We start from the raw sequence: 107,630 nt of genomic DNA on the forward strand, positions 1-107,630 counted from the left end.
TCTCCCCCCTCATCCCCCCCAGCTCTGATGGTGAATTCTTTCCCTGGCACAGCCCTCCACTTGTTCGCCAACCCTGCTGGGTTGCTTTCCTCATTTCTGTAGCTTCTGTCCAATTATTTCTTTAGCCAGGCTCATTGGGAGCCCTCTCCTCTGGCAACCCTGCCTCCTTCCTTTCTGCTGCTAGCAACGCTGTCACCCAGGATTGAAATCCCTTTGGGGAAGGGGGTGGAAAGCTGGTTTGACTAAACTGGGAGACGTTTGGCAATTTGTTCTGTGTTCTGCTCTGAGGGCCCCAGCACAGTTAAGAGAATCTTAGGGAAGACAACCCCGTTTCATAGACCATTAAAGGCTGCAGGATCTAGTGTTAAGGAAGAACACGGGATCAAAAGCCTTTTTACCGTCAGCCAGTCCTTAAAAACAAGGGCCCAGTGACGGGAAGGAATGGAGCCCCTTGCTATGGAAAACAAAGCCGTGACTCAAAGCATCACGTAGATGCTTCCTCGCTCATCCACGTTCCTGAGTTTAATGCCTTTGGCTTGGGAATTAACTCTGAAACTTTTCCAACATAGATAAAAATAGGGCTCATAACCGCCATCATAGGCACTTTTCAATAAGGTGGCCTTTTAAGGGAAGACTGGGCTTCCAGCACTGGGTGTGAGTCAAGGAGCCTCTTGAGCCAGTGTTCAGCGTTCTCACAGGCTGCTGACCAGGCTGCTGACCAGCCTGCGGCCAAACAGGAGATGCAGGAAGAGGAAGCCGCTGGAGACTTCTGTGCCTGAAACTACAGCAACCAAGTTCCTGAAAGGAATGTTTGTTTTACTCATTCATCCATTTATTCATCACACAAGCATTTCTCTGAATATTTATTATGTGCCAGGAATGCTGCTTGGTGCTGGAAATACCATAGACAAACAGAAAAAAGAATTCCTGTCTCCAAGGAACTCACTGTCTAGTGAAGGGCACAGAGAGGGTATCAGGCAGCCAAGAATCAGGAGGTATTGCCATGGGAGGAGAAATATGGGGAGACATAGCTCAGAGTTAGGGGACATGCACAGCTTCCTGGAGGAACAGATGGATACATCAAAGCCTGCAGAATCAGGAGAGAATTAACCTGGGGGAGATGGGAGCAGGGGAAGGTATGGAGATGACTGTTCTGGGAAGAGGTAACAGCATGTGCAAAAAGGGAGAACTTGGTTTACTCAAGGAATTGAAAGTAGCTCTGCATATGACTGGCAACCATATTGCTAAGCGGTGTTGGGAGGGTAAGAGAGCCCCTAGAGACAAAGGCATGGCCACTGGTAAAGAGCCTTTCACTCCTGTTAAGGGGAATGGACTTTATCTGGAGGACAATGGGAGCCAGTGAAGGGTTGTATGCAAAGAAATGACTGGGGCAGATGAGCATTTTAGAAAGCTCACTCTAGCTGCAGAGCAGAGAATGAGCTAGAAGGGGGAAGGCAGGTGAGGAGGCTTCTGTGATCCGAGGAAGAATTGAAGAAGTGTCAGGAAGATGGAAGGCAGTAGACAGAACTGGGAGGTAACTAAAGTGTGGAATTGTCTGAACTTGGTGGGGAATTAGAAGTGGGCTTGAGAAGTCAGGAATAATTCCCAGTTCCCAGGCTGGAGCTACTTGGTGAGACGGAGAACAACTGGAGGAGAAACCAGTTTTGGATCTGCTGACTCTTTGTGTCTACGGAACAGCCAACTGAAGATATCAGGTTGGTAGTTGGATGTGTAAATCTAGAGCTCTAGAGAAAGACCTGGCTCAAGATAGATTTGGAATATTCTTCAGCAGATGGATGGCAGTGGAGCTGTGAGAGTGAATGAGCCATCTCAAGGCAAAGTGAGGACAGTGTGACGAGGAGAGGAAATGAACAGAGTCCAAGGAAAGCCGATATTCAAAGGATGGCCCAAGGAAGCAGCCAAAGAGGCAGGAGGAAAGCCAGGAGCAATGGTCTTCTGTTGTTGGCCTTCCGCATTCATGTCCCCCTTTTCTGCCAAGAGCGCTCTGACCTTCCTTTGGGGAATTCACTCCTCCCATATTCTCAGTCCTGTGGTTTGGATCCGAGGGGAGAGACACTGGCTGGTTCTGCCTGACCCTCCTGACTCACTTCCTACAGCCTCCCACTTGTTCTCTGTTCCAGCAACATGAATATTCCTTGAGTTTTTAAAAAACCATGCTCTTTGACCTTCGGATCTTTATCTCTCTAGACTGCTTTCCTTCCTCATTCCCCTTCTCTACACCCTTTGTCTATTAACCTTCCCTTCAGGCTTCAGACCTCTGCTCAAGCCTTTCTAACATTCCAGATAAGAACAGGACATTCATTCATTCACTCATTCATTCGTCTGTACTAAGTACCTCTGTCCATGTGTTAGCACTGTGCTGAATGCTGGGACATTATGGAGAACAAAATAGACAGGTCCCTATGCGTAAGGGAGACCAATAATAAGTAAATACTCAAAACAATTACAAATTGTTGTTAGTTTTGTAAAGGAAGTAAACAGAGTACCTTGATAGAAAATAACAGAAGGTCCTTATTTTGGATTGGGAGGATGGTCAGAGAAGGCTCTCGGCAGGTGTGACAATTAAACAGATCTGAGAGCAAAGGCAGAACCAGCCATGTGAAGAGCTAGGGAGAGTGTTCCAGGAAAAGGGAACGGCGAATACGAAGGCCTATGGAGGGAAAGAGCTTGATGGGTTCTAGAAATTGATAGATGCCTAGCACGGCTAAAGTGAAGATGAAGAAAGTGACACAAGATGTGGTTGAATATGAGACTCTTGTGGGCAGTGGTACAAAGTTTGGATTTTATTCTTGGTACAATGAGAAGACATTCAAAGGTCTTAAGCAGGGGGGCAGCATGATGTGACTTAAGTTTTAGTTAGATTGGCCTGGGTGCTGAGTGAAGAAGGGATTGATGGTTAAACAAAGAAATAGGAAGACTAATTAGGACCCTCTTATTGTGGTTCAGGTGAAAAAGGATCATGGCTAGAAGTTGGATAGGACTGGGGAGATGGAGAAAGTGGGTGGATTTAAAACTAGAATTTATGGGAACACCTACTGGATTAGATATGAGGTATCAGGGGAAAAGAGGAGGCAAGGATGATGCCTAATTTCTGGACTGAATGAGTGTATACAGGCCCAGACTGCCATGGCTTGATCTGCCCCAGCCCCATTTGACCCCCCTTGGAGTCCCTGGGACAAATCTACACTAGCCCAGAGCTTGAGAAGCAAGAATCATTTGAAAACCATTGGGATGGGGAATCTTTATGGTTCCTTCCAGTTTTGAATTTTATTTTTTATTTGAAACTGAAAACTCTCTGTGAAAAGGGATAATATTTCCATTTCTTTTGACTGCTGTAGTTACCTAGGTAGAGCTCTGTACCCAGGGAGCATTCAGTAAGTGCTAGTTGACTGTTCACTTTGGCACAGACCTTCTATAATTGAATTTTAGATTAAATTTCCTTTTTAAAATAGGATTCTAACGTAGAGTAAACTTTCAATTGAAATCAATTCACTTTGATAAAGCAGAGCCATGGCAAAGATAATCCAAATTATAAAATCTAAAGTAATTTCTATTTGAGTTGAGTCAGAGGGAAAAAAAATGTGTTTCTGCTAAACTAATTGTCTACACTTAGGTAAAGGTTATTTTAGGGCAAATGCCAACAAGTGGTGGATCAAACCCTCTCAGAACAGGACCAAAAAACCCACTGAAAAGAATTCATTAACAGTGACTATAACTATACTTTTGGTAATATATTCTTTGTTGAAAACAAATACTAATTCACTAAAGATTTATTTTGAAGCAATGACTTCAGGCAATTTTTAGACCTGTTTTAAAATGAATGAGACAGAGATGGAGCTGTGTTCTCAGTCCAAGACCAAAAATCAAAGGAAAGCTAAACTCAAGCTTACCATTTTCTCTTCGCTCTTTCCCACTGCTGTTTCTTTGCCTGGCACTCCACTCTTCAGTATCCTGTTTCCTAGCCATCTTTCCAGGTTGAAAACTCAGAATGTCATTATCTCTAAGCACACTGATCAAATCCTCAGATAACGACACCATTCCAAGCCTTTTGTTTTATTAAAGAGGGAAGTAAAGTAACAGGATGCCTTTTATATGCCAAGCACTTTTGGACAAATGTCATGCTAGTCCATGCTGCTTATGACCTTGTGATGAATGTCCCATTTCACAGATGAGATGGGAGGATTGGCGGTCCAGCATCTGACCCACTTCCTGTTTGGGACGAATCTGCTGCTGTACTAAATGTCAGTGAAAAGGAGTACTGGCTATTACTCCGTGGCCACCGTGGCAGCGAGACCTTTCTTTGTTGCCCACCATGGTGATCAGGTCTTGTCCAACAGGGTTCTGGGTTTGCAACGTGAGGCACAAAGATGGCAGGAAAATTAGACATCCTTTCCTGTGGCAGGAGTTGTGGCCATGAATCTGATGGCGGCACTTTGGGGCAGTGCCCAGCAGTTGAAATTCCTGGCCAGAATGTCCTGCTAAAGATTGTTCTTCCTCTACTAGACTTTGGTTTTCAGCCAAATTTCCAAGTCTGATTCTTCAGCTATCAATTCTGGGAGCCAGAAATATTTGCTCAGTAAATTCCAGTTTGGGTTGGTAGAGCCAGAGTTGGTGCGATTCTTGCAACCAGCAGCCCTGACTGATCCGTGAGGAAACGGACTCCTCAGTCAAGGAGCTTGCTCGGGAAGCCGGCTAGCAAGTGGCAGTGTTCTGGCTGAGTAGTCTGTGTTGTTTCCTTGATTTCATGTTTCCCACAGAGAAAAGGAATGAGCATGGTGCACAGATGAAAGTGGGGCTTGAAGACCAGAAGGTACTTTATGAACACTTGCCCTAAAAAACAACAACAAAAAAGCACATTCCGTAACATATCTATACATCAGCGGGGTCTCCTCTTTACCAGGGACTGTGCTATGTTCAAGTAGTATCTCAGTTAATCTTCACAACAATAGGATAGGTTGGGCATTGTTTTCTCCATTGTTTTGATGGAAAAACTGAGGCTCAGAGATATTTGTCCAAGTTTAGATTATAGCAAGTGCCAGTGCTGGGTCTGAACATATGTCTCCAGATAAGGAGGCTGCATCTCATTCATGAAGCCACACCTGCCTCACTATGAAATTTAATCAATCAAATCAATATTTTTCCACTGCTAATTTCTAGTAACCCCATGGTGGTTCCAGAACAGCCTCATCAATATGTTCTTGTCGTCATGTTTCCTTGTGTGTGGTCTTATACCTGGGTCCCAGGGTGTGTCATCTGTCTTTGTTTCTTTAGACTGGAGACCCCCAGAGCACAGGACCGTGCCTCTACTAAAGATCTTCCTGTAGACCCATCCCTAATGTCCACGCGGGACTCCGCCAGGGCAGGCCACTGGGCTGGGCGTTCAGTGACTGGTCAACAGAATAACTGTACAGAGAGGAGAGGACTTCATTTTCCAACAGTGCTTACAACCAAAATGGGAGTTTGTACTCATCTTCTGTTCCATCCTGTCTCTACCTCCCCTATACCTCCAGCCTGCTTTTGTTTACTGGACTGTGAAATGGAGCCAAAGGTCCTCATTGGCAGAATAAATATCAGACTTCTCAGGGGCATTTGGGACACAGTCCTTGCCCAGACCTGGCTCCTGATAGCCCATGAACACTTTGTCTTTTGTGTTTTGGAATTAAGAAAACGAGTTCTGCATGTTTCCTACCACCACAAGGAGCAGTGCATTGAATTGGTGCCATTGTGAGCTTGATTGTTGTTGCATAGATAAAAGCCTCATTAAGTCCCTCCTGAGGAGAGAAGAAGAATCTTATTCTGAGGACAGAGTTTTGAGAGGGGTGGAGGGTAGGAGGGGGGGCTTCTTGCTTGTCATGGTTGCAACAACAAAACAGTAAATGGAGGAAATAATTAAATACCTGCACATCCGCCCTGCCCCCCAAAAAACTCGTCAAGCGGCTGGGTGAGTTTTTAATTAATGCTGCATTTTCAATAAATCCGTATCTGTCCGTGGTGCCGATTTTCCCTGGATAAGGAAAGATAATAATGAGAATCCTATTTTTTCAGTCCCACACTAAAGGGATGCCTAGTATATTTAATCATGCTGTAGAAATCCTGGCAGCTTTCTCTGAGCCCAGCCCCTGCTCTAATTACATTTCTAGATTTTAGTAAATTGAAAGAGAAAATGTAGGAACAAAATAATTAAAACCGAAGAGGAAGTGCATATTAAAAAGGAGAAGCTGTTTAAAATTCTTCCACCCAGGGCTTCCAAGGACATCTACAGTCATTTAATCAGATCCACACCAAATCAAAGTCCTTTGTGCAGAGGCTGGTGGTAGCACATCTCAGGCGGGAGGTATGGTCCCCACAGTGGAATGGGAGCCTCATGGCACCAGGCTGCAGATGGGACCAGGACGCTCATGTCCTTCCAGGTCTCTGGGGACTCAGACCCAGCCTGGACAGCTGCTGGCGGACTCACTAGCACCCAGGCGCCCCCTCCCAGGCCCCAGGCAGAATAAAACCAAACTGTCATGATTAGCCCAAGTGGGGAGTATATTGCCAACGGCTCCAGTTTCCTCTTCTTGCACCCCTTCCCCGCCTCCACGCTCCTCCCTCCAAGGAATGAGTGCAGGCCTCCTTTTCTTTCTTCGCTGCCGTCCTGTGCCATCTCAAGTGGAGACTGAACCGTCACTGATCCCGGTTCCCGGGCGACCTGTGGGGCCCTGTGAACTGTCACAAGGACTGAAACCCGGGCTGGCTCCAGCCAAAGGGATGACTGTTGGTGATGACGTGGAGTGAAATCGAAGGGGAAAGTTTCCCGGCACCAGCCTGAGAGGTGACAAAGCTCTTTCTGTGTCAGGAGGGGCCCGCCTGGTAATGCCACACCCTTGTCGGAGGAGGATCCCCACCTCTTGACCAGGGTCACTGCAACTCGGCCGGGCGACCTCCAGGCACCAGGGTCACTGCAACTCGGCCGGGCGAGCTCGAGGCGTCCGGCTGCTGCGTCCGTGGCTCCTGGAACACGCTGAGCTGTGGGGGGACAGGGACTGCGTGCGTTCTGGAAGGTGGAAGGCAGCCTGGGGCTGTCAGGGGCTTCTCCCCGAACCCCGAACCCCGAACTCCGGGGCTTTGCTCAGGACCCCCGCCCGCCACCTGGGTCCCCCGGCCACAGGGCTTCCCGAAGCCGTCACCCCAGATCCACACGCCGTCCCCTCGGATCCACACGCCGTCCCCCGGGACCCACACGCTATCCCCCCGGGATCCACACGCCGTCACCCCCGGGATCCACACGCCATCCCTCCGGGATCCACACGCCGTCACCCCCGGGATCCACACGCCATCCCTCCGGGACCCACACGCTATCCCCCCGGGATCCACACGCCGTCACCCCCGGGACCCACACGCCATCCCCCCGGGACCCACACGCCATCCCCCCGGGATCCACACGCCATCCCTCCGGGATCTACACGCCGTCACCCCCGGGACCCACACGCTATCCCCCCGGGATCCACACGCCGTCACCTCCGGGACCCACACGCCATCCCCCCGGGATCCACACGCCATCCCTCCGGGATCTACACGCCGTCACCCCCGGGATCCACACGCCGTCCCCCGGGACCCACACGCCGTCACCCCGGATCCACAGGTCCGTGCCGCCCCGGCTCTGCGTGCGGGTGTGCATGACGGTCTCATCTGCGTGTATGTGAAGGAGCCGGTGCCTGCTCTGGGTTGTTTGGCTCGATTCGGTAAGAATAATTTTTAAAGTTTAAAGAATTGTAGCAATGACGGCTATCCCATCACTGACGCCAGGACTGTAACCGGGAGGTGACTTCTTTTTTTTTTCCTTGCAGGACCCAGACACAGACTTTTTTCTTTCACATACGCAGGAGCCATTGATCCCTGGGACCCAGGACCCGCGGCAGCAGCGTGTCGCCGGGTCAGCTCCTTCCAGGGAAGCCGCCGACAGGCTCCCCCGCCGTCCCCCAAAGTGGTCCTTCTAAGTTTTTGCTTCCAAATGCTCAATGTGAAGTTACTGACAAGGGTCTCCAGCATTATCTTAAAGTCTGAAAAACATTCTGACAGCTGGTTAGGAAAAAAACAGGCAATGCAAGGAAAAGCCATTGGTAATTCATAAATGACTCGCAAATATAAGATGCTGCTGTGAAATGCCGTTATTGTTACGCGGCCCACCCCGCCCTCCCCTCGGTGCGCCTCCAGTTGGTCCTCGCACCTCGGCGTAGCCCGCGGGGGCCCTGCACGCGACCCCCTTCAGTTCCCGCCTCTTTCTTCTGAGGCCCCTACTTCTCTTCGGATCCCCGGCCCGGAGACCCCCGGGGCGCATGCGCGCAGGGGCAAGTAGGCGGAGCCTTGAGGGAGCGGGAGGCGGGACCGGAGAACCCAGGGAGGGGAGTAGCGTGGAGAGGCCGCGCGGGGTGGGGCTCGGCGGGTGCGCGCTCGCTGCGTTGACGTGCTGACGCCACGACGCCCCGGCCGGTGTGTGTCCGGGTGTGTGTGTGTGTGAGTGTGTGAGTGTGTGAGTGTGCGCGTTCCGAGTGTGTGTGTGTATTTGTGTATCGGCGGTCCCGCAGGTCCCGGATGTTGCGGACAGTATGAGGCGAGCGCAGGGGGACGGGGACCAGCAGCTGTCGCCGCCGCTCTGAGGTGAGTGGGGGGGAGGAGAGTCGAGGGAGAGGGTTGTCCTGTCGGAGTGGGGGGCGCCTCCCTTAAGAGGTGACTGACCCCTACTCCCCCCGCCACCCCCCTCCTCCCGCCACACATATACTCTTCGCTGCCCCATATCCCACATCCCGGGTTACGTGGCTTGTAAATGCCAGAGCCTCATCAACCGTTCCTTCTCCCAATTCGAAGCATTCAGGAGACACAAACGCGCCCCCTGCCTTCAGCCCCCCCACATAATTTTCCCAGTCCCATCCCCCTTGCCAAATAGAGAGCTGTCGCCTGCGGCGAGATGGGTGACTGCGCATGCGCGAGCGCGAAGGAGCTCGGGGTGCTTGTTCGCTGCCCTCCGGGCGCATGCGCACCACTGTGTTGCAGGGACCTGCGGGATAAAAGAGCCCCTTGACCACGCGCCCGCCTTCTTCCCAGGCTGCGGGCGAGACTTGCTGCCAGATAGCCAGCCTGTTGCTCTTGTCCCAGAGGGAGAATTTCCGTGATCCGAGGGGCTTATTGACAAAGCACTGTTTGCATCCGGGGTTGCCTAAGTGACTCACAGGCTACAAACGCTTCCCAGAGCCAACGTGCCCCGCGCTGACCCTTCTTTTGAAACTGTGACTACAACTTCTGGTTCTAGCATTGCTTTTCTTTACTCCCATACTTTACTCCCTTGCTGTACCTTTCACGCAAACATCCCCTGAATTTTGGAATAAGTAGGTGCCCAAACCCATTCAATTATTATGGCAGGGGATTTTGGAAGGCTTTCAGAGGAGGACTCAGGGTCATAAAAAAGAAAGCAAGAGGGGGTTTCCTTTTAGCAAAATTCCTAGTTATCTTCACAGAACTAGTTAAGGTGTAGATAAAGAACACACAATGTAAGGCTTAGAGGAGTAGTTGTAAATCAAGATATCAAGGTTCTCTCCTCTCCAGCCTTCTTATTTGTGTGACCTATTTACCTCTTTCTTTGTAAAAGAAGATCTTCCTTAGCACTTTCGTTTTAGCTGTACATTATTGATGCTCTGGGAAGGTCACATGAAAACAAAAGCAATCTGAAACTACTGGTGGATGGTATCTTACCCAGGGCAGGTTTTAACTCTAAGTAACGAGAGTGCACATAACACACAGCAATTTAAAACTAGGAACTTCAAAGTACAGGAATATTTCAGTGATCTAGGCCCTGGGTTTTCAGTTGGCGATTATCCATGGTCCTGTAATTTCTTCCCGTGTTGCCACTCTTTTGCATACTTTGCTGTTTCTTACCTCTGCCATCGGAACAGGGTGAGGGAATGATAAACTCTTACAAATTGAAGGTGTGCTGAAAAGCACTGAAATGAATAACTAAATTGTTGGGCACGGGGCTTGAGGTGGGGGAGGGGCGTATTTTTTGTGTTTTTCAGTTATCTTTGCCAACCATGTCACCTGTGTGAATAATTGGGAATGGGGTAGATTAGTAAGCCTTCTTTTCTGTTCTTTTCCCTTTGTGTTCTTTCTTTGGTATTCTTTGCTCAAGGCTTTTTCGGCTGCCATTTTTAAATGTAGGACCTTATGTTCTTGGGCTTTAAAGTATACATTCTTTTTTCACTTCCTCATTTAACTCTGGCCTTTGTATGGTTCAGCTGTCTTTTGTACTGTTTTCTGTTGCCATGTGGTTGCAGTGGAGCCAAGAGATGACACAGAAGAAACATAGGAATTTGGGGGCATATGTTATCCTTGCCCTGGGAAAGAGGTGGAAACTCATCTTTTTTCCCCCTTATGTGAATATGAGGAGTGCTAAATTATTGTGACAACCCCCGCTTAGGGTGGGGGTGGTTGGTGTCCACTTGGTACTTTAGTGACTTCTCCTTTTAGAGCTCTTCATAGTGGTTAGTTTGGTACTTGAAGATGATTAATGCTATCTCTGTCCAGACTTTGATCAGGTTCTGGGCTAAAACCTTGAAGTGAAACTATTGAGGTAATCACTGTCCATTTCTTTTCTCTGCAGGCCTCTGTCTTTTAGAATGCTTTGTTTTTATGTGGAAACATTTCACCTGGTTCAATTTGAAGCCTCATTTAAAATTGTTATGATACTAAGGCATAATATGCTTTTAGGATTAAGATGAGTATCATTAGATAATTCTTACTGGTGCAGAGCCATGTTTAAAAAAATAACTCTTTAAAATGGGTAACATGTACATACTTATAAAACAAAATTTAAAAGGTACACAGAGAGAGTGAAAAATCTCTTTTGTACTATCCTCCTTTCATCCATCTAGTTACCCTCCCCAAAGGAAATTGTTGTAACCTGTATCTTATTTACCCTTTCAGAGATAGTGCTTTTACAAGCGTATACAACTACATATTCTTTGGTGCTTTTGTTAATTGTTGTTTTATGCACAGGGTAAGAAACTATACCCATTATTCTGTAATTTGCATTTTCATTTAATATATCTTGGCCATCAGTTAATACAGTACATAGAGTACCTCTTTTTGAAAGCTGGTAGGTATTCCATTGTATAGATGTACCATAATTCATCCAGCTGTTTTTATTGGATACTTAGGTTATTTCCAGAGCTTCAATTAATTTCTTACATGTAGATTTTATGTACATGGGTGTCTTGGGTAAATTCATAGTGGAAGTGCTTTCCATAAAGGTTGTATGGATTTATATTCCTGCTAGCAGAGTATGAGTCTGCCTCTTTCCTCATCAACACTGTATTGTCAGAATTTTTTATCTAGCCCTGGCATGTGGCTCAGTTGGTTGGAGTGTCATCCTGTACTTGGAAAGGTTGTGGGTTGTGGGTTTGATTCCCTGTCACATACCTAGGTTGTGGGTCCAGCCCCGGTTGGGGTGCCTGCAGGAAGGCAGCCTTTTAATGTTTCTCTCTCTCTCTCTTCTCCTTCTCTCTCTCTCTCTCTCTCTCTCTCTCTCTCTCTCTCTCTCTCTCTCTCTCTCTCTCAAATCAATAAGCATGTGCTCGGGTGAGGATTTAAAATTATTTGTAAAAATCTATGTGCAGTCTTTTATTTAAGATTTTAAAGTTAATTATGTAGCTTGTTAAGCTTCATTACATCCAGGAGTTGTGGATAAATACTGTCTCTGCTTTGCAGATGCGGGTGGTGGTAGAATATATTGTTCAACTGAAGAATAATGTCATGGGAAAAAGGCATATGCCTGGATAACACAGCAAACCCATGACAGTGTTAGGAAGACATGTAAAACCTGTATTCTAGTTTCTTTAACTTTGAGATGCCAGTTTTTCTAGGTGAAGTTCTATAAGCCCATAAGTGAGGGTTTAAAATCTTTTGATAGCTGTGATTCAAAAACAGTTTATACAAGTGAATTGCCATTCTGTTGAGGAATTGAAATGCTAACTCACTTGAGGTGCTTTACTGAGCACCTATGCAGAATATTGGCAGTAGTACTTTTTAAAAGCCTGTTGATTGCGGAATACTTGACTATGAGCTGTGAGGAAATAGAAAAGAATGAAAAGATCTGTTCCTGAAGGAGCTTACAGTCTTGTTGGAAAACTAAATCTACTGAACATATGAAATAATAAGGGAACATTAATATATTGCGTTTTATGCTGAGAGGACTTTGTAAATAAGGATTAAAGGTTTACGAAGAGTTAATTTGAGGTGACTTCCTGGAAGAAGTGCATTTTGAGTCCCTACCCCCTGCCTTTTTACAACTGTTTAAGTGAAAAATTTAAACATATAGAAAAATTGAAAGACCAGTACAGTTATCTCCTAGATTCCACAGTTGTTCACATTTTGCTGTATTTGCTTTATATATGTGTATGTATGTTTATATATATACACATTGTTATATTGCAGACTTAACACCTTAATACTTTAAATATGTGAGATGCTTCTTAAAATACATTGTTTTACTTAATTGTTCTTAAAATACATTGCCAATTGCCACAGTTTAGGCAATTAATGGTAATTTCCTAATACCATCTAATATTCAATTCATATTCAGATTTTCCTAGTTATCTTGAAGATGAACCTTTTAGTTATTTGTATTATTTTTCCTGCAAACATGTCTTTAATCTCTTTTAAAATTTAGAACAGTTTATATACAGGGTATCCCCCCAAAATGCATACACACTTTAACAGCTGTTAGTTCAGTTTTGAAAATGAAATGTATTTTAATAAAGACTGCCTTTATAATTATTCAAAGTGTTTATACATTTTTTGGGGACATCCTGTAGAAGCCACATGAGAAGAATTACTTCATAGGTGTTGCTCTGTGCTTCATTTTGCATCACAATAAGAGAAACGTAATGTTGTAATGTCCCACTGCAGTGATGGTGACCCTATGATACCTCTGACACGCGAACTCATTTTTTTTGGTTGATTTTTCTTGGTTAAATGGCATTTAAATATATAAAATAAATATCAAAAATATGTCTTTGTTTTACGATGGTTGCAAATATCAAAAAATTTCTATATGTGACCCGGCACCAGAGTTAAGTTAGGGTTTTTCAAAATACTGACACGCCGAGCTCAAAAGGTTCGCCACCACTGCACTGGGGTAATGATGCTGAGTTTGATCATTTTTAAAGATGATAAATACCTTGTGTTTCCATTGTAAAGACTTTTTTTTCTTTGTAATTAGCAAGTAATCTGTAGAGTGGTGACACTTTGGCACCATATTATATTTCTCCAGCATCCTTTCATCTAATGATGATGATCCTTGCCAGTTATTGGTTTGATGCAAAATGGTAATTTTCTAATTCTCATTCCCCCAATATTTTGTAACTTTCCCTCATCAGGAATAGATTATAATTTCTACCAAAAAGTTCAGGTGAGTTCTTAATTTTCCCTTTAACAATTTTTTTTGAGTAAGGAGACGATATAATAACCACCGCTAATGGTGGCAAATTATTTCTTTTTCTTGCTTTCTGTTTTAGTATTATTGTAAACTTATGAATTTTAATTTACTCTATGTTTTACCAAAAATCACTTTTCTTGGATGTTCAAGATGTCCCATATTTGGCCAGTGGGAGCCCTTTAAGCTTGGTTTATGAGCACTTCCTTGCCTTCTAGTACAAGAAGTTCCTGGCTCACTCTGTATTTTCCTGTCCCAGATGTGGAATCTTTGCCTGTGTGTGTGTATGTGTGTGTGTATATGTGTGTATGTTTCACATTTTCTTTCCTTTTAATAAATTACGTTGTTCATCTCCCTATGGAGCTTCTGGAACCAAATTCTAAAAAATAGAAATGTCTTTATTTTAATACAATGCACCTAGTGTTTGACTCATTTCAGTGCCACTGGCATTGCTGGATTCTGGATCTTAGACCTCACAGATTCCTTGTCTTGAATGCTCTGAAAGACAGGTAGTATCTCCAGCAGAATAGAGTATTGCTTCCTTACACTCCCCCACTCCCCATACCTCCCCCACCCCCCACTCCCGCCCTTAATATAAGGCTAGCTGTAGAAGAGACTGGGGATTTTCTTCTCTCATGAGTAGCCTTGCGTCTTTTCTGAGATGAAAGGTACACAAAATGAAATTTAGAGACTGAAATTGTGTTTATAAGCTTTCCGAGAGATGTGGATATTTGATTGTTATATAAAAACATCTTTGTGTGTGTGCACAAGTATATATTTGTCTTTCCTCTTTTTTCTTTGTTTATGTGCATTTCTCCACACATTTGGAGTGTTATGTAAGATTATGCTGTAGTAGCATATTTTTTTCATTATTACTAGATTTTCATAATAAAAAAGGAGTGAGACAAATTGTTCTTAATTAGGGTAAATTTTCAGATAGGCCATGAACTATAATATCTAGCTGTCTTAACTCAGGCTCTGGAACAGTGCTGAATCCTATGGATTTCTATTGTGTACCGTAGACTCAGGAGAAATGTTGGTGCATTCAGTGTTTTCTGGAACTCCATCACACTAATGAAGGTTAATACAAATGAAAGACACAGTGGAACTGCATTCTAAAGCTGGTTTTAAGGGCTGGACTAATTCCTGCCTTAGCAGAAAATGTTTTATTGGACTCTTACGATGTAGTGGTATTTTGAGTAATCTTATTTGAGTAAACTGATTTCAAATTACTCAAATGACAGTAACAGTATTCTGATATTTATCTGAAGTCCATTTTTCTTTTCACCATCTTGTCATATTTACTTTCAGATTTTATAAGGTTAGTCTCAACCTGGTTTTATAAAACAATACTGGCCCCATATTAAATTCTGGCTGTGTATTCAGGGAAGCACACCTGTTTCTTGTGTTTGTTTTCAGGCATGGTGAATCACTCTGAAAGGCTATGCTGACACATTTGCTAAGATCCACTGGTTTGTTTCACTTTTGTTTTCGATAAGCTCACATTATAGGTAAAAATATTCTAGAGTATAGCCTCTTTAGGAATTGCTTAGGCCTTCATTCCTGCAGCTATGGTCATGTTTTAATAGAGCAGGAGTTGCCTACCTCCTCTCTGTGGCAAAGCTGGTCATGCCACTTTGAGAGAGCTAGATGCAGACCTCAGAGTGGGGATTACACATTCAGTCATTAGCCCTTATTTAACATGAGGACCTTTTTTCTTGTCTGTTTCTTTCTAAGAAGCTGTTGTCATAAATCTTCTTGCTGTGGCACCAGCTACATCAAAGAAGGACTTGCAGTACTTTTCTGAAAGCCTCTGATTCCTTCCATCTGTCTGTCTTATTTATTTATTTGTAAGAGAAAATGTATATGTAATCATTCATCTCCTTAATTTGAGATTTATGTAATTCTTAATTGGTGTTTAGAAACAGGTACTACTTACTGTTTCTGTGATTTTGACTACTTTAGTTATGTCATATATGAGTGAAATCATGCAGTATTTGCCCGATTGTATGTGACTTCTTTCACTTAGCATAATGTCCATGTTGTAGCATGTGTTAGAATTTCCTTCCTCTTTAAAGCTGAATACTATTTCATTGTATGTGTATACCACATTTTGTTTATTCATATGTCAGTGGACACTTGGATTGCTTCCACCTTTTGGCTGTTGTGAATAATAAAGGTGTAAACATATCTCTTTGAGACCCTGCTTTCAATTCTTTTGGATATACTAGTATACTCAGAAGTGGAAGTGCTGAATCATATGGTAATTCTCTTTTTTAAATTTTTTTGAGGAACTCCCATGTTGTTTAATGTAGTGGCTGCTCTATTTCACATTCCTACCAATAATACACAAGGATTCCAATTTCTCTACATCCTCCCCAACATGTTATTTTCTGTGTTGTTGTTTTTTAATAGTGGTCCTCTTAATGGGTGTGTTTTAATTTGTTTTTGTTTAACTTTATTCTTTTAATGAAACTAAACTTTAATCTTTAACAGAGTTAGATTTATTATGTTCCTCTTTTGTAGTGTGTGGTTTTTTTTTATCTGAATGAAGGACTCCTCCTCTATACTGAGGTAATAGTTACATACCATATTTTCTTCTAAAAGCTTTAAAAGTTTTGCTTTTCACATTTAGGTCTCTATTCTACCTAGAATTTATTTTGATATTTGGTGTGAAATAGGGATCTAATTTTTCCCCCATAAGAATAAGCCTGAAGTTGGAATTTAGTTTTCTTTCCATAAGGATAACCCGCTGCCCCAGCATCATTTATTAAATATTCATGTCTGTCCCTTACCATTTTTATGTTTCTACAAAACATGAGTGTTTGTACCTGCATTCTCTACCCTGTACCATGAGTCTGTTTGCATGTCTTAATTATCATAGCTTTGTAATAATTCATATTGGGTAGGACAAGTCTCACTAACCTTGTTCTTTTTCTGTTTATCAACCTCCCTGAAAAACCCTGTCGGATTGGTATATTTTAATGAAGCCATATGCTGTCTAAGGTATCGTGATATATAGAATGGCTTTCTTCAATAAAGAAAAGAAATCAAACCTCCCTTATCTAGCAGCTGATCATTAAGTTTGTCTCTTGTGAATGAGCCTATAATTTCCATTTAATTTTTAGGTTTTTTGGGGGAATGATTTTCATTTGAGGGGATCTGATCTTTCAAATGGAGGAAAAGAAACTTATTTAAAATAGCTCATATAAAAGATGTATCAAAAGGAAGTAGCTGTCATAGAACTTAAGGAAAAGCTGAACAACCAGACTTCAGCAAGGGCTGGAACAAAAACAATTCCATGGACTTTAGCAGTCTAGTGTTCCACCATAAATAGATCTCAGTATCCATGAGGCTTAATTCAGATTCCTGAGTGATATCTGATTTGGTCAGTCTAAGGCTTGATTTCCCTTGGGCCAGATATCTTTCCCAGGTTCAACTGTGGTTGAGGACGGGGGAAGGGAGATTTGGTATAAACAGCAATGTTGGAAGTGGCTTGAATAAAAGGAAGATTATTTTAAAGCAGTGGTTCTCAAACTTTTTGATCTCAGGACTCTTTACCAGGTATACTCTGAAAATTATTGAGGACCCCAAAGAACTTTTGTTTGTATAGTGTATATCTGTTGATATTGACCAAATTAGAAAACAAAATGGGAAAACATTTTTAGAAATATGATTGCTTTAAAAAACACACCTATATCATGTTAACATAAATAATATATTTTTATAAAGTAACTTTAAAAAAACTAGTGAGGCCCTAACTGGTTTGGCTCAGTGGATAGAGTGTCGGTCTGCGGACTGAAGGGTCCCAGGTTCGATTTCCCTCTCCCTTCCTCTCTGTAAAAAATCAATACAATATATATTTTTAAAAAATTAGTGAGAAGAGTGGCATTTTTAAAAACATTTTTGCAAATCTAAATATCCACTTAATAGAAGACAACTAAATTCTCATATCTACTTCTATATTCAATCTGATATAATAGATTGTTTTGGTTAAAGTATATGAAGAAAATATGGCCTCAAAAGATGTAGTTGGACCCTGGCCGGGTGGCTTTGTTGGTTGGAGCGTCATTCCATACATCAAAGGGTTGTGTGTTGGATTCCTAGTCAGGGCGCATACCTACATTGTGTGTTTGATCCCCAGTCAGGTAGCATATGGGAGGTGATGCATCCATGTTTCTCACATCCATGTTTTCTCTCTCTTTCTTCCCCTTGTCCTCCCTCCCTGCCCTCCCCTGCTTTCCCATCCTTTCTCTCTTTTAATAAAAATATATCTTTGGGTGAGGATTAAAAAAAAAAGCCCTGGCCAGTTTTGCTCAATGATTAGAGTGTCAGCCTGTGGATGGAAGGGTAGTGGGTTTGATTCCCAGTCAAGGACAGTACCTCAGTTTCAGGTTGGATCCCCAGCCCTGGCCTTCCCTGGCCCCCGGTGTGCATGTGGGAGGCAACCAATCAATGACTCTTTCTCTCTCTCTTCCCCTCCTCCCTCGTGCTCCACTCTGTCTAAAAAATCAATGGGAAAAATATCCTCAGGTGAGAGTTAAAAAAAAGAATGAAAGAGGTAGTTGGAAAAAGGAGTATTTTTAGACAATTGTGCAGTGCATGTTCTTCTATGTACTACACCAAATTTTACAGTTGGTATTTTCCTAAACGTTGTAGTGTGGAATCTGAACTAATATTGATGTTACTGTTACATTAAAATCCATTGGTCTGTCTTGCACTTTGAATGGCTCTTTTACCTATGTATGATTTTATATCATCATGCATTGGTTGTTTGGGAAATACTGGTTCATTGAGTTAAGCAGATCTTTCAAATGACACATTTTATAGTGCCATATTTAAAAACCACATTAGTTAATATCATCATTCTTCTCATCAGGAAAGTTATTGGAATCTGTCAAGCAGCTACACGATTTCCAAAATTCTAATTCTTGATTAAAAGTTCTGATTTTATCATTGGCAACAAGTACTGTCAGTTTTTTTTGAAGTGACAGACTCGCTTCATTTTCAAGAAAATGTCTGCTACATAGTCATGTCTGAATAACCACAGTTTGTGCTTTGTTCCAAGTAAAAGTAGTGTTCTGTGAAAAAAGCAGTTAGTTCAACTTAAAACTCAGAGTCACAAGTGCTTTTCCTTGAGACAACCATTATACTTGAGTATCCTGTAGAAGTGCTTTTTGCATACTCATTTCATCACACAATTTTTAAAAGACCTGTTGGGGTCCAGCCCCAGCAGGTCCAGGGGTTCCCAAAGGTGTCGACGGAGTCGGCGAAGAAGGAATGACATGGAGACAGCATTCAGTTGATCAGCATAGTGAGGTTCTTTTTTTATTCTCCTATTACATCTGTATTTATACTATTTGATCCTATAAGCATGCCTCTATAATCACATCATGGTATGTTTTGGGTAACGTTCTACAGTTCCTTGTTTCTTATCTGACCTTTGCCAAAAACCCTGTCTCTATCTAGTTCTGTTGATTTTTTTTTAAAAAAAATATATTTTATTGAATTTTTTACAGAGAGGAAGGGAAAGGAATAGAGAGTTAGAAACGTTGATGAGAGAGAAACATCGATCAACTGCCTCCTGCACACCTCCTATTGGGGATGTGCCCACAACCAAGGTACATGCCCTTGACCGGAATCGAACCTGGGACCCTTCAGTCCGCAGGCCAAGGCTCTATCCCCTGAACCAAACCGGTTAGGGCTAGTTCTGTTGATTTTAATCTTGTCTAGGTTAATCTCTGTGTTCTATTACAAGGGCTATTCCAAGGTCACTGCTCTACTGATAGGCTACAAGGAAGTGACTGAAGGAGATTATCCTACCCAGTAAAGGTTATGTCCTCCCAGCCTCGCTGCTTGCCTTCCCTGGGACTGCCCTGTGTCGGTGGATCTCCAGGGGTATAGGCTTTGGTGCTTTCCTTGGTGGGCAGACCCCTGGGGATGTGGGCCCAACAAGTCCCAAATTCATTGCCAACAGTCTTAGTCCAAGTTCTTCATAAGTAGTACATGGTATTTCTGCAACACTAGGGGGGATTTACTGATTTATTCTCTTCCTTAGTCCTATTAATCCCTAACCTGGGGAAACAACCTTTCTCGGGGAGGTGGTCCTGTTTAAAACACATAGCACTAAGAGGGGGAGCAAACATATGCCATATACACCAGGTCCCTTGAAACGTAAGCTGTGCAGATGTTTCTTCCCTGCAGCGACTGTGTCAAGCAGCAAGGGTGGACTGGCTTCCGGCAAATTCCCCCATTTTTATTTTTTAAATGACAGGGCGTGGCCACCTCTCGGATTGGGTTGTTTAAGACTCGGAAGAAGACTTGTTTGTGACTTTGCCAACAGGTCAGTCCGAGGCTTAACCCTATATTGGCTCCCCATAAAGACCCATACTCAAGGTTTTAGAATTATTAAATTAATAATTTTTATTGCTTCATCAGGAACATTCTTAAGTGAAATAGACTTTTTACTTATTTTTTTTTGTTAAATACATTTTTATTGATTTCAGAGAGGAAGGGAGAGGGAGAGAGAGAGAGATAGAAACATCAGTGATCAGAGAGAATCATTGATCGGCTGCTTCTTGCACGCCCCCTACTGGGGATTGAGCCTGCAACCTGGGCATGCGTCCCGAACTGGAATCAAACCTAGGACCCTTCAGTCCACAGGCAACGCTCTATCCACTGAGCCAAACCAGCTAGGGCTGAAATTGACTTGTTAAAATCATCGGTAAGTAGTGGTAAAAGACACATGACTTTAGTACAGTTTGATGTCATTACCTTGATTTATGCTAAGGCATCAGCAGTTTTACCCATTATTGATTTTATACCACCAGTGGAAATGTCAATACAATGAAAAGGCAAGCAATGCCTTAGTATTATGAAAATAGTTTTGATTTCACCAACTTCTTGAAAGGGACCTCCAACCAGGGATATGCAGACTGCACTTTAGGGACTACAACCTTATGGTGGGTGTGGGTAGAGAAACAAAGATATGTTACTTGAGGTATAACAAGTGTTTCATGGTAGAATTCTACTGGGTTAATAGGATGTTACTAAACGTCACTTAACATGATGTATAAATGAATGGGATTTTTAAAAATACCATAAAATGTTGCGGATTTCTTATTGAACAGATATGTTCTTCTAGTAATTATTGTTTTCAGACAGCAGAGTTTAAGGTATTCAGGTTTTCAGCCAGCTATTCTTTCAAGTATGTGATAATCTGAGGGTAACCATTTTAATATAGCTTATGAAATTTATGTCATCATAGTAGCACATGGCAGCATAACATTTTTTGTAAGCAGTTGAAATCTGAGCTCCAAAAATTGCATTTGGAAAGATATTGCCTTTTCAGAAAAGGCATTGGAGGGCAGACCATTCCATCTTTGTATCTTTTGGTCATAGAGAACCCTCCTTCCTAATTTAAATATGCTTATGACAGAGATGGGAGTAATGACGTTATCTGACTTCATTTCAAGAAAAATCTCTTAAGTGACTATAAAGAAAAGATTTTGTGAAAGGTGGGGAGGGATATGTTCTGAAAAGAGTAGGGGGTTTAAACCAGTATTATATTTTGGTGTTTAGAAGAGGAAGAGATAATTCAGTTGGGAGAGTTGGGGTGGGAGTCAGGGCTGTCTTTGTGAAGGTTGCATTTGAGCTGGGTTTTGAAGGATAGGTATTTTGAAAGCTGGAATTTTAATTGGCAGAGATGGGAAGGGAATTCAGGCAGAAGGAATGTCCTGAACAAAAATGTGGAGGTGGGGAAATGCAGTGTTTGTTAGTATTGGGTGTGCACCAGAAATAATGAACAGGGTAGAATAGCTGAAGCAAAAAGACATATGGGATAATGGGAAATAAGGCAAGAAAGTAAATTGGCCCAGAACATGTAAGGTTTTCTACCAAGGTAAGTGATGGAGAGACTTTGAAAGTTTTTGGTTGACAAAAATAACATGATCAGATGTCTTTCAGAAAATGTGTTGGACCTCATTCATTTATTAATTCACTCATTGACTACTTTTTAAAATAATATATTTTTATTGATTTCAGAGAGGAAGGGAGAGGGAAAGAGAGAGAGAAACATCAATGATAAGAGAGAATCATTGACCGGCTGCCTCCTGCACACCCCCTACTGGAATTGGGCCCGCAACCCAGGCATGTGCCCTTGATTGGAATCGAACCCAGGACCCTTTAGTCCTCAGGCCTATGCTCTATCCACTGAGCCAGACTAGGTAGGGCCATTGATTACTTTTTAAAATAGTTACTCTGTGCCACGTAATCATAAGGAATGGTGTATACATATAATGGTGAACCAAACCAAATATCCTTATTCTCATAGAATTTACAGGCTAGGAAAGGAGCTGCAACAAATAAACATAATTACAAATTACTGTAAATGTTATGAAGGAAAAGAATAAGTTAGTATTAGGGGAATAATAGGGAAATTAAATTTAGTTGGGGGAATCTGAGAAGGCCTTGCTGTGGAGTTAAATGTTAATTATCTACCTCATGTCAGATGCTATTCTGGGTGCTAGGGATATAGTTAAGGATCAAAACATAAAATTACCTGCTCTCATGAAGTATATAAACAAAATAAATAAAGTATATGGTACATTAAAAAGTGGTAAGTCCCAAGGAGAAAAATAAAGCTGGAGAGAGAGATAGGGAATGTTGGGGTGGTGATGGGGTTGCAGTTTTAGATACAATGGCCAGGGACCATCTCACTAAATCACTGTAATATTTGAGTAAATATCTATAGGAGGTAAAGGAGTGAATTAGAACCCCATACAGAGGGTATAGCAAGGGCAAAAGCCATGAGGAATGTCGGTATGTGTCTTGCAAGTTCAAGAGACCAGGAGGAGGGCCAGGTTGGCTGGAGAAAGTGGTAGAAATTAGGTCAGAGAGGTTAGTGGGAATCCAGAACCTGTAGAGCAGTGGTTCTCACCCTTAACTGCATGTTAAAATCACCTGGGGAGCTTTTAAAATTTTTGATGCCTAGGCTGCTGTTCCTTAAATAAGAATCTGTGCAGCCCTAGCCGGTTTGGCTCAGTGGATAGAGTGTCAGCCTGCTGAAGGGTCCCAGGTTTGATTCTGGTCAGGGGCACATACCGGGGTTGCAGACTCAATCCCCAGTGGCAGGAGGCAGCGAATCAATGATTCTCTCGCATCATTGAGGTTTCTATGTCTCTCTCCCTCTCCCTTCCTCTCTAAAATCAATACAGATATATTTAAAAGAAAAAAAAAAAGAATCGGTGCAGGTGGGATTCAGTGGCATAGGCGATGGAGAGAAGTAGATGGATTTGAGAAGTGTGTTAAAGAAATAATTCATTTAATTATAGATTGAATGTGGGAGTTGAGAGAGAAGAAGGTGTCAAGGATGATTCCCAGGTTTCTGGCTCAAGCAATTGGATGGGTAGAGGTGCCACTTACTAAGATAGGGGTGGGGATAGAGGAATAGGAGGAGTAGGTGTGGGATTTGGAGGGAAGATCGGAAATTAGGAGTTCAATTTTAGACATGTTAAATTTCAGATGTGAATGAAGCTAAGTATAAATATGTTAAATATGATATGAGTGGAGCTTGAAGTCAGAACTTAAGTTAATAAATTTATATGTTACCTGCTTATTGGTGGTCTTAAAAGTAACTAAATGACATCATATAGGGTAAATTTGATGGGGAAATGACTGGTTAGCCTATTCCAGTAATTTAAACATGAATTGGTGATAGTGTGAACAAGGATAGTGGCAAGGGGACTAAAATAGAAAAGGGTAGGTTGGAGATTTGAGGACCTGTGGAGCCCTTATCTAGTGGCAGTGGACATTAGGAAGTAATGAAAGTTAGCTTTGTGATATCAAGTCTGAACGAATTATCAGTCTATTAGCAGATATAAAATAGGCAGGAGGAACTGGTTTTGGAAAAAAGATAACGTTAGACTTTGCATGTATTGACACTTAGGAGAGACTGGCTAGCAGGCAGGAATTTGAATCTATTGCACTGGGTTTTGGAAGAGCAGATGAGGTTTGAAACATAGATTTAGGTTTCATTTATATAAAATTTGTTAATCATGGGAATGACAAATTTATGAAAATAACAACATCCAAAATCTTTATCACGACCTGTTAGATCCTCTGAAATATATATGATCCTTGCCTGTTCGTGTACAGTGTTTTCTTTATTCACCATGTAAAGCTGCACTGGCTTTCCCTCCGTTCTTCCAATATACCCAACTAGGTCCTCTTTCTGGGCTTTTGCACTTGATGTTTTTTCATCTTGACTCTTTCCTTCTTCCCTTCCTTTTGGTAGAAGGAATAGGAGTTCAGAGGGAAAAATTCAGAAGTTGATATCTGTAAAGTAGAGAAAATTCCAAGAGATCGTTGCTAAGGTATGAGTGTGGATGAGTAACTGAAGTGGAATGTCTGTGGGAGCATTGAAGTTGAAATCCTGTCAACACAAAGACACACAGTGCCTCAGTGTTAGACTTTGCATGTATTGACACTTAGTTTACCCCAGTACTCAAATCTGTTGACCAGAGATATTAAATCAAACAGTGGTTGTCCTGTATACCTTGGTGGCCTGATGATGTGGTGGTGTGGTGGTGGTGGTGATGGTTGACCTTTGAAATATAACTTGTCTTGATGATTTGACTTACTGCCATCTGTCACCACTTATGGAAACCTATTCTATACAGACTAGAGACCCGGTGCACAACATTCATGCACTTCGGGGTTGAGGGGTCCCTCAGCCTGGCTTGCACCCTTTTGCAGTCCTGGAGCCCTTGAGGGATGTTTGACTGATGGCATAAGCCAGCTCCCTACAAGGGAGCCGTCAGTCAGACATCCTTAGCACTGCCGTGGAGGCGGGCCGCTGCACTTACCAGCCATCAGCCCAGCTTCTGGCTGAGTGGTGCTCCCCCTGTGGGAGCGCATTGACCACCAGGGGACAGCTCCTGCATTGAGCGTCTGCCCCCTGGTGGTCAGTGCGCATCATAGTGACGGGTCGTTCCACTGTTTGGTCGATTTGCATATTACCCTTTAATTATATAGGATGAGAAACTTCCTTCAGTGAAAGTTATTGGTCAGTTATTTGAGAAACTTCTTCCTTGAAGAAACAGCATGAAAACAGCAGGGAAGTTAATTGCATGTATACTTTGATACTTCATTAGGGACTACTGCTCTTCATGAGCTAGTGTGTCACTTCTTAAGTGGTGGTGATAATAGTAAATGTGAGTAATGCACAATACACACAAATTCTTTTTTTAAAAATATATTTTATTGCTTTTTCAAGGGATAGAGATAGAGGGAAGGGATATAGATAGAGAGTTAGAAACATTGATGAGAGAGAAACATCTATCAGCTGCCTCCTGCACACTCCCCACTGGGTATGTGCCCACAACCAAGGTACATGCCCTTGACTGGAATCGAACCTGGGACCCTTGAGTCTGCAGGCCGATGCTCTATCCACTGAGCCAAACCAGTCAGGGCTACACACAAATTCTTAAAAAGAGTTGTGTGTAATTTCAAAATCTACACTTTTTTTTCAGAATAAAAGATTGTTTTTATTCTGTAATGAAAAAATAGAAGAAAATAAAGAAAAAAGTTCTATATAATAAAAGCCTAATAGGCAAATTGAGTGAATAGCGGAACGACCAGTGGAACGACTGGTTGCTATGACACACACTGACCACCAGGGGCAGATGCTCAATGCAGGAGCTGCCCCCAGCCTGCAGGTTCCAGGCCAGCCAAGGGACCCAACAGATCAGCCCAGATCACTGGCCAGGCCTAGGGATCCTATCCTTGCACGAATTTCGTGCATCGGGCCTCTAGTTAAAATATAAAAATCTTTCATGTTACTAAAAAATAATATTTTAAAGTAACTATGTAGAATTCTGTTGTATAGATGCATCATATTTTATTTGGCCAGTTCTCTACTAATGAACTTCCTTTTTCTCCAGTTTTGCATATAAATTATGCTATGATGAACATCCTTATAAATAAGTTATTATATACTGATCAGGAATTTCTTTGTTAAAGGGTATGCGATGTTCTATGTTTTCCCAACTTTAAGTATTTTTATAGTTAAAAGGCAATTTAAATAGCATTAAAGGACATTTTAATAAAGGGAAAAAGAAATTTTATTCTTCTGTCAGCTGTTTTGTTTTGATTTTTAAGTACCTATTCCTAGGTCTCATTAGACCTACCAAAAGAAAATTTGGGGGATAGACAAAGACATATACACTGGGCATCCTATGTTAATTATCAGGTAAGGTATTCTAAGTAACATTTACTAACTGCCAAGAAAGTAACAATAAGTACTATAGGAATTCAGAGTGAACTGGGGTGATTAGGAAAAGCTTCAAGGGCAAGGTGCAACTTGACCTTGATATTCAAATCGGAGGTAGGAGAACATTCCTGGCTTTAGGAATGGTATGAACAAATTTGAGGAAGACACATGGAAAAAATAAAAGACACATGGTTGTACATATGAGCTCACAAATAGTAGACTAATGGGAAAAGATGATGGTTGTTATGGTGTGGTGGAGAGAATGTACAGGATTGAAGTGATATCCCAGAGAACCAATTTTATTATTAGGACATCTGAAGTTGTACAGTATGGATCTATAAAATAAAGCAGATATATAGATGTGGCCCAGTTTAATTAAATTGAATACATTAAAGTCTCTATTTACATGAAATATAGCTTGTTTATTTAAGTGAATTATTTAAATAATGAACTTCCTGTAGCCTTTAAAATTTCTTATCACAAGGAAAAAATGTTTTTTTATAACTATGTGTGGTAATGGATGTTAACTGAACCTATTGTGGTAATTATTTTGCAATTTATATACATATATCAAATCATATATTTTACACCTAAAACTAAAACAGTGCTATATGTCAATTATAGGAACTTCCTAATACTTAAATATTTATTTTACTTTGTAGTTTGACAGACATGTTGCAACTTTTGTGGATCTCAATTTCTTCTATAAAATTAAAGGGTTTAGACAAGGTGGTCACCAAAATACTTTCTGGCACTGAAATTGTTACATAATCTTTCAAAAATACCTTGATTTTATGAAATAAATTGGCCTGTAGTTAGGCACAATAATGCATTTCCACATTTGTGGGAGCAAAAGTCCTCAAGTGGATGATTCTCTCATGGCTTCCGAGGTCTAGATTGATTCACCTTTAAAAACTCACTTCTCATCCTTTATTTCGAAGTGACATTTAGAGATTTTCGTTTGAAAGAATTCCATAGCTAAGATTGAGCCTCAAGAGGATGCTGTGAGGTTGAGAGGAATTATATAATAATACTCAGTTTTAAATTATTATCATGTAAATTATCTGTAGGAATTTATCTCATGCTGGCTTCCTTCTTTTACGTTTAATTCACTCCCATGATGTTTTCAATGTATGGCCAGGCTATGTAAATACATTTTATTATTAGTTCAGCCCAGATACAATTTGAATTATGCCATTTTTCACCTCTTTTAGTGTGGATAATTGAGAGCTGGCTAGTACTTTTTAAAACTCAGAGACTTTCTCTTTAAAGCACACAATCATATTCAAAGCTAATTAGTGGCATACTTTAAGCATCTCCCTCATAGCATCACATTCTTTTCACTAAATTGTACTATATATATTTTAAAAATATATTTTATTGATTTTTTACAGAGAGGAAGGGAGAGGGATAGCTAGAAACATCGATGAGAGAGAAACATTGACTAGCTGCCTCCTGCACACCCCCTACTGGGGATGTGCCTGCAACCAAGGTACATGCCCTTGACCGGAATCGAACCTGGGACCTTTCAGTCCTCAGGCTGACGCTCCTCTATCCACTGAGTCAAACCGGTTAGGGCTGTACTATATTTGACCAAATGTTGCCTTTTAGAGAAAACATTAGGTAAGGTGTTATAGGTGACCAGCTAGCTCTTCTTACAAGCCCTCTCAGGATGCTGTCAATTTGATGAATGTGGTCTTCAAGATACAGGATCCACTCCATTTCTTCATCGTCACCAGAGTTGATTGGTCTCGTGGAAAGGTAGCTAACCAAACTGCAAGGGGCTGACGGATAAACCAGAATATCACTTTATTCATATATGTTGAGGGATGGTCTTTTCCATGACCAAGAAAACATGTGTCTGCTCAGTACAGTCCCCTCCTAGCACTGGATATTATTAAAAAACTAATAACAATAGGTAATGTTTACTGAGCACTTACTGCTCTAAGTATTTTGCATGTATTTAACTCAATTATTCCTCACAGTAACCTTATGGGGGAGGTATTCCTACCTGTATTTTACAGGTAGTGAGTTTGAGGCACAGAGAGTTTTTTAGTAACTTGCCTGCAATTATACAACTACTGTGTTGGACTAAGCAAAAGATCACTTGGTAAGCATAGAATCTTAGCAAAGGGAAATCATTTTATCTGGGTCATGATACATTCACTTACTCATTTTTTACACATTTATTAAGTACGGGTAATCTATTATTTGCTGGACACTGCCTAGACACCAGGCTTACAAGGTGAATATAACACAGGTAAGGGCCCTCCTGGGACACTCAATAAGACAATAATTACAAAAGCAAGAGATTTACACATTGAGAGCGATGAGGAAGCATTTAATTTTACTTGGAGTGATTAGAGTAGATGTTTACAAAGATGAAGAAAAGGCATTCTGGGTAGAGGAAACACTGTATGCAAAGATGCTGCAGTGAAAAAAAAAAACAAAACAACCAGCTTACTCTGTAGGAATAAAACAAGAAAGTTTTGCATTAATTAAGGTAATACTGCAGTGTACTAATGTCCTGAACTGATTAAGTTGATTGTTGATTGTGGGGATCAAGAGGAATGGTTTATTGGAATGTATTTCTGAGGTAAAATTGACAAGACGTGATTGACTAAATTGGGGGGTAGGAAGTAGAGGTGTGGGGTAGTGAGGGAGAGTGGGGAGTTAAGGCTAACACTAAGGTTTCTAGTTTGAGTACTTGGTTGAATGGTAGGATTATGGAAGACAAGTTTTGGGGGTGGAGAGAGATGGGCTTCCATTTTGGACTTGATGAGTTTGATATGCCTTTGAGATAGCCACGAAATATCTCGTAGTAGGAAGTTAGTCTGTGGTACAGAAGAGAAACGCTTGTACATAGTAACTGATGCTATGGGAGTTAAAGGAATGGGGGTGATTGTAGTGATTTGGATTGGCTAGAAGGCAGGAGTTAAAGTAGAGGCCAGTATTCCTCTATTTTCAGTAAATCCTTGTTTAAATTTTTAGGTCCTGTGTTATCTGCTTGTATTTGGTAGAAATTTTTTAATGTAAGATATTTATTTATTTATTTATTTATTTATTTATTTATTTATTTATTTATTTATTTACTAGAGGCCCAGTGCACAAAAATTTGTGCACTTGGCGGGGGAGGGGGGTCCCTCAGCCCGGCCTGTGCCCTCTCGCAGTCTGGGACCCCTCGGGAGATAACGACCTGCTGACTTAGGCCTGCTCCTGGGTGGCAGAGGGCAGGCCCAATCCCTAGGTGCAGCCCCTGGTCGGGCTCAGAGCAGGGCCGATTGGGGAGTTGGGGCGCTGCCCCTGTCGTGCACAGAGCAGGGCGGATCGGGAGGTTGCAATGCCACCCTCAGTCACGCTCAGGGTAGGGCCGATTGGGGGGTTGGGGCACTGCCCCCTGTCACACTCAAGGCAGGGTCGATGGGGAGGTTGCGGCGCCACCCCCTGTCACGCACAGAGCAGGGCCAATTAGGGGGTTGGGCGCTGCCCCCTGTCGCTCACAGAGCAGGGCCCATCAGGGGGGTTGGGGCTCTGTACCCTGTCACGCACAGAGCAGGGCCAATCAGGGGGTTGGGGCACTGCCCCCTGTCACGCACAGAGCAGGGCGGATCAGGGGGTTGGGGCGCCGCCCTCTATCACCCACAGAGCAGGGCCGATCAGGGGGTTGGGGCGCCGCCACTCTCACACTCAGGGCAGGGCCGATGGGGAGGTTATGGCTCTACCCCATCACACACAGAGCAGGGCCTGTGTGTGTGTGTGTGGGCGGGTTGGGGCGCCACACCCTGTCACACACAGAGCAGGGCTGATCAGGGGGTTGGGGCACCACACCCTGTCACACACAGAGCCGCAGGACGATCAGGGGTTTGGAGAGCTCCCCTCTATCAGGCACAGAGCAGGGCTGATCAGGGGGTTGTGGCGCCTTCCCCTGTCACAAACAGAGCCGCAGGGCGATCAGGGGGTTTGGGCGCTGCCCCCTGTCACGCTGATCCCGGTGCCAGGAGGCATATTACCCTTTTACTATATAGCATAGAGGCCTGGTGCATGGGTGGGGGCCGGCTGGTTTGCCCTGAAGGGTGTCCTGGAGGGGATGATGGCTGTTTGCAGCTGGTCACACATCCTTCAGGGTGGGGGTCCCCACTGGGGTGCCTGGCCAGTCTGGGTGAGGGGATGATGGCTGTTTGCAGCTGGCCACACACCCTTCAGGGTGGGGGTCCCCACTGGGGTGCCTGGCCAGTCTGGGTGAGGGGCTGAGGGCTGTTTTCAGGCTGGGGGTGACTGAAGCTCCCAACCACTCCTTTTTTTCTTTTTTCTTTTTTTATTCTGGGCCAGCTTTAGCTTTGAGGCTTGGCTCCAGCTCTTAGGCCTCCACTGCTGAAAGTAGGTTTCTGGCCTTTGCTTACAATGTTGCGATCCTGCTGGCTGAAGCCCGGTGGACTAAAGCAGGTTTCTGGGGTTTTGTTTAGCTTCTATATTTGTTACATAGTTGCTTAGAGTTGCAGCTCAGAGGCCTGCAGTGGCAGGTGGGGAACGTTGGAGTCCTCCGTCACTGAAGCAAGCAAGCCTCATGTTAGTTTCAAGCTGCCTGGCTGCCGGCCGCCATCTTGGCTGGCAGTTAATTTGCATATCGCCCTAATTAGCCAATGGGAAGGGTAGCAGTCGTATGCTAATTACCATGTTTCTCTTTTATTAGATAGGATTTTAAATCCTCACTGGAGGATATTTTTTCCACTGATTTTTAGAGAGAGTGAAAAGGAGGGAGGAGAGGAGAGAGAGAGAAACATCAATGTGAGAGAGACACATTTACTGGTTGCCTCCTGCACTGGCACTGATCCGGGGCAGGAGCAGACTTGCAACCGAGGTATGTGCCCTTGATTGGGACTTGAACCTGAGACCCTTCAGTCTTGGGTCAACATTCTAACCACTGAGCAATCAGGCCAGGGCTTGATGTAAGCCCTGTAGATAACTCTTATTTGTGGTTATTGTCCTAAAATTCACACAAAAACTTTTATTATTTTGATTGCGGTGGTGGTTACATGTGAATTTTGTCAAAATTCATAGACTCTAATTTCTTTTTTTTTTTTTTTGACATGCTTGCTTTATTTATTTTTTTTTAATTAAATCTTTATTGTTCAGATTATTACATTTGTTCCTCTTTTTTCCCCCCCATAACTCCCCTCCTCCCAGTTCCCGCCCCACCCTCCACCCTCACTCCCCACCCACTGTCCTCATCCATAGGTGCACGATTTTTGTCCAGTCTCTTCCCGAATCTCCCACACCCCTTTCCCCCCCAAGAATAGTCAGTCCATTCCCTTTCTATGTCCCTGATTCTATTATAATCAACAGTTCATTCTGTTCATCAGATTATTTATTCACTTGATTCTTAGATTCACTTGTTGATAGATGCATATTTGTTGTTCATAATTTGTATCTTTACCTTTTTCTTCCTCTTCCTCTTCTTAAAGGATACCTTTCAGCATTTCATATAATCCTGGTTTGGTGGTGATGAACTCCTTTAGCTTTTCCTTATCTGTGAAGCTCTTTATCTGACCTTCAATTCTGAATGATAGCTTTGCTGGATAAAGTAATCTTGGTTGTAGGTTCTTGGTATTCATCACTTTGAATATTTCTTGCCACTCCCTTCTGGCCTGCAAAGTTTCTGTTGAGAAATCAGCTGACAGTCGTATGGGTATTCCCTTGTAGGTAACTGGGTTTCTTTCTCTTGCTGCTTTTAAGATTCTCTCTTTGTCTTTTGCTCTTGGCATTTTAATTATGATGTGTCTTGGTGTGGTCCTCTTTGGATTCCTTTTGTTTGGGGTTCTCCGCGCTTCTTGGACCTGTAAGTCCATTTCTTTCACCAGGTGGGGGAAGTTTTCTGTCATTATTTCTTCAAATAGGTTTTCAATATCTTGCTCTCTCTCATCTTCTGGCACCCCTATAATTCTGATGTTGGTACGCTTGAAGCTGTCCCAGAGGCTCCTTACACTATCCTCGCATTTTTGGATTCTTTTTTCATTTTGCTTTTCTGGTTTGATGTTTTTTGCTTCCTCGCATTTCAGATCATTGACTTGATTCTTGCGCTCCTCTGGTCTGCTGTCGGGAGTCTGTATAATATCCGTTGTTTCAGTCTGTGTATGCTTAATTTCTAGTTGGTTCCCCAATATAACATCGAGGGTCTCATTAGTTTTCTTGTAGATCTCATTAAGTTTATCGGCGGCTTCTAAACAGTTCTTGAGAGACCTTAAAAGTGTGGTTCTGAACTCTATATCTTCCATTGACAATTTTGTCCTGTTTCTTTGTCTCCGCATTTTGTTATGCTTCCTTGGTGCACCCCCTAGTGGTCTTTGTTCGCAGTCTGATAGTTAAACCTTGATTGTTGTAGCTAATCCCAGGGAGGGTTTGACCTCCAGGCCAAGTGGCTATGAGAATCAGCTGTGTCAGCAGTGAGAGAACTTCTGTCCTCTAGGGAGGTGCTAATCTAGCCTTTGCCTGAGGCTATCCGGCAAATGCCTCTGTGCAGGGCTTGGGCGGGGCGGGTCGAACAGGATCAACAGGGTGGGCCGGAGAGAGCAGTTATGGCGGCTCTCAGTCCTGTCCCCAGGGGCTCTGCCTCTCTGAGTCCCAGCACCCGCTGCAAAGCTGGGAGAGAAAGCTGCACTCGCTCTGACCGAAGCCAGACAGTCCCGCTTCTCCCATTTGAGTCTGGGTCCCTAAAGACTCGCCTGTATCTGGAGCTCAGAGTCTGCGACTCCCTCCCGATTGAAAACAACAACCGCGCCCTCCGCCGCCAGCCGGCTCCGAGCACTCCGCACCTCAGAATTTGACTTCACCACTGCGCCTCCTCTGAGTGTCCGTATGCGTTTCTCTTTCCTCCTAGTTGTAGGACTTCCACTCAGCCAGCGTTCCTGTGGTTCTGGGTGATGTCCCTTCCGTCTTTTAGTTTTACTTTTGAAGTAGTTGTTCAAAGCAGCAAACTCCGGCGTTAACCTATGCCGCCATCTTGGTTCTCCAGACTCTAATTTCATACAAAAGAAATTTTACAATACATAAAAATTATTTAAAAAATGCATTCAAAGTTTATCTGGGAGTTTTGTGGGTGCTTTTCTCCTATAGTCTTTTTTTTTTTTAATTAAATCTTTATTGTTCAGATTATTACATTTGTTCCTTTTTTTCCCTCCATAACTCCCCTCCTCCCAGTTCCCGCCCCACCCTCCGCCCTCACTCCCCACCCACTGTCCTCATTCATAGGTGCACGATTTTTGTCCAGTCTCTTCCCACATCTCCCACACCCCTTTCCCCCCCCAAGAATAGTCAGTCCATTCCCTTTCTATGTCCCTGATTCTATTATAATCAACAGTTCATTCTGTTCATCAGATTATTTATTCACTTGATTCTTAGATTCACTTGTTGATAGATGCATATTTGTTGTTCATAATTTGTATCTTTACCTTTTTCTTCCTCTTCCTCTTCTTAAAGGATACCTTTCAGCATTTCATATAATCCTTGTTTGGTGGTGATGAACTCCTTCAGCTTTTCCTTATCTGTGAAGCTCTTTATCTGACCTTCAATTCTGAATGATAGCTTTGCTGGATAAAGTAATCTTGGTTGTAGGTTCTTGGTATTCATCACTTTGAATATTTCTTGCCACTCCCTTCTGGCCTGCAAAGTTTCTGTTGAGAAATCAGCTGACAGTCGTATGGGTATTCCCTTGTAGGTAACTGAGTTTCTTTCTCTTGCTGTTTTTAAGATTCTCTCTTTATCTTTTGCTCTTGGCATTTTAATGATGATGTGTCTTGGTGTGATCCTCTTTGGATTCCTTTTGTTTGGGGTTCTCCGTGCTTCTTGGACCTGTAAGTCCATTTCTTTCACCAGGTGGGGGAAGTTTTCTGTCATTATTTCTTCAAATAGGTTTTCAATATCTTGCTCTCTCTCATCTTCTGGCACCCCTATAATTCTGATGTTGGTACGCTTGAAGCTGTCCCAGAGGCTCCTTACACTATCCTCGCATTTTTGGATTCTTTTTTCATTTTGCTTTTCTGGTTTGATGTTTTTTGCTTCCTCGCATTTCAAATCATTGACTTGATTCTTGCGCTCCTCTGGTCTGCTGTCGGGTGTCTGTATAATATTCGTTATTTCAGTCCGTGTATGCTTAATTTCTAGTTGGTTCCCCAATATAAGATCGAGGGTCTTATTAGTTTTCGTGTAGAGCTCATTAAGTTTATCGGCAGCTTCTAAACAGTTCTTGAGAGACCTTAAAAGTGTGGTTCTGAACTCTATTTCTTCCATTGACAATTTTGTCCTGTTTCTTTGTCTCCGCATTTTGTTATGCTTCCTTGGTGCACCCCCTAGTGGTCTTTGTTCGCAGTCTTATAGATAAATCTTGATTGTTGTAGCTAATCCCAGGGAGGGTTTGACCTCCAGGCCAAGTGGCTATGAGAATCAGCTGTGTCAGCAGTGAGAGAACTTCTGTCCTCTAGGGAGGTGCTAATCTAGCCTTTGCCTGAGGCTATCCGGCAAATGCCTCTGTGCAGGGCTTGGGCGGGGCGGGTCGAACAGGATCAACAGGGTGGGCCGGAGAGAGCAGTTATGGCGGCTCTCAGTCCTGTCCCCAGGGGCTCTGCCTCTCTGAGTCCCAGCACCCGCTGCAAAGCTCGGAGAGAAAGCTGCACTCGCTCTGACCGAAGCCAGACAGTCCCGCTTCTCCCGTTTGAGTCTGGGTCCCTAAAGACTCGCCTGGATCTGGTGCTCAGAGTCTGCGACTCCCTCCTGATTGAAAACGCCAACCGCGCCCTCCGCCGCCAGCCCGCTCCGCGCACTCCGCACCTCAGAATTTGACTTCACCACTGCGCCTCCTCTGAGTGTCCGTGTGCGTTTCTCTTTCCTCCTAGTTGTAGGACTTCCACTCAGCCAGCGTTCCTGTGGTTCTAGGTGGTGTCCCTTCCGTTTTTTGGTTACACTTTTGAAGTAGTTGTTCAAAGCAGCAAACTCCGGCGTTAACCTATGCCGCCATCTTGGTTCTCCTTCTCCTATAGTCTTAACATTATGATTAAAACTTTTCATAATGCTAAAACCTCATTTTAAGAAATTCTTCTCAACTTTATCACCAATTCTTTGACCAAGCTTACAAATAAGAGAATGGGTGGGTTTAACTTTATTCTCTTTCTACTTGGTTATCACTATTTGAAGACAGAGAGGCAACATAGGATCTGAAGAATCTACAATTTGGATAGTGAACACTAGTTTTTTCCCCTGTAATAAATTGTGAATGACTTCACTGTAGATATCTACAGTATTTTAAAATTTTCTTTTAAAGTAAGTTTTCATCTTCAATTATGGTAGGAATTGAAATAAAGATCATACTTTCATTCTAGACTAAGGAGGATAACTATCATCTTTATTGCCAACATAATATAAAGATACTAGAGGCCCAGCACGTGAAATCGCGTGAGACCCAGTGTCCTGCCGGCACTGTGGGACCCATCATTGCACCTCCTGGCGAGTCTGGTCATTGGTCGTTACAGCGTTATGGCCACAGGCCTTTTATAATAGAGATTTTGAATTAGCTAAATTTAACATCAGTTATAAAGTCAGAGTTTATAGGTGTGCAATATTTATAGAAGTGATTGGGTTAATTATGTGGAATTCTCAAGGACATTGGACATTAAGTTTTAGTAGTTTTATGCAGCATTTGACTAAGACACATCCATTCCTCTGGACTGTGCCTTGACTACTATGTCTTGTATGGAGTACATGCTCATTAAAAACTCATACCAAAAATACCCACAAAACTCACACAATGGAAACCCCCCCCCCCCTAAGTACTTATTTTTGGAAGTTATTTGCATTACATGATTGGATTAGATAAACTGTTGTGGCAAGTATAGGCTATAAACCATAAATATGCACCTTGGTTACCAGACTGTCTATAGCCAATCATGAACCATTATTTTATTTTATGTCATAGAAGCTTGCCATGTAACATGGGAACCCAGCCAAATACTGTTTTAGTTTGTTTTTGACTTATGTGCTAGCTCAGTGTTAAATTGGATGTTTTTAGATTTGATTTTTGGATTAATTTCAAGTAGTCGTTTATTTTCTTCTTCATCCATTGCCACCTAATACCAGTCTCAAGTCCAAGAAACAGATTGTGTGTCTTGGAAACAGTGGATTGTATTGAAGGACGTAATTATTTCATTTTAGCCTGAGGCCCACCACTTTATGTGATTGGAATATTTGTTTTTCTTTTGTTTATAATTTTTATTTGAAAATTCCTAACCTAAATTTTTATCTACAAATATGTGGAATTCAGTCTGGTAGACAGGACATTGAACTCCATTCAGTAGAATTTGCTAGCACCTTAGACGACTTTTTCTTCAGCTGCAATCAATCAGTCTTAAAGGGCCTATTCAAATCATATGCCTACAGGTAAGGGTTTCTTTATTAGTATTAGAATTTAGGGACCTCCCACATGACTTTTTGATAATGTCATAGGCTGGACCCTTGCCAAATAACTCGTTTATCTAACTTTGTGTCCCATTTAGTCCCATTCCCCACTCCCTTTCCCAGTTGATGCCTTGCTGGAATTATGTGCTCTGAGTCCAGTGTTTGGCATTGGGTCCCATTGATCATTTGTTATGTAATCAGAACAAGGGTTGAGAAGACCACTCATTTTATTTTTAAAAAATTTTAAAAATATATTTTTATTGATTTTAGAGAGGAAGGGAGAGGGAGAGAGAGAAACATCAATGATGAAAAAGAATCATTGATTGGCTGCCTCCTGCACACCCCTACTGGGGATGGAGTCCACAAGCCGGGCATGTGCCCTTGACCGGAATTGAATCCGGGACCCTTCAGTCCACAGGCCGACTCTCTATCCACTGAGACAAACCAGCTAGGGCAAGGGCAATTCATTTTAAAAGAGATGCTTCTCGCCGAACCGGTTTGGCTCAGTGGATAGAACGCCTGCCTGCGGACTCAAGGGTCCCGGGTTCGATTCCGGTCAAGGGCATGTACCTTAGTTGCGGGCACATCCCCACTGGGGGGCGTGCGGGAGGCAGCTGGTCGATCTCTCTCATTGATGTTTCTGACTCTCTGTCCCTCTCCCTTCTTCTCTGTAAAAAATCAATAAAATATATTTTAAAAAAAAAAGAGGTGCTTCTAGCCCTGGCCAGTAGCTAAGTTGGTTAGAGCATCATCCCATTACACCAAGGTTGTGGGTATGACCTACAGTCAGGGCACGTACAAGAGTCAATGAATGCATAAATAAATGGAACAACAAATCAGTGTATCTATCTCTATTTCTCTCTATATCTCTGTATCTCACTATCTCTCTCTCTTAAAAAAAATCATTAAAAGAGATGCTCCTGGCCCTCAACATAGGACTTTCTGTGGTTGGTTGGTTTTATGTGTAGGTATATATAAGGATTGCCTTGATTCTGAGTGCTTCCTATAGATGCTTAAAATTGTGAGTTTCTTAAATTGATCCCCTGATAATAGAAGAAATTGGGGGCAGTTTTCTTAAGAGAATTAGTGCTGGATATGGTTGGTTGGTTTACTTGGATGAGGAGAAGAAATAATTTATTAGGAATAATCTCATATTGAGTGTTCCTAAATTGTATTTCCCCACGTTTCTTATAAAATTAGACGGAGCTTTTGCTGGAAACAAACATACTGCATTAAATATACTGCATTTCCCTGATTATAAATTAAATTTTTTCCCCACATATATAACATACTACAACTGAAGATATAGTAAATACTTATACAATTGACCATTGAACAATGTGATGTTAGGGGCACTGATCCCCGCACAGTCAAAAATCCATATATAAGTTTGACTCCCCAAAAACTTAACTACAGTCATCCCTCAGTATCTGTGGGGGATTAGTTCCAGGACCCTCGTGGGTAGAAACCAAAATCTCAGATTGCTCAAATTCCTTACATAAAATGGTGTAGAGCAATACATAGACTTGGCTCTCTGCATCCACAGAATCTGGGGATGTGAAACTTGGGGATACAGAGGGCCAACTGTATAGTTATTGAAAACGTTCTGCTTATAAGTGGACCCATGAGATTCAAAGCCATGTTGTGCAAGGGTCAGCTGTAAGAGCAAATTATAGGACAGTAAAAAGAGAACATTTGTCTATATTTATTTTATTTTTAGAAACTTAATGTAGTCTCCCATACATACACACATACATACTCAGGCTCATACACATACAGACACATATATTCCTAGAGTTGCCTGATGTCCTTTGCAAATACTGTTAAATGAATATGGTAATTTTCAAAGTGGATAGTGTGAGCAACTTAATTAACAGTTACTTATTGAGTACAGCTTGCTAGGCATTATTCCAGTTGTTAAATAAAAAACACTTTTAAAATATAGCAAGAGTTGCTTCCTATGTGCTTTATTAACACTTTTATAACCTCTGGAATCATGCACTATTCCAATTAATTTTGGGGTAAAAAGCTGAATAGGAATCCTTTGTCAGTGATAAGATAAGGAACTAAGTTGACTTTTTACTGCGCTGATAATCATCTCTGGATAAAAGTGGCCAGATTATATGTAGAGGAATTTATTCATACATGTTATTAATACATATCTTGATCTAAGACAGAACTGAGTCTCCTTGGAATTATAAAATCTGCAATACAAGTTGCTCACCTACTCTCCTTGTGTTTCCTCTCCACACCCCCAGAACTTATTTTCTATCAATATCTTCTTTTACAAACATCTGAAGGAAACAACTATATGTAAATCTTGTACACAGACAAGTACCACATAACATTTCTGGTATATTTTTGACTGGAGTTTTTCTAGTTAATTAATGAAAGACAAATTTCTGGCCTTTTTTTTCCTTCTTTTTTGTCTAGTCTCACTGGCTCTTCTGCATAAAGATTTGTTTATGTCTCTCTAGTCACACTGGATGAAAAGCATGTGTAAAGATAGTAGATGCTCAAGTGTGGGAAATCAGGCACTTATGTGGGGAATATGTATCATTGGAACAACATTTTGTAGGGCATTTTGGAAATATCTATCAAAATAAATAATGCACAGGTTCTTGGTCTTGCTTGCACTTATTTTTAGACTAGTGGCCAGGTGCACAAAATTCGTGCGGGGAGGGGGGGTGTCCCTTAGCCCGGCCTGCACCCTCTCCAATCTGGGACCCCTTGGGGGACCTGTTTACCTGCCTTCTCGCCCCTAACCCCACTCTGCCTGCCAGCCTTCTCACCCTCAACTGCCCCCACCCCCCGCTGGCCTGCTCAACCCAATTGTCCCCCCTGCTGGTCTGATCGCCCCAACTGCCCCCCACTGCCGGCCTGCTCACCCCCAACTGCCCCCCCCATTGGCCTACTTGCCCCTAACTGCCCTCCCCTACTGGCCTGATCAGCCCTAACCGCCTCTGCCTCGGCCCCGCCACCATGGCTTTGTCTGGAAGGACGTCCAGAAGGCCTCCCGTTCTAATTAGCATATTATCCTTTTATTAGTATAGATAGAGTCCTGGTGCATGGGTGGGGGCCGGCTGGTCTGCTCTTGAAGGGAGTTCTGGATCAGGGTGGTGGTCCCATTGTGGGGGCGGGGCCAGCCTGGGCAAGGGGCCTGGGGTGGTTTGCAGGCTGGCCACGCCCCCATTAGGGTGGGGGTCCCCACTGGGGGCGGTGCTGGCCTGGGCAAGGGGCTGGGGTGGTTTGCAGGCCAGCCACGCCCCCGGCTTTGTCTGGAAGGTCTCCAGAAGGTCTCCCGGTCTAATTAGCATATTACTCTTTTATTAGTATAGATATACCTGTTTGCTACATTGCTTGCAGTAGGAAAATCCTGAAAACCACACATTAGTGTACACTAGAATTCTTTGCGAACTTTAGAAAAAATAAGGTATATGTGTGCCTACAAGGAAATATAAGAGATAGTTTGCTGGTATGTGCCCCCTTTTTGGTTTTCTGTTGTTTTTGTATGTTTCTGAGACTAGAAAAGAAAATACTGGTTATCTTTAGGATTTGGTGTCTGGATTTGGGTGTCTATAATTTTGAATTATGTATGCTATAGTATTGTTTTTAGTTTTTAAAAAGCATACATGAAGAGAGGCAGGTATAATTTTAACAGTATTTCCAAAGGGGCATAAAACTGTAGCTCTGGAAGGGACCTTAGAGATTCTTGGACAGTTGCCTCAATTTAAAGATGAGAAAACTCAGCCCTGGCCAGGTTGCTCAGTTGGTTGGAGCGTCATCCTGTTCACCAAAATGTTGAGGGTTTGATTCCCTGTTAGGACACATACCTAGGTTGAAAGTTCGATCCTGTACAGTTGGGGCATGTACAGGAGGCAAGGGATTGATATTTCTCTCTCACATCAGTGTTTATCTCTCTCTCCCTTCCTCTCTCTCTAAAGATCTTTCCTCAGGTGAGGAAAGAAAGGAAGGGAGGGATGGAAGGAAAGAAATAAGGCAAGCTCAGATTTCGGAAAGTGTCTACAAAGCTTGCACTAGAGTTCAGGTCCTGAGGACTACAAAAGCTTAAGAATATATTGATTTGTTCTATTCTTAGTCTAACAGTTTATTTAAATGATGTCCTCTTCTTGCTGCAAAGAATTGATTTTGGAAGACCCAATAAAATGTTGACCTTTCTAAGTTCTTTTTTTTTTTTTTTTAACATTTCTTCAAGTCACTATCTCTGGCAATAAAGATAAAGTGGTAGTGGTAACTCTTACCCACATTTTGGAACTTGGAAGACTCAATCCCCTAACAGTGAATTTATTTATGAGTTCTGTAAGTATTTAGTATTTGAAGTGAATTTGTGTTTAGAGTCCAAAGCTTCCCTTTTTTGTTTGAATACCTGACTATTCTAGATTTGTAAAATTGATTTTACTGAGTTTTTGTTCATCTAATACTCATCTAATTTTTGTGACTTCAAAGTGACTTGCTATTGAAAGGCAAAATTTATTTTCTATCAATATCTTCTGTAAAAGATGGTAGTACATTTTTTAAAGGAGGAAAATTTATATATTGAGAATTTCTCAGTTCTTGAAAATATGAGCAGTTTTTCTTTTAATTATAAGTCGAGTCTTTTCCTGGCTCTTTAAGGCCAGAAACATTTTCTCTCTATTCAAATCAAATGATTGGAAAATCATTCAAAAGAAATCTGTAGTAATGAGGCTGGTAGTTCAACATGGGACTGGACATCCAAATTGCATTCAAAGAATATTTTTTATGGTTGATTAACTTTTTCTCCCTCTTTCTCCAATCAGTTTTTTAAAAAGTTTAAAAAAGTATCTTTGCTTGTGAGTCTACTACTTTATAGGTGGGGAATAAAATTTAAATAATCTATAGGCCTCTCTCAAAATGGATACTTTATCTTCTATAATAATAAAAGCGTAATGTGCTAATTAGATTGGATAACTGAATGACCTTCTGGATGTCCTTCTGGATGACCTTCAGATGACCTTCTGGATGAAGCCAGGGCTGTGAGGACCGAGGCAAGCCCACCGCAGCTGCGAGGGCCGAGCCCCTTGCACGAATTTCGTGCATTGGGCCTCTAGTTTGATAATAATTTGATTAGGCTGATAAGATGAATCTTTGTTTTTTGAAGAAAAGGGTTTTTAGGAAATAAACCTTTTCCCATCTTAAGGATCAGAGTAAATCATGTCTGTACAGTTTTAATCAGTAAAGTTTTGATTGAATTGAAAGGAAGTAAAGGTTATAGAGGGCCAAGAACAAATAGAGTTGGAAATTTGTCTTTGTAACCCTGTGTACTTAGGGGTGAATCCAGTTTGTATAACTACTTTACTTCTGTTGGCATTCGGTAGTTTGACAGTTGACTTAATTTGGTTAGGTAAGACTTTAAAGCTACATTGGAGGATGTCAGTGTTACATGTGTTTTCTGGTTTGTTTTCAGTATCCTTTCTGATAATGGAGAGAAGAATTTGTTTGGTCCATTTGGACTCTTCAAATTGGGTAACTATTGTGCCTCATCAATTTCTTTTCTTTTTACATTTCAAATCATTATTGAACTCAAATGTCCTTAATTATAGTTTGACTGTTTTTTACTAATGCATTATCTTTCATTTACCCACGTTGAAATTCTTGAGCCCAGCACCTGCATTTTTCAATGTAACTATAGGGAGATAGTAGAATAGCTTGGGTTTTGGTCTAAATGCTGCTCCTGGCCTCCTGTGTATACTATATTACATTGCACAAGCCACTAAGCTGCTTTGGGGTTCGTTTTCCTAATCTGTAAAACAAAATCATTTGGATGTTCATTAAGTCCTTTTATATCTCTAGAATTATTTTACTAATTTCTTTATTTGCCAGATATTTATGAACACCTTCTATGTGCCAGGCACAACACAGGATGCTCTGGGTGCAAGTCCCTTGCCCTCAAAGAGTATTCAGACTAATAACAAAGAACTCCCTTCACTTCATTCTTATCACTTCAGTCTTTTACTTTTGAAGAATTAAGTAGTATTAGCAAGTTTTCTTGATTTTTTATTATCATTCAATAAGGTATTTGTTGAAATTGTTGGTATTATAGACATCTCCATCTCCAAAAATGCCCTTATATCTACCTTTATTTTTCTATTTGTAAGCCAGTTTCTCATCTTGGAAAACAGATCTTGGATCCCCAGTCCCATTATGATTAGATGTTTTCTTTACGTGATAGACAGTAAGTCATGTATTATAGAGTAAGGATTGGTGGTCAAAAAAAACTGGTGATTTCTTTAAGGCAAATAAAAAGTAATGACAGAGTCTAGACCAGTGATGGCGAACCTTTTGAGCTCGGTGTGTCAGCATTTTGAAAAACCCTAACTTAACTCTGGTGCCGTGTCACATATAGAAATTTTTTGATATTTGCAACCATAGTAAAACAAAGATTTATATTTCTGATATTTATTTTATATATTTAAATGCCATTTAACAAAGAAAAATCAACCAAAAAAATGAGTTCGCGTGTCACCTCTGACACATGTGTCATAGGTTCGCCATCACTGGTCTAGAGGCTTGATATTGTTTTTAAAATAGAAGCATAAATGGATATATTAGAAAAAATTTCAAAAAGATTAACGATGGCTTTGTTTAAAAATTTTTATACCTAAAAGAGAGAAGAAAATTTCTGTTGGGTGCTAAAAAGAAAAAGATGAGTGTGTGCAGCTTCTGACTTTGAACTGAATATTATATTTACTTAGAGCCCCCCCACTGTCTAGATCAGGGGTGGGCAAACTTTTTGACTTGAGGGCCACAATGGGTTCTTAAACTGGACCGGAGGGCCGGAACAAAAGCATGGATGGAGTGTTTGTGTGAACTAATATAAATTCAAAGTAAACATCATTACATAAAAGGGTACAGTCTTTTTATTCAATAGTTTTATTCATTTCAAACGGGCCGGATCCGGCCCGCGGGCCGTAGTTTGCCCACGGCTGGTCTAGATCCTGGTTTTCAGCTTTCCAGGACCAGAATGTCAGTATTATAAGTGCTCTCAGAAGAGATGATCAGGCTCTGGACTGTAAACAGTGTAGTGGATTAATTTGCATAAAAATTCACATAAAACAAATCATAGAAGGTGTGAGTAGGACTGCTACTTCTGACTGTAGTCAGAGTATGCTAGGTGACTTTTGAGCTAAGACCAAAATAACAAGAAGCAAGAAAAGTGAATATCTAGGGTTTTCTAGGCTGAGGGAAAACAATACAAAGACCCTGTTATGGAAACAGGTGTGGCTTATTTATAGAAAGAAGGCCAGTGTGTTTGGAGTGAAGATAGTGATGTAGAAGGGTAGGTGATGAATTTGGTATAGTGGGCCAGCACTTACAGCAGTGGTTCTCAACCTTCCTAATGCCACGACCCTTTAATACAGTTCCTCATGTTGTGGTGACCCCCAACCATAAAATTATTTTCGTTGCTACTTCATAACTGTAATTTTGCTACTGTTATGAATCGTAATGTAAATATCTGATATGCAGGATGTATTTTCATTGTTACAAATTGAACATAATTAAAGCATAGTGACGAATCACAAAAACAATATGTAATTATATGTGTTTTCCGATGGTCTTAGGCAACCCCTGTGAAAGGGTCGTTCGACCCCCAAAGGGGTCTTGACCCACAGGTTGAGAACCGCTGACTTATAGGTTCAGGTAAAGATATTGAATTTTATTCTAAGTGTGGTTAAATGGAAGAGAGACATGATCTGATTTACTTTGTAAAAGTTCATTGTGGCTGCTATGTGGAGAATAGACTGTGCTATAGAGGAAGCTGGGAGATCAATTAGAAACTGCCGGAAGCCGGTCCATCCTTGCTGCTTGACACAGTCGCTGCAGGGAAGAAACATCTGCACAGCATATGTTTCAAGGGACCTGGTGTATATGGCATACTGTTCTTAATATGTTTGCTCACCTTCTTGGCGCTATGTGTTTTAACCAAGGTCACCTCTCTGAGAAAGGTTGTTTCCCCAGGTAGGGATTTTTCCCTGAAGTTAGGGAGGGAATAAAACCCCTTAACTAAATGCCAGGCGGGTAATCACTTTAACTACAGTCACCCTTAAGCTACATAATCTTTACTCCCTGGAATGGAGATAAGAAACGCCCTAACCTTTGGAATAGAAATTGACAGGATTAAAAATCAACTGGTATAAATACAGATGTAACAAGACAATAAAAGACAGAACCTGGCTGGAGATCCTGGCTAGGCTGCTGATCAACTGAACGCTGTCTCCGTGTCATTCCTTCTTCGCCGACTCCGTCCACACCTTTGGGGACCCCTGGACTGCTGGGGTTGGACCCCAACAAGAAACCAGTTAACACTGGTTTAGGTAAGAGAAAATGGACAGAAATGGATAAAATTAAAATGGGTAGATGTGTGGAATATATTAGGGAGCAGGACAGCTGACAGGACTTGCTGATAGATCGGATATGAAAAGATAGGTTTTGGGCCCTGGCTGGGGGCTCAGTTAGTTGGAGCTTTGTCCCATACACATCCCTGCTTCCTTTCTCTCTAAAAAACAATGACAACAACAATAAAAAGCCATATCCTCGGATGAGGATTTTAAATAAAAAAGGTTTTGGGTTGAGCAAATGGATAGAAGATGGTGTCACTCAGTATTTTAGTCATGTTAGATATCTGAAATGAGTATAGTAAAGTAATGATAGAAATTGTATTTTTAAATTTTGTAATCTTATTGTAAAAGAGAGAGATCTCTAGAGAAGAAAAAGACACTTGATTCTCAGAAACTCAGACTAGAAAATTACTCTGGCATGTAAGAACAGTAGACATTTTATTTTTTTAAATTAATGATTGGGGATGAAAGCATGGAAAGGCATTCTAAAAGTATTAGGACATATGACTTGTGCCCGGGGCCCAGTCTTGCAAGCAGATAGGCATGAGCCTATCAACAATTTGCCCAGGTCTCCCATTAGTAACAGTGCTTAGAATTCATTAGGACAAAGAGCATACTTTTTGACAGAGTTGCCACTTGAAAATGAAATTGGTATTGGAAGCTGGGGTATATGAATGTCTTCGTAGCAGATATTTTTCAAATTCTGTATGTTGAGTAAAAGACTATCTGATCTAAGAATCACCTAGTCACATGAATTACAAAGTATTGGATTAGGAGTTCTGAACTCAAACCCCTTAATAGCTGTGTGACCGTGACAGATTGTAACCTCTGAGCTTCTGTTTCCTTATTTGTAAAATACTTGCCCTGCATGCCTCACAGAGCTGTTTAAAATCCCAAATAAGATCATGAATGTCAAAGTACTGTGAAGACTGTGAAGCACTGCTTGCTTGTGAGAGACTGCTTATATAGCCTAAAGCTTTTAACAAAAAGGACCTTGGACTTTTTTTTAAGAGGACCAGGAGGATGTGATGGGAGTGTATGGATTGTACCTCTACTGTGAATCTTGAGGTTATCTGTCTACTAGTCTATAGTACTCAACTGTACATATCTATTCTAAGTGGCTTTATTATTATTAACCCAGGTGCCTTGTGAAACAGAGGATTCCAGATACATTTAAATGCTATAAAAATGATAAAATGTACAAGCAAGTTTGGTTTTGCTCTTCCATTAGGTAGTTAGAACTTTATCCCTAGCCATAATGTCAACATGAAAGGCAGGAAAATATGGTTAGTATTTTTTACTTTAATTTTTCCCCCTTTACTTGACCTTTGGGCTGTGGAGTGGGATTTTGTTTGGTTTACTTGGAAATATCTTTTCCTTAAGAAGTGAAATTTATAAACATGCCAGAGGCTTGCTAGCAGTTGAAGGCAACTGTTGGTCAGCAAGAGAATGGGAAGGGGAAAAACAGGTTGGGGTGGAAAAAGTAAAGGAATAGGGAGGAAAAACATATTTGAAAGAAGAGAAAAAGCTTAAATCATTTCAGAAAGTCTCAAGTTTTTTTAAAATAAGTATTAAAATTTGAAGTGATTCAAGAAGTAGGGATTGGTCCTTAGAGAGGGGCATAAGTAAAATGAGGGAAAGATGGAGGACAAGTCTACAGAAGGTTTAGAAGGTAGAACAGAACAGAGGTTCTATAGCGGTTAGAAGGTTAGAAAGGAACAAGAAGGGACTCTGTGGAAACATGGTTCCTTATGAGGATTAGGCCTCTCTGAAGATATGCTGGATTACTATGGTAGTATTATTTTTATTTAAAATGTAATTTTTTACTGAAGTATATGAAGTCAGTCTGTTTACTCTCTCCCTTTTCAAGTAACCCTAGTGCTGTGTAATTCCCGTCAACCAGGAAAAATATTTTACCAACAAAAGCTGGACTTTTCATTATTGAGAAGATAGGAACTGAATTCATTGGCTTATTTTGTTTGTTTGATTCCAATTGCAGTATTGTCTGTCTGAAATATTGCTCTGATGTCGATTTTTCAAAACTTTTTTAATTTACTTTTTCCTCTGAATTCATTGATTTTGAAGCTTTTTCAAAAAACCAAACAAGTAGAGAGATTGTGACAAACACCTTCAGCCCCCCCTTTTTTTTCCACTTGCTCAGTTCTTTTTCCCACCCTTGTTCCCCAGAGACAACCTGTTACCATAAATTCAGTGTGCATCCCTCCAGCGCAGTGTGTGTGAAATATATAAATGTATGTATAAATATATAAATAAATTCTATGGAAGTCATTTTTTTTTTCATTTATTCTTGTTTTTCAACATCTGTTCATCTGAATACATACAGATCTAGGTCCCTCATTTTAGCTGTTTTATTTTTATTTCACTGTAAGACTGTTTCATGTTTCACAGTTTCCCCAAATCCCTTTGATGGCTATATAAATTGTTTTCATTTTTTTGCCATTAAAAACAAAACTCCAGTGAACAAAAACTCATACATATCCCTTATGGTTTTCTCCTCCTCTCACTCCTCCTTTTTCTCCTTCTTTTGGTTGTTGCTTTGGTGTTTTGATTCTCTTCTAAGTAACTTTTTTTTTTTTAATTAAATCTTTATTGTTCAGATTATTACATTTGTTCCTCTTTTTTTCCCCCCCATAACTCCCCTCTTCCCAGTTCCCGCCCCACCCTCCGCCCTCACTCCCCACCCACTGTCCTCATCCATAGGTGCACAATTTTTGTCCAGTCTCTTCCCACATCTCCCACACCCCTTTCCCCCCCAAGAATAGTCAGTCCATTCCCTTTCTATGTCCCTGATTCTATTATAATCAACAGTTCATTCTGTTCATCAGATTATTAATTCACTTGATTCTTAGATTCACTTGTTGATAGATGCATATTTGTTGTTCATAATGTGTATCTTTACCTTTTTCTTCCTCTTCCTCTTCTTAAAGGATACCTTTCAGCATTTCATATAATCCTGGTTTGGTGGTAATGAACTCCTTTAGCTTTTCCTTATCTGTGAAGCTCTTTATCTGACCTTCAATTCTGAATGATAGCTTTGCTGGATAAAGTAATCTTGGTTGTAGGTTCTTGGTATTCATCACTTTGAATATTTCTTGCCACTCCCTTCTGGCCTGCAAAGTTTCTGTTGAGAAATCAGCTGACAGTCGTATGGGTATTCCCTTGTAGGTAACTGAGTTTCTTTCTCTTGCTGTTTTTAAGTTCTCTCTTTATCTTTTGCTCTTGGCATTTTAATTATGATGTGTCTTGGTGTGGTCCTCTTTGGATTCCTTTTGTTTGGGGTTCTCCGCGCTTCTTGGACCTGTAAGTCCATTTCTTTCACCAGGTGGGGGAAGTTTTCTGTCATTATTTCTTCAAATAGGTTTTCAATATCTTGCTCTCTCTCATCTTCTGGCACCCCTATAATTCTGATGTTGGTACGCTTGAAGCTGTCCCAGAGGCTCCTTACACTATCCTCGCATTTTTGGATTCTTTTTTCATTTTGCTTTTCCGGTTGGATGTTTTTTGCTTCCTCGCATTTCAAATCATTGACTTGATTCTTGCGCTCCTCTGGTCTGCTGTCGGGCGTCTGTATAATATTCGTTATTTCAGTCCGTGTATGCTTAATTTCTAGTTGGTTCCCCAATATAAGATCGAGGGTCTTATCAGTTTTCGTGTAGATCTCATTAAGTTTATCGACAGCTTCTAAACAGTTCTTGAGAGACCTTAAAAGTGTGGTTCTGAACTCTATATCTTTCATTGACAATTTTGTCCTGTTTCTTTGTCTCCGCATTTTGTTATGCTTCCTTGGTGTACCCCCTAGTGGTCTTTGTTCGAAGTCTTATAGTTAAATCTTGATTGTTGTAGCTAATACCAGGGAGGGTTTGACCTCCAGGCCAAGTGGCTATGAGAATCAGCTGTGTCAGCAGTGAGAGAACTTCTGTCCTCTAGGGAGGTGCTAATCTAGCCTTTGCCTGAGGCTATCCGGCAAATGCCTCTGTGCAGGGCTTGGGCGGGGCGGGTCGCACAGGATCAACAGGGTGGGCCGGAGAGAACAGTTATGGCGGCTCTCAGTCCTGTCCCCAGGGGCTCTGCCTCTCTGAGTCCCAGCACCCGCTGCAAAGCTGGGAGAGAAAGCTGCACTCGCTCTGACCGAAGCCAGACAGTCCCGATTCTCCCGTTTGAGTCTGGGTCCCTAAGGACTCGCCCGTATCTGGTGCTCAGAGTCTGCGACTCCCTCCGGATTGAAAACAACAACCGCGCCCTCCGCCGCCAGCCCGCTCCGCGCACTCCGCACCTCAGAATTTGACTTCAGCACTGCGCCTCCTCTGAGTGTCCGTGTGCGTTTCTCTTTCCTCCTAGTTGTAGGACTTCCACTCAGCCAGCGTTCCTGTGGTTCTGGGTGATGTCCGTTCCGTGTTTTAGTTTCACTTTTGAAGTAGTTGTTCAAAGCAGCAAACTCCGGCGTTAACCTATGCCGCCATCTTGGTTCTCCCCTATCCTAAGTAACTTTTTATGTGAATTCTTCCACTTGGTTTAGCACTTTGAAGAAAAGGAGGGATCATTTGAGGAGAGGGAGTAATGAGAATCTTCCACAACTTGGAATGCAAATCTTTTTTTTTTTAAATTAAATTTATTGGGGTGATATTGGTTAATAGGATCATATAGGCTTCAGGTGTGGATTTCTATGTTACAAGATCTGCATATTGCACTGTGTGCCCACCACCCAACAGTCTTCTGTTACTAGGGCCAGAGGCTCTGAAAATTTCTTTTCCTATGGATTTATTTTGGAATATGATAAATTTGGCAACCCTTGCATGTTAATATTTTGTGATTTTATTGCCTCATATCCAATAGCTGCTTTTCATAGATGTCTATAATTACCGCTTCCCCTTCTCCCCCTATGTTTTCTTTTACTACTTTTTTTTAACTCCTATAATATTCCCTGCCCACTAAATGTAGGCCCAGCTCCAATCCAGTTCATGCAATTCTTTTTAAAAAATATATATTTTTATTGATTTCAGAGAGGAACGGAGAGGGAGAGAGATAGAAACATCAGTAATGAGAGAGAATCATTGATTGGCTGCCTCCTGCATGCCCCCTTACTGGAGATCAAGCCCGCAACCCGCGTATGTGCCCTTGACTGGAATCAAACCTGGGACCCTTCAGTCTGCAGGCTGACATTCTATCCACTGAGCCAAACCAGCTAGGGCAAGCTCATGCAATTCTTTTGTCACCTTATAAGTTCAGCATGATACAAACATAGTCGATATTTATGAAGAGTTCTTGGAGTGTTCTTAGCCAAATTAAGCATTTTAAAAATATAAACCTTCACCTTAGATAAGAATTATTACAGGTAAATTTTAATCTGGGACCATATGTTTCAATGACCAGTGTTTTTCATTTATAATTTTTTCTGGAGTCTTTAATCCACTATACTTTTATTCATTATTGTGAGGCTGAGTATATTTTTAATTTTTATATTCCATATTTCCCCTCCCACTTAAAGGTGGATTCTATTCAGAGCTTTGAGCAGTTGGAATGCTGAAGTGTTACAAATGAAAACTGTTACTCTTCTCTAATAATACACTCTGCCAGCTGCAAGTATTTGAGTAGGAATTCCTTAACTAGTTTGGGCAGCCACCTCATATATGAATATATATTAATGGTAGATTCACCTCATGAATATATCAACAATCTTAAGAATTTGAGAAGAATTTATGTGCTACATATTTTTAAAAACAATTGATAAAACTTAAAATGGAAATCTTAGTAATAAATATAATTGTACAACATGAGATGGCTGTGTATTTTTTCTGAGATTTGTTATCTTAGGAGATGGTTCAGGTCACAGGTTATTCTGGTTGGAAAGTAACCTTTGGATCTAGGCTTACTCCGAATTTAACTTGTCACCCTGTAGACTTTCTTTAGTGAATTGTCCTCCTTATGCCATTGTAATCACTGTTTGAATGGAGTCCCTTACCTGCACTTTATCACATCAGTCCCACATTTTATGCTGTGTAGAAATGTTCCTATGTTAAATATTTCTGTAGAAAAAAATTATATTCTTGTATGGAATACTAACACCATGGAGTTTTGTTTTCCCTTCTACTCTGGAAACTCATAAAAATTTAGGTCCTAAGTAAAAAATAATTTTTTTTCAAACTATAATTTCCTTCTTGGGCTGTTTCATCTAGATATACAACAAGAGCCTTTATTGTTTCTGTGTTAGTAAAAATATAATGTAAAGAATTTCTTGAAATTATATTTTATTTGCAAAATTTTTAAAAACCTTTTTTTCTGACTATAAAAGTCAAACATGCTTTTTTTTTTCCCCCCCATTTGTGTGGAATATAGAGAACAACATAGACTGATGAACAGGGACAGATCCAAAGACAGAGAAAGAGCGATCAGACTATTAATCCCCAGAGGGAAAGTAGGGAGGGTGGGGGTAAGGGGAAGAGATCAATTAAAGGACTTGTATGCATGCATATAAGCCAAACCAATGGTCATGGACAACAGGGGGATGAGAGCATGAGTGGGGCGGGGGGTGGGGGGAATGGAGGATGGGGACTAATGGGCGGGATGAGGACACATTTGTAATACCTTAACTAATAAAGAATTTAAAGATTAAAAAAAAAAGAACAGAAAACAACAAAAAGTATAGGTAAAAGAAGCAATCACTCAGTCTTCATGCTGTATCTTGTCAGGCAGTTCCCACAGTGATTATGCCATTGTGTACCTGCACCAGCAATTCAGGGGAGTCCTTGTGTCTTTGGGCTCTCTCAGCATTGCTATTAAAACAGGCACCGCACATTTGTTAGGGGAAATATAATTTCATTTATATCAACTTTATATAAATCTTACCTATGACTCATTAATATTAATAAGAACACAAATCTGAAACTTGTTAGTAAAACAAACTTTATTCTTTATTTTAAAAAATATATTTTTATTGATTTCAGAAAGGAAGGAAGAGGTAGAGAGATAGAAACATGCATGATGAGAGAGAATCATGGGTCGGCTGCCTCCTGCAAGTCCCCCGCTGGGGATCGAGCTCACAACCCGAGCATGTGCCCTTGACCAGAAGCGAACCTGGGACCTTTCAGTTCACAGGCCGATGCTCCATCCACTGAGCAAGACCAGCTAGGGCTATTATTAATTTTGACATATAGAAAGAGGAAACTTATTTTTTGGATAGAAATCCAAAAGAAAAGGAAATTAATTCAATCATTTATTAAGTATTTATTTCTGGTCTTCCATGTGCCAGACACCGACGGGTGCAGCAGCAAAATAGACAAGAGTCTACCTTCTTACATTCCAACTACAATAAGGTAGATGACTTCAAGTGCTATAGAAAGAAATAATGGAGGAGTACTATTGGGGCTATAGGGGTAAGGATTACATTTTTAAGTGTGTCAGGGTAGGCCTCACAGAGATGGTGACAATTACAGAAAGACCCAACAATGGTGAGGGTGTGTGCCAAGAGAATATCTCAGGGAAGAGTCGTAGAGAAAGGCCAAGTACAAAGCCCTGAGACAGGAACGAGCCTATTCTGTTTGAGGAACAAGAGCAAAGAAGGGCAGTGTGGCTGAAACATAGTGAGGTCAGGAGAATGTAATTGGAGATGAGGCAGGAGAGGCAGGAGAGGAAATGATGTCCAGACTGTGCTGGGGCTTTAAGCCATTGTCAGGATTTTGGCTCTTACTCGGAGTGAGATGGGAGGTCATTGGAGGTTTCAGGCCACAATTAAACTAAAACGGTAAAACCAAAATATACTTGTATCCTGGCTTTGCTTTTTCAGAGGCTTTTGTTTATTTCTTATAATACTTTGGGTATTCAGTAATGGCTCCTGGTAGGTAGCCATACATACATAGATTTAAATGTTTGTGTCTGTATTGAAAATTTTCTTGAAATACAGATCTTAGGTGTTATTACATATAAACTCAAAGAAAGCAAGTATAGTAAGAAAGCCTGTTTGTAGTTATTCATTTCTGGGTGGCCCTGCTCTGTTACCCAGTTCTCATCCTAAATTGTCTTGGGGGGTGGGGAATCAAGGGTGTATTGTGCAAGACATTTATTTACTCTTAGACATTGGAAGAAATAAATAGGTATTATTTATAATAAGTATTAAATATATTTAATAAGTAAATATGTAAATAAAATTTAAACACACACATAGTTGACCCTTAAACAATGCAGGGTTTAGGGGCACCAATTCCCCCATGCAGTTGAAAATCCATGTATACCTTTGACTCCCCCAAATTAAACTAATAGGCTACTGTTGACTGGAGGCCTTATCGATAATAGTCAGTGGATACATATGTTGCATGTTATGTGTGTATATACTGTATTACACTATAGTAAGCAAGAGAAAAAATGTTAAAATCACAGAGGGAAAAAATACTGTAGTACTTTTGAAAAAACTCTGTTCATAAGTGGACCCATGCAATTCAAAACCGTGTTGTTCAAGGGTCAACTGTATGTACACTCTTGGATTGTTTTAACATATGTTTTGAAAATTTTAATTATGAAACATAATAGAGAAATAACAAAACAACTGTATAAAGATTAATTATTTTTAAAAGTCCCTATATAACCAGCAATAGGACCTAGAAATATATCATTGCTACACCCTGAAGAAGCTCGCTGTGTGCCTCTCTTAGCTTATTAACCATACTTTTGCTCAGAGGTATGACTAGTCTGACATTTATGATAATTACTAGTGACCTGTTAGGCGAAATTGCGCGAGACCCGGGATATCCACCCCTCTCGCCCCCGTGCCATGGGATGCCCGGAGTCCTGGAGTGCCACCCTGGTGCCCTGCCTCCGGTCCACATGCAGCGGCCACGGGGCTGTGGAAACCCTGGCAGAAGCAGCGAAAAGTGGCCGCCGGACCTGCCAGCTCCACCGCCGCTGCCCCCCCCTGCTGTGTGTGCCGCCATCTTGTGACAGTGTTACAGCATGAGAGTCAATTTGCATATTACCTCTTTATAATATAGGATATCCTTACTTTGTGATGTTACTATCTAGGTTTCATTGCAAACCATATAGCTTAATTTTGTCTGCTTTTGAACTTTATATACATGGAATAATACTGTAAGTGTTCTTTTGTGTCTTCTTTCAGACCAAATAGTATGTTTGTAACTTTAATCCATGTCATTATGTAGAACTGTAGTTTAATTTCATTGCCATATAGCATCATATTATTTGAACATACTCCAACTTATGTAGCCATTCTAGGGTTGATGATGTTTTTGGCCATTATGAATACTACTACTATGAACTTTTTTTTTTCATGTGTGCTGATGGAAATGTGCAAGAGGAGTTTCTCTGGGCCATATTTGAGAGTGAAATTGCTGGATCTTTAGTTTTATTAGATAACAAACCGTTTTTCCAAAGTGGTTGTACTAATTTGTCCTACCAGGAGTGTGAAGAGTGTCCCTGTTCCTCCTAATCCTTACCAGTATTGTCAGACTCTTTAAATTTTGCTAATCCTTTGGGCCTAAACTGTTCATTCTAGCAAATTAACTGAGAAACCAAAACCTTAAACTTAAAAAACAGAGAGAGAGAGAGAGAGAGAGAGAGAGAGAGAGAGAGAATGCACATGCAAAGGACTAAAGGTTTTGACTTTAAGAAACATAGATATTCAGAACATTTTTATTTAAGTTCGGTGATAACTTCTGCCTAAGGAGTAGTTACTTACAAAGTCTTAAAGGCATGTTATCTGTCTATACCCTCAGAAGATCAGGAACCTTTTCTGTGTTTTTTGGGGGATGTGTGTGTGTTTTGAAACCACTACATCTCAAATAATGCCTTACACAGTTGGTGTTCAGTAAATATTAATTAAATGAATTCAGCCTGACTCTTGCTACTCTTAAATCTTCTGATCATGATTGTCCTATTTTAACATCAGTAGTTTAAGACAATTTTTGGTGAGGGCTCATTCCATTACTGATAGTAACCAGATTTGGTTTACCAAAATAAGAGAAATTCATTTGTACCAGTGTAACAGTTAAAGATAATGTTTACATTTTCAGGAAAAGATGCCGTTTTTAAGGAATTAGCCCCAATATATGCAGTACTTCTTTTCCTGCTAAAAGGAAGAGAGCACCAGAATTTTATGACTGCATGAGGCTTCTGAAGCTTTGCACCCACTCTTATTCCTGTTTCTATTTTGAGTCACTTTGTAGGATATGATAGATTATTAGGTAGTGCAATGATGGTGTTTAGCCAAGTTATCTCACCAGTCTTCAACAGGAACCTAATGTTACAACTGTTTATCAAAACCATAGGAAACACGGCTTTGTTTATTAAATGCATCTGGTTTTGGTGTAATTGACCCACAGAACACTTTTTTAAAGGGGTATTTTACATAAAAACTTCATAGTAATTCTTTCAATATTTTGTGAGGGAGCTGGCAAAAGTGATCACTCCTCTCATGTTACTGTGGGGCAAGCCACTTATTTCATTTTGCTACATTCATAGGCCAGTTAATTAGAATAATTAGCTTTGGATTTTCCTGACTTTAATTTCTAAGTATTATCTTTTTGAAAGATCACTAAAAAAAAAAAATAGAGCACTCAGGACTACAGATATAAGAATGGTAATTTGACTTGTAAATCCTAGCAACTGTACACCTCCTTTTGTAAGATTTCCCCATTGCAAAATAGCCAAAGTAAGCACTTGTATGAGATTCAGAATCTAGTTAAGTCTGATTCATCATCTCTATTTCCAACAGAGATTTCCTGTTAGACAAGACAAATTGGTCTTCCTACTACTGACTTAACTTGGTGAGTTTTCATATAGTTTTATTTTAAATATAGTTTAAGATGAAGAAAAAAGTGGAATGAAATGCATAGAAATATTTACCATGACTTTTAAAAATGCACATCTTGAGTGCAATCAATCTACTGTTTCATTTCAGTGCAAATGGTATGTAAAGTTGGAAGTCATAGAAAGTAAGCAGGTAGGGTGCCCTAACCGGTTTGGCTCAGTGGCTAGAGCGTTGGCCTGCGGACTGAAAGGTCCCGGGTTCGATTCCGGCCAAGGGCATGTACCTTGGTTGCGGGCACATCCCCAGTGGGAGGTGTGCAAGAGGCAGCTGATCGATGTTTCTCTCCCATCGATGTTTCTAACTCTCTATCCTTCTCCCTTCCTCTCTGTAAAAAATCAATAAAATATAGATATATAAAAAAAAAAAGAAAGTAAGCAGGTAGGGTGATATTTAAAAAAACAACAACATGAGCATAACAAACTGTGAAAGAAACCCTTTTAATAAGTGCCCTCAAAGTAAGTTTTATTCTAAATATTCATTCCTGGAGTAAACTAGAGTTATTCTTCTGGTGACTATTTTATACAGATAGGATTAGGCTATATAATGATGGTGGAGAAGAGAAAAGATGTTTGGATTTAAAATTTTAATCAACAGTTGATAATGCATGATTTTGAAACCTTAGGGTAAGATTGTTTCTCTCTAGAAAAGATCTTCAGGGAAATTAGAATTGCAGTTTGGTTTTTTTAAAATATATTTTATTGATTTTTTACAGAGAGGAAGGGAGAGGGAGAGGGATACAGAGTTAGAAACATCCATGAGAGAGAAACATCGATTCAGCTGCCTCTTGCACGCCCCCTATTGGGGATGTGCCCGCAACCCAGGTACATGCCCTTGACCAGAATTGAACCTGGGACCCTTCAGTCCGCAGGCCAGGCCGACACTCTATCCGCGGAGCCAAACCGGTTAGGGCCAGAATTGCAGTTTAGAAAAGGAGGTACCTTAAAGCAATTCATGGGTTTCATTTTACTCTATAAAAGGAGTTTGATGTTGAGCAGATTGCCTTTGTTGTATGTACCCTTAGAACCCATCTCTTTGTGGGTAACTTTAAAAAAATCATTCTATTATTCTAGCTAGCATCTTAAAACTTTTACTTTGTGGTATGCGATTCTTGCCTCAAATGCTTAAGTATGTTTTTACAGTGTTTTAGTGGGTAAAACAGGTGTTATTGCTTGTTAATCTAAATTCTGACACAAATCATTGGGAGGCAGGAAATTCTGTTAAAGCAGACATTCTGTCTAACTTTCCCTTGTTTTGTCTGCCTGTGTGGTTTCACTTTTTCCTTGTGTCATGAATTTTGGAATGAACATTTAAAGCTGAGAACTTCCTGCCCATCCTTTGTTCCATTTAGTTTAGTTAGAACCTTACCATTTACATAGAAATGGACTTATTTTCATAACTTTAGAATAAGAGAGAATTTATTTTCTGCCAATATTTGCTATGCAAGGAGCATGGGTTCATGTAAACAGTCATCAGATTTCTTTAGTTAAGGCCATAGTTAAAGGAGAAGATAAAGCATATGTATACCTCAGTCTCTTACAGTTAGGGGGAGGTCTAGGTATCTCTCATAAAGAGGTAGCTCCAGAAAATACTGAATTCCGTTAAAAATAAGTCTTTTTTAAACTAGATAGTATTACATTAGTTAATGCTGAAGGAAATTGATTGCCCATGTAGTAAATATACCAAACCTCTGGAGCGTAGTGAGCCTTTTCAGCTTCTAAGTTAATGAACTTTTTCCAAATTGTATACCTTAAGACTAACTTAGCCTTTCTTCTTTGATATGCATTCTTTGGGCCCTTTCTATAGCCAAATTGTGTTAGCAAGAAATATTTTTAAATGGCTTGGCTAAAGTATAGATGGCCAAAGAGAACCACATGTTGAATTTGGCTTCTATAAAGGCTAAAGGACCCTGTGGGTTATGCAACCTCTCCCTATTTGTTTCATAAAATGACTCTTTAGTTTTTGAGGTCCTTGTAGATTGGACACACTTGAACTGTATTAGGGCCAAGCTTTTCATCTGTTTACTATTTGGATTTTATAAGGTTCCTCATAGTTGTAGTGGAAGGGAAAGAATGAAAACCCTTTCAAATCTCAAAACAAACTTTGGGAATATAATTATATATAAATAGAATCTTCTTAGCCATAAGGTTTTCTTTCTCCCTCTCACTTCTCCCCCTCCTCTCCCTCCTTCCCCCTTCCCACCGCTTCTTTAATTTTAATAATTCTGTTCCAGCTCTTGTTTTAGAATAAATTTTCTCAACCTAGAGGAGAAATCTTTGATAACATGTGGGATGTGTTAAAATCTTCATCTTTTCTAACTTTGCTCTTTGTGGCCTTAGAGATTTTCGCCCAGGCCATTCCTTGAATTAACATGTTGTTATAATTTGTGAAAAGATTGGAGTTGCTGATTGTTTAGTTTTGCCTACCCAACTTCATTTCTAAAGGTGTTTTCCTTTGGAACTGAGATCCACTTTGAAGTGAAATAGCCCCGTTATAATCAGATTTGTTTGCTGATTTGGATTCATGTCGTTCCATTTCAGACATCTCCCAAATGATGGATTTTGAAAGTAATGTGTGGAGAAGCTTAATCTGATGAACCCTCATCTGCCTTTTTTAAAAAGCAGTTGGAGGAGTTTTTCTTTTTCCTAGCAGGGTTCTAATTAAGAGCAGCACCTGATGGTTTTAAGCCAGGTCTTGGGAAATTTGTGGTTATTGTAGCCGTGGTTTATTCTGCTGTGTCCTTCATCCAAGTGGAGACAGGATATTTTTCTTCCATTGTTGTTTTGTAGATGTATTTAGCTCAATAGTAATTTGTATTTAAATTAAAAGCAAACACAAAACTCAAAAAGTCTTTTTAAGGTGAGACATAATTCTACAAGACTATTGAGTGGCATCTGCCTGTCTCTTTCCAGGAGAGGCCTCTCCATGTGGAGCAGAGCATGCATTGCATTGCCCCTGGACATATTTTGGGGGGAGAGAATTAGGCTAATATGTCTATGTCAACAACTCTCACATAATGGATAGTTTTCAGTGGAAGGGAATGATTCCCCAGACCTTAACTTAAATTGGCAATACGTTTTTCTGCTCTTTGATTATTTTGCTACCTGGAAAAGTTGCATCCATAGTGAAAATTATTCCATATTTTAACCTTTGAGCTGGCTGCTAAGGTCTCCTTGGGGACAGGGACACTTTGTAGTTATTTATAACCTTAGAAAAGGGCAGTACGACTGTAAACAGCCAGCACAAACTGAGGCTTGGGAGTCAGTGGAAGCATTTGTTGGTAATCTCACTACTTTCTATGAGTTGAAATTCATGTACCTTCTTGTTCATTCTGACTTTGTCTGGATGAGCCTTACTAGCCAGGCTAGTCCATAAAACTCTATCTTATAACACTTAGATTGAGGAGAAGAAGGAAAAATAACCATTTCAGGTACAAAAGCGTATCTAATCCTCACAATCATTTTAGATTCTATGCTTGTCTAAAAGATATCTGTAAACTGGGAAGATCTTAAAGGTGTTGACATGCATACATAATATTATGCTTGTTTCTGAGTTTTTCTTATATACAACGGTTGTAAGAGCAATTCAACTCTTAATTAGATAAATATTTGGCGGTGGCAGAAAGTATGTTCTACATCTTAGTCTGGTATAGGAAAAACTTAGTTACATATCTAGATATGTTTTAACGTATGTATTTGTGTGTGTGTGTGTGTACATATATTTTTTATATATTTACATAATAAATAAAAATCTTAGATTTTTTTTTAATCAAAGAAGAGTGTAGTTTTGGGAATGTATTACTTCTTTAAAATTGGTGTGAGATCAACTGATAATTTTCTTTGTTTAATGTTCTATTGTTTTAAAAGTATGCCTGGGTTCCTATGCTGTTATTCATTCAGCAACTCCCAAACTTTAACATTTTAACTAGAGCTTGTTAAGGAAAAGCTAGGATTTCAAGACAGAGTCTAGTTATTCAGCAACAATTTTATTAACAAACTAGAGGCCCGGTGCACAAAAATTTGTGCACTCGGGGGGGGGGGGTACCTCAGCCCGGCCTGTGCCCTCTCGCAGTCTGGGACCCCTCAGGAGATAACGACCTGCTGGCTTAGGCCTGCTCCCGGGTGGCAGAGGGCAGGCCCAATCCCTAGGTGCAGCCCCTGGTCGGGCTCAGAGCAGGGCCGATTGGGGAGTTGGGGCACTGCCCCCTGTCATGCACAGAGCAGGGCGATCAGGAGGCTGTGATGCCACCCTCAGTCACGCTCAGGGTAGGGCCGATTGGGGGGTTGGGGCACCATCCCCTGTCATATTCAAGGCAGGGTCGATGGGGAGGTTGCGGCGCCACCCCCTGTCACGCACAGAGCAGGGCCAATCAGGGGGTTGGGGCGCTGCCCTCTGTCACGCACAGAGCAGGGCCCATCAGGGGGTTGGGGCGCCGCCCTCTATCACCCACAGAGCAGGGTCGATCAGGGGGTTGGGGCGCCGCCACACTCACACTCAGGGCAGGGCCGATGGGGAGGTTATGGCTCTACCCCGTCACACACAGAGCAGGGCCTGTGGGGGGGTGGGGGGGGTTGGGGCGCCGCACCCTGTCACACACAGAGCCGCAGGGCGATCAGGGGGTTGGTGAGCTCCCTCCTATCAGGCACAGAGCAGGGCTGATCAGGGGGTTGGGGCGCCTTCCCCTGTCACGAACAGAGCAGGGTGGGTAGGGAGGTTGTGGCCCCGCCCCCTGTCACACACAGAGCCGCAGGGCGATCAGGGGGTTTGAGCACTGCCCCCTGTCACACTGATCCCGGTGCCGGAGGCCTCGCGGCTCCACTGATCCCGGTGCTGGGAGGCATATTACCCTTTTACTATATAGGGTAGAGGCCTGGTGCATGGGTGGGTGCCGGCTGGTTTGCCCTGAAGGGTGTCCTGGATCAGGGTGGGGGTCCCCACTGGGGTGCCTGGCCAGCCTGGGTGAGGGGATGATGGCTGTTTGCAGCTGGTCACACATCCTTCAGGGTGGGGGTCCCCACTGGGGTGCCTGGCCAGCCTGGGTGAGGGGATGATGGCTGTTTGCAGCTGGTCACACACCCACAGGGTGGGGTGCCTGGCCAGTCTGGGTGAGGGGCTGAGGGCTGTTTTCAGGCTGGGGGTGACTGAAGCTCCCAACCACTCCTTTTTTTCTTTTTTCTTTTTTTATTCTGGGCCAGCTTTAGTTTTGAGGCTTGGCTCCAGCTCTTAGGCCTCCGCTGCTGAAAGTAGGTTTCTGGCCTTTGGTTACAATGTTGCGATCCTTCTGGCTGAAGCCCTGCGGACTAAAGCAGGTTTCTGGGGTTTTGTTTAGTTTCTATATTTGTTACATAGTTGCTTAGAGTTGCAGCTCAGAGGCCTGCAGCGGCAGGCGGGGAAGGTTGGAGTCCTCCATCACTGAAGCAAGCAAGCCTCATGTTAGTTTCAAGCTGCCTGGCTGCCAGCCGCCATCTTGGCTGGCAGTTAATTTGCATATCTCACTGATTAGCCAATGGAAAGGGTAGCGGTCGTACGCCAATTACCATGTTTCTCTTTTATTAGATAGGATATTTACTTTTTAATATGTTTCTATTGATTTTAGAGAGAGAGCAAGGGAACCGGAGAGAGAGATAGAAACATTGATGAAAGCGATGATCAGCTGCCTTCTGCATAACCCCCACCCGGGATAGAGCCTGCAACCCAGGCATGTGCCCTGAATGGGAATCAAACCGGGGGCCTCTCAGTGCATGGGTTGATGCTCAACCATTGAGCCACACTTGCCAGGAACAAATATTTATTGAGTGCCTACTATACCATTAGGCACATGGGGGATGCTCTTCTCTCATTGAGCTTAACTTCTAGTGGGGAAGACAATAGACAAGTAAAAAAAATTAAAACAATAATTTCAGGTGGTGGTAATAAAGAAGAAAATAAAATAGGGTAATATGAAGAAAGGGATGGACTAGAAGTGGGCTTTAGATCAGATGGTCAGAGAAGACCTCTCAGGATATTACATTTGATAGAATACCTAAAAGACAAGAGGGAGCCAGCTATGAAAAGAACCGAGGGAAGAAAGAGCTTTTCAGGTAGAGGAAAGAGTCTGGTGTGTTCACCAAATAGAATTAATGGCCTGAGTGGCTGGCATGGTGCTTGAGAAGCCTAAGTGTTAGATGAGGTCAGGGAGGTGCAATGAGGCCTTGGCTGTGATGACAGAAGGTACAGGATAGCAGGGGAAGCCACTGAAGAATTCCTGTCTTATCTCTCATAAGCGTCAGATTTAGAAGCTGTCTCATAACTTTAAAAAAATGATTTGTAAATGCTGCTTATTCCTTTGAAATTTTTTACTTATTATTTGAAAAGGTAATATAGTTAAAAATTCAGAAAGTACAAAAGGGAATACAATGGAAATTCTTCCCAACCAAGTACCCAGTTTCTTTCCTTGAAAGTAACCAATGTCTCTAGCTTTACATATATATATCTTTTAAAAATATATGTTAAAACAAATAGCTTTGCCCCTTTAAATAGAAAGAGCTTTCTCTTTCCTTTTTACATTTTTTAAATTTTTTTGTTAATCCTTACCTGAGGATATTTTTCCATTGGTTTTTAGAGAGAGTGGAAGGGAAGGGGAGAGACAGAGAGAGAAACATCAATGAGTTGCCTCCTACACACACCCCAACCAGGCCCGGGGATCAAGCTTGAAACCAAGGTACATGCTCTTAAGTGGAATCAAACCTGAACCCTTCAGTCTCAGGGCCAATGCTCTATCCACTGAGCCAAACCAGCTAGGGCTCTCATTCCTTTTTATTAAAAACAGATGCTTATTACACTGTCTGTATCATAATTTAATCCCCTGTTCATAGATTTTTAGGTTATTTCTATTATTTTGTGATTACAAATAGTGTTATAGTGAGAAAAATTTTATATTTATCATATCATATAGTAGGTTAAATTTCTAGAAGTGGAATTGCTGAATCAAAGAATATATGCATTTTTTATTCATTCTGATATACATTTCTCTTGATGGAGATTGTAACAATTTATGCTCTAATCAGGAATGTTCTTCTTATCCTGGACAAGTATTATCAGACATTTTGATCTTTGCCAACTCACTGGGTGAATCAATGTGCAGTTTAATTTGCATTTGTCTTATTATGAGTGCAAGTTGAACATATTTTCACATATTTAAGAACCATTGGTATTAACATTCCTGTAAACTATTGGCTGTTCTTTGCCCATTTTTCTTTCAGGCTGTTGACTTTTTTCGCATTGATCTTTAGATTCACTTAATACTAAATACCTCTTAAAGATTTCAAAAACAAACAGTGTTATATGTCAGCTTATATCTCAATTTTTTTTTTTAAAAAAAAGCAGCTTTCTTTGACTTATAAATTGTGTTGTTGTTAATCCTCACTTTAGGATGTTTTTTCCATTGATTTTTAGGTAGAGTAGAAGAGGGAAGGAGGAAGGGGAGGAGGAGAGAGAAAGAAACATCAATGTAAGAGAGACACATTGATTGGTTGCCTCCTGAATGTGCCTGGACCAAGGCAGGGATTGAACCTGCAATCCAAGTACATGCCCTTGACTGGGAATTGAACCCATGACCCTTCCATGCACGGGCCAATGTTCTAACCACTGAGCACACCAGCCAGGGCTAACTTATAGATTTTATAAAGAACATGATAAGGGACATAAGAGAAACCAAATCTTTCCTTTGCTGATTGAGGTCTCTCTTTGATGACTCTTAGTTTTATTTTAAGAAGTATCTCTAAATTTTAAAGTGCATTTAGTATTTGGTTATACTAGATTGAACTAAAAAAAAGTTTACCTATAATAAATATTCAAAAGTCATTCAAATGTTGCAACAGAGAAAGTCAGTATGACTTATAATAATCTGTCCTTGGGGTTATGAGAAAGAAATTATTACTTCCTGGGCTATATATGATTGAAGACACTATAAGAGAAGAAACACAAACCCTCTTTTGAAGTCACATCAGTTTCGCAAAAATGAGTATACTCAAATCTTTCTGTAGTTTAGTTTCTTCTCTCTCTCCCCCTCCCTTTCTTCCTCTCTCCTTCCCTTAACTGTCAACAATCTTTTTGGCTTCTTCTGTTTTGAAAATGCAAACGTCTCTCAGGTTTAAAATAGTTATGACATTGGGGGTTTTCCTTACTTGGAAACTGTACAAGCCTTTAAACCAAAAGAAGAAAAAAGTGACAGGCTTTTAAAAAGTCCCTAACAAACCATTCTTTGACAAGAAGCTATGTTCCCAGCCATCTAACTTGTGCATGTTTGTGTATTATGTTGAACCACATGAAATTGCCCATATTTGGCTATTTTCAGCCTACTGAACAATTACATGGATCAATCTGATATATCCACAATCTATTTCTGTAACTTAAAGGCCGTTGGGTAGAAGGCTAATGCATAGACATCATGTGTGGATTATGCCTGTTTTAGTTGTTTGTTAAAAAAAATTATCTGAATGATTAGATTAGATTGAAGATGGACAAATGCTTGTAGAGAATAAAAGAAATATAAAAATAACTGTATAAATTGTCTCACACTTATCAGAGAGTGTGCTAGCCTAGCTCTGTGTATACTGAAGGTTAAACTGTTGCAACACTTTCCCCTGTTGTATCCTGAAAGAATCCTGGTTATGTAAGAGTTTAATTCAGATTACTGATTTTTGTCTTCAGAATGAAAGAAATGATAGCCAATCCTTTTCTCCATGTAGAATGAAGATATACTTAATACTGGATGAAAAATTCACTTTACCAGGGCTGAAACTTGAGAGTGCCAGGCTAGGAGTTTTTGGTTTTGTTTATAACTCATTCAAAAGAACAAATTAATGATTTTCATTACATTGCAAATCTAATATACTCCGCACTGTTCAAAGCGCTCTTTTAGAGACTGCAGCCTGAACGCCGGGGCTTAGACCGCTCAGCCATCCTGACCACAGCAAAGCGCTCTTTTAGAGATATGTGAAAGAAACAAACAGAAAAGTTAATGGACTTGAATGCAATTGGATAAATGTTTCAGCCATCAAAGTATTTTTGCTGAATGCCTTGTTCCAGGCAGGCTGCTAGGTGGTGAAGGGGGTATAAGGAATAGTTGCAAGTTCCTTTTAAGGAACTTAAAGTTTACTAGAGGCAACAGAAGTGTTCATACGTGTAAAAGAAGGCAGAAAAGAAGTGCACTGGGTAGGTTCAATGAAAGTATCTGCATCATAATACCTGCTAGGAAACATTCTGTTAGGGATTGTTATTAGTTGCTATCTGATTATTACCTTCATTGGAATTTGAGCAGTATTACAGTTGACAGGTATTTTAAGTATATTTCTTGGTCTACTCAGAAGAGGTGTAACCTCACAGGTCAGGATTTAATAGAGTGAACAGAAAAATAAGTGGTGGTATATAACAGATATGTTCAGCCTCAGAGTTGTCAATACACTGGGAAGTTTTGCTAAGCTTTGGAGAACAAATTTCTCATTTGAGAACTTGACAGTTTGTCCTAACTTGTTTGAAGTCAGGAACAATATATTTTGGTGCTAGTTGTCTCCTACAAAGGATCTCAAACCATGACCCTCAAATAGACCTCCTCTTTTCTAAAATTGTTTTTCTGCTGGGTATCTGCAGTAGTTGGCGTAAAGTGCTAGAGAGTTCATGTAACACCAGGCTGCTTTGCTGATCAACACTTCGCCCATGGTGCCTGCTATGAGTGAAATTAATTAGACTTATGCTATCCTAGTCAATTTCCCTCTCAGCAGGTTGTGTGGTTAGAGCTCCTCAGAGTTTAAGGCTGATTCTGCAGTTCTTCTAGCTACCAGGTTGGACATTTTTTAAAAATTGGAAGAAAGGTGATATTATTAAAAAACACACAACAACAATAAAAGACTTGACTACAAAATGAGTTAGAAGCAAAAAAGGAAAAAAATGGCCAAGACTAAAGTATTTTTTTTCTGGTTGTAATAATGGACCATGGTTCAATAGCAACAATTAAGCCATTAAAATAAACAGGTTTTAAAATTTGAACTTTTCTTAGACCTAGAGAATTCTTAAGTTGTTAATTATTAGATAAATTGGAACTATTTTTAAAACTTCAAGATAAACTCAAATTAGTATGTTATAATTGTTCAGGATAGAGCTGAGCCTGCACCGCACACCTCTAGAGCCACATTTCATGTTCTTAGCTAACATGTAAATTTTACATCTTTTAAGATTTTGAAATTTCATTCTGGCCTCTAGCAGAATGGCCTACCATTACTGGCAGTAATGTAACTGGGATTTGTAAAACTGCTTTATGGTGATTTACTCATTGCTAGACAAACAATTCTGTGACAATGTGTTTTCCCTCAAGTGCAAGCCTACTGTGATCATAGGTGATCCAGTATAGCATTTGGTCTCTTTTCTTGATGTTTTTGTGGAATCAGGAATTGCACCAACCAAGGAGGCTCAAATGCCAATGCAATGCTTAGTTTGCTAGCTTAAGTGAAATAGTACATCATGTTTAAGATTGTTAACTCCATCTCTGATTATATGGGATGCTTTAGTTGTAAATGCCTATAGAATAGTGTTTAAAACCAGTGGGGACTCTGGTCAGACCAATAGTATTACTCTGTGAGGGTAATAACTCCCCCTCCATGATCTATAGTAATAAAAGGGCAATATGCTAATTAGACCAGATGTCTTCTGGATGTCATTCTGGATGTCCTTCCTGACAAAGCCAGTGCTGGAGGGAAGCCAGCCCAGGTCCCAGGTGCCTGCAGGTGGCCGGAGGAGGGAAGCAGCCCGGGTCCCGGGTGCCGGAGGGAAACCGATGCCGACAGCTGGGGGAAGGAAGCCTACTTTTGCACGAATTTTTGTGCATTGGGCCTCTAGTTATTACATAAGTGTCACTGACTGTGTATGAGTTGAGTGATTTTTTTTTTTCTGTAATTCATTTATACCTATTTCTCCAAATGCTTTGAGGCAGTTTCCAAAAACATTTAATAGAAAAGAATAATCAGTTGAAGGAATTACAGTAAAGGGAATAACAATGTTAAGTAAATAATAAAGCTATGATAGAATGAGCATTTGAATCTGTATAAAATACAGCATATAGAATAACCTATAGTTTCAAAAGATCATGGCACCTCCCCGAGTCCCGGAGTCCCGCCCCGTGTGGCCAGTTTGCTGTAGGTTGGCCCCGAGTCCTGGAGTGCTGCCCCAATGCCCTGCCTCCGGGCTGTGTGGAGTGGTCGCCAGGCCCCGCCCCCATGGAACACTTGTGGCACCACGGAAACCCCACCAGAAGATGCGCGAAGTGGATGCCAGGACCCCTGTGCCCCTGCAGGGCCGCAGGAACCCTGGCGGAAGCCGTGCAGAGCGGCCATCGCCCCCACTGTGCGCACTGCCATCTTGTAATGTGTTATAGTGTGAGGGTCAATTTGCATATTACCTCTTTATTATATAGGATGGATAACCCAATTTATTTCTCTTCTCCTTTGAATGGATTTTCAGTTTGCTTCTAGTTTTTTCATTGTTATAAACGAAGCTACATTGAACACACTTGTCTATGTCTTCTTGTGCCCATGTGCAGTTTCTCTAGGGCAGTGATTCTCAAAATGTGGTTCCAGGACCAGCATATCAGGATCATGTGGGAACTTTGTTAGAAATGCAAATTTAGAGGCTCATTCCAAACCTCTGAATCAGAAACTCTGAGGGTGAGGCTCAGTAACCAGTTTTGTAGGTGATTCTGACACTCACTAAAATTTGAGAACCACTATTCTGGTGCAGTATTATAGTTAAAAGTAGAATTGCTGAGCCTTCGTGTACACATATACTCAACTTCACAAGATATGGCCAGATTCCCATCCAAATATATTTTCCCACCAACAGTGTATGAGAGTTCCCATATCCCCCTTCACGGTTTGGTTGATTTTTCTTTCCTTCTGCAGGTCTTATAGATGTAAAATGTTTTAGAGCAACTTCCTTCCTTCCTTCCTTCCTTCCTTCCTTCCTTCCTTCCTTCCTTCCTTCCTTCCTTTTTTTAATGAATGATATTTTTGTAAGGTAGCTGGCCTTTTTCTTAATGATTTTATAGAAACAATTTATATACCAATTCATATATTAATGAATTTTTTTTGGTCATGCATTGCAAGGAGCTTTATTTTTTCAGTTTGGCTTTGTTTATAATACTTAAGAAAATTGTAACCTAATTCACCAATTTTTTGAGTGGCATTGGAGGGGAGAATTTTGAATTGAATTTGATTTACTACTGGGACACCCTGCTAAGATATGTAGCAGTTATTTGAAATGGTCTGAGCCTTATGAGAGAAGTTAAAGTTAGAGAGATTTAGGAAATATTTTTATCAAGGCAGAAATTTGACACTGTTGGGATGGATAAAATTGCCATGAAAGAGAACGTTGATTGAGAAAATGACTGAGGATTAAATTATGGGGAGCAGTAGTGAAGGAAGAGCATCCAACAAAAGAGATTGAAGAATGATCATAGAACAGAGAGGGCAAGAGCAAGGAGAAGAATCTGGAAAATTGAATAGTGATGGGGTATAAGTGGGGAGGGATCTCTGCTGCAGAGAAGGTAACACATCTAAGAAAGGGGTAAATGTTGCCCTTTAAGAGAGCAGCTAGCAATGGGTTGAGGAATAGAAACCTACTCTTCATTAGTTTGTACTAAAGTATAAGAGAAGATGAGACAGTGGTTAGAGAGGTAACAAGATCATTTCCCCTCAGGAGTAGAGTATTTGTGACTTAGGTGAAGGAGCTGGTGGCATAGTTGTGTGCGGTGTTCACTATGCTATCGCCTCTTCGGGCAGCCTTTCCATAGATGTACTTCATATACCCATTGAGTAAATTCATTCGGTAAGATAATGTTAAGTATTGTGCAGAGGATTAAAATAGGGTGATGTAATTGTTATTAGGAGACTATATTAGAATAGGCGATCTTCTCCGAGGTTAACACTTAAGTTTGGGATTGGACTTGTAAGTAGCTATTTGAACAATATGAGTAGAGAATTCTAGGCAGGAGACAAACTTTTTAGTCTTTGTCTAGACTAGAAGGTCAAACAGAAATAGTAGGATCATGTGCCATTAATCTAAAACATCCTTTTGCTTTTTCTGTCAACCAGGGTGAAGAGAAAACAGAAATCTTTGTCCTCTGACTTTGGAAATCTTGTTTAACCTTCAAACTGGCGATGTCAAGGGTTCCAAGTCCTCCACCTCCGGCAGAAATGTCGAGTGGCCCTGTAGCTGAGAGCTGGTGCTACACACAGGTAAGTTATGTTTTCACCCTGTAAATCTTTGCATGTTGAGAGGATTTGGTGGGCAATAGGAATACGATTTCTTTCTACACTGGGTTTTCTGCTTTCTCAGAGACATAACTGCCAGATAGTAGATAGATATTTGTCAGCTTTCCATTCCTTGGTTTTCCAAATGGAATCTGAATACCCTAGGTTTTTCACTGGAGATTAAAAGGGGGGACTCTGAAATTAGATCCACTTACATCCTCCTTGATGGAAATGTGTTCCTGTGTTGGGCAACTCAAAAGGAAACTAGGTTTGAGATTTTCAACCCCAGGTAGTAGCATCAACATCTCAGTTGTCAAACACTGCTCTGAACAAAGGCTCATTATAGGTATGGCTTTGTCATCTGCTTTCCCAACCCTGTCCATGTTTTTCCTACTTTCCATTCAGTATTTCTCAGAAGCTGAGAAAAGCTATGAAAGCAGTTGGTCACTGTGAGATTTCTTAAAACGTGGATGAGGGCCCTGCTGGTGTGGCTCATGTGACACATGCCCAGGTTTCAGGCTCCGTCTCCTATAGGGGGTGTACAGGAGGCAGCTGATCGATATTTTTCTCTCATCGATGTTTCTATCTCTATTTCTCTCCCTTCCTTTCTCTCTCTTAAAGCCAATAAAAACATACATTTTTAAAATGTGGAAGAGGGACCTACGGTGAGAGAAAAGCTGAGCCTCCATGCTGGCCAAATAGTGCTATCTTCGTCTGGGATCATGTAGAGGGAGGGAGCAGAAACAATGATCTGATCTTCAGCCTGTTTTTTAGGTCACCCGCTTACTTAATTCCTGGTTTTCTATCAACAGATCAAGGTAGTGAAATTCTCCTACATGTGGACCATCAATAACTTTAGCTTTTGCCGGGAGGAAATGGGTGAAGTCATTAAAAGCTCAACCTTTTCATCAGGAGCCAATGATAAACTGAAATGGTGAGGAAGAACACATCTAGCTGTAAAAATATTTCTAAAAGTTGCCTGTTTTGCTTGGTTTTATGGGGAGATTGACTAGAATGTAAGGTACTTGGAGATAGGGACTTTGTACTTAAAATTCCCCAGCGTCTACGACTGTGCCTGATACACATAGGTGCTTGCTATGTAATTGTTGAATTAATTTAGTGAGTATATCAGGGATCTGCAAATTCAAATGGCTGTAGGGTAATGTAAATGAGTAAAGAGGGCCAGTGTTGTAAAAGATAATCCGTATCTGGTGTAAGTGTTGACTGTTAGGCAAACCAGCTGGTGTCCTTCTAAAAGGGGCAGTGGTTACTGAGATCCAGCTGACTATAGCTATATGTGAATAAGGGCTGATCATTGCCAAATTTTCTGATTCTTTAAGTAAAGCAAGAAATCTAGATTTTAACATACAGTCTCTTGACTTTTAAAATGACTGTTTTTAAAAAATAAAGATTTATTTGCTTATGTAACTGGAATGCACAGGGTGTAGGATGGTTTTGAAGCTTAGTTCAGTCCAGCATCTAGTGTTTAGATTAAGGACCCCATTTCTCTCTGCTCTGCCCTGCTCTCCATGCTGTTGGAGATCTTAAGTCTAATGTCCCTTGTGCTTGAAGGATGACTTGCATTAGTAACGGCATAACCCACTACCACCCAACAGAAGCCTTTGGACTTCCTCTGAAGTAACTGTGGTCATGCATATACTGATTGGTTTAGGTCTGGGTTCCACCAATTACTCCCTGTGGCAAAGGGGTCAGTCCCATCTAAACCATGTGTCCTCTTGAGGAGGAGCAGGCAATCAAGGGTGTTATCATGTGCTCACTGTAAAGACCAGAACACATGTCTGCGAACCACCAGTTTTGACTTCTGATAACCCGCTGAAAGTTAAATAGCTCCCCATTTAGATTTGTTGGCTATATACATTAAGCAGTGTACTACTAAATGCTGAGAGAGAATGCTTATTCATAGGCATTGTATTTAAATCTACATCTTCAACACAGTGTATAGTGACATGAGTGGCATGTGCTCTCCCTAGAGAGGCATTGGATTGAGCCACCTGTTTGTGAGAGGTGTCATAACACTGGCAAGGCCTTGGGGATGCATATGGCCTATCTGGTAGAAGCTGTATCTGAACCACATGCAGTTCAACTGACATTTACAACTTAACTCAGTTGAACCTATTAAATTCTGTCTGAATTTTGTTTTGATTCATTGGTAACAGATTGGCATCTCTGACTATATAGCGTGGAGCTATACCCTGGGAGTTTACTTTTATCTGTGCTTTCTCCGTGCTGCCGCCTTTATTTTAATCTTATAATATTATTGCCAGATTGATAAAGTATCTGTAAAAGATTGGGTACTATTCACATATTTCTCTCAAATACTTTTTTCTTTCCCAAGGTGATATTTAAGGGCTTGTTGACATTTTTTTCATGGTTTCACCACAGTCCCAACAAAATTAGGGGCTGCCTCTCCTGAGATTGAGGATTAGAATAGCCTGACTTTTAAAATATTTTAGCGGATAAAAGTGATTTGGGAGATTATGAGGAAAGAGGCAGGGATGTAAGGGATGTGTTGTCAGATTCTAGTTGACTCAGGTTGCTCTAAAAAAGTGGCTCTGAAGTAGTCATTCTACTAAATCAGAATTTCCTGGTTATGGGGCCTGAACTTGTTTATATTTTAAACATCTCCCTCTCTTGATTCTGATGTTCTAATTCTCTCCTATCACTTCACCAGCCTATAAGCATGGATGTTTTTTTTAACATTTTCCCCCCCTATCTGTTTTGGGCAGGTGTTTGAGAGTAAACCCAAAAGGGTTAGATGAAGAAAGCAAAGATTACCTGTCACTTTACCTGTTACTGGTTAGCTGTCCAAAGAGTGAAGTTCGGGCAAAATTCAAATTCTCCATCCTGAATGCCAAGGGAGAAGAAACCAAAGCTATGGGTAAATGTTCTCTTCATTGTTTGATTCTTTATTTTCACATCCAGCAACTTCATACACTGACAAGTTGTAGATTTGATCTGGTTTTTTGAGTAACCCTAAATATAACTTTTTTTTCACCTCAGAGAGTCAACGGGCATATAGGTTTGTGCAAGGCAAAGACTGGGGATTCAAAAAATTCATCCGTAGAGATTTTCTCTTGGATGAAGCCAACGGGCTTCTCCCTGATGACAAGCTTACCCTCTTCTGTGAGGTGAGTGCTTCTTCCCCACTGTGAGACTAGCAGTTCCCAGGCCTGGTCAGCAGTGGCCGATTTAATCGTATTGTATCAGGGATGGAGAATGGGAAGAACCCCCAGGTGGAATGGTGTTGCACAAACGTTATTGATGTGACTGGTTGAAAACTGCCATGATTTCAAGGCTGTTGGGCATCTAGCTTTCCACTTGTTACTGTTCTTCAAAACAAAGATTGTGTACAATCTTGGTATTTATGATTTTTGAATTGCTTGGGTCAGGATTCTGGCTTTTTCTTGGCGGGATTTTTCAGATAGCATTTGGAAGGACTGTTACTTCAAGCTGAGGAGAATGGCCAGCAAATATATGTGTATATTCGTTCCTTAAACTTTATGGCTTCTCCTTGAGTATGAAGTCCACATATGTTTGACTTTTCTGCTCTTTGAACTGGATGACTTATCAGGAGTTGAATGTCTCTGGATTGTCTTACTAGAGTAATTGTGAAATAGGAAGGTGAGAATCCTCTATTCTAGAGTGAAGGTTATATAAAGCTCTCTAACTCATAATAGCTGAGAGTTATCTGTAGTCTGTTAGGCAAGCCCTTCTCACCAACAATTTAAAAGCCTTTTTTAGGTTTACAAGAGAAGTCTTGAAGTAAAATTCCCAAACTGAGAGTGAGTTGGAAAGTGGTTTCTTTAATGACTATTTTCTAAGAAGTCGTTTCATGATGTTATCAACACATTTATAAATATTCATAAGCTCACAGTGTAATAAACGAATAAAACCTCTAGTCAACTTAGATGGCAGTGTTTCCTATACATTGTATGGTCAAGAAGCCACTTCCTGAGCAGCAGTGCTTGACGAGAATGACCACTGTATTTTCCTGGGGAGGGTGCAGGCAAGTTCCTACAGTTGTTCTGTCAAGTAATAGGCGCGCACTGTGAGTTAATGACAGTCCCAAAGCATGTCACCGCCTGTGCAGCCGGGGAGGGTGTCCCTTAGGAATCATGCCCTTTTGTAGAAGAGGACTGGCCAGTGGTAACTGGCTTTTTCTGAGTCACAGCTTAATTATTTCCACAGAATAGTACCTTGTGGTTAGGAAATTTTGGAAGCATCATTTATTAAGATACCACACTGAATATGTAAAATGCAGTTTTCATAATAGCTGCCTTACAATAAAAGAAGGAAATATTAACATGATGACATCTAAGTAAATACAGAAATTGTTGCAGTTGTTTTTTGTCTGATGAACGTTAAATTTGAATTCCATGTAAATCTAACTAGTTACATACTCAGTTGCCCAAGTAAGAAATGAATACAATTAGGTGGTTTTGTATGAAGTTAAATGTTATATAAACAGACCATCAATTTAATCTTCACCTATCTTAAAGACCTAAATTTCAGAAAAATTTAAATATAGTGGAAAATTCTAATTTCTCTTGGAAATGAAAGCCAATCTTAACTGTTCTCTGAAGAAAGATATCTCCTCTAAATATTGCACCTGGTGTTTTAGGCAGTGCCTTTATTGCATTATTTTTAAGTCCACAGTGGGTCCAGCCTTTTCTCATATGCCGCCCCCCTCCCCATATCTGCTCCACCTTTTATATGGACATTGTTGATTTGGAGACCAGTTGTCTTGCCCTCACTTGGCAATCTCTCATCCTGTAGTTAAGACTGAGGCGCCCTCTCCCCCTTCGCTTCCCCATATAAAATTCTCTTAGGAGAAATCCTGTGGTTAAGTTTAGATTTGCCTTACTGACTTAGAAGGGAAGTGAGATGACACTTCGGAAGTGAGGAGATGTTGAACAGGGAGCGTCTGCTGGGTTCTGCTGATGCCATCAGTTTCTTACCATCGGGCCAGGTATGCCATCTGTTCTTCTCACACTTCAGTGTTGGCCACAGGTGCTGAGTGTTGCTTATCATACTTGGGCTTGTGCCTAGTGAGACTCGTTTCTGTTCCAAGGCTCTCTGTGGACTTAGTAGCATTCAGCATTGCAAGACAGTTGCATGGGGGTATGTGTTGGATGTGTGGGTTTTAAAAATATATACAGCTCATCTGAGTTTTTAGCGCTTTACAAAGCTAGATTATTCTTTGGTGTAAGTCCTATCCCTTTGACCTGTTGCTTCCTTTTATCAATGGGGGAAAATATATGTATATATATGTTTATTTTAGTTCATATTCATATTTTATTTATTATTGGTTTAGATAGTATTTTGTTATTAGTCGAGGCTTTGTGAAGTTGATGCCCTCATACAAATTTAGATTATGAATACTCCACTGCTCCATTCCACATCAGTCTTTGGCCCAGACACATGTCTGTCCTGTCATGATGCAATAAGTATAGTTGTTTCATTAATTTTAAAATATTTTTTGATATTCCCAGAGGCTGCAGCAGACTAAGAATCACACATTTGTATGTTTGGGCTTTATTTTAGTAATGTTACTATTAATGAATATTTAAATGAAATTAGATTGCAAACTCTGAAAATGCCAAATGTGTGGTCTTGTTTATAATGTGCCACGCTGGGTTCACATTCAATTTTCAGTGATGTTTTTGTCTGACTATTAGGAAATGTGGCAATTCTTCCAAGATGATATTGCTTAGCTAATGTATTTGGAAGCATTTTCAAAGTATTCCTTGAATTGTCTCTTTTCACAATCCTTTGAGCTAGGTTAGTTCTATTATCTTCATTTCATGTTGTTGGGGAGAGAAGCGGTGCCTGGAGAGGTCAGGTAATTTTTTCCTAACATTGTGCAGCAAATTAGTGTCAGCTCTCCATTTTCTCTCTCTAGGCTGCTGTGCCATGCTAAGTGGAGCTAAATGCTATTTACCCAGGGAAACATGGGCTCTACCAGGTTTTCTTAACAGAGAGTATTTATTTTGGTAATGAAATAGAATCATGAAAGCTTTACACTTTCAATAATTTGGACCACGGAAAATCTACTTGAAAAATCTACTTGAAAATCTACTTTTAGCTTCTGTTGACCCTTCCCTCCATTTCTTATATTGAAAACAAGTAGCTGTTAGCAATAAAGATGCACATATTCCACCTTCATTGTATATGCCTTTGATAGGTAGAAGATTTCAGAGTTTCTTTGTAATGTTGCAATTAAAGTTGAAATATGAAATATCTAGATGCTACTAAACTCTTTAAAAAATATATTTTTAAATTGATTTTAGAGAGGAAAGGAGAAGAGGGAGAGAGAGAAACATCAGTGATGAGAGAGATTCATTGATCAGCTGCCTCCTGCATGCCCCCCCCCCCCCCACTGGGGATCAAGCCACAACCCAGACATGTACCCTGACTGGGAATCGAACCATGACCTCCTGATTCATAGGTTGACGCTCAATCACTGAACCACGCAAGCCAGGAGATACTACTTAACTCTTAAAACATTTCTTTCCTTCTCAAACAGAATATCCCTTCATAGCCTGGGAATATGATTTTTGCCAAATTTTAAATGTGTGGATCTATTTATTTTTTTCTTTTTATTGTTATTAATGAATTATTTGGATCTTTTAGTTGAACTGTGTGAAAATGCCAATATTTGATTTGTTTTTGTCCTACAAAAATGGTGATTTAATATGTAACATTATTATCCTATATAATAAAAGGCTAATATGCAAATTGTCCCCTCAACTGGGAGTTCTACTGGGAGTTCGACCAGGGGGCGGTGCTGGTCAGCCCTACCCCCAATCCCCCCCCCCCCCATCAGGGGTGGGACCAGCCCGCAAACCACCAGCGGCCCATCCCCCCAGCCACTGGGACTCCACCTGTGCACAAATTCATGCACCGGGCCTCTAGTAGGTTATAAAATATGATAATGTCGTAAACTTCAGCCAGCCCAGCAGTAACTTGGAATTAACTTGTATGTTTCTCCCCTAACCCTTAAACCTGTTGTCTTCCCCCCTTGGGATATACTAAAGAGCTATTTTGAATTATATGTTATCTCCTCATATATTATTTGTAGCCTGAATAATATGTTGTTTTCATTTGATTGGTTTTGAGCTTTATAAAGTTGGTGTCAGAAAGTATGTAGTCATCTAGGACTTGTTCTTTTCACATTATGTTTCTAAAATTGATATTGTGGATGTAACTACCGTCCATTCATTTTTACTGCTGTATAACATTTGTGTGAATAGGCAACAGTTTATTCTCTTGTTGATGGACATTTAGGTTGTTGCTAGTCTTTTGATGAGAAACAGTGCTGCTGCTATAAACAATCTATGTGCAGAGTCTTTCCCCCCCTCAGTTGTTTTAATGATATGGAAGTTAAAAAATATTATTTCCATTGGTTTTATTTTTTATGTTTAAGTAAAATATTCAGGAATTGGCACAATCTTTAGTCTTTTATGAAATATTATTTTTTAAGAAAAGTAATTGACTTTAAAAGTGAGGCCCTTTTACAGCTTGAAATTTAGAGGGTTATACAGCCTTCCTGAGACATTTTCATGCAGTCATTTGTAAGACGGCATAAATGTCACAGTCACGTCATCTTCGCAGCTGTAATTCTGAATGAGTCTCCATAGTCAACTTTATAGGCATTAAAAAAAATCTTTAGTTTTTCTCAAAATGGTTTCATTTTAGCAGCATCATTTGCAGAGGAAAACAATCCCTTTCTAAGTTAAAAGTTTGGGCTCTGAAGACTCATTTGTGAATGCCATTTAAAATTTATTTTTAATTAAGCGTATTTAATGTTGGTAAGAGGTGCCAGACATTCAGAGCTCTGGAGACTCCAGGCATCCATATATCTACAGAACAAGTCTGGCTCAGACAGTAAAGGTACATTCTCCTTCTTGTGCATTCCTATTTGTGTCTGGAGAGAGGAATCGTCCCTGCAAGAGGAGTCACAGTTTTGGGTACCCCACTTATTACCAAGCATGCATCTAACCAGCAGAGGGTCTGTGGTAACCATAGTTTGAAATTCACCTTATCTCTTGCCAATTCATTTTACTCAGACTAGTAAATTGCCATCAAGTGTTAATGACTTTGGGCTCCTGTCAGCCTGGTTTAATTCAGGCTTAGGACCTAGTGCCAAAAGCATTCTCCATTCCCTTCATTGGTCATCCCAAGAGAGTCCTGCCTTTCTTTATGAGGAAGTTGGATTTACTTGGTCTTTTCCTTTTTTTAAAATAAATTAATCATCAGTATTTTTAAGCTATAATTGGAAACAGGCATTTTCTACTTTGATATTAATATTATATCAAAGAAATAAGAGTGTTAATATGAGAGAATGGCTGACCCAAATTAGAGATCTTAACACAGGACAAGAGAGGATCTGTGCAGTAGTTTGTGCTGGGTCTCAGGCTATTAAAATAATGTTATAATCTGGCTCTGATAAATGTGCTGCTAATGCTAAGCACATTCATAATTGATTAACTTGGCTGCTTCATTGCTCAAGACTATAACAGCTCGTTTTAAACAAATGAATAAATTTCTCGACCTGGTAATAAATATCTCACTCCAGCACAGAAGGGATTGCGGGTCATTTGGATGGGGCATTAACTTTGCCTCGGGGTTTATGACTGCATTTAAGGGATGACTTCTATCTTGAAGGTTAAAAGAAATTTGGGTCATTTAGGATGTTCCTAAGCTGCCTTTCTCAACTAACTTATCAGAATAGCAAAATGGGGGAGCTAATTCTCAAGGTTTATGAATTCTGCTTTGATTTTAACATTTCTAACCTATTATGATGTAGGAGATGAAGCATAGCAGTGATTGCTAGGCAGAAGACTGATCTGCTTCAGTTTGGTAACTTACATTTATTTTGTAATGTTATATGATTTATAAATTCTTGTATTTGGTATACTAACAAATTTACCTTTCACTGACCCATCTAGAAGTTACCTTGTTTTGTTTTGTTTTAAATCTAAACTGAACTGTTAATTCAACTGGTTAAAACCTGCTGCTGAAGCCATGTGGCAAGTTGGATCCCTCTTTAAACCTGTTCTTCTCATTCTGTTCCAAAGCTATGAGTGCAAGTCTAGCAGGAGCCAGCAGTCTTGTATTTCATTGTCACAAATGACTGAGTAAGGGTATAAATGGAGTGGGATACCCACATAGTTATCTCTACCAGAAAGATCTTCCAAGCCTAGTCCTGTTCATTAAATTAACACTTGCACGGAAGTACCAATTATTTACCAGGCCCTATGGAAGTTGCATTTTATTTTCATGTTCCAGACCTAACTAAAGTAAGTGAAATGCTTTTAGGTGTACTAGATTTTTCTCTCTGAAGAGTTTAATTTAAATGGTAGTTTCTATAGGAGTTCTTTGTATTTAACCTTAAGGCAGAATAAGGTAAATACTTGAGGTTTAACATTTGTTTCTTTTAGTTTTTCCCTCTGATGGTTTTGCCCAGGTTTTCAGGGAAGGGGAAGTGAGGCTTATTAGAAGTTGGAGGAGAAGGAGATTTGTGGGGCTTTCTCCCTATTTTCCTGAGATGGTGTAGACTAAGTATAACTGTGATAGATTGAAAATTACGTGATCCAGAGGATAAAGCCTTGATTTGTGGAGGTGGTTTCAAGAGAATATGACTAACGTTAGTATCTGAATGAGGTATAAATCATCTCTCTTCCTGCTGGGAAGAAAATTCCTGATAACAAAAGCTTTGGACTGTTTCCTTGTCTTTACAGGTGAGTGTGGTGCAAGATTCCGTCAACATTTCTGGCCAGAATACCATGAATATGGTGAAGGTTCCCGAGTGCCGGTTGGCAGATGAGTTAGGAGGACTTTGGGAGAATTCCCGGTTCACAGACTGTTGTTTGTGTGTTGCTGGCCAGGAATTCCAGGCTCACAAAGCTATCTTAGCAGGTCAGTATCTATTCGTAAGGAGCGTTCGTTTTGGTGGAACAAGGCAAACCAGTGGCTGCATAATGACCTGTAGAATAACTTCAGCCTTTTGAACTAGTGAAAAAAAATTGCAACTAAATATATTTTTATATTGTGGTGACATTAGTTGTCATAATCAAAAAGGCAACTCTGCATAAAAATGGTATTTCTATTCTTCCTCTCTGTAGTGGACTTAGGCCACCATTTTCAAGGAATGGATGATGATATGTATTGAATGCCTTTGCACCTAGAGAACAGATGCCAAAACACTGCTTAGGATCAAGTATTAGTTCCTAAACAGGGACTTAGGATATAACAGAGAGGATTCTGGACTCAGGATAAACTACGTTCAGTTAAGTCCCCTGCCCTGGAGATCTTAGCCTTGTCTTCCATATAAACATATCAGAAGGATAAGAATATTGCCTGTGACATGGAGGATCAGGTCTTATTCTAATAATAGGCCCTTTGTCTTTGAGGCTAGAAAGAGTGACACAGAGGGGAACTGACAGGGCAGGGTTGACTTTACTTCACGTGAAAGCATAGCAGCCAGCCACAGACTTCTATTCAGGCCATAAGACATAAAAGGAAGTAGCATGAACCTTCAGCAACAAATTTCTTACCAAGATTCTCAGCTCTGTTCTAAAATACACACCTGGAAAACCCCACTCTGGCTCAATCTAACCATCTTTCTGTTCCCTCTCTGAACTAGATGTTACCGTGTATTGCTAAAGAAAGTCATCAACTCTTAGGTTAGCGCTCCATACTCAGCTGGGTCCTCAGCACTGCCAAGAACTCTTCCTACAGTTAGTCAGCTCCCTTTCTTTTTCTCAACAATAGCTACTTCAGAACGTCACTACTCTCCTTTAATCTCCAACTCCTAAAAGATGACCTTGCTACTTCTTCCAAGAGAAAATTGAGGCCCTGTCCCTTAGCTCTTGCCTCTCACCTTACCTGCATTTTCCCTGCATTCTTGGTGGAAGGGGTGTTCTTCCTTGTGTCCAGAGTACTGTACTTTCTACTTCTGTTCTGTTTCATATCCCATGCTGCCTCCTTCTTCTTCTTACTCTGCCACTTATACCCTTGTTATCTGGTATCTTCATCAACTCTCTTTCTCCTATTGCCTGTTCACCCTCAGTCTATGAACAGGCTCAGGCTACTCCCCCTAGTTACTCATTCTCATTCTCATTCTCTCTCTCTCTCTCTCTCTCTCTCTCTCTCTCTCTCTCTCTCTCTCTCTCTCTCTCTCTCTCTCTCCTAGAGCTAAATTTCTTAAGTTAGCACATTTACTGTCTCAACTTGTCTCCTCTCACTATCCTCAGTTCATCTACATGCAATGAAAGCAGTTTTCCAAAGTAATATGGCTGGCTAGTTCTTACATTTGAGGGACTCTCGTTCATATATTATTTGGCTCCTTTATTCTAGTTTTCTTCTGAGTCTCTGGCTACCTCTGATGTGTGGCCTCCCTCTTCTTCACGCATCCTTTTAAACATTGGTGTTCTCTCAGTTCTCTTTTCATTCTCCTTATTCTCCCTGGGTGATTTTATTTATTTCATAACCTCAGTTTCTGTCTATCCAATGATGACCCTCTAAGCATATCACTGCTTTGGACACTTCCCTCTTTATTAAAATCACCAGCCCTTTAGTCTTCAATTTCTGTAATGTATTTATTTAGTACCTTTTAGTCTGCAGCCCTTCTGAGATAAGAACAAGGAGAATTAATATCCTTTGGAATAGTTTAAAGCATTGAGGCTCAGAGGGTTTAGTGATTTGCCCAAGATGTGTGGTTAAAAAATGGCAGATCTAAAATTAGTCCTTCCTAACATAAACTGTAAGTCAAAGTTCCAGTTACCTGTTAGCTCAAAGCCCTGTATATATTCCATCTGTTCTTCCTCTCTCAGTTAGAGATTGGTAGTCTTAACTTTCACCAAATCCCTGATTGTCGGACAACATGATAAGATTTGAGTTCTTAGCCATTTTATTACTTTCATGGTTGAAATTAAGTTTACTTATTATTTATAGTGTTCATTAGACTAGAATTGGGCATGACTTAGAACACTGTTTCTTAACCTTTTTTCGTTATTCCCACCCCTCGGGGAAAAATTAAATTATCCCCAATGAGAGACATTAAATACTAAGGAATAAGATTTTGTTAGGTAGGGTTGAGCTTTTTTTAAATTTTATTTCATTTTTTTGTATTTTTTATTAGGGTTGAGCTTTGAAGGGCTACAAACGATGTAATCCCTAAGATTTCTTTTTCTTGCCTCTTTGGGAAGTTATCATCTCTGTTGAGAATGCAAGGCTGGAAGGACCAGAAAACCTGCCGTAAATGAGCATGCGTTTCATCTAGTTAGTGGATGCCATTGAGCCTTGTTCTGGGCCTCCTCGCTGTGTGGTCCCTGGATGTGGGGAAAGTAGGTGTCTTTTTTCCAGGCAAAAATGTAGGTATCAAGACATCCTGCTTAGAACCCCAAAGGACCTTCCAGTTGAACCCCCAAATCTACCCAGAGAATATCATTGTCATCCAACATATAGATAAATTTGAGTAATTTCCTTAAAACATGAATGTTTGGAATCTAGCTAATAAATTATTTTGTAAGTAGCATTTTCTTTTTTTGACTATGTATTGTAATTACTAACTTACTGGTATAATATAAAAAGAAATGAATTTTATAATTCTGATATAATTTGAGGCTAAGACCCATTCCTATACCAGTGTGACAGCAAAGAAAATGACCTCTTCTACATAACAGAACTGAGTGATTTACAACGTGATAACCACATCTGTCTCTGTTGCCTTTCACTTTCTAGCTCGTTCTCCAGTTTTTAGTGCCATGTTTGAACATGAAATGGAGGAGAGCAAAAAGGTATGTATCAGGATAAAAATATGTCTTCTAGCTAGGTGACTAGATTCAGATGAGTTTTCCAATTTGGCAGCAGATTTATTTTCCTAATTATCTTTTCTTACTGTGTTACTAAAATGGATTATGAATTCCCTGAAGGGACACTGTGAGAGTGGAGAGAGGTAGTCCAGAAGGATTCTAGGTAAAGGAGACTCACTCTCTCCCAGGCAGATCATCCAGAGGGTTTGGGCTGAGGGTATTAGACATGTGTTTCTACTCAAGAAAAGAAAGGTAAAAAAATGAAAGCTATAGTTGTCTTTGAAAACAAAGGTGGTACATATGATGGAGAATATTATAATCAAATATGGCAAAGAGCAATTTTTCATTCATGTTAGGTTTTAAATGATACAAGCTTCTCTCCTCACTAGAGCTTAAAATCATGAAAATTGTTTAGGGAATTTGTTTTGCTGGAATGTTTCTGACTTCCAGTTTTTCTGGCATAGAATCGGGTTGAAATCAATGATGTGGAGCCTGAAGTTTTTAAGGAAATGATGTGCTTCATTTACACGGGGAAAGCTCCAAACCTGGACAAAATGGCTGATGATTTGCTGGCAGCTGCTGACAAGGTGAGATAGGAATAGAAAAATAATCACAAAACTAGGAGTTTCTGTAACTTCTTGAGTTTCATGGCGGGGCTTCTATGCTGCATTGTAAGATGAGCACATATCTTAGTTTGGCTGGACAGTCCTGTTTCATACTTGTGCTGCAGCCCAATTATTGAAAGCGCCCTTTTTATTTTCAAAAGCATCCTGTTTTGAATGGTAAATTATATATGGCCACTCTACGTATGGAAAAGAAGAAGTCTGCTAAATTACCTCTCAGATTTAACCATAGTGATATTTAAGACTCACATTTGGATTTATAATTTGGCTTTATAATGTATAAAATGTTGTTGGGTTCATTAACTTTTATTTAAACTTTTTCAGTAAGAGAATAATCTTTTTCCCAGTGTCCTGGTTAGCATTTCTAACTTTCCCCTAAGTAGTTTTTGAAATATTCAAAATTGTAAGACGATTAATATCTCTTTGGGAAGTAAGAGCTACTACTACAGTAAATGTATACTTTGATTGTAAGATACATTTTGATTTGAGAAATGTTAAAGTGTGAAAGTGAAAATGGGATCTTAACAAGGAAATGCGATTACCTAAAACAACAGATCAGTGATTCCCAAAATAAGCTGGGGGGGGGGTGGGGAGCAGGGGGGAGGCATGCGCCTCAGTTGCAGGCTCAATCCCAATGAAACACTGAGTTTAACCAAGTCAAATGCGAGGTTTTGTGTATTGTTGCTATTTTATTGCAGGATTTCTCAGAACCTTTAGTATGTTCATGTGCAATATCATAGCATTTCTCCAATTTAGTTAACTCTGAAATTCTTTTCCTGAAAGATCACCCCTGGATTAGTGTTCCCCAAAGCACACTTTGGGAAACTGACTTTCATTGTATAAACACATTGAAGAGAGCTCAGTGACCTGTCTGTCCCCCAAGCCCTGTGGTCTCAAGAAGTATGACGGGGGTGGGGGTTATCACTGTTTATCCTGTCGGAGCTTTTCTTGTGTTGGGAAGGGGGGTTGCGGCAAGAATGTCAAAGGACTTAAACCCATCCAATAGTAGACTCTCTGAGAAAGGTGGTTCTCCGCTGGAAGTGTCCCTTCTTTCTGCCAGGATGCTGCAGTGCCCATGTGAGGCAGAGCTGGCTCTGGCTCTGTAAGGGCACTGGCGCCTTTTCAGGATTTGCTCATGGGACTAGTCTCCTTCCACCTTCCTTTGCATCCCTGAGGACAGAGGAAAGCGCCTGTATTGACAGTGGAGGTTTTATCTTTATTGATCAGCATTTTGGAGTGTTAGTAGAGGATAAGGCATGTAAACCCAATCGATGCTACAGATGAAAAGGATTGAATAATACTGTATCCTGCATATTACCTTTCAAGACTGAATTAGTACCGTTAAGCAATGCGAACATCCCATTCCCTTTCAGTCTAGCTCAGCTCTGACCAGAGGAAACTTGCTTCCAGTGGAGACAGTAAGGAAATACACATTGTGAGCTCTGAGGAAGTTGAAGGCACACAGCCCAATACCTGCTGCTTTTGTGGTGGTTGTTAATCCTCACCCGAGGATATTTTTTCCATTGATATTTAGAGAGAGTGGAAGGGAGGGGGAGAGACAGAGAGAGAGCAGAATTGATGTGTCTCACACATTGATTGGTTGCCTCCTGCACTCACCCACACCAGGCCAGGGATTGAGCCTGCAACTAAGGTACATGCCCTTGACCGGAATCGAACCTTTGATCCTTAAGTCTGAGGGCCCACACTCTATCCACTGAGCCAAATTGGCTACCGCCCAATACCTGCTTTTTATAAATACGAATTTTATAGTGATTCTGACTCATCTGCCCTTTAATTTTCACTGAAGCAGTCACTTGGTGCTTACACACAGGCGTTTATCTTCCTCTCATCTTCTAGCTCCCCTAAAGGTGAGTAGCATTGAAAGGCCCACTTTTTAGACAGAAATACTAAGGCTCAGAGTTGTATATTCTTAGGGCCAGGGTTAGACATATGTCCCTGGGTTTTCATTTCTGCTCCTCAACCAGAGAACTTACTGGGCACCTACTACAGTAAGAGCTCAGAGCATAGGGATCAGCCTGAAGTGACATTCTAAGAATGGTATTTTCGGTACAATGCATTAAATTGAGATTTTAAAAGCTAAAGCAGTTGAATCACAGCAATACTTTAAATTTATGAATGAGAAATAACTGAAGGGTGTGTTTTCAAATTCCATTCAGAATTTCCCATTAGACACTCCTTGCTTCAAGCTTATTGGAAAATATTCTTACCTTTATACCTCCTTGTAAGCGTCAGGAAAACAGAATAAGAAACTTTCATGGAAGGATCTAAACCTCTAGAATTTACCCAATAGACTGCAACAGCGTCTTCTGAGCTTTCCCAGTCTCCTGGGGACATGTGTAATTAGACCAAAAACAAAACAAAACACGTTGGCCAGGCCGGGAGACACAATTTCAATCTCTCGGGTGAGCACTGCCATTAGGCAGGTTTTTCAGAAGTATAATTAAGAAAAAAACTTGGTCCCCCAAGGGACAGCAGTGGCTACTTTTGTCTAATTATGCAGTACGGATCAGAGCTATTCACAGCAAAAGTCCTTTTAAAAGAAAGTATTGAGAAAGGATAAGAGGAATATTCTGTGCAGCACTGTGTAAAAACTGAACATTTACCAAACCTTTCCCAGCCTCTTAAAACAAAAACCTAATTTCTTGCTTGTCTAGTGTCATTCCTGTTTTCCATGGAAACTGTTTTCCAGTTACTCAAATGTAAAAATTAAAGCTGTACCAAAACCAATAAAATTCTCTTTTTGCTGCAGGAGATCAAAGTGCCAGCAGATATGCCTCCTCACCCAGAATTCATAAAAATAAAATTGGCCTGGTTTGATTGCCATGATTCCGCTTAGAGGAATATTATGCCACTGAGTTCTGAGGCTCCTTAAGATGGGACCTGTAGGGAGACTGGAGACCCCCAACCAAACCCCTTTCCTGTGAACTGATGAATGACATTTTATTTTGTGCCTCCTCTTTATGCCTTCCTCCTCCTTGTCCTTGAAGCTCCTTAGTAAGTTCATAATCTCATATTTGAGAGCAAGGAGTACAGTTGCGTCAAAACAAATCAACTAAATGAAATGTGCCCAATATTAACCTAGACTTTCATTTACAAATATTTATACCCTTTACTTGGAAGAAGTTTTAGACTGAAACTGGAGCCCAGGGTCTTTGTTGCTTTGTTTTTCTACCCTGAGAATCTTAACCTCAACCCCAATAAAATAGGACTCCATTTACCCTCTGTTTGAAAGGAGGCTGGGGTTGACCCTCATTCAGGAACAGCTCGTGGCAGAGATGCTGGTGAAAGCACCACAGGCTCCTTTCCACAGCCCAGTGGGCCAGTCAGGATATCCTGCCAGGCCGGTGACTGTGTTTCACCCTAGTGCGGCTCCGAATGAAAGGACTGCAGACACTGAACATGTCATGTCCCTGGTGACCTGAAGCAGAGTGATCTGTCATTGTGAGGGTAGGAAGTGATGGTTTAAGAAACACTTGAATAATATCGGGACAGGGTAAACGTGAGGATGTGGGTCTATTTCATAATTGCCCTTTTTCTCCTAGGTACACTGTAGAACTGGAGTGGTAGGTATGCACGTTATTTTAGCTGTCTTCATCTCAGCATTTGGAGTATGGTTATGTTTTACAATGACAGTCGTAGCCTTCTCACTGAATGCACGATTTGTTCATGTCTCCGTTACATGATGGTACAGCTTCAGGAGCGGTCAGCCCAGAGCTATTCTGTTCTGACGGCAGTGCTTGTGTTACAGTACGCCCTGGAGCGCTTAAAGGTCATGTGTGAGGACGCCCTCTGCAGCAACCTCTCTGTGGAGAACGCCGCAGAGATTCTCATCTTGGCTGACCTCCACAGCGCAGATCAATTGAAAACGCAGGCCGTGGACTTCATCAACTAGTGAGTTGGCATCTTCCGAGTCCTTCCTCCAGGGTAGTTGGGGCAGCTGGAGAAGTGAAAAGACTGCATTAGTGAACAAAATAGACGAGGAGCTTCATTAACTTCTAGTAGTAAATACAGTTTTCATCTTTCCCTTCATCTTGACAGTGTGGAAGAGGGTTTTGCTTTCACGGGTCTAATTTGATTGCTGAGTGAGGTGTTTTACTTCCATGTAGTGATCAGATTGATGAAAATGATAATGTGCTGTGTTCCCCAAATGATAGCATCTTTACTTCACATTCACTGGCCTGATGAAAGGCATGCAGATCTCTGGGTGAACAGAAGTGTGTTTTTATGAGTTAGTAAAATATATCTAATGGTCCATTGTGGAATGGGGAAAAGAGAAGGGGTCATCAGTAGAGAAAGAAATGCTTTGAGAAAGAAATGTTCATTCCAGTAGATCTGTTCCTTCAACCTTAAATGACAAATGACCTGGCCATATTACTTTCTGAAATAATTCTCAGTGGGGCATGTTCTACTCCCCTGCCTGATGGGGAACAGCATTTGGAAAAACCCCAAAAAAGAGCAGGTTTCATAAAACCCTCACAACAACAGTTCTCACAACAACCTCAGAGATGGGTCTAAGACAGCAGTTGCCAACCGGTGTGCCGGGGTCCAGCCCCAGCAGGTCCAGGGGTCCCCAAAGGTGTGGACGGAGTCGGCGAGGAAGGAATGACACGGAGACAGTGTTCAGTTGATCAGCAGCCTAGCCAGGATCTCCAGCCAAGTTCTGGTCTCGATCTCCAGAGAGGTTCTGCTTAGGATCTCCAGTCAGGTTCTGTAGCCATGTTCCCTCGCTAGGTTCTCCAGCCAGGTTCAGTCAACCAGGTTCTAGTCAGGTTCTCTTGCCATATTTCTGTAGTCAGGTTCAGTCCAGGATCTTTTGCCATGTTCTCTCCAGCGAAGTTCTTCTGTCTGTAGGTTCTGTCTTCTTGGCTCTCTTCTAAGTTCTGTCTCTTTCTGTCTTGTTACATCTGTATTTATACCAGTTGATTCAATCCTATCAATCTCTATTACAAAGGTTAGGGCGTTTCTTATCTCCATTCCAGGGAGTAAAGATTATGCAGCTTAAGCATGATTGTTTGTAGTTAAAGTGATTAATTACCCGCCTGGCACTTAGTTTTATTCCCTCCCTAACTTCGGGGGAAAATCCCTACCTGGGGAAACAACCTTTCTCAGAGACCTTGGTTAAAACACATAGTGCCAAGAAGGTGAGCAAACATATTAAGAACAGTATGCCATATATGCCAGGTCCCTTGAAACAGCAAGCATGGACCGGCTCCCGACACCGGTGGTCAGCAGACCAGTGGTGGTCCATGAGGCCCGGAAGGTTGGCGACCGCTGGTCTAAGAGGTGGCCAGGCAAATAGTGAACATGATTCATCACAGAAAATGCCCCAAATCAGGAAACCATGCCCTCTAAGGCTGTTTGTAAGATTGTTTCGAAGGAGTTACCGATTGAGGAAAAAGAGGAGACCACCAGGTGATGGTCCTAGTGAGTGCTCGTCTGTGGTGGACACTTGCTTGGTGCTTTGTAGATGGAACCATTCAAGGAAGTGTGGTTAGTATCCCTCCTTTTCATTCAGATAGACCCCAGCTCTGTGGTTAGGGCACTAGGAAATGGCAGAGCCAGGAGGAAGCTATGAGCTGTCTCTTGTCTCTTCATTAGCAACATAAAGAGCATTGACAGCCCTGGCAGGTGGGCTCAGCTGGTTGGAGCATCATCCCCTGCACCTAAAGGTTGCGGGTTCCAGCCCCTGTGTGAGTGTATGGAAGACAACCAATCATTTATTCTCTCATACACCGATGTTTCTCGCCCCACCTCCTTCCCCTCTCACTAACATCAGTAAATCATATCCTGGGGTGAGGATTTTAAAAATGTAAAGAGCTTTGATAGTGTAGAGACTAGCCTGAGGGACATTTCACCTTGTAGTTAGTAATATAGTAGCTCTAAGTCCTGGCACCTTGTAGTTAGTAATATAGTAGCTCTAAGTCCTGGCACCTTGTAGTTAGTAATATAGTAGCTCTAAGTCCTGGTTTTCAGAGTCACAACAGCCACAATCTGGTCAGCGATCTGCATACCCTCTAACAAGCAAATTCTCATGCATATCAAGGATTTTCTATCTGAGTGTTACTTGCATTGATACCCTTTACAGCAAACTCTGGGAAATTAGGCTGTCTAGGCGGCTGTTTAACCCATCCTTCACTCCCTAGTTTGGTAACTCATCTCTCATATTTCTCCTAGTCATGCCTCGGATGTCTTGGAGACCTCGGGGTGGAAGGCAATGGTGGTGTCACATCCCCACTTGGTGGCTGAGGCATACCGCTCTCTGGCTTCAGCACAGTGCCCCTTTCTGGGACCTCCACGCAAGCGCCTGAAGCAGTCCTAAGATCCTGCCTGTGAGACTCCATTTATTTTCCAGAAGCAGCAGCCACTGTGGCTGCCATTGACCACCAGGTAGACAGCGCAATCTGTGGAGCTTTGACTCTACTGTGGGGGGAAGACTGCATCTCGGCCCCAGACTTTTAAAACAGCACTAAGTAACCTTGGGGGATGGGGGGAGGGAAGGCCGGGACTCGGGCTGTTCAACCTAATGAAACCCTGTCGCTGCGTCACTGTGTTCCCTTTGGCCTGACCGAGTCTGATCCTGTGGGGATTCGGTTAGGCGCTGGCCCTGAGGACAGCCCTGCAGTGGTACTTGGAGAAATCTGTCTGCATCTAACTGAGCAGAACAAATCGTCAGGTGCCTGGAGCAAAAAGGAAAAAAAAGAAGGACCGTTAGTTTTAAGAGAAGGGGAAGAAGAGGAAACAAGAAAGGATTTTTGCAGAATTTCTCAAAGATCAGTTTGTGGATTCCAGTACTATTTATATTGAGAGAAATTTCAGTCCATCCAACTGTGCTAAAACTTGGATATTTGTGAAAACTTCTCACCACCATGCAAGTATCAGAAGAGCTCTCTTGTTGTTAGCACTTACTGTTTGCAAGAACAGAATACATTCTTTTATCCCTTTATGAAAAACGACAAGCGAAGGCGAAAGGGGAAGGAGGTTATTTGATCTGGAAGATGAGTGTTCTGATGTGGTGGCTTTTGCAAAAAATCTTTATTGGTGTTGGAAACTGGAAAAAAAATAATTCACCCAGAATTCATACTGTCTTGACAAGAACTATAGCTCTCTGATTTTAGATATTGTGGAAAATGTTTTTTTGGCATTTTTCTCCAATTTTATTTCTCCTTCCTCCCCCCTTTTCTAAGAAAAAACAACAAAAACACAAAACATAAAAAGAAGAGAAAAGAAAAGGAAATTTTATTATTAACGCTGTGTGAAAAAAATCCCAGCCCCGATTGCTCAGCTGTTCGTACCTGCACCTGCATAGGAGCCAGTCCTGTTCCTTCCAATTCACTCCTCTTCCTACAGGAGAGAACTTCCAAATGTTAATTTTTTTTTCTTTTTGAAAATATAAATAATGACTATTTTGTACTGTGTGGTATCTCTGGTCTTTTGTTTCACTCCTCTGATTGGTGTTTTGGGTCTGAGTTCCTTAAGGGATTTTGAAGGCCTAGTTTGATCTGCAGTTTGCAGAGATAATGTTTGAAAGGTCTGAGCGGTGGGGTTTATTACATCTCCCTAATCTCAGGTTCCTTGGTGAGCTACCAGCATCTGCCAGTCTCTTGTCCTTGAAGATCTCACAATTCACCTCCTACTGGGGATCAGGCTCCTGCCTCTGCCAAGACAGGTAATGGAAGTGGGCTTTCTGCACCCTACACATTCTAAGACCTACTCTCAGTGTCCTCCCAGTGAAATATAAAAAGATCAAGGGGACATGAATGTGGAGATTAAATAAAGGGAAGTTATCTCTGATTGATTCTGTCACCGACTTGATGTGATAACTGAATTCCCAGCGAGCTCACAGGAATGCTCTGGGCTCCTCTTCTGCATTGGTCATAGCAGTGCGGGTCGGAAGGTGGGATACAGTGGGAAATGCATTGGCCATGTGGCCAACGTATGTGTTATTTGACTTAGATGGAAACTCGACATATTTCATCTTCCAGTTCCCTTCAGTGACTTTAGCCTTTGCAAATATTCCAATTTTCATTTATCTTGCCACCCCTGGAATGAAGTAAATAAGATCTGTTATCAATATAATCAGACAGGATTTGCTTATTGGAAACCGACCAATCCATTGCACTCTTCAGTGTCCTTCTAAGCATCACCTGTGTGAGGAACCGCCCAGTTCTCCAAGTTCTGGCTGCTGTCCCTGTGCCTCCTCGGTCCTCACTCCCCAGATCAGCACACAGTTCCGGGGATCAGGGCATACACAGAGTCTCCTGCACCCACATTGTCCCTCAGGTGACTGCATTTGCCCAGCAATTCTCAAGGTTTCAGCGAACTTTCCATGCACAGTATCTCATCGGAACTTCCCAACGGCTTGATGTTTGGTGAGACAAGTGATAAATAGCATCTTCCCATTTTATAGATGAGAGATGTTGGAACCCAGAGAAATCACGTGACATGCTAAGACCACAGAACTGTTGAGTGACGGTTCTAATGTAGAGCCCTGAAAAGATGGTCAGTCACTGTAAGAAGTGTCTTCTCTGAAGTGTTTGTGGATCTGAGGTAAAGCTTCCTCCTGTGGGAACAGCAAGAGCAAAGCTCTGGGAAGGTGCCTTGCCGCTTGCTCTCCAGAGGCTCCCGGAAGACAAACCAGACCGGAGATTTGCTTTCTGCCTCACTCGGAGAGAGTTCGAGGATATGTCCTCAGGGGCGGGGCTAGCCATCCTGGCACCACGCTTCTGGCAGGAGAAGATCCCTGGTAGGACTTTTCAGTCTTTATGGAATTTCTAACGTGGACTTGACTGAGGGTCCAAAGCTGTTAGGATTTCAGGTCCTGGGGAAGCCACTCCGTGCCTCTCCTGTCATTATTACATTATTTCTGGATGTGTGTGTTTTTGTTTAAATGATACAGTTGAAGCCATCTGGTTGTGACAACATCAGAGCCCCAGCATACTGTTCGTAACCCTCCCACTGCCACCACCCCCTCCCTTAGCTCCCCCACGTCTGAAATTTAATTCAAGTTAACTCCACAATCTGGGGCATGTGCTGTCACTGCAGAGATGTCCGTGCCAGTGGAACAGTTGGAGATTTCAATTCCACAAGGATATGGCTTATTTATCAAAACAATATTTCAGGCAAGCGGTTTCACAGCACCTTTGGCGTCGCTGTTTCCGGTCCAAATAAGAGTGTTCTGGCATCACTTCCCAGCTCCCCTCCTCCCCTGTGTTCAGCCCCCCTGTGTCTGGACATGGAGACAGTGAGCCATCCATGGAGAATTGTTCCCATTCCCTATGTGGAGATTAAACCTCCCTGTTGTCCAACAATTGGGCATCTCAGATGCCTTTAAGGGTTTTAACAATTTAGGGAAGAGATGCTGCTTTTCCTTATCGCTAGCAAGTCAGTTGGCTTTTAGGCCTTTGAAGAGATTCTTCTTTTAAAAAGTATTCCAGCCGGGGACATTGAGATCTTTTCTTAGGGCCAAAGATCTCTGGCTTGACCACCACTCTGCGCATTTATTTATAAATCTGGTTTAAACCTATTATGGATTCTCCATATTGCATGAGTCCTGTGCAGATGAAAGAAAAATAGCTTGTATGTTTATGAACAGAACAACAAACAGAGGGGGAGTTGAGCTGCACTTTGAAACTGACTGTTGCTTTGTTCTGGTTCTTCAACGCCTATAAAAGAACAACTGAATTCCCCCAACATGACTGTATTAAATCCTTCGGTTTATCTTTGTCAAAAGCAAATTCTTAAAAAAACACACACACACACACACACACAAATGCAAATACTGGGCTGGAGCCCAATCTTATTTTAATCTTTTTTTGGGGGGGGAGGAGGGGTTAGAGATACTTTTATAACACCATAACAATCACCCTAGCCGGTTTGGCTCAGTGGATAGAGCATCGGCCTGCAGACTGAAGGGTCCAGGGTTCGATTCCGGTCAAGGGCACATGCCCAGGTTGCAGGCTCTATCCGCCAGTAGGGGGCGTACAGGAGGCAGCCACCGATAAATGGTTCTCATCGATTCTATCTCTCCCTCTCCCTTCCTCTCTGGAATCAATAAAAATATTTAAAAAACAAAAAACCATGACAATCATATTTTGGATACAATTTTAATTTTACTTGAATTTCACAAAAGAAAAAAGTTGATAGAATTGCTGAATTCATATAAATATTTCCTCTAGACAAGAGATACTTCCCCTAAAATATTCAAGATTAAAAATAAAGAAACTGTGAGAACATTAAAGGTTGAAGTCATTATGATTTTTTCCAAGGACATATTTTCATTTTTGTTTGTATAGACTGACTTCTTGCTGTGAGAGAGTTCCTTGGCCCAGCCACACTGGCATGAACACGCAGTTCTGAAAATACTAAAGCCCTTCTGTACCAGTAACTTTCAGCCACTGGACTCTCCCCAGGGCTCTCCCTCCCTCCTGGCCACCCCATCCCACCGCCAGGACTAACCCCAGCCCCCATCTCCCCGGGACCCAGAGCTACAGGGGAAAGAGGACCCGGGTCCCCTCTCCCAGGCGCCTTCACACCCACCACTTAACCACTTCGCCCCAAGCAGCTTAGTTTCCAGCTGTTTTATATACTGGCCCTCGGGTAAGGCTTTGTTTGCAGAAAGTATTCCTGTGAAAACCCTGCTCAAGGTCAGCCCTCGGGCCCCGGCAGGTTTGCACAGTCTGGGATTTCCAGAATGGAGGCCTTTCTCCCAAACACACTGCCTCCTGTGAAGTCCAGTGCACAGCTGCATCCTGGTGTGACTACCTCGCACCCAAATGGGCAACAGACACAGGCCTGCAGGTACGGAGATGACCCCTGAGCCGGCTCCAAACCAGGTGAGGCAGAAGGTGCTGGAGCCCAAGCTCAAGTGGAGGTGGCAGGAAGGGAGGGAGGGGGCTTTGCTCCGGGCCCAGCCCTGGGCCAGGTGCTCACGGTCCAGATCCTCTCCAGTCCTCTGAGAGGTGTTTGCTCCCTTCCCTTCCTTCTGGAATTACTGAGCACCTGTCTGTGCCAGGGGCTGGGGCACAACGGCAAAGCTAGATCCCCAAGACCTCCCCGCCCCGTGAGAGCGTCATCCAGAAAACAGCTGTGACTGGGGCAGGTGCAGGATGCAGGGGGAGCCCCAAGTGACTCAGGGAAGGTTCTCCAGTGGAGTTAAAGCCGAGCTAGGATTTGAAGGATGAGGAGGGCATTGGAGGTGGAGGGAACTGCATGTGCAAGGCAGGGAGTCAGGAAGGAGCCCGCCTGGTCTGGGAACTGTGGGAGGGCTTGGAGCCCGGGTCCAGGAGATCTGCTGGGTGAGGTTGGGGTCCCAGAACCCACTACGTGGACCCTCTCCCTCCTTGACCTTTGCTCCCGGCTGCCTGGCCAGGAAGAGGTCCCCACTTACCTGCACAAAAGGAGGCTTTGAAGCTGGAGAGAGGGAGTGAGGAAGCTGGTGTGTGTTTTGGATTGTTTCTCAGAAATCTCCTCCTTTAACACCATGGCAACCAGGCATCAGCTGGGGTAGCCCCCTGTGAGCTGGGCTGAGTTGAGGGGGAGGTGGGCTGGGGCTAGGAACCTCTGCTCCCCCTCCCTGAGCCTCAGTGTTGGCATCTGGAATATGGGCACCACAACCCAGTTGCTGGCTCCTGTCAACCCAGGTGCTCCAGGAAGCAGAGCCCCAGGCTGGACTCATTAGGGCAGCGGTTCTCAACCTGTGGGTCGCGACCCCTTTGGGGGTCGAACGACCCTTTCACAGGGGTCGCCTAAGACCATCGGAAAACACATACATAATTACATGTTGTTTTATGGTTAATCACTATGCTTTAATTATGTTCAATTTGTAACAATGAAATTGGGGTCACCTCAACATGAGGAACTGTATTAAAGGGTCACGGCATTAGGAAGGTTGAGAACCACTGCATTTGGGGGAGGGCTGGGGAGGTAAGGGCGGGGCTGGGGAGTTCCCTGCATCATCCAGCAGCTGGGGGCTCGGCAAAGGGAGGAGTCCCTGAGCCACGTAGCCTGCCCTTCCCACCGAGCAGCCTGCCCTGGTGTGCCCACTGCACTGTCCCTGCCAAGGAGCCCCTGGGGCAGTGAGAGACCGGACCGAGGCACAGACACAGGGATGAATCCCCTGTGAGCCCCCGCAGTGAGGGGTCTAGGAGTCTCCTGTGCCGGGGCACAGGGCTCAGCTGTTCCCAGAACCCAAAGCCCCAAAAGGTGGGGCAAGGAGGGGTGCATTTCCTGAGGCTGCCGCTCCCATGACTACAGACTGGCCTAAACAGACAGGAACATGTGCTCTCCCCGTTCTGGGCCCAGAATCTGCAATCAGGGTGTCGGGGGCTGTGGTCCCTCGAAGGGCTCCAGGGGGTAACCTTCCGGCCTCTTCAGCTTCTGGGGGCTCCTGGCCACACCCCTTCAGTCTTCACGTGGCTCCTCCTCACGTGACTACTCGTGCTTGAACATGTGGCCCACCCCCTTGTTCACGTGCTCTCTCCTGGTTGATCAGAGCCCCTTTGAGACCTCGCATGGTCTCTATTCCAGGGTGCCCCCTCCCTGGTTAGCTGTCAGCTCCTGCCTCACACCAGTCTCCAGTCCCTTTTCCAACGTCCTTCCAGAAAATCGTGTGTGCGTGCCCTCTCTTTCCTCCTGGGACTGTGGCAGCTGGGACTGTAAAAGAGACAGGAGAGCAGTGGCCCATCCAGAGTCATCCAAGAGGTCCAGAGGGGCCTGTGCAGTCCCTGGAAGGCCCTTCCAAAGGGTAACCAGGTCCAATCTTATTTTTTACAATTAATTATCTTTTTAATCAGCTGGACCCAGTGTGTTCCTTTATCCCATGACTTCTCACTGAACTCTGCCTGACATCATTTAGATTCACTTCTGATGGTTTGCTGACTAATCTCACATTCAGGTGGGTGTGGTGGGACTGCTCTTTATGTGTGTGATGCCCAAGGTGGATGTGTTTTTCCCCTTTTAATTTCAGAGGTGACTGTGGCGCGCTGGGGCCTTTGACCCAATAAGCAGACACCTCGTGCAGACAGAGAGCAAGAAAGCCAAAGCAGGACGGTCAGTGTTTTGGATAATGAGCTGGGCGCACCAGAAGCTTTGACCTCCAGATGAGAGTGGAAACTTGAATGTTGTTGACTGATGGGATCTTTGTGCCACCAAGCCATTAGCGAGATGATCCCTCCCCTCTAAACCCCGTAGTGCTGGAGTGGAAACTGGCCTGTGGGACACTGTTTGGTTCTGATTCCTGCAACTCTAAGGAAAAAGACGTTTAGATTTGAGGGGATTCAGTACATGCAACAGAAATGATTAACAAGTGGAAGGGGATCAACTCTAGGGGAGAAACATTATCTATATATATAAAAGCTAAGCGACCAAACAACCAGTGCTATGACGCACACTGACCACTAGGGGACAGACGCTCAACGCACAGGATCAGGCTCCCTCCTGTCTGGATCAGGCCTGTGGGGATCAAGCCAAAACCGGCTATCCAACACTCCCCAAGAGGTCCCGAATTGTGAGAGGGCGCAGGCCAGGCCGAGGGACCCACCAGTGCACGAATCCGTGCACCGGGCCTCTAGTGACAATATAGAAGGTGTGACTCAAGTGTGGGAATGTCGCACCCAGCCCAGCCCACAGTGAACAGAGCTCCCTGGAGTTTGGAATACTCGTGGGCTTGTCTTGTGCAGCCCCCTGCATCCCGGGCGTATCGCTTGGGAAGGTGAGCATGCCATGTCCTCAAGGTCACTCAACCTGGCTGTAAGCCAAGAAGCAACAGAAGGCAAAGGAATAGTTTTGGGGCACGGGCCCAAGGGCCAAAGGGAAAGCGAAAATCCAAGAGTTTGCCTGGCAGTAAAGGGGACATACCTGCTCCTTTTGCCCGGGTGAAGTGGGGAGAGTTTTGACCCCCTCAAGACCCTTGAAGGTGAGCTCTTAACAAACTGAAGGGAAAAGAGGGGCCCCCCACACCGTTCACCTTCCTTTACTGTCTGAGAAAACAGACATCCAGAAAAGTGAGGTGACAGACTCAAGGTCACAGAAATGAAAACTCAGGCCACTGGTTCTGCAAACCAGAAGGTGCCAAACATTGGGCGAGGCTGGGGGCTGAGGCGGAGGGTAGGATTTCTGCTCTAATTCAGTCTAGTCGCAGCGGTTCTCAACCTGTGGGTCGCAACCCCTTTGGCGGTCAAACGACCCTTTCACAGGGGCCTCCTAAGACCATCCTGCATATCAGATATTTACATGACGATTCATAACAGTAGCAACATGACAGTTATGAAGTAGCAACGAAAATAATTTTATGGTTGGGTCACAACAGGAGGAACTGTATTTAAAGGGCCAGAAGGTTGAGAACCACTGGCTCTAGTGGAAGAGGCAGGGGAACGGCACAGAGACAGGGCGGGGGTCATAGCATTGAGGACATGGCTGTAAGGAGGTCAGTGGCTACCTTAGAGCAGTTTCTGGCCACTGATGGAGGCAGAGGCCAAGGCTGAGGAGAAGGTAAGCAAACAGACTGAGTATAACTCCTTTGCAGACGTCGGGCCGGGAGAGAGGGAGGGAATCTCTCCCGCCCACTCATAAGAACTTATGTCTCAATGTAGTCAACACATTTATTTTTGTCTAGAAGTCATGGCATACAGGTTGTTCCGTAAAGTTACAGACACTTTCATAACTGGTATTTGTAATAAAAGTCATGTTTACAGGATAATTATAGCTTTAAATCGAGAAAGAAAACAAGCACCTTCAACCCCAACACAATTTTGAGAATGGTTTCCTGAAGACAGACACGTGTTCCTCTACTCCTTCAACCTCGCCATCTTCCAAGTAAAGGTTTGCTCCGTGCTTACGATTAACCCTTTACAACATGCTTTCCTGAGCCAGTGGCTCGGTTCAGGGGTGTGTGGTAAAGGCATAACATTCGTTTCCCCAGTTTGGTGCCAAGCCCTGACTGGTAACATTTGTCAATCTCCATGGCCCATTTCAAACTCCCACGGTGACATTACTGGGCACGGTGTTGGAAAGGGGTCACCATTATCTCATATTTCCACCACGCAGATAAACAGATGTCTATAACCTCACGAGCACAGATGATAGTAAACTGTAAAACCATCAGGAAGAGATGCATGTTGAGCACTGCCTTTGCTGTTAATTGTATGTTAATACAACTTGGTGTTTAATGGGCCACTCCACAACCAGCTCTCGGAATTCCTGAAAATGTAACCATTGGCTCTAGAGAGCCAGTGTGAACCAGCTCCAACACCCCGCTCACTGACAGGGCATCCAGTCTGTCCTCCCGCATCTGTGCACCTCGTCGTTTTCTGTCATCCCTCAACACTTTTAAAATGCACTTACCCGGTTGCATGCCTTTTTAGGATCTATAGATAAATCGACATTGATACATGAACCAATAGTCATATTACACAGATTTAATCTCTCCAGTTAAACATTTTTCTATCTCTTACCAGTATGGGAAGTATGTATTTTATGGAAAGACTGGTGAAAAATGGGCATATCCCCTGGTACATTATCCAGTGTAATCCTCAGTCATTGCAGGGGGTTGTGGTCCCGTAGTGCAGCCTTCCCGCCCCCTTTCCCTCTGTACATTTAAAGAGGAAGATAAAGACAGATCCGGGCATGTGAGAGTGATCAGGATCCGAGTGGGTGATCCCTGGGGTCCTCTATGCCCACCAGAGTTTTAATAACTGTGCCTTGGTTTGGCCTTTTAAGGATGGATTTTTAGGATTTTTTTGTTTCCTTTGCTAGTATTTCCTTTACACGTTTGACATGCGATGTGCCAGGGACTGTGCTGGTTTCTATGGCTAACCGGTGAGTAAAACTGCTCCCTGCCCTCATTGGAGCTTAGCATCTAATGGGGAGATAGTGTCCCCGAAAGACATAAGGTGCAACCATGGCGAGTGCCTGGGGCACGGTGAGAGCCTGTGAGAGGGGAAGCCATCTCGAAGGGGAGATCCAGAAAGGCTTCCCAAAGAAAGCAGCCTTTGAAAGTGAGAGCTGAAGGATGAGAAGCTGTCAGCCTGGTGATGTTGGAGAGGTGCGTTCCTCGCAGAAGAAATCGCATATATTAAGCCCTGAGTCAGGAGGGAGCTCGGTGTGTTTCGGGAGCCCGAGCGCGGCAAGGCCTCAGAGCAAGTTAGAAGCCAGCCCAGCAGGACCTGCGCCGACGTCAGTGATGGCGAACCTATGACACGCGTGTCAGAGGTGACACGCGAACTCATTTTTTTGGTTGATTTTTCTTTGTTAAATGGCATTTAAATATATAAAATAAATATCAAAAATATGTCTTTGTTTTACTATGGTTGCAAATATCAAAAAATTTCTATATGTGACACGGCACCAGAGTTAAGTTAGGGTTTTTCAAAATGCTGACACGCCGAGTCAAAAGGTTCGCCATCACTGGCCTAGGTGCTAGTTAGACCTGATGGGTCTTGTACTAAGAACAGTGGGAAATTGTTGAGTTTTAAGCAAGAAGGGGTGATAAGAATTTCATTTTAATAAGATCTTTAGCTAGAATACATAAAAGTCAATGTTGGGAGCAGGAATGGAGGAAGGTGAGAGATTATGCAACTTGAACGAGGGAGGTGGCAGAGACGGAAACGCATAGGTATATTTGAGAGATTTAGGGGGCAAATCTGGCTGAACTTGATGATGGATTGGATAGAGTAAGGATGAAGAGCTGACTAGGATGGATTCACCAAAGCAGAGACCAATGGGAATATAAACAGGCTTGAGGGAGATTAGAGCCTTCCTTTTATTTCACTTTTTAAAAGTTATTATTTTTATTGATTTCAGAGAGTAAGGGAGAGAGGGGTAGAAACATCAACGATGAGAGAGGTCATTGATCAGCTGCCTCCTGCACGCCCCACAATGGGATTGAGCCCGCAACCCCGGGCATGTGCCCTTGACCGGAATCGAACCTGGGACCCTTCAGTCCGCAGGCTGACCCTCTATCCACTGATCCGAACCGGCTGGGGCAAGGAATTCTTCATTTAAAGTAAAAGAAGATAAGCCACAAAGGAGGAGATGTGGCCAAAGATCAGAAGAAAACATGTAAGTGAAGAGAACCAATACAAGATTGTTCAAAGTATCAAATGGGGTAGAATTTAAAAAAAAGAATTTTAAAGAGCCCTTTGGAGCTAGCATCATGAAAGCCATTGGTGACTTTAGCCAGAGCCGGTTCAGGGAAGGGACCCTGCTGGGATGAGAGGAGGAGTGAGTGGGAGGTGAGGAAGAAGACAGGGAGTCTGGCTTCAGAGTCTTTGAAGTTTGGCTGTGGAGGGAGGGACCAAGTTGGGGCAGTAACTGGAGGAGGGAAATGAGTAGAGGGAACTGTTTTACTTTTTTCCTGTAGAATGAAAGTGGTGTGAGCATGTCCAAAGCTGGTAGGAAGGGCCCAGCCCAGGCTGGTGTTTGCAGAGCACAGCATTGGAGTCCAAGTACCTGGCTCTGACCCTCCACCACATTCATGGTCCTGACCAAAGTACTCACTTGCCTGTGTAAGCCTTCGTTTTCTCATCTGCAAAATGGGCTTTATGGAGTTCTGGGGAATTGATGAGACAGCGCATGCCAAGTGCTCAGCACGGATGCGAATGTTATTGTTATTGCTATTTCATTCCCGTCGGTCCTAACCGAAGCCATATGTAATCTTCTGGGTCCATTTCCTTTTAGGATTTCTTGGAACGGAATCTAAACATTCGAGGAGACACTGAAATGGGCCCCTGGGGGAGCATGGGAATCCTGGAGCACGATGACCTGTGGAGAAGGCACCCTGGGAGCTGTGAGGGGGAGTCCACAGAAGTCTCGGGAAAGTGCCAGCCTGCGCCACATCCTCCGCCACCCGGGATAACTCTTCCATTCTCCATGTATGATCATCACTGTCACCGTTATCTTCTCCGAAGGCCCGGAGTGCTTGACACCAGGCACTCAGAGAGGGCGGTGAGAGGCAGGGCAGCAGCACAGCTGCTGGCAGGAGTGAAAGTCCGGCCTGGGGGGCGGATGGAAGTACTTGGGGCCCAGGAGCCCTGTTTCTTGGGCTGTTGCTGCCTCCAGGGGGCCAGGAGAGACGGGGGATGCCTCCCTACTCCTGCAAGCCCATCTTGGCACCTCTTTCCTTCTTCAGCTTCTTTCCCCTCCTCTTCCGCCCCTGACCTTCCCTCCTCCTGGCGCACGGACGCTTCTGTTTATTCCTCTCCTGTTTTCCTAGACATTTCCCTCCCCCACCTCCAGTCCTGCTCACCAGAGTGACATCTTGAGCCTGATCCTGCTGCATTAAAAAAAAAAAAAAAATGTGCCTACAACGGGCCCTCCGGTGCTGATCTCCGCTGAGATGTGGCAGATGGCAGAGCCTGACTGAGCAGCAGCGGCCCCTCCTTTCCTCGGCCTGGGAGCTGCCAAGACTTAGGAATGGAGCCTTTATATACCTTTCCACTCTCTTGTATCCCTCACCTACCCCGGTTTCCCCAAACCAGCATCCTCTCACCCATTGCAGATGCCGCCCGGCACGGTTTAGCTGCTCTGCACCTGTGTGTGTCTTCCCTTTCCCCGTCCTTGTTAAAGGCACCACGAATGCAGTTGGATTCAGAGTCCATCCGGGAGTCCAGGCTCACTGGCCAGGCCTCCTGTGTACCCCATGCACTCGGCCCTCCTCAAAGTGCGAGGAAGAAATGGGCCACGCACGGCCTCGGCCCCAGGGACTGACTCACTCGCGGGTCCAGTCCAAGCCGGGCACTTTTCACACGCCCAGTTCCCAGGGGTGCCAGCGAGGCCCGCAGGCCATCCAGGCTGATGAGAAACTGGCCTGTCGGTGGAGGTGACCTGAAGATGGGGCAGGAGGAGAAATCAGGTGTGTGGGCTGGGGCGATGGGCCAGGACTGGGGAGGGCGCGTGGCTGGCTGCTCTGGGTGTTGAACTCTGTGCTTCTACATGAAGGCCCTGGGCCACCTGGCTGCATTCTCTGATCGTCCTGTGATGTGTCCGGGGAGAGGTCCCCGGGGTTCTGCTCACACGCACCCCCAGCGTGTCATGGGGGCTTCCGGAGTGCAGAAGTGAGATTCTGGGCCCCAGCAGCAGCGGGACTATAACCAGGGCCCGGGTTCTTGGCCAGAATCAAGGGAAACAAAAGTGAAAGCCTTTCCGTAGGTGTCACCTTCTGTCGGCTTGACAGGTTCCAGCCTTCCCTGTGGGTTTTCCCCTGCACATTCCTCCCGCAGCAGGACTGGGTGCCCGGGCCAGGGGCCCTGCTGCCCGGCCCAGGCACGGCCGGAGCCTGCCCGCCTCGGTGCCACACAGTTCCAGCTGCTTCACGCGGCCCCACTCACAACGGCCCTCGGGCAGGAAGGATGGTCCTCGCCTTACAGATGGGGAAACTGGGACACACAGGTGTTCAGTCACTTGCCCAAGGCCAACCTGGCTCCGGACCCCGTGTTCTCAGCCGCTGTGCTCACAGCCGACCCTGAAAGGAGAGAAACCAGCCTCTCTCTTCCCGGGAGACCACGGCATGCTGGGAGCCCGGGAAATTTGTGGGGGTGGGGGGGCTGATGGCACTGGCCCCACACTGACATGATGCCACGTTTGCAGGCCAGTTTGCTCCTCACAGTCGCCCGTGAGCGGGTGCGGGGAGCTCTGCCATCCAAGACCCAGGGGTGAGCTGACCAGTCAAGATCCCATAACAACTCAGGCTCAAGCCCAGCTCCCTTGAAACACATCCCAGCTGGGCGTGGTCTTGCTTCGACCCCAGGGCGGGGAGCCCAGGCGCCTTGGGACCCAGCAGGCCCCTCTTCCCCGGGTGGGGCCACCCTGCAAGCCGTAAACGCGACGTGGGGCCAGGAACGAAGGGAACAGCAGCTGCTGAGTGAGGAGCCAGTGCCCCCCACTGTGCCCCTGGAGGTAACCGGGGTCTCTTCTGGCCGAGGATCGGCATGTGGGGATGCGAACGGCACAGCAGCCTGTCCCCCTGTTGTCACCTCCTCTCCCAAGCTGGCAGAGCGGAGGCTGTGCTCACACCCCAGCCCAACAAGGCCGACTGGGGAGTCAGGACGCTGGGCCCAGGTAGCTCACTGGATACACCTCAGGGGAAGGGCCTCCTGCCCCTGGGGAGCCTCCAGCCCCCCTGGACTGGGCCACGTGGCCCCTCCCCTCACGAGCCTCCAATCTGAGGGGCAGATGGCTCCTGTGTCCAGCTTCTTGTTAGTCAATTGGGGGCCGGGGGGCATCTCCACATCTCCTGCCCCACGTTGGCAGGTACATGGCACTCCAGACTCAACCTGAGTCAGAGCGAGGGGCAGGCTCTTTAGAGGGGGCCGTGGGTGTGAGGGGACCACAGAGGAAACAAGAGGGGTGCAGAGCTGCAGCCCGATGCTGGCAGGATGGGTGGGAAGCGGGGAGCCAACCGGCTGGGGACTGGGGGAAGCGGGGGCGTGTTCATCAGAGCGAACCGCGGAGCCCCCCCGCCCCCCTCCCGGCTTCAGCTTTCGAAGGAGAACCTTTGCGTTGGGAGTGATGGGGCCTCGGGACTCCTCCTCTCCCCCCTGAGTTTCTCCTTCCTGTTGGGGCTTCCTCCTTCCACTCCGGCCACTGACACCACCCGGGCCCCAGCAGAACATGTCCTTTTAGGCACCGGCTCACATGTGAACCGAAGCCCCTTCCCCGGGGGCCCCGGCACCTGGAGACCAGCTGGGACTTAGAGGCTTTGGGAAACAATCGTTGTTGAATGAAAAGCACTAAGAGGACAGAAGGGGATGAATGTGTGATGGCCACAGGCTTAAAAATAGCCCAGCCCCGAGAGCCTGGGTTTGCGAAGCTGCCCCGGCTAAGACTTGGCAACCTCTGAGCTGGCCTGGCTCCTTCCTTCTGCCCTCTGAGGGGGGAGGAGCCGTCGAAACCCAGAGCAAAGAGGGGGTGTCCTTCCTAACCCCCAAGAAACTACATGGCCCCTCAAAAGCCCACCTAGTCATTCCCTTTCGTCCCCACTCTCCGGTGGATGACACCTTGAGGACAGTCCCTGTGTGCAGGGGCCTGGCTTTCCTTTGGTGGGTGCAGAGGTCCCCCCTCCACCCCTGTTTCTTAAGCCACGACAATTCGGGAGGAATCAGAACCACGCCTGCTCCTATGCAGGGTCCTACCCCGGCCAGGGTCTCTGGAGAGCTCAGTTCCGTGTTTAAACAGCCGGTGCTGGTCTCCGTGTAAACACAAAACCCACATTGGCAGCTTCAGGCTCGAGAGTCTGGTACTCTGCTCCCAAAGGCCCGGTTTGCCCCACTCCCCCCTTGGCTGTGGACCAAGGCCGCACGGGCCGCGCTGGCCGCCCCGGGCAGTCTGTGCCCACCAGACCCGGGCCCCCCCACCGATGGGAGGGCAGCCAGCACTCTGCCCTCTCAACCGTTCCCCTCCGCCACAGGCCCCCTTCTGCATCGGACTTCCAAGGCTGTGTTGTCGCAGGTAATTAAAGGGTTTTAATTAAATTAGGATCCCATCTGGCTGGGATCAGTCAGGCCCTTAACGAGGATTGTGTGTCAGCAACATCAGAATGTGGATGGGGACCCAGACGTGTGGGGGCTGAATGGGGGGACTGGAAGCCTTTCAGATGGGGGGTGAGGAATCCCTCTGAGCCCCTGGCGGCTCCCTGCCAGGCAGCAGCCAGTTGTTCCACCTCCCGGAATGGAGGCCGCGCGCCTTGATGGCGGAGACCAGCGCTTTCCCCTGTTTGTTCTTGCCTGTGGGTCTCTAAAACCGCTGAGGTGTGGCAAGAGATGTGAGCACGATCTCAATTCTACAGGCGAGGAAACGGGCGTCCACAGGAGTGAGGTACTCAGACCCACCCACCCAATCAGGTGGAACGAGACTTAACTGCTAGAAATGGAGAGCCAATCAGATAGAAACTTGGTAGGAAGAAGATAGAAATTTGCGTTTTCTCTAGTGGAACAGTCTGGAAGCAGGCAGGCTCGGGCTGGTGTGATATTTCTCTCCCATGGGCTGGTATGATATTTCTCTCCCACCAAGTTTTCAGGGAACAAGACGTTGCCCGCCATTTCTAGGCTATGGCTTTTGTCCTCGTGGCCCAAGACGGCAGCTGGAGCTCCAGCGATCACATCCATATTCCAGGCAGCAGGATGGAAGATGGAACAAAGAAGAAGGGCCGCACTTAAGGTTTCTGGAAGTTGCCAAATAACCCGTTTGCTACGTTACTGCTCATGCCTTAGTCCCATGGCCACATCTTGGTGCAAGGGAGGCAGAGAGATGTTTATTTCAGGCAGCCACGTGCCCAGCTAAAAACTGAGGATGTTGTTACCATGGAAAAGGGGGGAATGGATGTTAGGGAACAATGAGCTGTCTCTGCCACATGCATGATGGCCCGAGCCCTTTCACCTACCCGCCAGGAGCGGGGCTGAAGTTAACGCCAACTCATCTCCAAAAACAAAGAGGAGGAAGCAGCGTTTGTTAAGCAGCTCGTTTAATTTTCCCAACAATGCTGCAAGGGAGGGAGGCGCCAGTTTTTCACACAGGGCGGGTCTGGGAGGTTATATCATTTGTCCACGCGCCCCCCTCCTCCCTCTCCCCGCTACAAACTACAGACCCAGGGGCGGGACCCAGATATATCTTCCCACAGCACGCAGGTGGCCAGCTCTCGGGAACTGCCAGCTTGTCCCTGGGGACCGTCCAGCGGGGTGGCCCTGAGACGATGAGCTGGGAGACTCGGCCAGGCGTCCTTCGCTTGGGTTGTTATCAGGTCAGCCTTTGACCTTGGCAGGCCAGCAGGAACCAGGGTCCCTGTGGGACCAGAAGCCAGCCCCCCACTGCTGAGTGCCAGGTCTCCTCTGGCACTTGTGCCTCTGGAGAGCGGCTCCAGCATTTGGACAGGTTCAAGCCCCGGGCTAATGAGAGGGCACGGTCCTCTCGTGGCAAAGCCTATAGTTCAGTGGCTCTCAACCTGCCTAAGGCCACGACCCTTTCATACAGCTCCTCATGTTGTGGTGACCCCCAACCATAACATTATTTTCGTTGCTACTTCATCACTGTAATGTTGCTGCTGTGATGAATCGTCATGTAAATATCTGGTATGCAGGATGTATTTTCATTGTTACAAATTGAACATAATTAAAGCCTAGTGATTAATCACAAAACAATATGTAATTCTATATGTGTTTTCCAATGGTCTTAGGCGACCCCTGTGAAAGGGTCGTTCGACCCCCAAAGGGGTCGCGACCCACAGGTTGAGAACCGGTGCTGTAGTTGGTGCCAAAGGCTACGGTTGTAAGCTTGACCTTATGGTCCCAACCTGTGGTCCCAGGTGGCTGAGTGACGTGGGCTGCGGGAGGTGCAGCAAGTGCTGCCCAAACCAAGCCTGATAGAGTTCAGGTGCATGTAAGTGAGTAGATTCGAAACCCGCGAGAACATTGTAAACACGCCCTTACTTTGCCTCCTGGAATCTGCTATAAAACAAAGACTCGGCTTGCAGGCTGTGGCACTGTCTCTCCATCAGAGAGCAGCGTCCCACCCAGCCCTGGCTTTATTCTCTTGTCTGTCCTCTTTAATCCTTCACTGCCCCCCTCCCTAAGGTTCACCCCTGACAGTGCTGAGCGCAGCACACGCCTCAGTGACAGGGCGGCAGCTTCACAAGCATGTCAAACTCGTGTCCCGCGGGCCGCATGCCTCATTTATTTGGCCCATTAGCCTTTGAGTTTGACGTGCTTGATCTAGGACTCTGGCAGGTGCCGCCCCCACCTGATCTTGCCTCTGCCCTGTGGGCTGGTGGTGCCTCCCCTCGCCCGTCCCCAGCCCCCGGTTCTCCCCACAGTACCATAGACGACTCGTCTCTCTCCCACTCCCAGCCATGACATTGGGTCACTTTCCAACACAGAGCAACTGATTCTGTGTCCCCTACAGCCCCTTACACATATCACTCAATAATCCAGGCCCCTGGTTACCCACGACCTTCGGCTGCCTCTACCCGCCCCCCTACCCCCCACACACACACCCTTCTCTGAGCTTCCCTACCCACCCACTGCCTCGTGCATCTCTGAGCAATGGGCCTTGACAAAGGAGTGCCACATGCAAGGTCACCGGCATTCCTGCCAAGGAGGGGTGGGGTGGGGGGTGACTCAGTTCCCGCTTGCTCATCCCAGGAAAGGAGAAAGAGGGGGAGGGAGGAGGCAGGAGGGAGGAGGGACTCAGGAGGAAGACTCAGCTTGCTGCCGGTGACCTGATGTGTACTCCCTCCCATTGGCTTCGCAGACTGCCGGGGAGAGTCACCCCGTTAGGGATCGGAACGCTGAGGCCCGAGCAGCGCCCGTGCCAAGTCCCAAGGGCAGAGACGCTCTCCAGGTGTCCGATGCCCGGAAAAGAACAGGAGCTGTCAGGTTGCAGCTCCTGCCCTCAGAGTCACTCCATTCTGAGGAGGACAGCACAGACCCTGGCCCCCGGTCTGATGCAGAGACACCAAGCCATGACCTCAAAGAGCCCCGTCCGGGAGGCCTGTCCTGGGATGGAGGAGGCGAGGACCTGCCCTGGGGCGGCCCTGCTAGTCTGAGCAGTGGGGGCAGGGCCAGGGCCAGCAGCCTGGTCACTGCAGGGCCGTGGTGGGGGAGGACGCAGGGTGGGGGTGAGGGCAGGGCCCAGAGCTTCTCCTGGGAGAGGAGCCGGGCTCCCTCCTGAGGGGCCTGCTCCCTGTGCGAGCTGGACTGGTAAGAGGGGTCCATCTCAGTGACTGGGGACCGTCTCCCGGGGGGACACCGTAGACATTGCTCACCAGTTGGATGGACCCCTCACCCTGTGAGGACCGACGGGCTGCAGAAGTATCGTGATGGCAAGAGGAGTGGGGCCCAGCGGCTGATTCCAAAAGAATTCTGATTTTGGAGGAATTCTGTCAGCAAGATCTAGCTGAGCAGAGCGCCCGGGGACGGGGAAGGCAGGAAAGGAGGACGAGACGGCGTAGTGTGCGCGCCGGTGAGATGAAGTTATTAAAATGAACCCACCCCCTGCGCGGCCAGAACTGTGTGCCAGGCAGGCCGGCCCTCCAGCTGTCGGCAGCATCTGGCTCTCCACGGGAGGAAGGAGCCAGGGGCTGGGGGTCAGAGCGCCCCCGGTCCTGCTGTAGGTCAGCCAGGCCCCACGGAGGAGGGCCCAGGACCACCACTTGCTGCTGCCCCGCTCTTGTCCTCCAGCACCCACCGCGCCGTGGGAGGGGGTCCTGGCTGGCGTCGGTGGGTGGGCACCTGCAGGTGAGACAACCCCAAGTCCCCTGCGGCAGGCCCGGGCCCCTGGGCCTCTCTGAACACTAAGTCCCGTCCCCAGGGCGGGAAGGAGAGAGTGGCGTGGGGCAGTGGGGGTGTCTCAGGCTCTGCCCAGGAGCGATGACCCAGGAAACCCGGTGCAGGGCCAAGAGGCTGGGATAGGAGTGTGAGCTCATCACGTGCCCTTTCTGGGTCACGTCATACGAGGCGGCTTCTAAGGCCCCGTCCA

General features: G+C 43.2%; 1 protein-coding gene and 1 long non-coding RNA gene across 5 annotated transcripts; both read left to right on the forward strand.

Moving 5' to 3' along the window:
• Positions 1 to 8,435: 8,435 nt before the first annotated feature.
• On the forward strand, positions 8,436 to 89,579 carry SPOP (speckle type BTB/POZ protein). 4 transcript variants are annotated; one of them, XM_059670680.1, is made up of 12 exons: positions 8,437 to 8,661; positions 41,644 to 41,702; positions 55,314 to 55,365; positions 68,528 to 68,671; positions 69,499 to 69,620; positions 71,434 to 71,585; positions 71,708 to 71,835; positions 78,451 to 78,628; positions 81,455 to 81,510; positions 81,990 to 82,112; positions 85,918 to 86,060; positions 88,344 to 89,579. In XM_059670680.1, exons 4-12 carry the CDS (start codon positions 68,594 to 68,596, stop codon positions 88,486 to 88,488), a joined length of 1,125 nt encoding a protein of 374 aa, XP_059526663.1. In that variant the 5' UTR covers positions 8,437 to 8,661; positions 41,644 to 41,702; positions 55,314 to 55,365; positions 68,528 to 68,593; the 3' UTR covers positions 88,489 to 89,579. The 4 variants fall into 4 exon arrangements, with proteins under 4 accessions (XP_059526665.1, XP_059526663.1, XP_059526661.1 ...); XM_059670682.1 differs by lacking the exon at positions 55,314 to 55,365 and having other exon boundaries at positions 8,436 to 8,661; XM_059670678.1 differs by lacking the exon at positions 41,644 to 41,702.
• On the forward strand, positions 86,072 to 88,334 carry LOC132218851 (uncharacterized). Its single transcript, XR_009449289.1, has 3 exons — positions 86,072 to 86,712; positions 87,402 to 88,052; positions 88,130 to 88,334. It is a non-coding gene; the product is annotated as an uncharacterized LOC132218851 (long non-coding RNA).
• Positions 89,580 to 107,630: the final 18,051 nt, after the last annotated feature.

The sequence above is a fragment of the Myotis daubentonii genome, chromosome 16 (genome assembly GCF_963259705.1).
Source record: "Myotis daubentonii chromosome 16, mMyoDau2.1, whole genome shotgun sequence".
Lineage (NCBI taxonomy): Eukaryota > Metazoa > Chordata > Mammalia > Chiroptera > Vespertilionidae > Myotis > Myotis daubentonii.

What these genes read in the sequence shown, in the direction of transcription:
- SPOP (XM_059670682.1), top strand. Translation starts at nt 68,594, where the DNA reads ATGTCAAGGGTTCCAAGTCCTCCACCTCCGGCAGAAATGTCGAGTGGC. An exon ending in AGAAGAAACCAAAGCTATGG is followed by an intron (nt 71,586 to 71,707) that starts GTAAATGTTCTC and finishes TTTTCACCTCAG; the next exon opens with AGAGTCAACGGGCATATAGG. An exon ending in TGCTGGCAGCTGCTGACAAG is followed by an intron (nt 82,113 to 85,917) that starts GTGAGATAGGAA and finishes CTTGTGTTACAG; the next exon opens with TACGCCCTGGAGCGCTTAAA.